The 130,000-nt window shown below is 40.1% G+C and overlaps 6 protein-coding genes across 10 annotated transcripts; 2 read left to right on the top strand and 4 right to left on the bottom strand.

Moving 5' to 3' along the window:
* Positions 1 to 12,669: 12,669 nt before the first annotated feature.
* On the bottom strand, positions 12,670 to 23,505 carry fam20b (FAM20B glycosaminoglycan xylosylkinase). Its single transcript, XM_072439267.1, has 8 exons — positions 23,238 to 23,505; positions 22,189 to 22,436; positions 20,005 to 20,091; positions 19,118 to 19,227; positions 16,250 to 16,421; positions 14,524 to 14,715; positions 13,836 to 13,895; positions 12,670 to 12,983 (listed from the first exon to the last, which is right to left on the bottom strand). Exons 1-8 carry the CDS (start codon positions 23,364 to 23,366, stop codon positions 12,752 to 12,754), a joined length of 1,230 nt encoding a protein of 409 aa, XP_072295368.1. The 5' UTR covers positions 23,367 to 23,505; the 3' UTR covers positions 12,670 to 12,751.
* Positions 23,506 to 39,182: 15,677 nt separating this feature from the next.
* On the bottom strand, positions 39,183 to 113,383 carry ralgps2 (Ral GEF with PH domain and SH3 binding motif 2). Of its 4 annotated transcripts, none has more exons than XM_072439259.1 (21): positions 113,293 to 113,383; positions 91,332 to 91,417; positions 89,696 to 89,826; positions 89,469 to 89,570; positions 88,734 to 88,784; positions 80,663 to 80,746; positions 76,456 to 76,545; positions 76,291 to 76,383; positions 75,409 to 75,535; positions 53,460 to 53,597; positions 53,002 to 53,092; positions 52,851 to 52,918; positions 52,317 to 52,449; positions 52,088 to 52,239; positions 51,340 to 51,394; positions 50,131 to 50,208; positions 45,854 to 45,959; positions 45,137 to 45,229; positions 43,995 to 44,100; positions 42,899 to 42,990; positions 39,183 to 42,333 (listed from the first exon to the last, which is right to left on the bottom strand). In XM_072439259.1, the coding sequence occupies exons 3-21, from the start codon at positions 89,753 to 89,755 to the stop codon at positions 42,304 to 42,306; spliced, it is 1,749 nt and encodes a 582-aa protein (XP_072295360.1). In that variant the 5' UTR covers positions 89,756 to 89,826; positions 91,332 to 91,417; positions 113,293 to 113,383; the 3' UTR covers positions 39,183 to 42,303. The 4 variants fall into 4 exon arrangements, with proteins under 4 accessions (XP_072295360.1, XP_072295359.1, XP_072295358.1 ...); XM_072439258.1 differs by having other exon boundaries at positions 89,469 to 89,573; positions 91,336 to 91,417; XM_072439257.1 differs by having other exon boundaries at positions 89,469 to 89,573; positions 113,293 to 113,382.
* angptl1a (angiopoietin-like 1a) lies at positions 56,900 to 72,610 on the top strand. 2 transcript variants are annotated; one of them, XM_072438603.1, is made up of 6 exons: positions 56,900 to 57,096; positions 66,482 to 66,720; positions 66,828 to 67,448; positions 69,620 to 69,813; positions 71,231 to 71,501; positions 71,630 to 72,610. In XM_072438603.1, the coding sequence occupies exons 2-6, from the start codon at positions 66,531 to 66,533 to the stop codon at positions 71,815 to 71,817; spliced, it is 1,464 nt and encodes a 487-aa protein (XP_072294704.1). In that variant the 5' UTR covers positions 56,900 to 57,096; positions 66,482 to 66,530; the 3' UTR covers positions 71,818 to 72,610. The 2 variants fall into 2 exon arrangements, with proteins under 2 accessions (XP_072294704.1, XP_072294703.1); XM_072438602.1 differs by having other exon boundaries at positions 66,478 to 66,720.
* Positions 113,384 to 114,154: 771 nt separating the features above from the next.
* On the bottom strand, positions 114,155 to 115,415 carry coa7 (cytochrome c oxidase assembly factor 7). Its single transcript, XM_072437994.1, has 3 exons — positions 115,048 to 115,415; positions 114,823 to 114,963; positions 114,155 to 114,720 (listed from the first exon to the last, which is right to left on the bottom strand). Exons 1-3 carry the CDS (start codon positions 115,151 to 115,153, stop codon positions 114,275 to 114,277), a joined length of 693 nt encoding a protein of 230 aa, XP_072294095.1. The 5' UTR covers positions 115,154 to 115,415; the 3' UTR covers positions 114,155 to 114,274.
* A 70-nt stretch (positions 115,416 to 115,485) lies between these two features.
* zyg11 (zyg-11 family member, cell cycle regulator) lies at positions 115,486 to 119,713 on the top strand. The gene is made up of 17 exons (XM_072437993.1): positions 115,486 to 115,853; positions 115,944 to 116,109; positions 116,249 to 116,460; positions 116,562 to 116,879; positions 116,955 to 117,068; positions 117,142 to 117,258; positions 117,329 to 117,469; positions 117,552 to 117,728; positions 117,806 to 117,870; positions 117,961 to 118,060; positions 118,123 to 118,173; positions 118,252 to 118,413; positions 118,542 to 118,589; positions 118,662 to 118,859; positions 118,963 to 119,015; positions 119,137 to 119,234; positions 119,516 to 119,713. The coding sequence occupies exons 1-17, from the start codon at positions 115,824 to 115,826 to the stop codon at positions 119,701 to 119,703; spliced, it is 2,238 nt and encodes a 745-aa protein (XP_072294094.1). The 5' UTR covers positions 115,486 to 115,823; the 3' UTR covers positions 119,704 to 119,713.
* A 1,528-nt stretch (positions 119,714 to 121,241) lies between these two features.
* echdc2 (enoyl CoA hydratase domain containing 2) lies at positions 121,242 to 126,674 on the bottom strand. The gene is made up of 11 exons (XM_072439180.1): positions 126,404 to 126,674; positions 126,249 to 126,316; positions 125,336 to 125,423; positions 124,962 to 125,048; positions 124,795 to 124,887; positions 123,988 to 124,044; positions 123,808 to 123,870; positions 123,165 to 123,289; positions 121,862 to 121,912; positions 121,746 to 121,793; positions 121,242 to 121,662 (listed from the first exon to the last, which is right to left on the bottom strand). The coding sequence occupies exons 1-11, from the start codon at positions 126,639 to 126,641 to the stop codon at positions 121,585 to 121,587; spliced, it is 996 nt and encodes a 331-aa protein (XP_072295281.1). The 5' UTR covers positions 126,642 to 126,674; the 3' UTR covers positions 121,242 to 121,584.
* Between the last annotated feature and the right edge of the window lie 3,326 nt (positions 126,675 to 130,000).

Below are 130,000 nucleotides of genomic sequence, written 5' to 3'. Positions count from 1 at the left end.
ATACATACAGTACATACAGTACATACATACAGTACATACAGTACATACATACAGTACATACATACATACATACATACATACATACATACATACATACATACAGTACATACATACATACATGCATACATACATACATACATACATACATACATACATACAGTACATGCATACATACAGTACATACATACATACATACATACATACAGTACATACATACATACATACATACATACAGTACATACATACATACATACATGCATACAGTACATACATACATACATACATACATACATACATACATACATTCATACATACATACATACACACACATACATACATACATACATACATACATGCATACAGTACATACATACATACATACATACACACACACATACATACATACATACATACATACATACATACATACAGTACATACATACAGTACATACATACATACATACAGTACATACATACATACATACATACATACATACATACAGAACATACAGTACATACATACATACATACATACATACATACATACATACATGCATACATGCATACAGTACATACATACATACATACATACATACACACACACACACACACACACACACACACACACACACACACACACACACACACACACACATACATACATACATACATACATACATGCATACAGTACATACATACATACATACATACATACATACATACATACATACACACACACATACATACATACATACAGTACATACATACATACATACATACATACAGTACATACATACATACACACACACACACACACACACACACACACATACATACAGTACATAGATACATACATACATACATACATACAGTACATACATACATACATACATACATACAGTACATACATACATACATACAGTACATACATACATACATACATACATGCATACAGTACATACATACATACATACACACACACACACACACACACACACACACACACACACACACACACATACATACATACATACATACATACAGTACATACATACATACATACAGTACATACATACATACATACATACATACATACAGTACATACAGTACATACATACAGTACATACATACATACATACAATACATACATACAGTACATACATACATACATACATACATACAGTACATACATACAGTACATACATACAGTACATACATACAGTACATACAGTACATACATACATACATACAGTACATACATACATACATACATACATACAGTACATACATACAGTACATACATACATACATACAGTACATACAGTACATACATACAGTACATACATACATACATACATACATACAGTACATACATACATGCATACATACATACATACATACATACATACATACATACAGTACATGCATACATACAGTACATACATACATACATACATACAGTACATACATACATACATACAGTACATACATACATACATACATGCATACAGTACATACATACATACATACACACACATACATACATACATACATACATACATACATACATACATGCATACAGTACATACATACATACATACATACATACACACACACATACATACAAACATACATACATACAGTACATACATACAGTACATACATACATACATACAGTACATACATACATACATACATACATACATACAGAACATACAGTACATACATACATACATACATGCATACAGTACATACATACATACATACATACACACACACACACACACACACACACACACACACACACACACACACACACATACATACATACATGCATACAGTACATACATACATACATACATACATACATACATACATACATACATACATACATACATACACACACACATACATACATACAGTACATACATACATACATACAGTACATACATACATACACACACACACACACACACATACATACAGTACATACATACATACATACATACATACATACAGTACATACAGTACATACATACATACATACATACATACAGTACATACATACATACATACAGTACATACATACATACATACATACATGCATACAGTACATACATACATACATACACACACACACACACACACACACACACACACACACACACACACACATACATACATACATACATACAGTACATACATACATACATACAGTACATACATACATACATACATACATACAGTACATACATACATACATACATACATACATACATACATACAGTACATACATACATACATACATACATACAGTACATACATACATACATACATACATACATACATACATACACACACACACACACACACACACACACACACACACACACACACACACACACATACATACATACATACAGTACATACATACAGTACATACATACATACATACATACATACACACACACACACACACACACACACACACACACACACACATACATACATACATACATACATACATACATACATACATACATACATACAGTACATACATACAGTACATACAGTACATACAGTACATACATACAGTACATACATACATACATACATACAGTACATACATACATGCATACATACATACATACATACAGTACATGCATACATACAGTACATACATACATACATACATACAGTACATACATACATACATACAGTACATACATACATACATACATACATACATACATACATACATGCATACAGTACATACATACATACATACATACATACATACATACATACATACATACATACATACATACATACATGCATGCATACAGTACATACATACATACACACACATACATACATACATACATACATACATACAGTACATACATACATACATACATACATACATACATGCATACAGTACACACATACATACATACATACATACATACATGCATACAGTACATACATACATACATACATACACACACACACATACATACATACATACATACATACATACATACATACAGTACATACATACATACATACATACATACATACATACATACATATATACAGTACATACATACATACATACATACAGAACATACAGTACATACATACATACATACATACATACATACATACACACACACACACACACACACACACACACACACACATACATACATACATACATACATACATACATGCATACAGTACATACATACATACATACATACATACATACACACACACATACATACATACATACAGTACATACATACATACATACATACAGTACATACATACATACATACACACACACACACACACACATACATACAGTACATACATACATACATACATACAGTACATACAGTACATACATACATACATACAGTACATACAGTACATACATACATACATACATGCATACAGTACATACATACATACATACATACACACACACACACACACACACACACACACACACACATACATACATACATACATACATACAGTACATACATACATACATACATACAGTACATACATACATACATACATACAGTACATACATACATACATACAGTACATACATACATACATACATACATACAGTACATACATACATACATACATACATACATACACACACACACACACACACACACACACACACACACACACACACACATACATACATACATACATACATACAGTACATACATACATACATACATACAGTACATACATACATACATACATACATACATACAGTACATACATACATACATACATACATACACACACACACACACACACACACACACACACACACACACACACACACACACACACACACACACACACACACACACACACACACACACATACATACATACATACATACATACATACAGTACATACATACATACATACATACAGTACATACATACATACATACACACACACACACACACACACACACACATACATACAGTACATACATACATACAGTACATACATACATACATACATACATACATACAGTACATACATACACACAGTACATACATACATACATACATACAGTACATACATACATACATACATACAGTACATACATACATACATACATACATACAGTACATACATACATACATACAGTACATACATACATACATACAGTACATACATACATACATACATACAGTACATACATACATACATACAGTACATACATACATACATACATACATACAGTACATACATACATACATACATACATACTCCCTCACTCTCCAGGTTCCACACTTTTATAAACTCATAAATGATCAGGTCTAAATTGAGTTTATAGTTCTTGTCTGAACTGGCTCCAGCTTTGAGCTGAAGCGTCTGAAATAACGTGTTTCCTTCAGGTGAGGAAAGTCCCGTGTGGAAAAACACATCTATCTCGTTTTCACAAGATACTAGACAACAATTTATTTTTAGACTGAAGCAACGATAAGCAAGACACAACTGGTACAGCTGGACAGAGAAGATCTTAAAATGGATTTGAAAAAAGATGCACAAGAGAGTGAGCTACCACTTTCACTTTTGGTTAGAGCGTGTTTGACGTCTTGTGCTGACGAAACTGCAGACTTTCACTGTAGTTGGAGCGGGAACACTGCATGACACAACAGATTCACATGTTGCAAAATGTTTTACAAAGTTTCATATACGCAGAGAAGTTGTTTTTACTTTAGATTTCAAACCACAGTTATTTAGCCTTACACAACCTTAGGAGGTGCATACGGATGAATAGATATCAAACATAAAGCAGTTTATCGACCTGCAACAACAAGGAACATCACTCACACCATTCCAGCTTCCAGTTTATTTAGGTCTTTACCACATGAACAAGAATAAACACTTCAACATAATAAGGACACACGACAATTGCACACAACATTAGCTTCAAATACATTGTTTTACATGTACAAAAATGGCAACTCTGATGATACAAATGTTAGATGTGCAGTTAGTATCAACTTAACTTGAGCTAGACAACAAAAGCTACAATTAAGATATTTAAACACATTTAAATAATTCAGTTTACAATCTTAACCATTCCTGCACAATGTGAGCTTCCTTATTCAGTGCTTTATAGGTGCAAAATATTCCAAAGTTAAAAGTGTCTAAAAAAAATAACAAAATATACATTCATTTAGGAGTGTAAACTTAATACAGTAGGAACGTTCCACATGTGTCAAGGCTTCTGAACACTCTCTGTGCATATTCAGTGGATAAGCCACGCGGGACGGTCCGGGAGGCACATACAGTACACGTTTTTGGCCACCAGGGTCTCCTAGTTTCCATGAAGACTCGTTTGCTGCCCTGGGACAGACTGATGAGGATGTGGATGCCATACTGTTCACACTCATGCACTGGAGGCGACGTGGATGAAGTGTTTTCCCTAAAGACAGCAGCAGCACACTGGGGAGCTGACTCGACCTCCTGAGACCACTTGTGCTTTTCTGGTATGGACGTTTAAAAAAACAATGTTATAGAAAGCTCTGGTCATACTCGGCAGGAAAATAACTGAAGTATTTTCCTCCTCCTTGAATCCAAAAGAGCATCTTCAGTATTCACAGCTGGACCCGAGCAGATAGTTGAAGCCGACAGTCACACGTTTGATCTTGAACTTTTCTGTGGAGTATAAACGCAGCGTGGCCTCTTCGTCTTTCTCCAGGTACGTGATGCTTTGGAGCCCTCTGCAGACCTCAGAGGACGAGTGCTGCAGATGAATGGTGCTACGTGGCTCTTTGCTCCCCGTCACCTGCAGCTCCAGAGTGCCACTGGCCTGGCCCTGTAAGCTGATGTAGCACACGTACATGTGCAGCACATAGGGCCCTCTGCACTCTGAAGAGATGCGGCTCCCGTCGGTCAGTTTCATCTGGTTTTTGTGCTGGACAGTGTCAAACTTCAGCGTTGTGTTTCCAAAGATGTCTGTGGAGAGGCGCGTACAGATAAGTCATTTTCACAAAGGGCTGAAGAAGCAAATATCAGAAATAATGTGGTTGTACCAACCTGCAATGGGAACAAACTGGATGTGAACATCCTCAGAAAAGTCCTGTGAAGACACAGAATAGATTGATGTTAATTCATTCTTTTCACATATTTCTTTGAAAGAGAATGTGGAAACAGTGAAAGTCTGAAAATCTAAAGTCATGAGAATTGCAACTCAGTGATTAAAAGTGAATGTGGAATGTACTGCACCAGCCTACGCTTCCATTAGCCAACAAGGTCAGTGTGACTGGTGCATGTGCCAGTCATAAGCACTTCAAGTGACACAGTGACCATGACGACAGCGGCACATGAACCAGAACCAGGGAGAAAGTCTCAGCCAAAAACAATACATATTCAAACAACCAGTTTTATAACGCAAACTCAAATAAACACTTGACAGCTCAAATGTTTACATTACATTTACTTGTTTTAATGATATTTGCGTCCAAAATCATCCAATAAAAGCATTAATATTTTATATGCAAATCCCATTCATCTTTTTAAATGATTTCAAGTAAAAGCTGTAAGTTCTCTGTACACCAGGGGTCCCTGTACCCCAGGTTGGGAAACACTGCCATAGTGGATTATTAGTTTAGAACTATAACATAACACGAGCACTGTCAAACCTTAAACCTTAAACCTTAAACCTTTACTCACACTAAATACTGTAAATCATATGCACCACCTGGTCTTATAATACACATAAAACAACATACGTTCCAATGACATTTAACTCCAGCAAAAGAAGAGGCAGAAAGTACGTTTTTTTATGTTTTGAAGAGTTATTTTTAGTCCTAATGATGATGATGTCATGAATTAACGTTCAAGCCCAAACTTTGAGCAAACAAAACATTCACATGAGATTCAAGAAATAAATAAGACATAAGACATAAGACATAAGACATAAGACATAAGACATAAGACATTAGACATTAGACATTAGACATAAGACATAAGACATAAGACATAAGACATAAGACATAAGACATAAGACATTAGACATTAGACATAAGACATAAGACATAAGACATAAGACATTAGACATTAGACATTAGACATAAGACATAAGACATAAGACATAAGACATAAGACATAAGACATTAGACATTAGACATAAGACATAAGACATAAGACATAAGACATAAGACATAAGACATAAGACATAAGACATTAGACATTAGACATTAGACATTAGACATTAGACATTAGACATTAGACATTAGACATTAGACATAAGACATAAGACATAAGACATAAGACATAAGACATTAGACATTAGACATAAGACATAAGACATAAGACATAAGACATAAGACATAAGACATTAGACATTAGACATTAGACATTAGACATAAGACATAAGACATTAGACATTAGACATAAGACATAAGACATAAGACATAAGACATAAGACATAAGACATTAGACATTAGACATTAGACATTAGACATAAGACATAAGACATAAGACATTAGACATAAGACATAAGACATAAGACATAAGACATAAGACATTAGACATTAGACATTAGACATTAGACATTAGACATTAGACATTAGACATTAGACATAAGACATAAGACATAAGACATAAGACATAAGACATTAGACATTAGACATTAGACATTAGACATAAGACATAAGACATAAGACATAAGACATAAGACATAAGACATTAGACATTAGACATAAGACATAAGACATAAGACATAAGACATAAGACATTAGACATTAGACATTAGACATAAGACATAAGACATAAGACATAAGACATTAGACATTAGACATTAGACATTAGACATTAGACATAAGACATAAGACATTAGACATAAGACATAAGACATTAGACATAAGACATAAGACATAAGACATTAGACATAAGACATAAGACATAAGACATAAGACATAAGACATTAGACATTAGACATTAGACATTAGACATTAGACATAAGACATAAGACATAAGACATAAGACATTAGACATAAGACATAAGACATAAGACATAAGACATTAGACATTAGACATAAGACATAAGACATAAGACATAAGACATAAGACATTAGACATAAGACATAAGACATAAGACATTAGACATAAGACATAAGACATAAGACATTAGACATAAGACATAAGACATAAGACATTAGACATAAGACATAAGACATAAGACATTAGACATTCATTAGAATCGCTCAGTGACAAAACAAGATTTACCACTTTAACAAGTCTCAAAATACTTCAACTGTTATTATACTAGTATTATATTATACTAGTATATATTATACTAGTATTATATTATACTAGTATATATTATACTAGTATATATTATACTAGTATAATATATATAATTATACTAGTATATATTATACTAGTATAATATATATAATTATACTAGTATAATATATACTAGTATAATGTATAATGTATCTACCTGCGTTGCAACAATGAAATTTCCCCATGTGTGGACAATAAAGGATTATCTTATCTTATAATATATACTATATATTACACTAGTATAATATATATTATACTAGTATAATATATAGACTATACTATATATTATACTAGTGTAATATATACTAGTATAATATATACTAGTATAATATATATATATATATATATATATATATATATATATACACTAGTATATATTATACTAGTATAATATATACTAGTGTTATTTGATGTATTGTTCCACAGCCACAGCAGCAGTCAGTGCCAGTGTCAGTGTCAGAGCCAGTGTCAGTGTCAGTGTCAGTGTCAGTGTCAGAGTCAGAGTCAGAGTCAGTGCCAGTGCCAGTGCCAGAGTCAGTGTCAGTGTCAGTGTCAGTGTCAGTGTCAGTGTCAGTGTCAGAGTCAGAGTCAGTGTCAGTGTCAGTGTCAGTGTCAGTGTCAGAGTCAGAGTCAGAGTCAGAGTCAGTGTCAGTGTCAGTGTCAGTGCCAGAGTCAGAGTCAGTGCCAGTGCCAGTGCCAGTGCCAGAGTCAGTGCCAGTGCCAGTGTCAGTGTCAGTGTCAGAGTCAGAGTCAGAGTCAGAGTCAGTGTCAGTGTCAGAGTCAGAGTCAGTGTCAGTGTCAGTGTCAGTGTCAGTGTCAGTGTTAGAGTCAGAGTCAGTGTCAGTGTCAGTGTCAGTGCCAGAGTCAGAGTCAGAGTCAGTGTCAGTGTCAGAGTCAGAGTCAGAGTCAGTGTCAGTGTCAGAGTCAGAGTCAGAGTCAGTGTCAGTGCCAGTGCCAGTGCCAGTGCCAGAGTCAGTGCCAGTGCCAGTGCCAGAGTCAGTGTCAGTGTCAGTGCCAGAGTCAGAGTCAGAGCCAGTGTCAGTGTCAGTTGTCAGTGTCAGTGTCAGTGTCAGTGTCAGAGTCAGAGCCAGTGTCAGTGTCAGTGTCAGTGTCAGAGTCAGTGTCAGAGTCAGAGCCAGTGTCAGTGTCAGTGTCAGTGTCAGAGTCAGAGCCAGTGTCAGTGTCAGTGTCAGTGTCAGAGTCAGTGTCAGTGTCAGTGTCAGAGTCAGTGTCAGTGTCAGTGTCAGAGTCAGTGTCAGTGTCAGAGTCAGAGTCAGAGCCAGTGTCAGTGTCAGTGTCAGAGCCAGTGTCAGTGTCAGTGTCAGTGTCAGTGTCAGAGTCAGAGCCAGTGCCAGTGTCAGTGTCAGTGTCAGTGTCAGTGTCAGAGTCAGTGTCAGTGTCAGAGTCAGAGTCAGAGCCAGTGTCAGTGTCAGTGTCAGAGCCAGTGTCAGTGTCAGTGTCAGTGTCAGTGTCAGAGCCAGAGCCGGTGTTTCCTCTGAAGTAAAGTCAGAACTCACGCTCTCGCGGGTCCAGTGCACGTACAGAGCGGTCAGCAGACATCCGGTCAGGAGCACGTTCAGCGCGCTCTGCAGCGCCACGAGCCGCGTCACTTTGCCGCTGGGCGCGTGTCTCTGCGGCGCCGCGTTGCTCTCCACGTCCGTCTTTGTCCGTGACGCGTCCATCGTGTAAAAGCCTGTGAGTCCCGCGCTGCTGCTCCACGCGGCTTTTAAGCGCGTGGGCCCGAGGGAGGGTGATGACTGGAACATCTCCAGCGTGTAAAGTGTGGATGAGTGGGTGGGGGGCGCAGAGGCACCACCGGGGCCGCACTGACGGGGCCAGATGGAGGAGTCTGCTTCAGGAGCGAAACCGGACACACGCGCGCGGGTGTCACAGCCGGGACACGGGACACGCGCCTGGGCTGAAACTGCTCCAGAGTCAAAGTGGTGCAAACTTATAGAATAAACATAAGACCAGCACTTTCAATAGACACAGGCCTATCATAACATGAAGACGCGTGTGTTTGTTTGTTTGTTTGTTTGTGCTGTGGCCTTTCTGGGTGAAATAAACAAAATAAACGTGGTATTACATTTAAACGAAGTGTCACAGGTTTGGCACATTTCAGATCAGTGCTTGATAGTTCTGGATGAGACTAAATAATACATATATTTATATAATTGCCCGTCTGATGTTTTGTGTTTAAACCTTTTATGAAACAGATGCAAGTTTATCTATTGTCTATTATCTAAAGCATTTGTTTGCATCTGTTTTAATCATCTTATTCTGTCTTATCTTTCACAGTTGAAGTTAAAGAGTCACATGACACTACCCTGGCAGTTTGCTGAATGTCTGCCCCGTTTGTCAGACACGACAGTCACCTTTTGTTGGTCTGTAACAGAACAAAGACAAGTTGATACATCTATATAAAAGATATTAACTTCCAATCGTGTCTGTGTCAGATGCTCAGTTTGAATAGTCGTTGTGTGTTGTGGACAGGTGGTTTCCATTTGATCAGTGCCCGATCTGACACTGGTTCAGAACTCTGTCATGAGCAGGTCCTCCAGCCACAGTGGGATGAACCATGGCCAGTACAAAAGGCCCTGTGGTGAGGGGAAATCCCCACTTTCACACAATCTGGCAAATGAATAAAAATGTTTTCCAACAAGTCTCGGCATGTTGTTCTTAACGACACTTTTAATGATGTTAAAGCACTGGTTAAGGTGCTCTTGTTTTACATGATTGTATCTCATAATGTATGTATAAGTGTGTTTTTATGCATTTGTTTGTCGTTTTGATATCCTGTGTTTGTTGGTTTAATCTGTAAATCTCTCATGAAAAAGAGTTCTTCTCATTGGGTTTTCCCCATGTAAATACAAAATAAATACATATATTTTGTATTTGTGTGCCTCCTCAAGTATGATTGTCTATGGAGAACAAGTGCTCTTTATGATTTTATCACAATGTTTATCACACATTACCCTTTTATCAAATAATCTAGTTTAAATTCACTATTCTCATGTTTTTTATGTTTTTACATTTTATTATCATTCTTGGGTTTTAAAGAGGCTGATTGTGCTACAGTTTGAGCATTTCATTCGCTGACAACTGCTCATTGTATTATTTAGTCCTGATTATGTGCAAGTTTGATTTTGTTAAAAATCCCGGTTGTATTCTGGTGTAATACTACTTTAAGAGAAAACTATCTTGTATAACTGGTATTTGGGGTGAAACGTGCACTTCAGTAAATTCACAACTCAAAGTAACTCCAAAATATATTCACAACTTTGAGCTGCTCTGCTCTCGTCACTGCGGAAGAATAACGTGTGACCTTATGGAAGAGAAGCCCCCACACTTTTACACGTTTACAAATGAGTAAGCTGTGAAAGTGTCAAATAGGTTAAGCAGCTTCATATCAAAAAGTGTAATAACACCTGTAAATTCAGTGGTAGGTGTATCTCAAGGCATATTAACATCACTAATCCAAAAAACTCATTGCTTTTTGCAGATTCTTCACTGTACAAAAATATTAAAACTGCTGAATACATTACCACGAAAGGCTGTTTGCATTTGAGAGGTGAAAATACAATCTAAATGACAAAGGCCGGAGAGAAACGAAAGTAAACGAACTGTTCTTTAATGTTGAAAGTTGTACCCGGGGACATGATTTCCTCATTTCCCCAAAGTCATAGTGTATCTTTAGCTCATAGTGCGTCAGTAGCTTTCTATAATTCGGCACAAACGGCTTCCTTTCTCACACCCGCCCATTCAAACACACTCACATCCTCCAACACAGATAAATATATACAACTTGGCAGCGTCCGATAGCCTTTGGATCGCATCGAAGGGTTAGAATGTTGGGACAACGTAGTTTAATTCAACGTGAACTTTGTATTATGGAGCGCATAAGGACAGCCTTTAATGTTTTATGAAATGGAACTGCAATATTTGAATGAAAACAGTTGAATCTGTCTTAAATAAAAGACTATTTAAAAAGGAGTGTTTCTACTTCATTCATTTAAGCCAATCTTCAATAAAAATGGACCGGAAATCCCACATTTTGGCCACATAACCCTGACATGGTTTAGAACTCTTTAAATACATTAAAACATAATAATATTTTCTGTTGTTGGCTCATGATTACGTCTTTCTACATTTTTCTCTGTTTTGTCCAGTAGTTGTCAAATATACAGCAGATTGTTGTCGGTAGTGCACTGTTGAGGAAAAGTCTTCCATTTGCAAAAGCTGGAAAAGTCATTTCCAGCGAGTTGTAAAAAAAACAACACACCAAAAAAAACAAAAACAGGTGAAGTTTTGAGTTCATAATTCACCATCGTTTTTTCGCCAGTTTTATAAATAGTTTCAGCAGTAATTGTCTTGCGTCTCATCCCGGCGCGTACTGTCCCGTTCAGGGATGAGGCAGGTTCATTCGGTCCTCTATAAGTGTATTGTCTGGTCCTGACGCTTCCATGCACTGTTTGACGGTGGCGGTGATGCCGGACAGGCGCCGGTCCAGAGCCGCCAAGTGGGACTCGGACAAAACCGGCTGAATGGGGTCAAAGGCCAGCGCCTGCCGCATCGCTGAACTCAAAACCCCGTTCCTCAGCAGGTTTAGTCTGTTCCACGTGGAGACTCGGATCCTGAAACGCACAAAGACAAAGTGTCAGGTCAAAAAAACCTTCGGAATCATGAGGTTTGTTGAGGAAAACGGGGGCGTTGATGGGCTTGAACATGCGGACGTCCCTCAACGTTAAGACATCTGTCATTGGTTAGTTTGGATTGTGGGGGTTAAACTTTGTCATTTTGTCAAGTCAGTGCAATCACTCGTTCGTCCAGTAAGTCCAATTATATTTTCCACCAGCAACACAAAAAACACTTTGATTTGTTACAATGTAGTTTGTCCCAGTTGGGTTAAGGTCAGGGTCAGGGTTAGGTTTAGGAACAGGTCATTTGGTGAAGGTCAGGATCAGGGTCAGGTTTAGGAACAGGTCATTTGGTGAAGGTCAGGATCAGGGTCAGGTTTAGGAACAGGTCATTTGGTGAAGGTCAGGATCAGGGTCAGGTTTAGGAACAGGTCATTTGGTGAAGGTCAGGATCAGGGTCAGGTTTAGGAACAGGTCATTTGGTGAAGGTCAGGATCAGGGTCAGGTTTAGGAACAGGTCATTTGGTGAAGGTCAGGATCAGGGTCAGGTTTAGGAACAGGTCATTTGGTGAAGGTCAGGATCAGGGTTAGGTTTAGGAACAGGTCATTTGGTGAAGGTCAGGGTCAGGTTTAGGAACAGGTCATTTGGTGAAGGTAAGGGTCAGGTTTAGGAACAGGTCATTTGGTGAAGGTCAGCGCTTCAGGACAGGTTTGCTAATTAGGTCTTGGCAGAAATCGTACGTTGAGACACGTCCAGTAAAGGTGCTTGGTAAAAATAACAAAAAAGGTCCACTCTACTGTAGATCAATGAAGTCTAAATGATGGACGCCTGTGGTCCTGGATACTCACATGCAGCACTGATAGAGCGGTGCCAGGATGCTCCTCTCATCCAGAGCTGCATTCCCAAAACTACAGAGCAAAAAAAACAGAGACACATGAGTTACTGTGACGGTCTTAAGTAGGAAAGTGACGTTTGCAGCACTGCGGTTCAGCGAGGCCATCAAAATGCATTAGCCACACTGCGCTGCCACAAAGTACAAAGAACCGACTTCAAATGCTCTGCGTCTGATCCAGCTCCACTGACCCAAAAGAACACTAGCTCGTTCTGACTCCTCAAGCACAGAGTCTGCTGCTCACAGACCCTTTTCTGAGAGTCACGGGCTACATTAAGTGATAGCTGAAGGAAAAACACAAAGAACCTGGTGCTAAAACAGCATCATTTCTGCACTTTTGCCTTTAGACAATGCCTGCTTTTGTTCCTGGGTAGAGGATTTTCGGTGGTTAACGTATATAATTCACATTTATGTCTTTCTAAGGTAAATGTGGGCAATAAATCATAAATTAGAATAGGAAAAGAATTTCAAAAGTCCCCCAAAAATATAGCATGTTGCCTGTACTTGTTGTAAAACCATTAAACAACATGTATTTACTTCCTAAACATCACTGTGCTAATATTAATAAGCTGTTCCGTCAGTACAGTTGTCATACACGGACAGTTACGGTCTGCCCCGGGTCCCTCAAAAGGCCCTTAGCCCACCTCTTGGCGTTGTCGAGTAGGATAAGCATGCTGGCTCCTCCGTCGTCCTGGAAACTCTCGTAGTGATGGCGGTCGGCGTTTCCGATCAGATAATCGAATATGGCCGTGTCGATCACATCCAGGAGTCTGGGGCCTGCGTCGTACGGAGGCATTTTCTTCACGGCGTCGCAGTAACTCTCGTCGTACTCCCACCTGCACAACACGTTACACCGCGTTCGAATGAAGAAGCACGACACACACACGCCCAGCAGTGGATCTACTTTCTATCATCGTTGCATGGTTAGGTTTATTTGTGTGCTTTTTACATTATTATACATTATCCTCGTGTGTTATGACCACGATGAATTACAATTGAACCAAAATTGCAGATTATTAAGGGGGAAATATGATGTAAAATCAACTTTCATGAGCGTTTTAACCATGTAATAACAGTGTTCCCTCATGCTTCTCTTACTCAGTTATATGGATTATATTTTGATTGATGTATGTTCCTGCTTTAGACGTTCTTGCGATTATTAAAAAATACAAATCTGACTCCGGGTCAAACAGATGTGGTTCAAAACTGCCACAAAGCCAAGTTCCAACAGTAAATAACAAACGCGATTGAAAATGTGCCGCTTGTTACGGTGGAATATTACAGAGCAGGTGTGGACAGGAAGTCAATGGACCGGTTTCTATGGATTGATATTGCTCTTTACAATGAACTGAGAGTGAAACAAAGATCTGCACAAACCCGTTCTGAAATGCCTGTGATTATTGTTTTAGTTCACTTCAGTCCTTTCTTAAATGTTAATGACGTGTTTTAATGTGCACTGAACTGAAAGATCATTTTAATCTCTAAAAAATTGTCATTATGGATTAGGAGTTCTTTCGAAATCGTGCAGCTCGGTCTGTGGTAGGTTTGAGTGCCATTAAATCTACAGCGACAAAAAAGTTGAGGTACTAAAAATATAAAAAAAAATATGTTAAAACAAATAAAAACATTGCTTAAGATAACGATCAATCAAGGAAAAGGTTTGTATTTAACCAGAGACTTCAAACACTCTGGATGATGAAATGCAGAATATTAAATGCATAACCATGACAGCCACTAATGAAATGAGTGAAATTGAAAGATTCATTTCAGTTCTAAAAGGATGTGTGAGTTGGTGCATGTCGTATAATCTCAAAAGTGTCTCTTGAATGAGAATGTGAGCATCAGAAGCGTTTGTCTGAGGAACACCAGCAATAAATAAAATCATCTTTCTACGTAGACCTCAACTAAAACATTTACAGGCACGTTTGAGCATATTTCTGATGGACGAGATCGCCTGAATTTTATCTGAAAATATATATTTAAAAATAAAATGATTCAGAGTGAACGAATGATAAACGCAGCGCTGGTGCTTTAGATAAAACTAATCGAGAAGGATTAATGTATAAATAAAACATTCTTTTACCACAGCAAGTGTGAACCAACCAAACATATTTTTTTAGTATTGCATTTATTTTACCATGTTTATGTTTAAAGAAACTCTTCTAGATCTTCTATAGGTGAGCGTGAATTGTGTCAGGCCTGTGCTTTTTATGATTACAAATGGTGTCTGTGCAGTTCTTTGACAGAGAAGTTCTGTCACATTTGCTTATCATTATTTAAATGATAAAATGTCCCCAAATGCAAGGCCAACCTTTTGTTTTCTTTTCTCTTTAGGCCAAAGCACATTTCGAATAGTGAAGCAGGACGTACCTGGCCAGTTTGCCCTCCCGGTAGGTCCTGCCCCAGGGGTGTCTGTGCTTCTGTAGGGGCCACACGTCCGGCAGCCAAAGGGTCAATGAGCCCTCCATGAGCTCCGCCTCTGCACAGGCCGGCTCACTCTCTCGACAGTAGTAACACTTTCCATAGAAGCATGTATTATTACCTGTAAAAGCAGAACGGAATTCATTAGACTAAACTATGGCTACTCTCTAATTATGGGGACTTTCCAAAAACTAGCACTGGAAAAAGTTCAACTAAGTTTTCATTCTCACAATATGAACATTTAGCAGCATTATTTTAGTCAACTCTGTGTCATGCCACGTGCCACATCTGAAATCAGAATCAAATCCAGAAAAGAGAATGCAACTTATTTGATCTTATTTCAATTGTTTTTTCTCTTCTCAGGCAAAGCAATCTACTGTGTAAATATATATATATATATATTTATAATGCATTTCTTTGTAGTGTGTAGGACAGGACTTTGATGATGCATTCATTGAATTTGTCCCCGTCTGAAACGTCCTGAGATACTAGACCCTCTGCTGAAAAGCAAGAGTCTGTAAATGAAATGAGTCATAGGACCAAGCGTTAGCTAATGGCAGGAAGTAGTGGCATCAATAATCCTGCCATTTAATGTATGACATTTACAAGCTCATACTCATTATGACTTTCAGAGTCAAGCTTCCAGAAACAGAACAGAAAAGTATTACATGTTGTATTTAAATGTCTTATAAAATGAGTCATTATAATGGGTCTGATGAACGCCACAAAAGACTAGCCATAAAAGCTTCTAATGGTGCTGCGATCACACATTATGACCAGATACTACTGTACTACATGAAGCCCATGTGCAACAAGTACACTCAGCACCACACACTTTTCCTCCTGTTAATATTGACCAGTGCAAACTAACCTGTGATCCAGCAATAACAATAAATATAGCCGCAAGCGGCAATGATCGGCCCTCGCCACGCCGCCGCCACGCCGCCGCCACACCGCCGCCACGCCGCAAGAGGAGGGGGCGCTAACGCGCCCCAATTGTCCTTTTATTACGCCTACTGCTGAATCTGTGACGCTGTCACATCTTCTCCCCTTTGTTTTACCATCAAAAAGCAATTTTATTTTGAATTCTTGGCAAAATGTGCGGCTTTGCCGCACAGACACCGTGACTCTTTGAATAAAAATGTGGATAACTTTTGATGGTCTTGAAGATGAGTCTCACCAAATTTCAGGTTAATAGGGCTGACGCCCTGGGAGGAGTTTGTGAAAGTCTAAAGTGTAAACATGTTCTGGCGATTTCCCCATTGGAATAACATGAAAGGTTTCGGTCATCGTTACGGCAACGCCATAACAATTATGACATGAGTCATTGACTTTTTTGATGGGGATGCTAAAATTGAGTTGTGTGTCAAATTTCATATAATTTCGCAAAACTAAACATTTAACCTCCATATAAAATCTGTAGGGGGCGCTGTGGCGCCAAATGAATTTATTTCACTTCAAGTAGGTTTAGGGCAAAGAGTTTAACAACTGATTCTAATTTGACGCAATTCGGACTTTATCTGCGCAAACGGCAGAAATTTTAAATATGGGAGATTTCTGAAATTCTAGCTACAGTTTGCGGCTTCGCCGCTCAGAGACCGTGAGAGGTATCAATGTAATTTGGATAACTTTTGATGTCCCACTCCTCAGTAGCATTTTCACCAAATTTCAGCTTTTTAGGGCCAACGCCCTGGGAGGAGTTCGTAAAAGTACGACGTTTGGAAAAACTCCGAAGTCATGTTTAGCCATTTTTGAAGCAATATGGCCGACATTTGGTTGGGCGGACGGCGTTGCCGTAATAATATTTTTTACTTCTCTTGTCACCATCTACCTCTGCGCCAAATTTCATGATTCTACGATCAGATTTTTTTTGGGTCATTTCCCATCTCTCAATGCATTTTTGGTACATTTGGGGGCGCTGACGCGCCAATTTTTTTAATTTTAGAAAAGGGAAATAGCCAGAATGTAGAGAGGCACGATTTTTAGAGGTGTGCTAATTTTTGTGACTTTTCGTCAATGTTCACTGGGTGAAAAATAGGGGGGTTGGTCCCGAGAAGAAGAAGAAGAAGAAGAAAGAAAGAAAGAATAATATTCCGATGCGAAAACAATGTTTCCCATTTTTCAAATATCATAAACTATACATTTTCGGAAAGCGCTCGCGCTTTCCTACCTCATGGTGTGGGTCCCTGGTCACTGACGGGTACTTTCGATAATTTTGAGTGGGCTCCGCCCACTTTGTGTTTTTGGCCCTCTATACAGTAATAATGTTCAATTTTTGCCTTACATGCTTATATGCACGGAACATGCAAGAGATGGGGAACGATGTAAAGTGCTCGTTTAGTGCGAACTTTTGCACGGGCTTCGCCCGTTTACAACGGTAATGTTCCATTTTCCTACAACTAATTAGTATGCACGGGGCGTGCATGAGTGAAGGAGTGCGTTAGTGAGTGTTTGGAAGTGGGCGAGCGCTTCGCGCTCGATTTTGTGCGCACTACGTGCGCACTTTCGCAGCCGTGCTTTGCACGGCCTTACGAGATTAATAGGCCTCTCGCCAGCTTGTGGCGCTCGGGCCTAATTATCTTTATTGAACCCGTGCATAAATGTGTCCTCTGTATTCCTCTGAGTGTGAGACCGCTTGGTCAGTTTTATTGTGCTAAAGGATTAGTGTACTGTGCATGGTTTGATTTGACTTGAAATGTTAAACATATTGTACTACACACTAGACCTGATGCTCTGCCCTGTGTATAACTTATAACACTATTAAAAAAACAAATTTCCATTACATAAGCTTATCCAGGGCCTTTCTGCTGACCTGACCTTGCATGAGGAACGTGCTGAGCAGTTGGTCTGTGGCCACTGGTTTGATCTCTGTTCGGAGGTTCACGTAGCGCCCCATGACCAAAGGAGCTCTTCTGAAACCCAGAATCCTACAACACACAACAGAAGTATTAAGTGAGGCAGTGTTTCCCAGAGAAGACTGTGGCAGTTCAAGTCAAAACTGGACAGTGGTCTAGTGAAAGTGGAGTCAAGGAGACAATTAATTAATCAATTGAGGGTCCTTGAAGAGAAACACTGGATAAAGGCTGCAATGTTTTAGAAAACATTATGTTCAACAGTCTTAAAATAAACGTATGCACGTAAAATTTCATAAACCTGACCTCAGATACGAGGTAAACATGTTCAAATCAAATATAGCTCGCTGATAGCAATTACCGTATGATTCTGATTTATTCTTAATGACATAAACACTGGACATGACGTCCACATTGTTTCTGTAATTTGGTGTTTTTGCCTCAATCAGAAAGCAGAAGCAGGAGAAGAGATGTTTTGAAAGAATCCCTCTTTAATTTTTGAAGTTATGGTCAGGAAACAGCTCAGGCCATTCTGATGCTAATCAGGTACTCTCTGGTGATGAGGGAGCTGCGGCCAGCTAACAATAAGATGTATATGGCCCATCACAGTACTGTTCTGTCCAGGAGGCCCCGCCCGCTGAACAGGCCTTACACAGCTCAGAGTAGGATAAATATCTAGTTCTCAGACTCGATCTGCAGATGGAGATCAGCTTTTCGATGACAGTTGAAACGTCTTGTTTGGCTACACTTGAATCTCTTTCTACAATTAATAGGACGTCAGCCTTTGTGGCAGCAGCATTAGTGTAGGAGAACATTAAAATATGATGAATATAAAAGTATGCTTGCACATACCTGTCCAGGTGAAAAGCTGCAACCTCTGCATTGTGTCTGTCATAACCGGCATAAGGCTCACCCTCCACTACATAGTCTCTGTTGTACCTGCACATTACACATTACACACAAGAACATTGTAAGGACACATTAAAAACAAATCTTCAGGTATTACCGTCTTTATCTTGCTTCAAAGAATATTTACTTTGGAAACAGGTTGATCCTCACTGCTTTAAATCAGTGGTTCTCAAACTGTTTCTAATTGGTCCCCTTTCCAGCAGCTTAAAGCTTGTATAAAATATATTTTAAGAAATAGGCTCTTTATCTGTACATTTAAGCTGCTGTAACAGTGTTAATGACAGAATTGTTGCCTCATCAAATGCAAAAGTCAAACTCCTGCCTATTGAATCAAGGAACAAAGATGAGAATATGTTTTAAGCCTTTATGGTCGGTAAGTGCACAAACAGGCTGGCAGATGTCACAGCCTGGCTCACTGACCAGTGCTCTCCCGTCCTCTGATGCCTGGACAGTTTACGGCTCACAGCCCCAAAAACACCCCACACACATTTTAACAAAGGGGCATGTGGAGGAAGTGACCGGGTGAATCACGGCTCAGTCGAGAGCAGCTCTTTTCTCTCAAATGGGTTTCACTCATAAACATCCCTAATCTTTTACTAATGTGTAAACTAGTGATGGGCGACGCCACTCCTTTTTTATTCAATCCGATACCAAGTAATACTATGGCAAACGTTGCGATATCGATCGGATACCAATAACAATTAATTTTGTTCTAAAACTCATTGACACTGAAAAATGTGATGTTTGCCATCATTATTTTCTTTCAACCTCAGTTTGAACTAATATGAATAGTAAATATATGTGCAGGAACCTAATATTGAGTGTATGACAAAAATATAAACAAAATGTATTAAAAACATTAAAAGACCGCATTTTAATAAATACTTTTCTACAAGTATCAGTACTTTGATACCTCCGTCAGTATCAATATATATATGGATATTTGGTATCGATCTGCCCCTCACTCCTCACCTCACCTGCACTAAAGAGGACGATAGAGAAATCAGAATGAGCTGTGGCTCGTTCATCTCCCAAAAATACTTTCAGCATGAACAGTTCCGAGAATAAGTGTTTTATGTGTTTGTGGAGGAACTGGACCATTTTTGGTCCAGTTCCTCCAAATTCCTTCTCTGCGCCGCACTGAGGAGCAGCGTCAAAACAGTCTGCACCTGACAACGTCACGTGACCCTGACAACTTCACGTGACCCTGACAACTTCACGTGACCCTGACAACTTCACGTGACCCTGACAACTTCACGTGACCCTGACAACTTCACGTGAACTTCACGTGACCCTGACAACTTCACGTGACCCTGACAACTTCACGTGACCCTGACAACGTCACGTGACCCTGACAACTTCACGTGACCCTGACAACTTCACGTGACCCTGACAACTTCACGTGAACTTCACGTGACCCTGACAACTTCACGTGACCCTGACAACTTCACGTGACCCTGACAACTTCACGTGACCCTGACAACTTCACGTGACCCATCGAAACTCTTCCTAAATCACTTAAATTGTGCTCATTTTGAAAGGCATAACTGATATCATTATAATTCATTTTTGTAATTCTAAACAATGTTAATAAATTCAATTTAATGCTATTTATTATAGGAGAAACTCGTTTTCCTAATTAACTTTCTATAGTTCTTTCCCAGCACAAACCAGGCATAAGAACAACAAACAGTACAGATTCTTTTGCAGTACCAGTAATATCTTACATTTTTTGGTACTGCACTGGTACTTTTCAACAATAAAATAATATAGCCTTGTTTGGAAAATTATAGAGCAATTTTAAGGTTTTTAATTATCCCTTATCACAGTTTTTGCTGTTCTACTCAATATTCTAAAATCATGTAATGTTTTGCATCGCTTCAAAACAGCAGCTTTTATACAACAACCGTATCTTATAGAAGTTAGATATGGTCATATATATATATATATATATATATATATATATATATATATATATATATATATATATATATATATATATATATATATATATATATATATATATATATATATATATATATATATATATATATATATATATATATATATATATATATATATATATATAAAAAAAAACTTAGTATATAACTTATACTAACTTCTCACCTCTTTGGTTTGAAGACAACTTTCTGCCCTCCGTCCAGGACCAGCAGTGCTTTGAGCTGCGTCCCCTTGTAGCCCACATCGGCCCGCTCGATTCGGGCCGTGCTGAGCGCCGTGAGCACCGCTGCTAATTCAGGAGTCTCCTCTGGGTAAACCTCCCTGGGCCCCACCCACTGACTGGCAATCTCCCACGGCGACTGCAGAGTGTGAGTGAGGCGAGCGCCCCGGGACAAAGACAGACCGGCTTCCATCTGAGAGAGGACAGAAGGACAAGGAGTCACAAACAATGTGAACATCCGCACAAATCAAAAGTGCGAGGCAGATTTAACGAAACAGAGACATAACATGCAAAATATCAGGCCACAGTTGCACAGTGACTCCACACAGACTTCTTCTTTTATTTAATACTTTACTTCTTTAATATAGTTTAATAGTTATTTAAATGAATGAACAAAAGGATTTTAATAGTATCATTCAATCACTGCTCTCCCAAATTCAATCTGCCGTTGTGCACTTGGGCACTTTAAGGTGCAAGGTGAGTAGCCCATGATATGTTAAGATTATTTTATTAAAATGGATGTTGAAAGTGTCAGAAAATGTTATGCCTCCCTTTTAGAGAGAAGTCTGGGACTCCTTCTTGTTTTGCCTCTATGTCATCAATCAATATTAGAACTACGCACTATTTCTATAGTTTTCTCATTCTTATTAACTTTCCTTCACAAACTGCCACTTGGCTGCAATAATACATGAAAATGTTCCATGTTCACTTCAATGTATGAATGTGCTGGTGCAAGTGTGTGAATTAACAATTCAGTATAAATGTTTATATATTTTCAGCATCTTTTAAGGCCTATAAAAACGATGAAGTCTTATAATGATTAAATTGCATAAAGATTCAAATAAAGATCAAAAACATGTTCTGGTTAGTCGTTTGTCCAAAGGTTTTCACCCCAAACATTGCTTGGATGCTACATTGCGTTCAAATGTTCACATTATTTTTCAAATCACGTCGTAAGCTACAAACTTTAGAAAAAACACGGGGACAGTCTGACCTTGCGAAAGGCCCGGAGGTCCCTGCGGCTCGCTGCAGACCCCTCGCCTCCATCCAGCAGGAAGATCTTGGCCAGGCCCAGGAGGAGCAGAACGGCACACAGCACCACCAAGCGCTGTTTGAGCTTCATCTCAACAGCAACGACCTCTACCCTCCGCCCTCCACCCTCACCCTAAACCGAGAGTGTCCCCCGCACGGACGCCTTCACCCCAAAGTCATGGCTGTGGGCGACCCCTGGTGCCCTCCATCCCACCAGCAAATACCACGCCAACTGTCTCTGTAACAGACAGAACAGAGCAGGAAGGTCAGGGAAGGAGGCGAGGAGAGAAGCACAGTAGGAACAAAGACGAAAAATGTAGCATCAATAATTTGCAGGTCAGAAAACAGATTGATTTGCCGCCTCCGTGGTTTGTTTCCCTCTGGGCAGACAGTGACCCTGCTGCACAGATGAGGCCGGCCTAACCTACATCAGAGCAAAGACCAATGATGTAAAGTCTACTTTACACCATTTTATGATACCGGACATGGAAGACGATATACAGTGCCTTTTTAAAATGTTGTGCATCGTCAGACATTCTTTCTGAACAAGCAAATTTAAAGAATGATAATGGTCCCTGTTTTGAGCAGTGTGTCCAGACTTTTGAATCTCATCATGAATTAAAACTAGGGCTGGATTGGACTGATTAAACTACTAATTCTGACTAGTCAATCATAAACAAATATTGTGATCATACTTGATAATCGAAATGAAATCATTGTTTGACTAGTCAGCCCCATTCAAATCTAATCTTATGTCATAGTCAGGGTTATTATTTTTGTGGGTATTCAAATTCCATAGCAATATTGATCTAAACAAATAAAAGCTTCAGTGAGTTCTGAGTTAGTGAACACACCATTGTACAGCCGCACCCAATCCACAAACATTGGTTAACAAATAACACTTATTGCTTGAGGTATTGTCATAAACATAAAGTAGGGCTTATGCTTTTTATCAGCAGAGCACTGGCTGTGGTTAGATAAACACGCAACATCTTCATTATTACCAGATTTTTTTGAGTTGTAAGATGATTAAAATCACTTGTCTGGTCAAGATCTGATGCAAGTAATGCGAATTCATTCTGATCATTGTCCCTCTGATCACATTATGCACATTACATTTCATTTCAATCATCTTAAAACGGTCCAGAAAGCAGATAATTAACTACTTTTGGTTGTGCATGTAAACAGACTGATGCAGGAGAGGTCAGACCTGCCCAAAGTGAACACAGCACTACAAGTTTGTTCAAATGAACCCGGAACTTGTATCATGTTATGCATCTTATCATAACAGCACTTCACATACAGTGCAATTATGACAAGTGCCACGTTTAACCTGCTCTGACCCGCCGTCTCCCGCTGATCACGCGCAAAAGCATCCACAATATCACATAAATAATCACCCACATCAGTTTTAGTGCATTAGAGCCACATAGCCACGCAGGCGAGCGCGCACAATCACTCTTTTATCCACGATGCATTTGCTTTTCCAACACCGGTTTGCGAGATGACACGTCAACATGTTTAATATGCCATTTCCCCGCGTCTTCTTTGCCACTGCACGCGCGTTAATCCACATTCATCCCCGTCATATCGTTGCAGAGTGAGAACAGTAGTTGCAGAAAGCGTCGCACACCTTGCAGCTCAAGCTAACTTAAAGCTAGCTCCTGTGCGTCGCGTGATGACCACTGGCTTTTACCTCGCGTCGCGTTTACGTCCGACCCGCTCCCGATGCGTCTCACAAGTTCCTGTGCAACTTGTGGCGGGTGTAAATAATGATGGTATGTTTGCCAAGCTGCGGATGGACGCAACGGTTCGTCAGTTTCAAGCGCAGCAGCAGCAGCGGCGGCAGGAGCCTCTTTCCTCCGCCCTTTCCGTGGACTCGTCTGAGCTCCGCGCGCACTTCCGAAACACTTCCTCCCGCTGCGCGTGCGCGGCGCGGACACCAGAGGGCGCTGTGGAGCCGTTCATGTGTGAGGCGGGCTTTATACAGACATAATACTGAACATTATGGAGGTGTTCATCATGTGTGAGGCGGGCTTTATACAGACATAATACTGAACATTATGGAGGTGTTCATCATGTGTGAGGCGGGCTTTATACAGACATAATACTGAACATTATGGAGGTGTTCATCATGTGTGAGGCGGGCTTTATACAGACATGAGACTGAACATTATGGAGGTGTTCATCATGTGTGAGGCGGGCTTTATACAGACATAATACTGAACATTATGGAGGTGTTCATCATGTGTGAGGCGGGCTTTATACAGACATAATACTGAACATTATGGAGGTGTTCATCATGTGTGAGGCGGGCTTTATACAGACATGAGACTGAACATTATGGAGGTGTTCATGTGTGAGGCGGGCTTTATACAGACATGAGACTGAACATTATGGAGGTGTTCATCATGTGTGAGGCGGGCTTTATACAGACATGAGACTGAACATTATGGAGGTGTTCATCATGTGTGAGGCGGGCTTTATACAGACATAATACTGAACATTATGGAGGTGTTCATCATGTGTGAGGCGGGCTTTATACAGACATAATACTGAACATTATGGAGGTGTTCATCATGTGTGAGGCGGGCTTTATACAGACATGAGACTGAACATTATGGAGGTGTTCATCATGTGTGAGGCGGGCTTTATACAGACATGAGACTGAACATTATGGAGGTGTTCATCATGTGTGAGGCGGGCTTTATACAGACATAATACTGAACATTATGGAGGTGTTCATCATGTGTGAGGCGGGCTTTATACAGACATAATACTGAACATTATGGAGGTGTTCATCATGTGTGAGGCGGGCTTTATACAGACATGAGACTGAACATTATGGAGGTGTTCATCATGTGTGAGGCGGGCTTTATACAGACATAATACTGAACATTATGGAGGTGTTCATCATGTGTGAGGCGGGCTTTATACAGACATAATACTGAACATTATGGAGGTGTTCATCATGTGTGAGGCGGGCTTTATACAGACATAATACTGAACATTATGGAGGTGTTCATCATGTGTGAGGCGGGCTTTATACAGACATAATACTGAACATTATGGAGGTGTTCATCATGTGTGAGGCGGGCTTTATACAGACATGAGACTGAACATTATGGAGGTGTTCATCATGTGTGAGGCGGGCTTTATACAGACATAATACTGAACATTATGGAGGTGTTCATCATGTGTGAGGCGGGCTTTATACAGACATAATACTGAACATTATGGAGGTGTTCATCATGTGTGAGGCGGGCTTTATACAGACATGAGACTGAACATTATGGAGGTGTTCATCATGTGTGAGGCGGGCTTTATACAGACATAATACTGAACATTATGGAGGTGTTCATCATGTGTGAGGCGGGCTTTATACAGACATGAGACTGAACATTATGGAGGTGTTCATGTGTGAGGCGGGCTTTATACAGACATGAGACTGAACATTATGGAGGTGTTCATCATGTGTGAGGGGGCTTTATACAGACATGAGACTGAACATTATGGAGGTGTTCATCATGTGTGAGGCGGGCTTTATACAGACATAATACTGAACATTATGGAGGTGTTCATCATGTGTGAGGCGGGCTTTATACAGACATAATACTGAACATTATGGAGGTGTTCATCATGTGTGAGGCGGGCTTTATACAGACATGAGACTGAACATTATGGAGGTGTTCATCATGTGTGAGGCGGGCTTTATACAGACATAATACTGAACATTATGGAGGTGTTCATCATGTGTGAGGCGGGCTTTATACAGACATAATACTGAACATTATGGAGGTGTTCATCATGTGTGAGGCGGGCTTTATACAGACATGAGACTGAACATTATGGAGGTGTTCATGTGTGAGGCGGGCTTTATACAGACATGAGACTGAACATTATGGAGGTGTTCATCATGTGTGAGGGGGCTTTATACAGACATGAGACTGAACATTATGGAGGTGTTCATCATGTGTGAGGCGGGCTTTATACAGACATAATACTGAACATTATGGAGGTGTTCATCATGTGTGAGGCGGGCTTTATACAGACATGAGACTGAACATTATGGAGGTGTTCATCATGTGTGAGGCGGGCTTTATACAGACATAATACTGAACATTATGGAGGTGTTCATCATGTGTGAGGCGGGCTTTATACAGACATAATACTGAACATTATGGAGGTGTTCATCATGTGTGAGGCGGGCTTTATACAGACATGAGACTGAACATTATGGAGGTGTTCATCATGTGTGAGGCGGGCTTTATACAGACATAATACTGAACATTATGGAGGTGTTCATCATGTGTGAGGCGGGCTTTATACAGACATAATACTGAACATTATGGAGGTGTTCATCATGTGTGAGGCGGGCTTTATACAGACATGAGACTGAACATTATGGAGGTGTTCATCATGTGTGAGGCGGGCTTTATACAGACATGAGACTGAACATTATGGAGGTGTTCATCATGTGTGAGGCGGGCTTTATACAGACATAATACTGAACATTATGGAGGTGTTCATCATGTGTGAGGCGGGCTTTATACAGACATAATACTGAACATTATGGAGGTGTTCATCATGTGTGAGGCGGGCTTTATACAGACATGAGACTGAACATTATGGAGGTGTTCATCATGTGTGAGGCGGGCTTTATACAGACATGAGACTGAACATTATGGAGGTGTTCATCATGTGTGAGGCGGGCTTTATACAGACATGAGACTGAACATTATGGAGGTGTTCATCATGTGTGAGGCGGGCTTTATACAGACATAATACTGAACATTATGGAGGTGTTCATCATGTGTGAGGCGGGCTTTATACAGACATAATACTGAACATTATGGAGGTGTTCATCATGTGTGAGGCGGGCTTTATACAGACATGAGACTGAACATTATGGAGGTGTTCATCATGTGTGAGGCGGGCTTTATACAGACATAATACTGAACATTATGGAGGTGTTCATCATGTGTGAGGCGGGCTTTATACAGACATAATACTGAACATTATGGAGGTGTTCATCATGTGTGAGGCGGGCTTTATACAGACATAATACTGAACATTATGGAGGTGTTCATCATGTGTGAGGCGGGCTTTATACAGACATAATACTGAACATTATGGAGGTGTTCATCATGTGTGAGGCGGGCTTTATACAGACATGAGACTGAACATTATGGAGGTGTTCATCATGTGTGAGGCGGGCTTTATACAGACATAATACTGAACATTATGGAGGTGTTCATCATGTGTGAGGCGGGCTTTATACAGACATAATACTGAACATTATGGAGGTGTTCATCATGTGTGAGGCGGGCTTTATACAGACATGAGACTGAACATTATGGAGGTGTTCATCATGTGTGAGGCGGGCTTTATACAGACATAATACTGAACATTATGGAGGTGTTCATCATGTGTGAGGCGGGCTTTATACAGACATAATACTGAACATTATGGAGGTGTTCATCATGTGTGAGGCGGGCTTTATACAGACATAATACTGAACATTATGGAGGTGTTCATCATGTGTGAGGCGGGCTTTATACAGACATAATACTGAACATTATGGAGGTGTTCATCATGTGTGAGGCGGGCTTTATACAGACATGAGACTGAACATTATGGAGGTGTTCATCATGTGTGAGGCGGGCTTTATACAGACATAATACTGAACATTATGGAGGTGTTCATCATGTGTGAGGCGGGCTTTATACAGACATAATACTGAACATTATGGAGGTGTTCATCATGTGTGAGGCGGGCTTTATACAGACATGAGACTGAACATTATGGAGGTGTTCATCATGTGTGAGGCGGGCTTTATACAGACATAATACTGAACATTATGGAGGTGTTCATCATGTGTGAGGCGGGCTTTATACAGACATGAGACTGAACATTATGGAGGTGTTCATGTGTGAGGCGGGCTTTATACAGACATGAGACTGAACATTATGGAGGTGTTCATCATGTGTGAGGGGGCTTTATACAGACATGAGACTGAACATTATGGAGGTGTTCATCATGTGTGAGGCGGGCTTTATACAGACATAATACTGAACATTATGGAGGTGTTCATCATGTGTGAGGCGGGCTTTATACAGACATGAGACTGAACATTATGGAGGTGTTCATCATGTGTGAGGCGGGCTTTATACAGACATAATACTGAACATTATGGAGGTGTTCATCATGTGTGAGGCGGGCTTTATACAGACATGAGACTGAACATTATGGAGGTGTTCATCATGTGTGAGGCGGGCTTTATACAGACATAATACTGAACATTATGGAGGTGTTCATCATGTGTGAGGCGGGCTTTATACAGACATAATACTGAACATTATGGAGGTGTTCATCATGTGTGAGGCGGGCTTTATACAGACATAATACTGAACATTATGGAGGTGTTCATCATGTGTGAGGCGGGCTTTATACAGACATAATACTGAACATTATGGAGGTGTTCATCATGTGTGAGGCGGGCTTTATACAGACATAATACTGAACATTATGGAGGTGTTCATCATGTGTGAGGCGGGCTTTATACAGACATGAGACTGAACATTATGGAGGTGTTCATGTGTGAGGCGGGCTTTATACAGACATGAGACTGAACATTATGGAGGTGTTCATCATGTGTGAGGGGGCTTTATACAGACATGAGACTGAACATTATGGAGGTGTTCATCATGTGTGAGGCGGGCTTTATACAGACATAATACTGAACATTATGGAGGTGTTCATCATGTGTGAGGCGGGCTTTATACAGACATGAGACTGAACATTATGGAGGTGTTCATCATGTGTGAGGCGGGCTTTATACAGACATAATACTGAACATTATGGAGGTGTTCATCATGTGTGAGGCGGGCTTTATACAGACATAATACTGAACATTATGGAGGTGTTCATCATGTGTGAGGCGGGCTTTATACAGACATGAGACTGAACATTATGGAGGTGTTCATCATGTGTGAGGCGGGCTTTATACAGACATAATACTGAACATTATGGAGGTGTTCATGTGTGAGGCGGGCTTTATACAGACATAATACTGAACATTATGGAGGTGTTCATGTGTGAGGCGGGCTTTATACAGACATAATACTGAACATTATGGAGGTGTTCATCATGTGTGAGGCGGGCTTTATACAGACATGAGACTGAACATTATGGAGGTGTTCATCATGTGTGAGGCGGGCTTTATACAGACATAATACTGAACATTATGGAGGTGTTCATCATGTGTGAGGCGGGCTTTATACAGACATGAGACTGAACATTATGGAGGTGTTCATCATGTGTGAGGCGGGCTTTATACAGACATAATACTGAACATTATGGAGGTGTTCATCATGTGTGAGGCGGGCTTTATACAGACATGAGACTGAACATTATGGAGGTGTTCATCATGTGTGAGGCGGGCTTTATACAGACATAATACTGAACATTATGGAGGTGTTCATCATGTGTGAGGCGGGCTTTATACAGACATAATACTGAACATTATGGAGGTGTTCATCATGTGTGAGGCGGGCTTTATACAGACATGAGACTGAACATTATGGAGGTGTTCATCATGTGTGAGGCGGGCTTTATACAGACATGAGACTGAACATTATGGAGGTGTTCATCATGTGTGAGGCGGGCTTTATACAGACATAATACTGAACATTATGGAGGTGTTCATCATGTGTGAGGCGGGCTTTATACAGACATAATACTGAACATTATGGAGGTGTTCATCATGTGTGAGGCGGGCTTTATACAGACATGAGACTGAACATTATGGAGGTGTTCATCATGTGTGAGGCGGGCTTTATACAGACATGAGACTGAACATTATGGAGGTGTTCATCATGTGTGAGGCGGGCTTTATACAGACATGAGACTGAACATTATGGAGGTGTTCATCATGTGTGAGGCGGGCTTTATACAGACATAATACTGAACATTATGGAGGTGTTCATCATGTGTGAGGCGGGCTTTATACAGACATAATACTGAACATTATGGAGGTGTTCATCATGTGTGAGGCGGGCTTTATACAGACATGAGACTGAACATTATGGAGGTGTTCATCATGTGTGAGGCGGGCTTTATACAGACATAATACTGAACATTATGGAGGTGTTCATCATGTGTGAGGCGGGCTTTATACAGACATAATACTGAACATTATGGAGGTGTTCATCATGTGTGAGGCGGGCTTTATACAGACATAATACTGAACATTATGGAGGTGTTCATCATGTGTGAGGCGGGCTTTATACAGACATAATACTGAACATTATGGAGGTGTTCATCATGTGTGAGGCGGGCTTTATACAGACATGAGACTGAACATTATGGAGGTGTTCATCATGTGTGAGGCGGGCTTTATACAGACATAATACTGAACATTATGGAGGTGTTCATCATGTGTGAGGCGGGCTTTATACAGACATAATACTGAACATTATGGAGGTGTTCATCATGTGTGAGGCGGGCTTTATACAGACATGAGACTGAACATTATGGAGGTGTTCATCATGTGTGAGGCGGGCTTTATACAGACATAATACTGAACATTATGGAGGTGTTCATCATGTGTGAGGCGGGCTTTATACAGACATAATACTGAACATTATGGAGGTGTTCATCATGTGTGAGGCGGGCTTTATACAGACATAATACTGAACATTATGGAGGTGTTCATCATGTGTGAGGCGGGCTTTATACAGACATAATACTGAACATTATGGAGGTGTTCATCATGTGTGAGGCGGGCTTTATACAGACATGAGACTGAACATTATGGAGGTGTTCATCATGTGTGAGGCGGGCTTTATACAGACATAATACTGAACATTATGGAGGTGTTCATCATGTGTGAGGCGGGCTTTATACAGACATAATACTGAACATTATGGAGGTGTTCATCATGTGTGAGGCGGGCTTTATACAGACATGAGACTGAACATTATGGAGGTGTTCATCATGTGTGAGGCGGGCTTTATACAGACATAATACTGAACATTATGGAGGTGTTCATCATGTGTGAGGCGGGCTTTATACAGACATGAGACTGAACATTATGGAGGTGTTCATGTGTGAGGCGGGCTTTATACAGACATGAGACTGAACATTATGGAGGTGTTCATCATGTGTGAGGGGGCTTTATACAGACATGAGACTGAACATTATGGAGGTGTTCATCATGTGTGAGGCGGGCTTTATACAGACATAATACTGAACATTATGGAGGTGTTCATCATGTGTGAGGCGGGCTTTATACAGACATGAGACTGAACATTATGGAGGTGTTCATCATGTGTGAGGCGGGCTTTATACAGACATAATACTGAACATTATGGAGGTGTTCATCATGTGTGAGGCGGGCTTTATACAGACATGAGACTGAACATTATGGAGGTGTTCATCATGTGTGAGGCGGGCTTTATACAGACATAATACTGAACATTATGGAGGTGTTCATCATGTGTGAGGCGGGCTTTATACAGACATAATACTGAACATTATGGAGGTGTTCATCATGTGTGAGGCGGGCTTTATACAGACATAATACTGAACATTATGGAGGTGTTCATCATGTGTGAGGCGGGCTTTATACAGACATAATACTGAACATTATGGAGGTGTTCATCATGTGTGAGGCGGGCTTTATACAGACATAATACTGAACATTATGGAGGTGTTCATCATGTGTGAGGCGGGCTTTATACAGACATGAGACTGAACATTATGGAGGTGTTCATGTGTGAGGCGGGCTTTATACAGACATGAGACTGAACATTATGGAGGTGTTCATCATGTGTGAGGGGGCTTTATACAGACATGAGACTGAACATTATGGAGGTGTTCATCATGTGTGAGGCGGGCTTTATACAGACATAATACTGAACATTATGGAGGTGTTCATCATGTGTGAGGCGGGCTTTATACAGACATGAGACTGAACATTATGGAGGTGTTCATCATGTGTGAGGCGGGCTTTATACAGACATAATACTGAACATTATGGAGGTGTTCATCATGTGTGAGGCGGGCTTTATACAGACATAATACTGAACATTATGGAGGTGTTCATCATGTGTGAGGCGGGCTTTATACAGACATGAGACTGAACATTATGGAGGTGTTCATCATGTGTGAGGCGGGCTTTATACAGACATAATACTGAACATTATGGAGGTGTTCATGTGTGAGGCGGGCTTTATACAGACATAATACTGAACATTATGGAGGTGTTCATGTGTGAGGCGGGCTTTATACAGACATAATACTGAACATTATGGAGGTGTTCATCATGTGTGAGGCGGGCTTTATACAGACATGAGACTGAACATTATGGAGGTGTTCATCATGTGTGAGGCGGGCTTTATACAGACATAATACTGAACATTATGGAGGTGTTCATCATGTGTGAGGCGGGCTTTATACAGACATGAGACTGAACATTATGGAGGTGTTCATCATGTGTGAGGCGGGCTTTATACAGACATAATACTGAACATTATGGAGGTGTTCATCATGTGTGAGGCGGGCTTTATACAGACATGAGACTGAACATTATGGAGGTGTTCATCATGTGTGAGGCGGGCTTTATACAGACATAATACTGAACATTATGGAGGTGTTCATCATGTGTGAGGCGGGCTTTATACAGACATAATACTGAACATTATGGAGGTGTTCATCATGTGTGAGGCGGGCTTTATACAGACATGAGACTGAACATTATGGAGGTGTTCATGTGTGAGGCGGGCTTTATACAGACATAATACTGAACATTATGGAGGTGTTCATCATGTGTGAGGCGGGCTTTATACAGACATGAGACTGAACATTATGGAGGTGTTCATGTGTGAGGCGGGCTTTATACAGACATGAGACTGAACATTATGGAGGTGTTCATCATGTGTGAGGGGGCTTTATACAGACATGAGACTGAACATTATGGAGGTGTTCATCATGTGTGAGGCGGGCTTTATACAGACATAATACTGAACATTATGGAGGTGTTCATCATGTGTGAGGCGGGCTTTATACAGACATAATACTGAACATTATGGAGGTGTTCATCATGTGTGAGGCGGGCTTTATACAGACATGAGACTGAACATTATGGAGGTGTTCATCATGTGTGAGGCGGGCTTTATACAGACATAATACTGAACATTATGGAGGTGTTCATCATGTGTGAGGCGGGCTTTATACAGACATAATACTGAACATTATGGAGGTGTTCATCATGTGTGAGGCGGGCTTTATACAGACATGAGACTGAACATTATGGAGGTGTTCATGTGTGAGGCGGGCTTTATACATACATGAGACTGAACATTATGGAGGTGTTCATCATGTGTGAGGGGGCTTTATACAGACATGAGACTGAACATTATGGAGGTGTTCATCATGTGTGAGGCGGGCTTTATACAGACATAATACTGAACATTATGGAGGTGTTCATCATGTGTGAGGCGGGCTTTATACAGACATGAGACTGAACATTATGGAGGTGTTCATCATGTGTGAGGCGGGCTTTATACAGACATAATACTGAACATTATGGAGGTGTTCATCATGTGTGAGGCGGGCTTTATACAGACATGAGACTGAACATTATGGAGGTGTTCATCATGTGTGAGGCGGGCTTTATACAGACATAATACTGAACATTATGGAGGTGTTCATCATGTGTGAGGCGGGCTTTATACAGACATAATACTGAACATTATGGAGGTGTTCATCATGTGTGAGGCGGGCTTTATACAGACATAATACTGAACATTATGGAGGTGTTCATCATGTGTGAGGCGGGCTTTATACAGACATAATACTGAACATTATGGAGGTGTTCATGTGTGAGGCGGGCTTTATACAGACATAATACTGAACATTATGGAGGTGTTCATCATGTGTGAGGCGGGCTTTATACAGACATAATACTGAACATTATGGAGGTGTTCATCATGTGTGAGGCGGGCTTTATACAGACATGAGACTGAACATTATGGAGGTGTTCATCATGTGTGAGGCGGGCTTTATACAGACATGAGACTGAACATTATGGAGGTGTTCATCATGTGTGAGGCGGGCTTTATACAGACATGAGACTGAACATTATGGAGGTGTTCATGTGTGAGGCGGGCTTTATACAGACATGAGACTGAACATTATGGAGGTGTTCATCATGTGTGAGGGGGCTTTATACAGACATGAGACTGAACATTATGGAGGTGTTCATCATGTGTGAGGCGGGCTTTATACAGACATGAGACTGAACATTATGGAGGTGTTCATCATGTGTGAGGCGGGCTTTATACAGACATAATACTGAACATTATGGAGGTGTTCATCATGTGTGAGGCGGGCTTTATACAGACATAATACTGAACATTATGGAGGTGTTCATCATGTGTGAGGCGGGCTTTATACAGACATAATACTGAACATTATGGAGGTGTTCATCATGTGTGAGGCGGGCTTTATACAGACATGAGACTGAACATTATGGAGGTGTTCATCATGTGTGAGGCGGGCTTTATACAGACATGAGACTGAACATTATGGAGGTGTTCATCATGTGTGAGGCGGGCTTTATACAGACATAATACTGAACATTATGGAGGTGTTCATCATGTGTGAGGCGGGCTTTATACAGACATGAGACTGAACATTATGGAGGTGTTCATCATGTGTGAGGCGGGCTTTATACAGACATAATACTGAACATTATGGAGGTGTTCATCATGTGTGAGGCGGGCTTTATACAGACATGAGACTGAACATTATGGAGGTGTTCATCATGTGTGAGGCGGGCTTTATACAGACATAAGACTGAACATTATGGAGGTGTTCATCATGTGTGAGGCGGGCTTTATACAGACATAATACTGAACATTATGGAGGTGTTCATCATGTGTGAGGCGGGCTTTATACAGACATAATACTGAACATTATGGAGGTGTTCATCATGTGTGAGGCGGGCTTTATACAGACATAATACTGAACATTATGGAGGTGTTCATCATGTGTGAGGCGGGCTTTATACAGACATAATACTGAACATTATGGAGGTGTTCATCATGTGTGAGGCGGGCTTTATACAGACATAATACTGAACATTATGGAGGTGTTCATCATGTGTGAGGCGGGCTTTATACAGACATAATACTGAACATTATGGAGGTGTTCATCATGTGTGAGGCGGGCTTTATACAGACATGAGACTGAACATTATGGAGGTGTTCATCATGTGTGAGGCGGGCTTTATACAGACATGAGACTGAACATTATGGAGGTGTTCATCATGTGTGAGGCGGGCTTTATACAGACATAATACTGAACATTATGGAGGTGTTCATCATGTGTGAGGCGGGCTTTATACAGACATAATACTGAACATTATGGAGGTGTTCATCATGTGTGAGGCGGGCTTTATACAGACAATACTGAACATTATGGAGGTGTTCATCATGTGTGAGGCGGGCTTTATACAGACATAATACTGAACATTATGGAGGTGTTCATGTGTGAGGCGGGCTTTATACAGACATAATACTGAACATTATGGAGGTGTTCATCATGTGTGAGGCGGGCTTTATACAGACATGAGACTGAACATTATGGAGGTGTTCATCATGTGTGAGGCGGGCTTTATACAGACATGAGACTGAACATTATGGAGGTGTTCATCATGTGTGAGGCGGGCTTTATACAGACATGAGACTGAACATTATGGAGGTGTTCATCATGTGTGAGGCGGGCTTTATACAGACATAATACTGAACATTATGGAGGTGTTCATCATGTGTGAGGCGGGCTTTATACAGACATAATACTGAACATTATGGAGGTGTTCATCATGTGTGAGGCGGGCTTTATACAGACATAATACTGAACATTATGGAGGTGTTCATCATGTGTGAGGCGGGCTTTATACAGACATAATACTGAACATTATGGAGGTGTTCATCATGTGTGAGGCGGGCTTTATACAGACATAATACTGAACATTATGGAGGTGTTCATCATGTGTGAGGCGGGCTTTATACAGACATGAGACTGAACATTATGGAGGTGTTCATGTGTGAGGCGGGCTTTATACAGACATGAGACTGAACATTATGGAGGTGTTCATCATGTGTGAGGCGGGCTTTATACAGACATAATACTGAACATTATGGAGGTGTTCATGTGTGAGGCGGGCTTTATACAGACATAATACTGAACATTATGGAGGTGTTCATCATGTGTGAGGCGGGCTTTATACAGACATAATACTGAACATTATGGAGGTGTTCATCATGTGTGAGGCGGGCTTTATACAGACATGAGACTGAACATTATGGAGGTGTTCATCATGTGTGAGGCGGGCTTTATACAGACATAATACTGATCATTATGGAGGTGTTCATGTGTGAGGCGGGCTTTATACAGACATAATACTGAACATTATGGAGGTGTTCATGTGTGAGGCGGGCTTTATACAGACATAATACTGAACATTATGGAGGTGTTCATCATGTGTGAGGCGGGCTTTATACAGACATGAGACTGAACATTATGGAGGTGTTCATCATGTGTGAGGCGGGCTTTATACAGACATAATACTGAACATTATGGAGGTGTTCATCATGTGTGAGGCGGGCTTTATACAGACATGAGACTGAACATTATGGAGGTGTTCATCATGTGTGAGGCGGGCTTTATACAGACATAATACTGAACATTATGGAGGTGTTCATCATGTGTGAGGCGGGCTTTATACAGACATGAGACTGAACATTATGGAGGTGTTCATCATGTGTGAGGCGGGCTTTATACAGACATGAGACTGAACATTATGGAGGTGTTCATCATGTGTGAGGCGGGCTTTATACAGACATAATACTGAACATTATGGAGGTGTTCATCATGTGTGAGGCGGGCTTTATACAGACATAATACTGAACATTATGGAGGTGTTCATCATGTGTGAGGCGGGCTTTATACAGACATAATACTGAACATTATGGAGGTGTTCATCATGTGTGAGGCGGGCTTTATACAGACATGAGACTGAACATTATGGAGGTGTTCATGTGTGAGGCGGGCTTTATACAGACATAATACTGAACATTATGGAGGTGTTCATGTGTGAGGCAGGCTTTATACAAAGGTGGTAAGACTGAACATTTTGGAAAGGTTCATTTATTCCTGTATCGGTTAAAGTTTGCACACTAAAGTAGTTGCGTACAGTCCATGTTGTGTGGGTTCATTTAGTTTGGACTGTAATGGGCCAATAACAGGCTAGTTATTAGTTATTATTAGTCAAGTGTTTTTGCAAAGGTAACTCTACATAGGTAATATGGAATAAAGGCAGGTTTAATCAATTTCAATGAGGAGTAGGATAACTAAAACTATAACAGGCGCTAGAGATTATTTTAATATATTTGAACTACACTAATCAGAAAATTTTATTAAAATAATTTAAGCCCAAAAGAATATTTTCTTGGACATATATGACAAAATTAGCCAAATCAGCCCTTTTCAGAAAATTCTTATTGCTGGGATGAATTTAAATGTGCAATATGTAAATGACCTGGTAGAACGCTCGTCTCCACGAGATTCACGGTTTTCCCAAGATATTTGTTTGCAATTAAACAGCAATAATTGAATAAATGCAAGATTGCATACTGTGGAACATTTCAGATCTCCATGGAGACAAGCGGGAGACCAGAAAAGTAACATTACGTTTTTGTTAAAGGTTGGATGTGTATTTTGGGCAAATTAGCACAGAACAAGATCATTAGTCCTAATTTAGTGCTTTGTCTGATTGTCCACATTCCCCTCGCTCTTATACAAAGCCACTCAGAGACGAATGATGAGCGAGACTCAGATGTGTGGCGTAAAAAAGGTGTTTATTGGTTTCTCAGTCTCCACTACAGCAGCGCATCACTCAACACTGAGGTCACAGCGCCGCCACAGACAGGCAAAAGGGCAAAGGTCAAAGGGCATTCTCTCCATAGACCTGTTCACGTGAAATTATTAAGAGGCCGTTGATGCATGTCCTTTGTAAACAGTGACACGTGACTCTCTCATTGAAGAAGCAATACACATAGTATTATTGTGCTTTTGCATATGGTCAAAATGTAAGAATGGCATAATTTTGCATATTCAGGTCACATTCAAAATAAGTGTGAAAAATGTAAACTAAACAATGTAATCATTTGGAATAGAACATTGTTTGAATGGATAATAAAATTGACAACTACCACGATTTAGCTGGACATAAGTCACAACATACTGTGCATTTCCATTATTTTGACCATATATTCCACACAAAATGAAAATATGATGCAAACAATGAAGCCGAACATTACAAAGAAGCACTTGACAGAAAGTGGAGTTCAATCAGTCAAATAAATTAAAGTCATATCAAGACCCATTGACTTTGAACGGTTTCTGCATCAATTTATAAATTCAATAATGTCAGTCCTTTGAGATATTGAAATGCACAAAGGTAAACCTGGACAGCCGTTGCCACATATGAATACGGACACGTCCAAATAGATATTTCTAGAAGATTTTGCCCATTTAATTTGCCGATGGACCCATTACTGAGCCCTCTCCTTTCCAAGTCAAATGACAGCCTTTCATATTTCAGTATCAAAGCAACAGATTTTCACATCTTATAGCCTTTCACCATAATTACCACACCATTCTGACATGTTCAAACTATACAAAACACTTACTATCTTTTCTTTCTTTCCAGACCAGCGTGGCATCGCAGCTTTACTGTTCAGTCTTGGAGCTTTGTCAGTCATGGATCTGACTTTGATTTGAAGTCTACAAAAATAGGGACATTTGCACACGCGCATGCAAAAGGCTCTCAGAACCTGCCGTGTTTTGTCCGTCTTTGGCTTTCCCCCTTTAGGGGAAGAGGGACATACAAATATATAGATTTCTTAAATGTAGGAGAAGATTTCATTTGCGCCAATCCGAAGAAAAAAAACATTGTATGCAGTCAATTTCATTTGGACAGTAAATGACAAGCTCAAATGTCATGAAAGCTGGGACACAGTAGTATGTATAATGCAAATCTCATAAAACCAAATAAATAATGGACAATAATATAACAGATAAAAGTTGCTCGGGCGGTAGAAGAATGGTCAGTTTGTCCTGCGCAGGTCATGTTAGTGACACTTCACATGTGCGGGTGGTGAGGAGAATAAGCCACCTTTCTGTCAGTCAGCCCCAAGGCAGCTGTGGTTAAAACTCGCTCAACACAGTGTGACTGAGGAATAATGCAATGCTATTTAATGACCTGTAATAGCTTTAATCTGTAGATACCTTCAGTTTTAAATGAGATTGATCATGACTTAGTTCAAACACATGATAACCATGTTTTTATCATACTGTGAAATACAGATTCTATGAGATTTGGAAAACTTATACATATTATGAAAGTGTCCCAACTTTTATGAAACTGGAGTTGCATTAACAATTTCCACAGGCAGCAGCGACACGGTATGTTCAGGTATTTTAAGAACAGCCAAGAAAAGCCAAATGTACTGTAATACTTTCTAATTTGAAATATGATCTGAACTGAAAGACAATTTGGGCAAATGATTCTGTAAATATACAACGTAAACAAATATAAAAAAAGAAAAAAGATGAGATCGTCAACTTTGGCTGTAACAGACGATGCAAATGCCAGAGAGAGAGAACACAACACACGATTATAACCTGCCACAGCTCGTTTTACTGCTGCACTGCCCACAAACACTTCATGTATCGTTTGGCACCAATCTAAGACAAGGTGCTTATGCCATTTCAAAGCAATGCATTTAGGCTCCATCAGTGACCTACAGAGTAAAGGGGAAATAAAAAAAAAAAACTCAAATCTAAAAGTACATCAAATAAAAACAAACAAATGTAACAGACGACTATCACAACGTGCAATTTCCTACCACAATGTAATACTGTGAACTGCACCATCTCTCCCAAAGAAGGACAAAAACTAACAGCACAAAACATAGTAACAAATGATTTAAAAGTGTATGGCTCCAGGTAGCTCTGAACAATCTGTCGCAAAGCAAAAGGAAAAACAAAACAAAACAGAGACATGTGTCATCTAATTGGGGAATTTTCACAGTTTCAAATCTGTAGTGTTTAATGTGTGCGAGTGTGACGGGCCAAAGTGAGAACAGCCGACTGGAGAACTACTGAGCAAAATATAACAGGATGTAGCAAAAAGCACGTCTTATAGCTTAGATTTCTGGGTTATATCGTACCTACCGACAAGATATAGCTATAAATGCAACCTTTTTTCTTTTTTTTAGACCCCTGCGTCCCGTTTCTCCCCCAAGCAGATATTACAAAGACGTACAAACATACAAACAAACCATTAAGTTACAAAGAGACACATTCAGGAAGTGAGGAAATGCTGGATTTGATTGCTATATAGAGCCCTTAATATGTTAATAAAGATCGCAATCCAAACAGTCTGTGTGCGGGAGTGTGAAATAATATTGTGAATCCCAAAGGTAACACGAGGGAAGAATTGTGAATAAAACCGCTCGATGGTTCCGTCAAAAAAGTCCTCCGTTCAAGCATATAGTGTGGCGACAATTAAAATACTTTTAAAAAAATCCGAAGAGCATTGATATTGACGTGTCTGCGTACATCTTTTCGTTGTAAAATGGCTCTTCTGAAGTGCTGAACTGCAAAAAAGATGACACGGGAGGTGGGAGACGGGAGCAGTGGTGTGTGTCCTTGTTCAGTAGTCAATACGAGCCAAAGTAGTGTCTTCAATCGCCACGGTAACACACAAGCACGCGCGCACACACACTCATACACGCACACGCACAAGCAGAGGCAGGTTCTCTGGTTAAGGCAGTGGCGGAGCGAGACATCGACTGGATACGTTTGGCGTTCGGGGCTCATGGCAGTGACAGCGCCCTCTACTGACGACAATACTGTTCCCGCTTCTCATCGCGTCGACGCCTTCACGCTGCGGCTCACTCGAAGGACATCAGATTGGCTGGTACCTGGAAGCAAACGTCCAGAGTGTAACGCGGGAGGGTCCAGACGCTGAGGGTTTCATATCAAAACGGACAATGCAGAGCCACAGATCAGTGTTAAATAATGTCAATTGTATTTTAAAAGTTGTATTTATAAAGGGGTTAAAACTGCAGCCACGCCTTAATTAGTTTCAGAACCTTAATATCAGGTCTGTCTCACCTCAAATGTTATTTAATGAGGTTTATCGTGGTAGCAGTAGCAGTAGCAGTAGCAGTACAGTATTAGTGCTACAACTACTAGACTAAGACTAAAACTGTCCATACTGTGAGCAGGCTTGCATCTCCATAAACCTGACTTGTACTAGGGCTTGTTTTAATGGAAATGTTGTTCGTTGAGCTATAATATACCACAGTATGGCATATAACTTATGCTTTTAACTGTCTATTTCCATGGAATTATGCAGGCGACTCACAAGCTCCAGAAAGTTACATACTGTGCCTTTAATGCAACAACGACCGGTATTGCAAACACATTATTTTGACTCTCCAGTTGCTGCATTGTGTGAGTAAAAGTGTAATGTCAGTGTTTTACCTGTTGCCTGTTGCTCTGGCAGGCTGCGCTCAGATGCTTGAACCAAAGCAAAGCGTTCATTCGGTTTCCTGCTTGGTACTTGTATGTGTTACCTGGGCAACGGAGACAAAAAAACAATGTTGAGCGCCAAAATCCTTTCACCTGTTTTTCTCAACCTCTGGAAAGTCTCGCTTGACTTTGGCTCAGCAGACGGGTTTCTACAGGAGCCAAGGCTGAAACCGGAGTACGTGCAGGAACAGGGAGACGAAGCTGATACGACTTTATCCTCTGAACCAGGGGACGAGTCTGGACTCAAGAACGCCATGACCAACGCTGGAAATCATACGTCTCAAATGCTGTTAGACATATTGCCTTCTTTCCACTTTGGCTGTTACGTTCTGGGGTTGCCACAGCAAAACATCTGCCTCCACTGTGAGCTCTATGGTTTCAGTTATGGACTAAAATGACTTTGATTGAATATACATTTGTATACAGAACTTTATGGTATTATAAATGTTAAATTATATTAATACAATCCAGCCACACATCAAAAGTCAGCATTATCATTGTGTCAGTTCTAAGCTTGAAAATAGTAGGACATTCTCAACCTTTGCTCCTAAAACTTAAGCCTCAGCAAGTCTAGCACGCTCTTGACTTTTTTAATTTATTATTAACATTATTATTTATTTTATTTTTATTTCCCATATCATCTGTTTTGCTTCTGTTCTTTTTTTTTTTTAACCACCTCTTCTGGTGTAATAAGTGTTTTGTGTATGTTTTATGTTCTGATGAAAAATAAAAATAGTTAAAAAAAAAAAATAGTAGGACAAAGATTGCTCCAAACAGCTAATCAGATTTATTTTTTATAGATAGATAAGATCACTGGAAATGAAAGCCATCAGATTATGGGCACTTGGGGTAGAAAAACCTAACAAACTGAAAAAAAAAAACACACACTAAATAAAGCAGATTATTTTAGACATAAAACAGCTCCATCAGAATCAATAGTGTAATTATGACATCATTACTACTGATGCGCAGTAACAGAGCACGACTTAACACGTAATCAAGTCGAGTTTCCAACAATCCCGACAATAGAATCTGATACAATCCTTACCGTGTTCAGAGTCGGTGAGCATAAAAACATCCGGATGCTCGGGATCGTCCGCCATCATGGCCATGAGCCCCACCACACACACGCTCTTGCAGGACGTGGACTTAAACTGGGCACAAGAAATACCACTCAGTCTTTCCTGTCGCAGCTTTGACTAAACTCTCCTTCATTTCAGGCTGAAACTGAAGATGGAGGAATGTTCACCTGGGCGTTCGGTGCGTCTAACCCCGGCACACGGAGCTCATTAGGCTCGGAGCGGCACACGGGACGCGCTGATGTCACCGGGCTCATTATTGGGTGAATGCTCCCATCTGTGTCCCCCGCTGAGCCCGACCACAGGCGGCGCACTACACCCAGTTTAGGGGTTTGTTCCCTGTCTAAGAACGGCTCTCTACACACAACGGTGACTGCACATACTCACTGTGATAATAATAGTCACGTTCTGAGTGTGGACGGCGTAACTGGGCCAGTCACAATAACATAGTTTGAGACATTTATCGCTAATAAAATATCTCTCGATAAATGAAATGATTGAAACTACTTTATGCCGCTCTTGTAATAGAAAGCAGGAGAATCCCGCTGAACCCTTTACTAAATCATCATAAAAAAGAGCTGCAATATAAAATAACAAAACCCTTATGTAGTTGGAGTTTAGTGTCATTATTGCGTGATAGATGTGTGAATTATTCAGCCCTCTACAGCTCAAATGTTCATGTAAAGCTAAGAAGAAGTAAGTAAGTTGCCAAATAGTGCATGGAAAAGGCACGGAAAGATCGAGGCTCCTAAAATATTGTTCTGTCTATCATATTCATATAACACGGATGGTTTAACAGAACAAGAAGAACATCAAATTGGGCATTTTCTCAAGCAAAAATGTCATGTTTTTCACAGTGAACAAAGTATAAACCCTAGTAAAAGGTAATCAGTACAATCAGTACAATCAGTAATCTAAAGCCAACAAAGGAAGTGCAGCTAATGACAGTCAGATGCCAGTTTTGACAACGCATTCAGGCAGGTTTAGTGTTAGTCTGTAAAACCAACTACTCATGTAATGTATAAATGTCTAAACAACTGACACGTTTATGTAGCACATCTGCTCAGTCTCTGCAGTCGTCCAACCTTAAACCTAAATGTGTGTGACTTACATGTTTTCTCTCTGTGGCCTTCAGGGACTTGGCAGCGTAGTAGTAAAGCTGAGTACCACAAAGAGCCACCCAGTATTTGGTCCAAGACGCCACCTGTAGACAGAAAAGAAGCATTATTACTATAAATAACTAATCATGACTTATTCCAGTGCATTACAAAATCATAAGATGTATTTTTGGCGAACATCCTTCTTGTTGCAGCCTTCCGACATCACTTGAGCTTGTGAGGACATGGATTACATTGACTTTAGGCTCCTGGAGTTTGGCTAATGTGATGTTTTGCCATAAATAACAATAGATTTAACCTGGTAATGAATAACAAGATTGAAATTAAGGAAATGCTACATTACAAACATTCAAAATACAAGTTTAACAAGCTCATAAATCACACCAACTGTTAGGTGACCAGCAATAACAGTTTACACGTATGTAAACAGAAAAAAAGCTCACGTCTAGCGGGACAAAGTGCAGACATGGCCTGGAGGAACAAAATAACAAAACCAGACAAAAGACAGAGGCTAAAATGCTGGATTTAGTCTCTGTATTTCGGAAATACTGACTTTAATCCAACTAAGTATTACGCTGTGGTTTTCTCACAACTGTTTAATGCAAATTGAAAGCAAAAATGAAAGTAAATACTACATTGCACGTGAAATAGATGTACATTTAGTGTATGTTTGGAGTGTGCAGGTGCGTCGTGTGGAGGAGTGAGCTCACGGTGGGTTTCTTGCCCTCCTTCAACACAGTCTTCCGCCTCAGAACGCCTTGCACTGTGACCGCCCCGGGATACAAGTGCACAGCGAGCTCCTCCGACTCGGCTGAGCTGCACAAACGCGGGAAAACACAGCGTTATAATGCAAGGAATACTGTAAGTACACAAGTGCAGGATCTGAAAGTTAGTGAAGAATTTGAACAAATGAAGGCGAAGAAATGCGACGGAAAACAACACAAATAAATCGAAGTAAAAGGCGTGCATAGTCCCATCCAGCAAAGTATCCACAACAGAGCTTCAATGATTATGTTTCTGGCTTGAAGAGGAAAAGGTATGAGAGATGTTTAACTATATTCACTTTCAGATAAGAAACTAAATTAATTATCAAGATTGCCATGAGGCCTAAAGAATATCTACAATGAAAGACACTGGTTCTAGTGTAAATGACTTTGCCACAAAATTACAACACTATTTGAACTCACTATACACAGAACAGGACCAATCAAATACTATGGCTTTCTGGACTATATAGACTCCAAAACAAATGTAAAAAGATGCTTTAGAGCAAAGACGGCGGCATTATTAAATCAAAATAGAAAAATAGAATAAACTATTTCTATTTTATTATACACTTCACATGTAAATATTCTCGCCTTTGTCACCATATTTCAACATTTATTTAGTTAAAAACTTATTTAAAAATGTCAATCTAAAATGTAAATAATCTTTAGCTGCTGCTCTAGAAGTCAGTGTCTCTCGAAATGGCATAAATATATATCATAATTATTAAAATAAATAATTTCCCCAAATCCCTGTACGTTAATAATAATAATAAATATAGCCGCAAGCTATATTGATCGGCCCTCGCCACGCCGCCGCCACGCCGCAAGAGGAGGGGGCGCTAACGCGCCCCAATTGTCCTTTTATTACGCCTACTGCTGAATCTGTGACGCTGTCACATCTTCTCCCCTTTGTTTTACCATCAAAAAGCAATTTTATTTTGAATTCTTGGCAAAATGTGCGGCTTTGCCGCACAGACACCGTGACTTTGAATGAAAATGTGGATAACTTTTGATGGTCCACACCTGAAGATGAGTCTCACCAAATTTCAGGTTAATATGTCTAACGCCCTGGGAGGAGTTCGTGAAAGTCTAAAGTGTAAACATGTTCTGGCGATTTCCCCATTGGAATAACATGAAAGGTTTCGGTCATCGTTACGGCAACGCCATAACAATTATGACATGGGTCTCATTGACTTTTTTGATGGGGATGCTAAAATTGAGTTGTGTGTCAAATTTCATATAATTTCGCAAAACTAAATATTTAACCTCCATATAAAATCTGTAGGGGGCGCTGTGGCTCCAAATTAATTTATTTCACTTCAAGTAGGTTTAGGGCAAAGAGTTTAACAACTGATTCTAATTTGACGCAATTCGGACTTTATCTGCGCAAACGGCAGAGATTTCTGAAATTCTTGCTACAGTTTGCGGCTTCGCCGCACAGAGACCGTGAGAGGTATCAATGTAATTTGGATAACTTTTGATGTCCCACTCCTCAGTAGCATTTTCACCAAATTTCAGCTTTTTAGGGCCAACGCCCTGGGAGGAGTTCGTAAAAGTACGACGTTTGGAAAAACTCCGAAGTCGTGTTTAACCATTTTTGAAGCAATATGGCCGACATTTAGTTGGGCGGACGGCGTTGCCGTAATAATATTTTTTACTTCTCTTGTCACCATCTACCTCTGCGCCAAATTTCATGATTCTACGATCAGATTTTTTTTGAGTCATTTCCCATCTCTCAATGCATTTTTGGTACATTTGGGGGCGCTGACGCGCCAATTTTTTTTAATTTTAGAAAAAGGAAATAGCCAGAATGTAGAGAGGCACGATTTTTAGAGGTGTGCTAATTTTTGTGACTTTTCGTCAATGTTCACTGGGTGAAAAATAGGGGGGTTGGTCCCGAGGAGGAGGATGACGAGGAGGAGGAGGAGGAGGATGACGAGGAGGAGGAGGATGACGAGGAGGAGGAGGATGACGAGGAGGAGGAGGAGGATGACGAGGAGGAGGAGGAGGATGACGAGGAGGAGGAGGAGGATGACGAGGAGGAGGAGGAGGATGACGAGGAGGAGGAGGAGGATGACGAGGAGGAGGAGGAGGATGACGATGACGATGACGATGACGATGACGAGGACGAGGACGAGGACGAGGAGGAGGAGGAGGAAGAAGAAGAAGAAGAAGAAGAAGAAGAAGAAGAAGAAGAAGAAGAAGAAGAAGAAGAAGAAGAAGAAGAAGAAGAAGAAGAAGAAGAAGAAGAAGAAGAAGAAGAAGAAGAAGAAGAAGAAGAAGAAGAAGAAGAAGAAGAAGAAGAAGAAGAAGAAGAAGAAGAAGAAGAAGAAGAAGAAGAAAAGAAGAAGAAGAAGAAGAAGAAGAAGAAGAAGAAGAAGAAGAAGAAGAAGAAGAAGAAGAAGAAGAAGAAGAAGAAGAAGAAGAAGAAGAAGAAGAAGAAGAAGAAGAAGAAGAAGAAGAAGAAGAAAGAAGAAGAAGAAGAAGAAAGAAGAAGAAGAAGAAGAAGAAGAAGAAGAAGAAGAAGAAGAAGAAGAAGAAGAAGAAGAAGAAGAAGAAGAAGAAGAAGAAGAAGAGAAGAAGAAGAAGAAGAAGAAGAAGAAGAAGAAGAAGAAGAAGAAGAAGAAGAAGAAGAAGAAGAAGAAGAAGAAGAAGAAGAAGAAGAAGAAGAAGAAGAAGAAGAAGAAGAAGAAGAAGAAGAAGAAGAAGAAGAAGAAGAAGAAGAAGAAGAAGAAGAAGAAGAAGAAGAAGAAGAAGAAGAAGAAGAAGAAGAAGAAGAAGAAGAAGAAGAAAGAAAGAAAGAATAATATTCCGATGCGGAAAACAATGTTTCCCATTTTTCAAATATCATGAACTATACATTTGACCCACACCATGAGGTAGCTCGCTTTCCTACCTCATGGTGTGGGTCCCTGGTCACTGACGGGTACTTTCGTTAATTTTGAGTGGGCTCCGCCCACTTTGTGTTTTTGGCCCTCTATACAGTAATAATGTTCAATTTTTGCATTACATGCTTATATGCACGGAACATGCAAGAGATGGGGAACGTATTCGTGAGCTACTTAGCGCAAATGAGTGCTTTATAAAGCATCCACAACGGTAAAGTTCCATTTTCCTACTACTAATTAGTATGCACGGGGCGTGCGTGAGTGAAGGAGTGCGTTAGTGAGTGTTTGGAAGTGGGCGAGCGCTTCACGCTCGATTTCGTGCGCACTACGTGCGCACTTTCGCAGCCGTGCTTTGCACGGCCTTACGAGATTAATAGGCCTCTAGCCAGCTTGTGGCGCTCGGGCCTAATAATAATGATAATGATGATAATGATAATGATAATAATAATAATAAAAGAAAAATCCTTAAAAGCATTTTAGTCAAACATGCATTTGTTTTTACTTTTCCAGTGCTGTACATTTCAGAAAGAAGCCAAAACCCCATTAGGAGAAAACAGACACAACCCACTGAGCTGCTGTAAAGATGTTGCCATTTGTGTGTTTCCAATTGTTCAATTTTACAGATATAAATCTTTGCAGTTATAGTATCATAAAGTGGATCAGGAATGGAGAAGGTGGTGAGCAGATTGTGGCGTGAAGGACGCTCAGAGCCAGAGCCCCAAACGCCTGCTGGAAAAAGACAGATTTGAAAACATTAAAAAGAAAAAAGGTTTGATCATTATGCAACCACTATTAAAGCAAAGTATAAGAGTCTGTCCCATTGTATGTTAGGATTTAAATTTGTAAGAACAGTTTTAAGTAGAACTCTGACAAACAAAGGGAAAGTTTTAAGCTGCAAATTGAAGTGCAACTGAAGTCTTCTAAATTCACTATTCAGTCAATGTACAACAATCAGACATGACAATATGACCACTGCGTGTTCATATCATTACAGTTGCAAATTGAGCACGCTTCTATCATGTTTAACATCGTAAAAACTGCCAAATTTATCCTTTCCACAATGAAAAGATTATCCATGCGTCATCATTTCATGCCTGATTTATGTACACTTCAGCTGGTCTTGAAGAATAAAACATGCAGTGAATCAAAAAAAGACAGAAAACGTCTACTATAGATCATACACATGTAGCAGGAATTGACCACCACCTAAAAAAAAACCCCGCAACGAACACACAAGGGTTAAAAATCCCCTAGAAACATAAGGAGCAGCAGCAGACAGTGACCCCTAGTGGAGAGGAGGGAGTGAGCGCTTTGGTTCAGCCTGTTCTGTACCTGCTGGGCCTCAGGACGCCTCGGTAGGGGATTCGGGCCACTCGGGTCACTGGGCCCAGAGAGTGGTAGAAGCGAGTCCTGTTCAACAACGGGACAAGATGAGGTTGGACAGGGGAACAACTGTGGGGTCTGAATGCCAGCTTTGGGCCAGTGGGTTACATGGTTTAAGTTGGAAGAAATGAAGGGTGTTATTTGTTTAAAGTTGGTTAGTATCATAAGCAGTTGGGTTTCTGTCTCCTACTTTATAGATATTCGGGGGGAAAAAAAGAGAGGTTTTTAAATCAGATTTTTGTGCCTATTTTTCCTGTTTGACAATTTTGTAATGTGACTTGCTTGCTGGACATGAGCAGCAGATGCAGAGGTAATTACACAACTGTTACCTAGCAACAAAACTGTAAAAAAAAGGTTCAAAATCCATATAAATCACACGATAGTTATGATTTGATGATAGATATTTACCACAAGGAATACTCCACCAAGCAAAGTCATAATTACAAAAATATGACAATCTCAGTCATATGCATTAGTGGTTTAATTTATGCCAAACTGTAATAATAATCCAATGCTGTAAAGCTGAAGATGTGAATATTATCTCTACATTGACTGACAAATAAGTCTTCTGGTGTGGCTTTTGTCATGTAAGAAGCTGTAGTAGTAGTAGTTTTAATGGTAGAAGTAGAAGTTCTTTGATTTATTTTTAATTATTTACAATAAGCTACAATGAAATACATTTAACTGTATATATATATCTTGGCTAATCTCAGTTTTCCTCTCGTTGGTTGACACTTAATTTTGCACCTGGAGGGAAACGCATATAAACCCGGCTCTTGTGATTTAGATGTTTTGAGGGAATGGTGCTCTGGTAAAGAGGTTAGTAAGTCTTTGGCTTGAATCATGCACCGTCGATGTTGGTGCAGGTGGATAACAACTGTGAGGGGAATAAAGCTGAACACTAAATGAATTTCACGCTGCAGGAAAAAAAAAAAGCAGAGACATTTTCATAGGGTTGGTAAAAGCTGCGCGCTGCAGAGGAATGAGGCATGACTGAGTTGGCTGCGAGGCTTTAGGGGAGAGAAGCTGGGCATGGAGAGCTTTAAAGTGGCTCATTTTCAACAGCTGCGCCTTGAAGTCTTGTGTTAGAAATGAGGTTATTTTATGATGAAAGCTGTGGATGTGGAGAAAGCACAACAAAATAATGAGGAAAAGTACCTCTCAAAAGCAGGCCATGACACTTCTTCACTCAGCTCAGAGCCTTCGCTGCTCCCTGCAAACACACAGACCATCAGGCCTGCTCTTTATACCACAAAACCTCCACTCGAGGACAACATTCTGATCAGTCAGAGTGAAATATGTATTTATAGATAAGAAATACGCTGAGAGTCTAAAATAAATGTGTTGACATCAATTAAAAATATGCAATGACAAGTAAAACGATTATTTCTGTTGTACATTGAGACTTTTAAATACAATATCGCCAAAGTAAAAGGTGGAATTTGGTGAATGAAAGCTTCTGGTTAGGGAATATTGATGATTTATTCTTTTTTTTCCATTCTTTTCTTTACTGTGGATGAAAATCAGAAATGGTTTATTCTTTTTTTTGACATTTTGATTTAATAATGCCATTGTCTTTGTTATTAAAGGTATTTTTGTATGTGTTTTTTTAGTCTGTGTAGTCCTGATAGCAATTATGATTATTTTTTATAGTTAATTAGTCACGATTAGTTTTCTAGTTGCAGCTCTACAAATTATGAAAGTAAGGATTTTGTTCATTATTTGTATATGATGATAAGAAATTCTTGGATTGTAGTGTACTTTTATACAGGGACAGTTTAGGGAAAACAGACAATGTTCACACTCCACAGCGAGTCTCATTCAACCTGATGAAATGTGACGTGAAATCTTAGACGTTTTGCTTTTATTTGAATGCAGAATGGAGAGTCTCGGGCTGAAGTCTTACCGAGTGAGATCCCGCTGGACAGAGTGGAGCTCTCGGCCTGGACTCGGCTCGGACTGTGGCTCTCCATCACACTGTCGTCCAGTAAATGTCTGGAGCCGGCGTTTGGGAACGTGGCGCTTTTAAACTCTACCGTGTTCATCTTGTGAATGAAACTGCACCGGAAGAAAAGGAATGGTGTGACTTTTTGCTTTCAATCAAACTGTACAAACATCAGCGGAGTGAAACTGACTTGTAACCCAGACTGTGGCACTTCCTGTGTCCGTAGGGCAGGAGGTTTCGTGGAGAGGGGGGCGTGGCGGGGACTTTGGTTCCTTCAGCTGCGATTGTATATTTACGACCACAGAGAGGAGACGCTTCCTGACCTGAAATTAGAGTTACTACATTAGATAAAGAAGTGTTCGTTGCCCCAGGACACCCTCAAAAAAGAAGTTTCGATCTCAATGGTTAAATAAAGGTTAGAAAAGGTTGATTTTCATAGCAGATAACATTACTTGAATGACTGACGTGCTGCAGAGTTGTTCAAAATTACAGAATGGAGCAAAATCAAGACTTAGATCTACATGTGTATAGTTTTAAGATTTTATAACAGAAAAGAGGCAACCGTTCTGTATTTCGAGAGTAGAAAAGTCAGTTGGCTTTTCTATGCCAGTTCCACCATTGAAATCACATTTACGTTCCACTTCACTTTTACAAAATAGTAGTAAGCTCTGACAACTGTTTGGATAATAAAAATGACTGTTGTCCATGCTAAATAGCAACTCACCAGCCAGGTCCTCTTTGGAGGCATTAGCTCGTGGTGTGTTGGTGCCGGGCTCAATCTTCTGTGACAACCTGAAAATCAAGAATAGACGCCGTTATTGACAATCGGTCCCATCAATCAAACGATGCGGACGATCCAGGAGGTTTTAACTTACGTGTAATTGTCATCCTCCACAAACTTCTGCAGCTCCTCGATGTATCTGACAGAGTTGAGATATTTCTGAATATGAGGCATCACAGGCACGTCTGGAGAAGAGAAGACGGCTGATGATTACGTCGTCTACATGATACGAGTTTATGAGTTAATTTCGGTAAAACAAACGACTCTATACATTTCTTTACATAAAACAAAGGTGCAGGCTGAAGCCACAGCTAATTACACCCTTTTTACATGATAAAACACAGACATGTTATTACATGTCTGTGTTTTTAATTAAATTCATTCATGAAGCTTTGTGGATAGTTATAGCTACTTTAGTTAAGAAGAAAGAACCATACTGAAGCTACAATACTTTTTTTTTGTATTTGTGAAGCACTTTATTTCAGGTTGCGAGTTCACTTAAGTTTTATCTCATCAGCTAAATTCAGTCAGTAAGTGATAATATAAACCCACCATATGTGCAGGATCTCTGTAAGTCAGATATGATTCGGAGGATGTTGTTCATGAGATTGGACCTCTGCTCGTTCTCCAGGATGCTGCCTGTGGAAGGATAAGCCGAGTCGATGTACGTCAGGTCCGACAGGTACATGCCTGAAACGGAGAAGAGGCCACTTTAAAACCTAAAGACATGTTTTAACACATTTATGATGGATCGACATTGTTATACTTAAAAATAATGAGATATTAATATCGGTCAATATAATAAGGACATTTTTGACCGACACCAAATGCCTTTTAGGCTTACAACTTGTTGAATCTTCCTCTACATTTAGAATAATTTCAAACAAATAAAATAAAACTTGATTCAGTATTTTTTATGTTAAACTATAAACAAAACAACAATCAGTATAATTTCACACAATCACAAGGTCAGCCTCAAAAGCATCTTTGAGCTTCATTGAAAAACCTATTATGTGGGATTACAACGTGACCATATGAGATGTTTATTTGCACAGACAGCTCTAAAACATATGTGAACACAAGTAAGAAAAGGTCAATTCCGTGCCCCTGTCCTTGGTTAAGAGTCACACGAGTGCATCTGGCAGAGGCGTTAACTTTACAGTTGTGGGAAAAAGGATTTTTGGGGCCAAACATGGAAGGTTTAACTCATTACACACATATAGCACAGAGCAGAACACTAAAACATGGCCAGGTTTTCTTTGATGCATGAAGCTCTGCAGGTGTAAGATCCAGTCTATAAAGACCAGCTTGTAGAGAAATACCACCTCAGATAGTGCCAAAATATAACAGACTCTTATTTGCATATGTCAGAGCACCTTATTCATATTTTCGTTGTTACACTGTTGAAAGAAAGCTCAAGTAAGAACACAGTGGGCAGTAAATAACTTTTAGTAAAGGAAGATTCTTGAGAAACAACTAACTCCAACTATCTACTTAACTCTCATGGTTTTAAAATAAGAAATGGGGTTCAGGGATGTACACAAAAACAAGGACAGCACAATCAATTGACTAAACGAGTCTAAAATACGGTATTATAATCAATATGACTAGCCTATATGGACTATAAAACATATAAAAAGACCGTATAACAAAAACAGTGGCATTTCAAACTCAAAATGTCAGAAAATATTTATCAAAATCATAGTTTGTTTTGTCTAGAAGTCTTCAGTCATCATATTTCAGCCTTTATTCGGTTGACAATGCATTTAAAAAGTCTCAGTGTAAAACAAAAATCACCATTTGACAGGTATTACTATTCGGGAAAAAAAATAATCGTTAGTGACAGCTCCAACAAAAAACATTTGAAACCTTTTGAATACCTTTTTTATTTTTTTTTAATCATTGTGCAATGAATTGATTGATATTCAACCATTTCACTTCCAAATCTCTCTTCCCATCTTAAAAATACCTTTCACCTGATCCTTTCCTGGCAAACCAACACCATTTCTGAAATTCTTAGTCTATCATTGAATAAATATCAGGAGTCAGACTCGGCTTTCCCCCATTTTGAAGATAATGAATAATGCCTTCTAAAGTGACCAAATGGAGTGTCTATCTTCTCTTTCCGCCTCTATTGAACTTCACACACCAGCGTCATGATTGGGAGCAGATGTGGCAGAGCTTATCACACACTCCATTACATGACAACTTCCCATTCTTCATCTCTGAAAACCTTTGTTTCCATACAGATGTTCACAAATAAGACACTGATATACAGTTCAAACGCCTTAACAAGCTGAGACAACAGCAGGGAAGATGTACAGTGCATCCGGAAAGAATTCACTTATTCCAAAATTTATTAAATTCATTATTTACCTAACTGACTGGATTTGGAAAAGCACACACACCGGTCTCACAGTTAACAGTGTCAGAGCACAAACGAGCAGGAATTGTCTGTCGACTGCAGAGACAGGATTGTATCAAGGCAGATTTAGTGAAGGGTACAAAAAAGTTCTGCAACACTGAAGGCTCCTACGACCACAGTGGCCTGCATCATCTGTAAACGGAAAAAGTTTGGAACCACCAGGACTCTTCCTTGAGCTGGGTCGGGCCCAGCAATCAGGGGAGAAGGGCCTTAGGCAGAGAGGTGACTAAGAACCCGATGGTCACTCACTGTGGAGAGAACCACCATCTCTGCAGCACAATCAGGCCTGTGAGGCAGAGTGGCCAGACTGAAGCCACTGCTCAGTAAAAGGCACTGGAAAGCCGCCTGGAGATTGCAAAAAGGCACCTGAAGGACTCTTAGACCATGAGAAACAAAAATGTCTGGTCTGATGAAACAAAGATTGAACTCAAGGTAGAAAAAGATTCAGTTGTCGTCATCTGGACTCCAAACGTTTCGACTCTCATCCTCATCATGAATGGCCTTTGTCTAGAAAGTCCAGAATGACAGCTGTCTGTATTTTTCATACAGAGCAGTATCAGTCTGGTCAGATGGGTGTGACTGCCAGGTGGACAGGCTCGGGGGCGTGGTTAAAGCTGTCGTGAGTCCAATGGAACAGCTTTTAAAAAAGAAAGCATTTTCTCCATAGAGCGTAATGTAAAAACGGACTGCTCTGGTTGGTTGATTGATTGATTGATTTTGTAGCCATTTTTGCCTGTTTTCAGTGTTTTTCAGTGTACCAAGGTTAAACTGGAGACGCACACCAATGAGCATGGCCATTGACTCAAAGTGGCGGCCATGTTTAGGTACTGGGACTTGGTCTGTATCAAAACGTCTGCTTACAAGGGGGGAAAGGAAAAAGCAGGGACTGAAAAACGTCGCTGAAAAATTTCTGCGGAATCAATTAGCAAAGCATAAAAGACTGTTAATCTGAGGGAAGAGAAATTTGATTTGATAGACGACCAATGAGCTCTTCTGTTTCACATGTGTCAGGAAAATAAACAAATCTAATTGCAAGTGTGTATTCTGGATCACAGCCGAGCCTTTTGCTTACTCTTTATATACTTTTTTCTCGTGTATCGCTCTGGACGGTTAAGCACATCTGGTTTTTGACCTTTGATACCAAGCTATATAATACTTTTATGACCACTCCGTTATAGACACAAATTGTTCCTCAGAATGAAAAATAAAAAATCAATCAAAAAAAAGTCAATAAAAATGTACTTTATTTCATTACGTTAAAGTTCTTTCAAGCGCCACAGGAAACTGCATCGAAACTCCAACTGCATCCAAATAAGTCCAAACAGTGGCTACGGAAATGAAGGATTATGGGAATAAAATTTAAACAATAAACACAAAGCTTTGTGTCTTTTTAGGGGTTAGGAAACCACTTGGACCACTTACACTATTTTTTCTCTAGTCTTTTTCCATGAGAGTGACATCAGAGTGGGCCGGACAACTCGACAAGAAAAAAAAAAACCCTGAACAATCTTGTGCTCCCACACCCTCGCCCCCTCTGCCCCGCTCTCCTCTCTCCTCCTCCTTTGTGAAAAACTCAAGGCATCAGTTGTGAGCGTGCAGTGTGTTGTTGGGAAGTATCCGGCTTTTGAACCATGCCTCATACCAAGGACAGCTGAGAAGTATGAGTGGAAGGACTAAAGTGGACTAAAGTGGGCCGCAATGAAGACGCTACAGAGGTGAAAGCGACAATCGAAGGGAGAGAGTGCTACTACGTCAAATAACAAGGTAGATATGTGGAGTACTTTGTTTTGCTTGGTTGTAGTGCATGTGTGTGTGTGTGTGTGTGTGTGTGTGTGTGTGAACAGCTGGGAAGGCTCTGGTTGAGAGGTTAGGACATTTTGTGTTAACGGGATTTGGGGACACAGAGAAAGATGCTTCTTTATTTTATTATTTTATAGTGTAATAGAAAGATATAGGCAAAAAGATCATCTTAGACAGTTAAAAAATATAAATAAAAGTAGCCATATGGAGGATTAAACCAGGACTAACACGGGTATTAAAAAAAGTTTTAAAAAGAACTCTAAATCAGGACAAAACCAAGTCTAAATCAGGATTAAAACAGGATTAAATCAAGGCTTGGATATGACTAAACTGAGATTAATCAGGGATGAACATATTTTGGGCACATGGAGAGCAAAAAAGAAAAGTTCCAGCGGCAAAAGTTCAGGTGCCACAAAAAGATCACGTACAGATGTTTGAGAATGAAAACTACTCTATTGTATCAAAGAAGAACAACATTGAAACATGTGGCAGACATACCATGAGTAATGTTTCAATTCATTCATCCGCTCCGATAGCTCTTAGCCAAATAAAAGTGTAGTCTAGTCAGAGAAAAGTGCAGAAGTTGACAGGAGCGGGAAAAGTAGGGCCACATCACCGCTACCTTCTTGAAAAAACACTAGGAGCCGACGGATCTGATCAGATGTAGAGATTGTAGAGATGTGGGGGCGAGTTGTGTATATTATCCTTGGCTTTGGGTTTCTTAATACAGCACCGTTTGACAGGAGGGCCCGGTTAACCTGCGGGACTGAAGGTTAGATCAATAATATTAGCCGTAACGAGGTGGTGACATGGCACTCGGCACTGGCCAGTATAGAAATGAGATCATGTATGGATAACGGTGCAAACGCTCGAGCGACGAGTGAATGCGCCGCTTTAAATATATCGTTGAAGTGTGGCTATTTATGTGAAAACTAAATTGTTATTTCTCTGTTCAATGTCAAATATTAGATTCAAGACGATGATAATACAAATGCGTACAAATATAATGAGACAGAGGTAAAGAACATTAGATGAAGGGAACAGCTTACAACGATGACAACAACCATATATTTTCATATCTTTCCTCTCATCTCTTATCTCGTCATTGTTAAAAATCTTTTGGCACTTGCACCTTGCCCTCACACCCTACTGTAACGTGAAAGACAAAATGTTTCAGCGAGGATATAAGGTTTCCGCGGGGGCAAACTTTAATGACAAAAAAACTCAACCATAACCACCTCGTATCTTGAGCAGCACTTTGAACTTTTAACAATATCAATAATAATATATTGCACTTTCATATCACTTCCAGTATCATTATCCCCGAATGTTTTCACTTATGTCACGGTCCTGTGCTGGGATCTCTGGAAAATACCCCGTTCCCAACAAAGCCACATCTGTGAACACTGCAAACCACCGCGACAAGGGAGGCCATGCAAGTCCAACGCACACTCTGAAACACGGAGGTGGGTAGAAGCAATCACAATGAACCTGAAAATAGCAATAGCGTTCTAATTTCATGGCAAAACTCAAATATTATCGTATGAACACTCCCAGTTGAGAACATTGTGCTGCTGAACAAATAGGCCTTGTGTGTCAAATAGTCGTTGCACACAAAGTTGCATCAGTACTTCAAATTTCACACTTTGTTATGTCTATGATAACTGAATGAATGTTTTAATGATTTGGCTATTCTGTCCACCATTCGGACGCATAAACTTGGAGGTAGAAAAAAATAAATACTGGCAAAACCATAAAACACATTTCACTGGCTTTCTTGTTCTTGCTGTAGTAAATCAAAATCTCAATAACTAAATAATTCAGCCAGGGAAAGAAAGTCCAACATAACAAAGATAAAGGCACAGCTGTTTGAGATGTATCCAGAACATTTTGTGCTTAGCGTTAGCTTCAGCGCTCACTTGAAACTATGAAGCCTTGTTATGGGTCATTACAACCAATGCATATGCCCTTAACCTTCACCTTCGACTGTAAATCATAGCAAAAATCTCCTTTGAAGCGTTGCCTCCTTTAAAAACTTTAACAATCCTTGGACAAGTCAATAAAAAGGTGGGATCAGGTAGAGCATGCGAGGCCGTTAGCGCAGAGGACCTGTCACATGCCATACTGTGACTCAGTGGGAGATTGATGGCAAACTGTGCACCAGCTGACCGTGGTTTAAGGGCAGTGGGCAGGCGGCCAATCGTATCCGATAGTTTAAACCAAGGTCGTGTGTAAACTCATCCACAGACACACGACAATGTGATCTTATCTCAAGACGCAGACATTTGATTGATGCCATTACCAGAGGTACTAGTAAAGGTTTGTGTCAAATGTATGTAGCCCAAAAGCATTGCAGTCAATACCAGCAGCTGTTTGAACCTCGTGACTGTCAAAAGTATCAAAAATCAGACATTGATACTAAAACTAAGTATTAATGCTAAATTTGAGTTAATTTATTGAGAAAAATCTTAAAGTATGTACTTTTTTAAGAGCATTTTTAAAATGATCATTGTGGTATTGAAATCTGTTTCAAGAATAGAATCTATTCCTTGGGTTAGTGAAAATCGAGTTTGAAATGTTAGTATTAGACAACACGAGTGACTTGGACTAAAGTCAGACCCGAGTCACTACTTTGATGACTTGGGGTTCAACTGGGACTCAACTTGGACTTGAATGCCAGTGATATACGACCCGACTTTGAGCCCTGTGATCAATTACAATAAGTAAAAATCAGGATGCTTTAAAGTTATACTTACGTAAGAGTATAACATCAAAAGTACTACATATACAGTTTCTTCATGCATCCTGATTATAGGTGATATTTTGAGGACTTTTGAATTGTTGGATTTTCATCACTCTGAAACCCATGGATATCTGTGGGTGTCTTAGTGACACAGATGGACAAATACTGACGCAGAGCTGACCACAAGCAGTTAAACACAACCACAAAAACAACATCAGATTGGCCACATTCTTCAAATAAAAGGATGCAAAGGGCTTATCCTGTGAAAAGTACAGATTGTTGGTCACAACATGGTGATGCCTCTTGAGAATACCCCTAATGAAGGTATGGAAACAGTTGAACTGAGGTCATTTGAGGTCCAATTGGGTCATTGGAAAGGTCAAGAGAGGCACACATAAGTGGGCCAGAAGGAGGTGAGGACTGCTGTGCTTTGCAATGCTGATTTAATTAACACTAAGCATGTGAAAGGGAACAAGGTGTGGCTTAGTGGAATACTAGTGCATGTACAGTTAGTATTGGACATTAGAGACTGTCCAGCAACACATGTGCAAGCCATAGTTTAATTCTGTCTGGCTCTCCACTCTGTCCCGACACTACTTCAAAGCAGCTGCTCGTGTTGGCTCAAAGTAGAGTGTCGTGTTACAGGTTAATTTGGTCTGTGAAGAATTAAACTAAACCTGCCAAGTGAGCAAAACAAGAAAAAAAACTTTACTTTTATTGAAGTATCAGCAATTTCTACCAAATCTCAAGTAATTAGAAACAATGCAGCGGGCGATCTTCTGACAAAAACATTCAAAACCAGAGCACAAGAGCCATTTCTAAATCTAACACTCAAAATGGCCCGGCTTTGTTTTGCAGACGATCAAGTGTTATTTTTTCAAGAATTGTTTATTTCGCTTGAACTACATGCATTTCAATTCAGTTTAAATTGCGGAGTTCATATCAAACTTTGAGTTATCATTCTGTGAGTGGCTGGTTTTCTGTGCGTTTGTCTTTAAATTGAGGGCGGTACAAAGATTCCCTGCTGGTCCTGGTTGTTGGGTGGTGTTGGGTGGTGTTGGGTGGTGTTGGGTGGTGTTGGTCCATATCTTTAAAGGTTTTGACAGATGCAAAGACCGCCTCCTTTTGGTGGATTCTGAGCGCACAAGACCCCACAGTTTGTGCACTGCTGTTTGTACGTGTTTGAAAGGCCTCTCCCTCTACAAAGGCCGATTGATTGCAACATTTCAGGATGGGGGAGAAACACAGGAAAGGTGGGGCCAAGCTGCACCCTAATCCCACACACTCACAGCGTACCTCACATGTTGACCTTTGGCCCCAACATCAGCCCACATGTTTGGAGTTTCACTGCGGCACGGGGGGAACAGATGGGGGGGCACAGTGCCGTGGGGCTTTGGGGGCTCCCAGTCTAATAATAATAATATGCATCAGGGGAGAGACAAGTGGGTGGCAAAGGCAAAAGTCTTGAGCATTGACTGACATGTAAATAAATGTGCTCATGGCCGCTTTATTACTTTTAGTTCACCAGGGATCTTATCCAGCTTTAACTTTGACTTTCAAGGAGATAAATATGGTATATTCACTTTTTCTACAGGTTGCTTTCAAGTTAAATGTCCTCAAACTACACTTTGTTGGTCATATGTCATGGTTTGTTTGATTTGTGAATGTAGAAATCCAATCACTAATGTTTTTTTTTATTGGTTCCGACATTGTATTGTTAATTATAGCAATAAGCTAGCTCCTACAACGAGTTATAATATAAAAATACAGAATGAAGCAATATATAAAAAGCTAAGTTTTAATAAATATGTATTAAATATGTTATAAATCCATTTTGCTTATGTCCTTTTTCCATGTGCCTTACAGTTCCTTTTTATTATGTCAACAGCCAGAGTTCTTAGTAACGTAAATCTTATGTTACCAGGAACACTGCTTAGTAACACAAGATAACAACACAATTGTAATTGCTTCGTCTCATCCCAAAACTCATCCCATTTTGTCCTCTTGTTTCCAGCAGTTCTTTTTAGAACAGTGATGGATGCGATGTGCTTTTGTGGACATATTGGACAGGCAATGAGAAAGTGTGAAGCTCCAGATGGAAGTGCTTGCAAAAAAGAGTGGAAGAAAGGGATTTTGAAACTGAGAAATACATTGGCTATGAAAAAAATAAATAAATAAATACACGGTACTGTTTTTTTGTCCAAGTATTTCTTCCTGGCGTGTTGAAGAGTAATCAATCAGCCTGCAAACTGACATCAGAATTGGTAAATCACCGTAAGAGACGAGCCATGACCAAAGATCTTCAAAACACAAAAAAAATCTAGCAATAACAATCTCAATTGAGAGTGTCCTGTGCCTGGCTTGAGCCCGTCGGGTTTCCAAAAGTCTAGCGAAGAAATGCTCTGTTCTGCTCCAACACCCACCTCAGAACCAGAACTAAACCTGGTCCAGAACTAAACCTGGTCTCTAAACCAGAACTAAACCCGAGGTCTAATCAAGGACTAAACTAGCTTAAATCAGACCAAGCAAAGGTTTAGGGCAGATTGATAACCATTTGCCTGCCAGACCATCAATTATCACTGTCACTCATGTGCTCGAGTTCTTACAACCGCACTGAAACCACAAATTAGCATGGATTCACATTAAATGTTTGCATTGAAATGAAAATAGTTGATATAAGTTTTAGCTCAAGTTTGACAGATTCACCATTTTCTTCTGTGGATCAAACCTAAACTTTCAGGTGCTCTTTAGTGTGAAACCTGAAGCCAAAACTTACCACTGCATTTCTTAACTTGCGCCCAACTAATGAAGGAAAACAACCAATTTCCTGACAAGCTTTAGCATTAGCTTTGTTGGCTTAATGAGTTGTTTGGTAATTTCCTTACATTTCCTTCCAACTTTCAGAACACATTTTATGCAGTGTTCTTGGCATTAGCCTCAACCCTGGGCTATTTCAACCAAAGGAAGTAACAAGAAACTGACAAAAATAGTGCAAAATAAACATCCGACTGTAGACATATTCTGGAGTTGGTTAGTTACACAAACTGATTGCATATGGTGGAACCTCCCGTCCATGAGGCTACCAGTCCCATTAGATGTCTAGACAAAACATCACAGAACTTGCAGATAATAAGCATTCTAAGTGAAGACTACCAGCGGTCTGCGGCATAAACATATCAGATTACTAATATAGATGATCAAGAAATAGAAAGAAGAGGGACGGTGGTATTTTGAGCTCAATTCAATTACTAAACAAATGGTCCAACTCTTGTTTAATATCAGAAACGGACAATACTTATATGAAAGTATACTTATATGCAAGTATATGAAATAGCGACTTCAGTAGTAGTATTTGAAGGTGAAGTGTAAGAGAAGAAGTGAAATAACCTACTGCTCTTTCAGTCATGACAGAATACATCAGAGGACTAAAGATACACAGAGAGCGGCGAGTTGGGACAATTAAAAGACCACAGGCACATGACTCTTGGCCCTTTACTATAATTAATCTAGCGTGGACCCTGCCGTGCACTTCGGAGACGAATTGAGTTAAAACTATTGCCAAAACACACAGTAGACGGGAGGCCTTTAGGTCATAGCAAACGCACCGCAGGTTAACAGCTGCACTAAGCCAAATGAAACAGTAAGCCTTATTATGAAAAATGACATCTATCACACATCACACTGGCTGTATTTATGAACGTTTAGAGCGATTCAAGGTGACAAGTGGATGTATAGACAGACGTATTAAATGAAGGAGAGGTTTGCCATATGTTGTGGGAATGCATTCAATAAAGTGACTAAACCCTAAAAATATGTTAAAGATGCGGAGACAGGAAGGTGACCCAGTTTTGATCTGAAACTCCCTGTAGTTTCAATCTCTGTGAATTGTTAGCCCAAAAAGGTTGAAGATTGTTTTTATTTAATCACGTTTCGTTATTGATTTGCTATTGCTATTAACTATTAGGATCGGTATCAAACTGGAAATGTGTAATCAAATGTATTTTGCCATATATTCTACCGTATTTTGTTGGCTGAAAACAAATCTTGTTCTAAGAAACACACTGTAAACCTTGACAACACTCTGTGACCTTTTGGTGTTGGTAGGAATGCCTTTGATTTGTTGGACGTCCCATGAAAATCAAGCAGCACTACAAGTTCCAGAGCACAATACAAAATATGGCTCCGGCGGAACGAGAAATTGAGCCAGAGAACAAGATGACGACTAGAAATTGTAAAATAAATGAGGTGACGCTTGATGGATAAGCTGTAAAGTCACTTTCTATATCCATACCCCTGAAGAGACACTGGTGGTTTGTAGATCAAGACTGTGTGATAATGCTGACTAGGTCTAAAGAAGGGAAAAAGAAAGCAGACATTTGGAAGTAAAGACACATTGATGTTACTGCTAAAACTATTAAATATGGGAGTTCAACAAGGATACAGTACCTGGCAAGACTGCCATACACTATTGGCCAGAAAACCTCAAAGCCATGAAAATGAATTATGTTTCTAGATAGACATTCCATCAAACAGATGGACACACAAGCACTTAAGCGTCTGGAAAAAAACTGTAAATATTCCTTGTACGCTTTTTACATTGTGTAGCTATGCAATGTATCAACACTATTTTCATGAAAGGAAAATATACTTTTACTCAAGTGATTTTGCCGTGTGTCTTATTGAGTAGAAGAGTACAGCAAATGTAGAAGTATTCGTTTTCTTGATGATTCTAAAAATGACAAAATGGCAATATTAAAGCAAGATGAATTTTCCTTTAGTGCTGCTAAGAATTCTGCCACAACTGCACACATTTGTCAGATTATGTAACCTACTTGTGCATATTCTTATAGCCGTTCCAAGTGACAGAGTACCAGCATTCCTCATGAACCACAATGACGTCTTGTGGCAGAAGCATTGGAAACTTACTATAAAGAAGAATAGACGAGGAGAGAAGTAGATCAGCGCAGTCAGACAACTCTTGCTAAATCTAAAGTTGGAGCGCTAACTAGAGCAGTATACATGTCTGTGGAGACCCCGGTGACCAGTATACATGTCTGTGGAGACCCCGGTGACCAGTATACATGTCTGTGGAGACCCCGGTGACCAGTATGTGGAGACCCCGGTGACCAGTATACATGTCTGTGGAGACCCCGGTGACCAGTATACATGTCTGTGGAGACCCCGGTGACCAGTATACATGTCTGTGGAGACCCCGGTGACCAGTATACATGTCTGTGGAGACCCCGGTGACCAGTATACATGTCTGTGGAGACCCCGGTGACCAGTATACATGTCTGTGGAGACCCCGGTGACGCACAATCATGAGAGTTAAAGCTATATGTAGTCATAAATTGGTGGATTTCCATGGCTTTATTGGACTCTCCTTTTGCAATAGTTTATGCATATTCTAATTGTTCGAATGACTACTTTATATTGCACTTTCAGATGTTTTCAAACTGGTTTCTGTAACTGGTACGCAGGCTCCTCTCGCTGCCTTTGTCTTATTACACATTATACTTTCAATTTCTTCCCTCTTTTGGGTTAGAGCTTACTTAGTACTAGAACTACATTGACAATGGTATAGTTCCATTTAAGATAAGGTCCATCCCTGTGGTTTAGACTTGAATCCTTTTATTGTCCTTTTATTGTTAAAATCTGGTGGTAATCTGAAAGCCAAATATTTACTTGGCAGTTTTTGGTGTGAAAAGTTTGAGAACCACTGCTCTGTATGACAAATATTGAAGTGTCTATTGAATACACACGGGTATATTGAGTCTTAGTGCATGTATGCGCAGATAAATAATACATTTTAGCAGTTGTTATGTTGCGTGTTTCTAATAAGTCTAAAATGAAACACAGATTGGGCCTGGTGGACTTCTCCGTAAGTTCCAGTTGGATGGATGAAGCAGGAGTCACAGGGGGAGCTCATTTGTGCTGCCTCGGAGATGTGGGGAATATGAGGTCAATTTGTTCTGAGCGGAGACCTGCAAACAGGCAACAGGGTTTCAAGGGAGGATTATCAACACACTTGTGCTCATGGTACACTCACAGGTCAAGTGCTTAGTGACCTGACACTGAATATGTAAATACTTAGGAATCTTAGTTTGTTTTAGAGCTGCTAAGAGTTGGGCTGTTGTTTGAATGTTTAAGTAAACGGGGCCATTTATCAATGCCTTGTTCCAAATGAAGAAGAATAAAACGAGGCAATGGATCACGTAAATGTACACTAATATTTATGGGAGTTTTCAACAATGAATCAACTCTCAATGTAGTAAGAGGGTTATTTAACAGAACAGCAGAAAATGTTTTTCAAAAGTAGGTTGGTCCAGAACAAAAAGCAGACCTTCTGCCTTTTATTAGTAGTCATCTTTCAGTCCATAAACAGCCCCATGTGAAATAATGAGCTGACTAATGTGCTACTGGAGTCCGAGAGAACCATTTTCTAAACAGTTGCTGATGGTTTGTGTATTTGTGATTTGTAACGTCAAATACTATTTGATTAAGTCATGTGGTACTAATTGGCTGCACTCAGGCGAGCCTAATAAACATTGAATGCATATACATCAACATTGCTGGCAAATGAACTTTCTGTGTGTTTTCAGAGAGGCCTGGTACTGGAGAAGCCCGGTAGTGTTCATCCTGAGCAGCAGCAGCGATGCAGGGGCTGATGTGGGCTCTGTGTTCCCTGCTCTGCCTCTCCGTCTGGGATCAAAGTTACTGCCGGACCTCCAGGGAAGCCCACAGAAGCAGGGAGCCATCCCTGCAGCGGAGGAAACGAGCTCCCATTGCTCCTGATGCTAAAAAATGTTCCTATACATTCCTGGTGCCTGAGCAAAGGATCACAGGTCCACAAAGTTATTCTTCGCTTTAGTTTGAGCCATATATCTGCCTGTGTTTGACTTCGCTCTCATTTCCTTGTACAACCTCCCTAATATTTCATGTCTGTCAACAGGCCCGATCTGTGCCAGCACCACAGGCCCGGAGCCAGACAAGGACCGGGTGACCCGTATGGACATTGCAGATGTGCGGGAAGTGCTCAGCAAACAGCGGCGTGAGATAGAGACGCTGCAGCTGGTGGTGGATGTGGATGGGAACTTGGTGAATGAGATGAAGCTGCTTAGGAAGGAGAGCAGGAACATGAACTCCAGGGTGACCCAGCTCTACATGCAGCTGCTGCATGAGATCATCCGCAAACGGGACAACTCTCTGGAGCTGGCCCAGCTGGAGAACCGCGTCCTGAATGTGACCTCAGAGATGATGCGGCTCGCCTCCCGATACAAGGAGCTGGAGACCCGCTATTCCAACATGGCCGCGGTGGTTAACAACCAATCTGTGCTCATCACTGCGCTGGAGGAGCAGTGCATGAGGACTATAGGGCGCAGTGAGCTGCCCGTTGCCCCACCTCTGGTCCAGGTGGTGCCCCAGAACTTACCTGTCAATCACCGCTTCAACAATGAGATACAGAGAGTCAACAGCAACAACAGGGCTTTCCCCCGAGGGTCCCGAATGAACTCTCCCACTGCAAGTCCTTTAGGAGACAATCCAGCTCCAGATGGCACTCTCACACCTGAAGGTACGTCCCAACAAACTCAACAAAAGCCCTCGTCTGGACAAACTCACTCACACAGCCATTAAGAATATGAAAACAATAACATGTCTTGTCTCAGACTGAGTTGAAGAAGCAGTGATATCATACATTCCTGTGAGTTCCACTTCGAGCTTAAAAAACAACATATGTACCAAATTGTATAAAATGTGGAAAAAAATCTCATTGAACACCATTTCAATCACTACATGGGAACAAGAGATCTTACCGTGATATGTATGAACGATCCGGACAGTATGAATCCCAGACTATGATAACATATTATTGTAAGGCCTTCACATCTGAGGAATATCATGCTCAATGTGAAACCAATTTTAAAGGCAGTGGCTGGCTCCTGAATACGTTTGGGGGTAGCTCTATTTTGACTGGCAGTTATTATGGCAGAATAAGCTGACAGTAGATGCAACATTTATTTACAATCTTTTAAGAAAAGGGACTAGGCATGAAATTAAACTTTCAGTCAAACAAAAATATCCTGTGTGAATTCAAAGTCTTGTCAATGTGCACAACATTGTCTCACAAATGGGCCTGAGGCAGCTGTTAGCATTACAGTAGTCTCTCAATTTTTAATGGCAAACACACTTTCATTTTTCAACTTCTCTCCAAAAAACAACCAAAAGGTCAAACCACCTTTTTACCTTTCTAGCCAACATAAAACCTCGTTCTTGTTGTAACTATTACACCACTTGTAAAAGACATGGCTCATTATCTACAGTTGAAATATCCCCTTCTCCCTTTAGCATAAGTTACAAATTGGGTAATGGGTCAGAGCTCACCACAGGCTACTTTAGGTCGACATTGTTCAAGTTCACAAACTATAAATAAACAAGTCCAACCACAATATGTAACAAAGTAGCCTTTAAAAGTCATTATTTCTCCAGGAGTCAAACTTTTACGTCAAGTCATCTTACATATGTGACAGGAAAGAGACAAACTGATCCCATCAGTTGACAGTACAGATGGAATATTCATGAAATATAAGCCGTTTTTGATGTCTGCTTAGGAGCCATACACTGAGTCCCCATGTGCTTCTAGACCAGACAAGACAGAAATCTTCTGCCATGCATTTGGTCTCCTATGCACAAAGCCAATATAACCACTTAAATTAATGGTCACACAAGGGAAACAGGAAATGTAGAGATTTGGGTTTACCTTGCTGCTAATGAAGCTATGAAACGCAATGCCACAGCTGCACAATTTTAGCGGAAGAGGCTAAACAGAATTAGGTTCAACATCACAACACTATAATGGACTATATTTTTACAGATAGTTCAAAGAATGGGGAAATCATCATTCGATTTTGAAGAAAATCATTTCTACACAATGTTTAAACTAAAGTCTAAGACTAAATCAAGTCCAACTATAGGATGGAAGTAGAAAGATTAAATACTCCTATCTTAGTTGTGTAACATTAAAAATTGCACTACATTATTATTTTTTGGTTTAATTTCCACAAACGCAGCATGTTTTCTGACGGGGAGATTTGGACAAGGCATCCAAAAGGAAACATTTTCAGAAGAATGTAACCAACATGATACATCCATTCAAACATGGAGTTCAGGCCAAATGTCAGTCTCCCTTTGTGCTGTCTGCAGTTTCAGATGAAATGATGATGACTTTTGCATATGCAGTTAAAAAGTGCACATCTTGAAGAAAAGAGGAAAAGCATGCAACGCTAGGAGAAATCAAAGTGTTTATAACTTAAGCTGCTTTGAGAAAAGATGATAAAGTTATTAACGAGATCCTTGCAAATTTAATGTTATTGCAAAATCAGCTTCAATTTTGCGAGCATTACAATTGTGTAGTGGTTGATATCTACTCGTAATTTTAAGTTTAGATTCTTGACTTTGACTCGAGTGCAAGTTCGTTTGAACCTTGTTCTTTGTCAGTTTACACGCCTAAACTGGTTGAGTCAAGTGATGGAGTTTTTATGATTTGACTTTCTGTTAATTGTTGGTGAAAATATTTTTTGTGAAGCACTGGGAGACAATTTGCTATTAGGATATTGGCCTTTATGAAAATATATTTAATTTAAAAGGATGGTGTCATATTTATTATTTAATGTTTCACTATATTCAACACGATTATTGTTACTGTACGGATCGTCTAACTCATAAACCTGCTTTCCACGTGACTAGGTCCGTTCAAAGACTGCTTCCAGGTGCGTCAGGCCGGGTACAGCACCAGTGGAATGTACCTGCTGAAGACTGAGGGCAGCGAGCGGCTCATTCAGGCCTGGTGTGAACATAGCCTGGACAACGGGGGCTGGACAGTGCTGCAGCGCAGGAAAGATGGCTCTGTAAACTTCTTCAGAAACTGGGAGAACTACAAGGCATGTAAACATCATCGAATACTGTGTCTGATATTCCTTTGCACTACATCACATGAACATACGGAATACAATTATGAGTTTAACTAATCATGGAATCAGAAAAAAATTGCACCAATAACGAGTTTGAACGAGGAAATCCTAAATAAGTTTAAAAATGTGTCAAAATCGAAGTTAAAGTTTTGTGTGACAATGACAATTTATAAAGACAACTAAACAATGTGTAAACAAAACAAAACCAGGTCTACACCAGGATGACAAAATAAGTGAATAAAATAGTAAATAATCCCCATTTAGACGCTTTTCCACATTCAAAGCGCTTTACATGAAGGAACCACTCAAACATTAACACACATTCACACAGTAGCATTCACCAGAGGAAGCTGGAATCGCACCGCCAAACCTGTGGGTCAGTGGATTTGACCGCTCAATCAAAACTAGCACAAAACGGGTCTGGGGTTGGCCCAAAACTAAAGTGATTCTTAAACAGGAATAAAACTGGATCCATAAAAACCAACAAAAAGGCCTAAAACCACCAGTGGCACAGGTATCAAGTAACACCAGATCTTTATAGAAATATCAGATGTTGGACTTAAACACTGGTAAGACATAATCACAGCTTTTGGTATCACATCTTCACAGTTCATTTAGGCTCAGAGAGTGCCAATGTAAACAGCTTGAGACTGCAGATGGCCTCACACTCAAGTCGCAGCCAAGAACTTATAAAAAAAATGCACGCAGAAAGGCTTTAGTTGGCTTTCTTTCCTACCAAAGAGGAAATTATACTCCATTTGCCCTTGGTCCCTGGTTAGACTTGGAAGTAATAAAACTGAAACAAAGACCCAAACGATGAAATTACAAAACGGCTAACGCTAATATTTGGTCGAGTGTGGCTTGAATCTCAATAGCTGTGGGACTGTCGGTCACAGCCAAAACTAAATTTGAAAATCAGTCCACACACTCAATGGATCAATGTTTCACTGCTTCTGGCACGAGTTGTATAAAGTGTATTTCATCTCCTGTGATGTTGCCAATTCACCAGGGAGACACAAACAATATAGATTGCGAGTTAGCAACACAGTATTACTGTATACAATATTTATACTGTTTACAGCATTACAGCTAGCTGATATGCAGTCTGTTGGTTCACCACAGGGAAGACCTCCAAGTTATTCACTTAATTTGACAGTGGTTAACCTGATCAATCCATAATTGCTAAAGGAAACACATTAAGCTGCCACATCTCCAGTCGGTTCTCCAGGAAAATCATATTCACGTCACTCTATCCTACTTCTTGGATCTTTTGGCTAACATCTTGTTTGGTTAGCGCCAGTGTACAAAGTGCTAAACCCGGGTGTCAATTGACTGAAAGAAAATGTTACTAAACGTCTGCTTCATTGACTTGTTCCCTCGCCAACAGAAAGGATTTGGCAACATTGACGGGGAGCACTGGCTGGGGCTGGAGAATATCTACAACTTGGCCAAACAAGGCGACTATAGGCTGATGATTGAGTTGGAGGACTGGACGGGGAAGAAGGTCTACGCAGAGTACAGCAGTTTCCGTTTGGAGTCGGAGACCGAGGGCTACCGGCTCCGACTGGGGACGTACCAGGGCAACGCGGGAGACTCCTTCACCAGCAACAACGGAAAACAGTTCACCACACTGGACCGGGACAAAGACGCATTTACAGGTGAGACCAATGAACTACCGGTATATGTATAGTACTTTATAGATCCTAAGAGATACATATGCAGTCATTTTATGTTGGATATAATGTAAATGTGATACTAAACATAAAGTTTTGTCTATTCTATTTAGGTAACTGTGCTCACTTCCATAAGGGCGGCTGGTGGTACAATGCCTGTGGTCAAACCAACCTGAACGGGGTATGGTACAGCGGAGGGGTCTACCGCAGCAAGTTTCAGGACGGGGTCTTCTGGGCCGAATATGGGGGAGGATTCTACTCTCTCAAATCTGTTCGCCTCATGTTAAGACCAATCGACTAAAACTGACCGGCGATAATCTGAAAGCAAGCAACGCGTGGACATTTGTACCGATTATAAACACATAAATGGTGTAAACTAAAAGATTCCCAGAGACAGGAGCAGCCTATAAATACCAAAGCAACTATGACTCAAACCAGAATAGTGACTGACAGCTGTATCTTTGCGAAATAGATACTGCTTTCCAGATTCAAAACAACAGCGGCGAATCTGTTGGACTTAGGCGGTTTGCAATAAAAGGGAAAATCAGTGTTTGAAAAAGACATTCTTCTGAGCAGCTAATTATAACTTCTTGTGGACATTGTAAATGGTTGGCAAAAGCTGAGTACATGTTAATTTGTTTGTCCACGAACCTGCCCCCATTTCCTGCATTGAATACTGCTGTTTGACAATATAATAATACCATATATCTCAATTTGCATTTACACTTGGGTTCCCTGATAACCTTGGAAGAGTTCTGCACTCATTAACTACAATGAAGCAATTAAGTATTTTCATGAAATGGTTTGGCAGGGGTGGCTTTAGTATGTAAATATGTGGCTCTATTTTTCAAGGTTAATTTAAGAGGTGTTCATCTTGCTCAGGCCAAATGTCACTCTGCCATTTTCTGTTATTTATCAATGTATTTATGGGTAACGTAGTTCTGGGTCTTCTTCATATCCACCCCTGTTATGTATCATGTATCATTTTAATCCATTAAATGCAGTAAAACACTCTTAACACAAATACAAAAGCAACGGAAGATGGGATATGCATCAACAGTTCTGATAAAGAAAATTAAATTCCTTGTTCAATATTGACGAGTTTCTTTTTTTTTGGTGATTATACTGTGCAGTCGAGCAAACTTTGTATTTTTCAAGCATGTCTATAAAGTTAAATTGAAAAGTGAAGCAGATGAGTTAGCGCAAATAAATGAGTTTGCAAAGAGAAAGCATAAAGGAAATAAGTTAAAATAACCTGAGGATAAATCAGGAAAATCAAGAGGAAAGGTTTCTGGACACTCATCCAAACTCTCATCCAAGAGTCATTCTCAATCTGTGGCTCTAGTCTGAGAGCTCAGATATTTATCCTATATCTATCCTACTCCGAGTAGACCCTTCCCACCGGGTGGACCCTCATGATAACAGCCTGTCTGTTTACAGAATCTTCTTTGTGTCCTAACAGCCCAGTAATGGCCAATCACAATCCTATTGTAGCTCCCTCATCACTGATGAGTGCCTGATCAGCATCTGAATGACCAGGGCTTCTCCCGCCCCACGGCTTCAGAACACTATTGTATACGACCGGTAAGTTGAACCTTAAACCTCCATTTCCTGTTTAAAGAGGGATTCTCTTTTTAACAAAGAGGAAAGGTCATAAAAATAGAAGGGCAAAGTTCAGCGGACATAAAGTGTTTTCTCTTCTGGGAAACATGAAAAAATCTCAAATTTATTGTTACCTTTTGGGGCTTACTTCCTCCACAGTCTAGAAAAATAGTATTTTTTCAATTTATTATGTCAGCTCAGTTAGTCTGAATCAACCATAAACTATATATATATATATTATATAACTATAAGACTGACAAGGCTGGTCTGATGCTAAATGTCAGTGCTTTCCATTACACCACCACTGTCCCGATGCCAACACAAAACTGAAGTAGAGACAGTTTTGGACTTTAGTGAAGAAATGGCCACAATATTCTGTAATGAACAACATAAAACAACACAAGTTTTAGCATGAACAGGCCAAATCTGGAAGAACATTTGATGTATGGGTGGATTTTTCTCACTTTCATTTTGACTATTTGACCCCAGTTTAATAAAAAAAGAGGAACGGCAGAGAAACTCCCCAAAGTATAATTATCATCATAAATTCAGGTAAACATTTTTACCTTATGTCAAGGAATGTTCTGGAAAGGCCATCAAAAGGACTAACCCATACAAATAAAATAAAAACCTGTTTGAATATTATTTATTGACTTTTCTCTAAAAATGTTCTACAATACGTCTATAAGCCCTGAATTGCAGTACTTGTACTTGTATGACCATGTACTTGTACCCGTATGACCATGTACTTGTAGCCGTATGACCATGTACTTGTAGCCGTATGACCACGTCGATAAGAATGATAAGAACTGCCCTGAAAGTGCATTTTGTCTCTTTTCAGTGGCCTCTTTGTCCCGACATGATTGGTCTAAAAACAGACACAAGTTCATCAGAGCATAAAACAGGCCGGTAGTGTGAGGGAGGCAGATAGGAGGGAGCTGTGTGTGCCGGCTCTGGGCTAATGGCGGGTCAGGGTTCACACAATGTCTCCACATACACACCGATTTGAACAAATGCATCACTGTGGAAAAACTCAAGTGCAGCGACTGTGCAGCAAACACAGGGCACTTTCTGCTCCCTTTTTTATCACAGGAGATCATCATTGCACTAACCAAACGCAGAAATCATACGGCAACATGAAATCAATGAATGTTCTAATATTGTACATCTGATTGGACATATACAAACAAATATAATACAAACAAATGATGGCACGCATTGGGAAGGACACAAACTAATGTAAAGCCATAACACCACTTGATGTGCATTAACATCACAAGGTATATGACGTCTACATCTACACTACAGCGATCATGTGGTTTCAGATGACATCACAACACACCAGCATATGCAGGGCAGGAATAAATGTAAAAAGTGTTAATAAATTGGAAGGTTTTTTTTATTGTGTAGTGCAATCACGGCCCTACACATCATCATAAATGGGCTTCGTTTTATATTTGGATATTCATTGCCATCGTTCAATACAAAAAAAACCTGACTCTTACGTGTGATGCTATTATATTCTAGTCTGGGCAAATAAGCTGTTTTGTAGAAATAGGTAACTTTCCGTTCACCTTGTATGTATTTCTAATGACTCTTATAAGCGAAATGGGTCCCACTTACCCACACGTATGAGAATCAGGGCTCTGCTTATTCTGTTTGGTGTCGGAGGGATTAATGTTCAAGGGCAGTGAAAACGTGGTGGTTGCCCTCCTGTGTGCCAACTTGGCTTAGTTCATCTGCAAGGATTTCTTTGTAGCGGCACATCAACACAAATCGCTCAAGCTTCCAAGCACTGGATCAAACCCAACCAAAGGATGAATATTCTTGGACAGAGACACCAGAATAGCAAATAGCAAATAAAGCCAATTTACAGCCTTAAAAACAGATTCTTCTGAGATGTCGTCAATACTTCCATTACAAAGTGTGATTAAAAAATAAATAAAAAATGCTTAAAATCCTCTAAATGCTCCCAGACATTTTTGATTCACGTTTAATCTGATGTTTGTTTGAGCAAACAACAAATTTCTGCAGTAGCTAAGATACGAGCCAGATGGTCGTAAAAAACAAGGAAGCAAAGAACATAAAAGTCATTCTGCCATCGACATGAAAACAAATGTGCAAAAGCAGCAGATGTGTCATGCACATGTTTCATTTTTAATAATTGTGTAGGAATGGCGGTGATAAAAATGTCAAGAGAGAGTTTAGGATGCGTTACCCTGAGTCCACAGGCAAATGATCTCAGAACAAAAACGTGTCCCGTAAAGAGCGTTTGAGAGCGTGTTCTTACCCAGATATGGTATACAGGCGACCATGCTCTGGCTGCTGATGTAGTCTCTGAGCCTCTTGTAGTTGTCCTCTTTAGACATCAGGTAGTCCAGCTTATCAAACGTCGCCTTGTCCTTCCGACTGAGTAACTGATGGGTAAAAAAGAATATTTAGGAAAATCCAGAGAAGCAGAACCATTTCCTTATGTATGTTTTGGCCCATTTGTCATCTTTGAGGCAGGTGCGTTGTGGCCAGAAAGAGCTCGACGGTCTAAAGATTCCCCTGTGGTTTTGTGGACCAGAGAAATGCTCACTATTACCTCAGAGTATTATTATGCTATTATATAAGGTCTGCTTCTCCAATAAAAAATATTTTTCTTATAACATTGTATGACAAAGCACATTGATACATGGCTATTTATTTGATTACAAAATAAAAGTGGCCTAATTGTGTGTTTTATCACCGGTATATTATTATATTAATTTAATTATTTATATTGCATTTGTGGTTCAATTTAGTATAGACCAGGGATTGCCAGAGGCATTAACGAAAACTGAGCTCAAAATCATTTTTACATATATTTGTTTAATGAGTATTAAGCCAACATTCATTATTAATTGTATTTTATATGCAAATCTAAAATATAAAACATTGCATATTTTTTTTAATAGGGCCCATAGTATTTTCAGATGGATAAGGGAGCGCAGCACTGCCAGAGTTTTGACTGATGAAAAATGTAACATAATACAATGTTTTACATTTTACAGTTAATTAGTTTCACCATTACAATTGAAAATGAACTATTTTTGTTTTGATTGAGATCTACTAAAAAGGTTCAAGTGTTTTTACTCTATAACTAGCTTTTGTCACTCAAGTCTCAACTGCTTTCTTTTGAGATACTTACCGCCCATGTTTTTGTAAGTCTAAAGATAGGTGCACTTTGTAACGCAGACACCACAGCCATCACTGCATGGAGGTTGTTCATGTCACACAATTTCTGCAAGTGGAAGAATATATATTTAACTTCCTAAAAGCATCATATGAAATCATAATGTAAATTGTCCTGTACCTTGGCAGTACGAATGTAAACACTCAACACCTCAGCCCTGATCTTGAGCGTCTGAGCGTGGAGGATCTCTCGAACCACCCAGAAACTGGTCTAGAAAACACGGACAGACAAATGGAGATTATTACACCAAGCACGTTCCAAAATGTACCCAAAGCCGACCAAAGTGTACTGCCAGGCGGCATTGTTGGTATTCAAAACCATGACACCAAAAACCCGATCTTGAGCGATGTTTAGCTTCTTCAAAGCACAAAGTGGATTGTAGGAATGTTGAGATAGACAGAGAGATGGGCCTTGTTAAACCTCTGGACTTTGAGCTCAGAGCCAAGAAAATCTGGCTTGAAACAAAACAATGCAGCGCAAAGAAGGAAGACTGCTAATGGGAAAACTGCCATTTCAGATTTGAGATTAAATCATTTTCTCTTCATGTGCCATTGGTGTCAAGAAAAAGAATAAAAGATGGAAATTTAGAAATACAATACAATACAGTACAATACAATATGGCAGTAACAATTAGAGCGTTTGCTGCACTATGCAACTTTCCTTCAGGGTCTGCTGCCTGCTCGTCTCCATGGAGATGTTCTTGCTTTGCTTGGAATATCCCACAGTATGACATCAAATATATTTATTCAATTAAACTTCTTTTAACTGCTCAGACATATCTTGAAAAACATGCATTCTTACTTTGAGTTTTTGTCTGAGCCTGTCCACAGATCTGACCTGTAACTTGCCTACTGCTTGTCTCCATGGATATATTGGTTTAATACAATACTGTGGATCATTCCAGGCAAAACAGCAACAAATCCGTGGAGCAAACAGATCTCTACCTGAAAAGTTACATAGTACACCTTTAAGTAACAAAATAGAACACATTTTTGGGACTTCTTCTGTATGAAATATAATTAAATGGTGGAAAAGCTCAAATTATGATAAAACTTTTTTTTTTTAAACAAAGACGAGCAGAACGGGGGCAGAGAGAATACATGAAAAAGCGAAATCATTGAAATGAGCTCTCCCGGGAAAGAGGTTAAGAAGACAACTGAAGTGATTAAGCAGCAGATAAGCCCAACAGCCTTGGTCTGTCAGCTGAGACCGGAGCGTGTGGAGGTATGTATGAAGATCCATCCAGACAGGGAGTGATGCTGGAAATCTGAGTCCTTGGGGAGAATGTTGGAAAACCAAAGGTCTGATTACACAGAGACACGCAGGGAAACATCAGTGAATCAATCTGTGGGAGCTCTAGGGAGGAACGAGATGGAAACAGAAAACAGAAGATGTAATAGGAAGGGATTTTAGCTGACAAAACCAACAGCCAGATGTGGGCAGTGGATCAAGTACCATCATTACACCTTAACCGCAAATAGTGAATTCGGTTACATACCTTTTATAGCTCATCAATACTTACTTGTATGTAAAATCAGAAAACCTAATTTGAAGTAATAATAATCTTACGTGAGGAAACCTATTGTCTAATACACGCGCCATTGCCAACAGCTGTCTGCAACTGCCCATTCGAAACCATGTTAATATTTGTACTTTTTCTTCTCCAAGATTATTTATTTTTGCTTTTAGCTTCTGGTATTGGGTCTTTCCACAATTCTTTGATTTAGGTTTGTGGATGGAAAGGCCATGTGTATAAATTAGCTGTGGGTACAATGTCAGGCTCCTTCCTGGAAACAGTCTTCAGGTTTGTTTTGGTTTCAGAGAAGTGGTCGGGAGGCAGCTAAAGAGAGAGCAATTCTTCTTATTGAACCAGCAGCACTCTGGCATGTCATCTTCTCAAACACACACCAATGCAGGTATCTCAAGCAAAACAAAGCCACGTGTGTCTAATTTCCACGACATACAAAGACGAGTCTGTCTAATTTCACCACTCATTCATTATCTCTACAGAGGACCAAGTTATGACGATATTGAACTTTGACCTCCATAAACTGTGATCATCATCTGCTGCTTTAAGCCCAATAGTTCTTTTAAAAAACACGGATATAAAGACATTTTAGAAAAGACTTCTGCAGCAATTACACCATAGTCAGGTTTTAGTTGGGATGACATTTTTTAATTTAAAAAATCCTTTTTTGTTAAAAATGCAAATATGAAGGAATTTTGGGAAATGTCAGAATAAAGTGTTTTAGGAGGCAAATTACCAAAGCCTGCAGTTTTTAGAGTACCATAATTTCTAATTGCCTCCACAAACTACAAAATATCCTTCTTGTTCTGCATAAAAACTGCCAACACTGTAGTTTAGATCGTAAAAACATGATTCTTTTAATCAAGTTTGTAAGTTTAAAGGCCTACTTGAGTCTTTTATCAAGAAACTTTTAAAAATAATTTATAAAACATAAATCACAAATCTAATTGCAATAATTTCCCCATGTGGGACAATAAAGGAATATCTTATCTTATCTTATCTTATCTTAATATTAGTCAGAAACTTCAATGAAGAAATGTTATAAAATGGTTTTGTAACCAATTCATTTAGCCCTAAACTTTTTTTCCATTTAAAGTCTAGGACTTGAGGCAAAGTGGAGGAGCAGGCGTTACTGTTGCATCAGCGACACTTTAGGTCTATATACATCCTCAGTTTAGAGCATAAAGCCGGTCCCTCACATTCATGGGACCAGAGGGCCCATAGCTCCATGTCTCTCTCCATCTGCTCTGGCGTCCACAGCAGCTCGATGAGATCATCTCCATGGCAGCGCTCCTCTGAAAATTCTGCAGCCTACAAATGTCTGACTTAAGGACAGAGGCCTTGAACATCAACATTATGACCCGGAATGACACAGTATTATTGAAGGGGACAAAATCTAAAGATGGAACCTGCTGAATATTATTGCTCAGTTATGTACTGGAAAAGGCAAACGCAGCAACAGGGAAAAACTACAAATATCAGTCTGTACATTAAGTCTCCTGTATCATCCACACTATAAAGTACTAACCATCTGCACAAGCTCATTGTGTCTCAAAAAGTGGCGCACGTGTTTCCCTGGTTGTGCTCAAGGTTGTTCTATCTAGACTTTATAGTTCAAATACTTCGCTTTTATAGCTTTTAGATTTGGGTCAAGGCACATCATTTGTGGTTAATGGTGGTTTCCCGCAAATAATGTGCCATTGTGATTTTACATAAAACTTCTTAGGTTTTATGGTTTGTAAACTTAACAAATGACAAAACCTAAGAAGATTATGTAAAATCACAATGATAGTATGCTTTCTTATGTACTGAAGTATTAAGAGTATTAAATAGTGCTGCTTAATACTTTGGAACAGACAGGTAAAGCGACTCGCAAAAGCTCTGCTATTTCAGTTGTGTTTTATCATTATCACTACAATGTGTTGTTTGGTTTTAACATCGAGCTTTACGTGACTAAGTGATAATGATTTACAGTAAAAGTCAGTTCATTTTCAGCACTTTATGTAATCTGCTTACTGCTCTGCGCTTTGGCCCAATACGAAAGTCAATTCCCCGAAACTAATCCATCTCCGTCTCCAGCGTGCAGTGCCAGGAGCACAACCTTGTGAGCAGATACCACTTTATCCCAAGTCGTTTTCTGGGATCATAGTCGCCAAGCCATTCGAATTTTCTAGGGCTGCCAACTGCTGAGTGTGAGCATCTTGAATTTGAATCTACTATTCTACATGGACACTGCAGGGGAGTTTCCAGGGCTTATTCACAGTTGATAATCACGTCTTTTGTCTGGAGGGTCCTAAACTAAAACCTGACACAAGCTGCCCCTTACATCATTGCCCACAATTCCCTGTTGATGAGTCAGTGCATCAACATAAGTCCTTAGAAGAGAAGCAGATGCAGCTGTTAAATCAATCATCACGCACAAATAAGGGACGCACATCAACATGGAATACAAATATGGTTTGCCACTGATTCATCTGCAACATTTTCTCTATTAGCTGCCATTTTGAACGTTCTATATTCTTACCAAAATGCACAAAACACACAAAGACACATAACATTGCATTTTAGTCTTTTCCAAAAAACTTTCATTAATATTTGGAAATAAATATTAGCTGCCGTGACAAACAACGCAGCTAAAATCTTTCTGTTAGGGCGATGTAAACCTGAGGGAAAGAAGAGCTGCAGACTGGCCAAAGCTCATGAATCTTTCACAGAGCACAGGGACCTGATCCCGTCTCTGGATGCTCTTTGAAGGAGCCGAGAGGCGAGAGGTGATTAAAATGTGTGAACGTGTCTCACCTGGTTAAACCGGCGAGTGAAGGCCACAACGTTCGGGGCAGAGCTGTGCTTCTCCTTCTTGTTCCAGCCACAACTCGACAGCTCCTAAACAAGAACAGGGACGTGAGCGTTAGACACATCGTAGTCAGACAATAAACACAAACATCGAGTGACTTCATTATGGGCTGTCAGAATAAAGAATTTTATGAGACAGACTCCGTACAGATATTAGAGCAGTAATTCTGTCTCTATTATATGGACATTTTATTACAAATATTTACTCATGTATTTATACCGCAAAGTACATAGATATAAATTAGATTAAACTCATGATCCACTCAAAAATCTCTGTAATTATATTCTCCTTTTTGCTGTTGTCCTAAATAAATAATTTTAATCTAAATAAAATAATTGGTCGACTAATAAAAATGTTGGTTCACTAAGATACAAAGATACAATGGACCGATTTCACAATTAAATAATATATCGTGCCTAATTTTCTTATTACCTAATTTAAGATAAATACGGTAGGTTCCAGATTAAGTTTCATTCAATGACTAATTGAGGAGTTGAATTGCTAACAATGGTGTTTTTGAGGATATGTTGCCTGCCATGAATACAAATGATATTCTCCAAAAACTAAGGGCACAGTGCACTCAATAATGCCTTATTATTAAAATAAGTCGTCATATACTAACACTCAAATCAGATCATCACCAAGTACGAGATTTAGAAGCTTGTAATGGGACACAGATCAGGACGAGTGCAAATGTTACTCTACAGTCAGGAGAGTCTTATGTAGCATATGTGAGAATATGCCACTCACAGACTGTTGTTGTGTACCTCTGCAAATAAATATCATATTAGCCGGGACAGACAAATATAATACAGAGCACATCCATTCAAGATGTAATAACGCCTTCAATACTGAAATCTGACCCGCCGCGGCCGCCCTTGTGAGAACCAGGCTGTACTCTGGCCTTATGTGCACTCCTTCCAAATGAGCTCTGGAGCAGACCACACAGACTCAGCCAAGGGGAACCTCCAGCCTCCTCTGGCCTTTACAGACGGCCCAAGGGTGAGCGACACGCACACAAGCGCTGGGAACGCTTTGCACAAGCTCTGTTTCTTCTCCCCGCTCACACAGACAACTTGGTATGACAACTGTCTCTGTGACTCAAGCCACATCAGGACGGGTCCAACCAAACACATGTCAGGATGTGTCTGCTCGTTCAGGACCAAACAACTCACCAGGGTTTAGAGACTGGTTATCAAACACAGATGGAAACAGACGAAAGAAGGGAGAGTTATGTTGGAAAGCTGCCTATTTATACCTGGCACAACAGTTTGATTTCGTGCACAATGGAACATAAATAAAGTTGTGGAAGTTGACATCTAGGACAGTAAGCTACAAATGAAAATAGATATACTGTAGGTTAGACTGGAACACTTGGAGTCATTTGGGTAAAAAGGAGACATTTGGGAGTCTATATTTACTGGTATTGGAAAATGTGAGTGTACATTTCCGACATGCAACTCCATAAATCACAGCTACACTACAAAATGCAATTCTTAATTGTGGCTTTTACAACCAAAAGAGCAGCAGAAATTCCCCAAAAGGTGCAGACGAGGTGAGAAAGGGCAGGTAGTGGATCCAAGTGACTTTTCTTCACAACTAGATGAGCCCTGCCATCCAACACACAATGTTTATTTAAAGTGACTTCTTTAAATAAGTGTTTCCATGTCAATCATCCTGTTCAACCAGACTGGTTTGTCACAGAACCGTCTACCACTAAATTGACCACCCAGGCACATTGTCCACAGTCTCCAAAGTTCATTTCAAAGTAGCTGTTCATGAGTGGAAGATGAGATATGTCTGAACAAGCTAAAAGTGAAGAGAATTTTGAAATTAAAAGACTATAGTGCACAATAAGACCAAATTAAGATACTTCCTCTACTGCCTAGTGTTTAACTCCTCCCACGACAAAGGGCTTTTAGGGAGCATTTACCCCTGAAACATGAAAAAGCCCAGGTTTGGCTAAAATATGAGTTACTTTAGTTAACTTATTTATTAGGCCTTAGTAACTGCGTGTGGATAGTAAAGTCAATGTTTTGTATCCTTAACAATTACAAAAGGTTTACATACAGGATGATGGGCTCTCAATACCATTGCAATGCTTATTCTTTCCTGTTAAATCACTTTCAAATTCTGTTCATCATTTGTTTTGAGGCAGTTCCTTAACTTTAAGTCACTCCAGCAACTATTAAGGTTTTATGATCTCTTGTAAGTTATACAAACTACACTCAAACTAACGACTGTGTTTAGCAAAGCCTTGAAGAGGCGGATCTGTACTTTTTAATACTGCTGTAAAAAAAGAGCAGTAAAACGTCTGCGAGGCCAAACCACAGGCCGACCTTCTCCACATGTCGCTCTGGCACACATTTGATTCCATTGGGAAGACGACATTGTAATACTAGAGTTAAAAGTACAATTAAATAAGCCAAACATTAAAGTGACCATATATATATATATATATATATATATATATATATATATATATATATATATATATATATATATATATATATATATATATATATATATATATATATATAAAAAACATTATAATGTGAAGCCGATTTACTGATGATGTATTCAGCACTTATTTTAAAAAGCGAGTGGTATTTTCAAAAAGCAAACGTTATCTCAAATTGGAACAACCTCATCTCGAAATACCAGACCAATTCCTTTTGTTTTTATCTCTGAAGCAAATGGATGTAGTTACTTTTTATAAATATTTTTTGCATCTCAAACAATGTTAAGAGAAATAAAAGGCCAAAGCCAGGACAGAAAAACTGATTTAGATGAGCGTGAGGAGGAGGCTGGAGAGTGCAGCCAGAGGAGCACAATGTTGAAGGGAGACGGTGGATAAATAATTGCGGAATGTTCTGTATTACTAGATCTGTCCAGAGCTGTACAGGCAAAATATTCTGGACGAGCTACCAAAAGATGACACGAATCAAGTCCATGTTTAAAGCTACAGCAGTGGAAAAGATGTGACATGAAGAACACAAGTAATAAAGTGTATTATTAAAATGCACTGCTGTTTATGCATCCAGCTAACCATACTGTAGGTTTGTGAATTTAAATGTTTATGCATTACCTCATCATACCTTTAATAATATACAAATACAATAATATAGTAATAATATAACACAGTAGAGTGAGTAGTTGTAGGGGAGGTGGTTGTTGGATTTAGTGGATTTAGTAAAAGCCGTACAAACCCAAGCGAAAGACTGGGTAATTCAGTTGTAGTTACCATTAGTGTGTCCACTACCACAAAGTAAATATTATTGATACGTCCACACTTTTCTAGAGCTTTGAAGTCCTTTTAAAACGACAGGAAAGAGACAATGAAATGCTTGTTTAGAGCCAGACAATAGATGTTGGCTCATACGGTTTACATTACACTGTGTAATGAGCGACGCAGGCCTCCATCTATATTCTGTACGGAACCATTGATGCACACGCTCTTTGTAAACAGAGCAACAGCTTTTATTCACATTTTACAAAGAGAGGTCTGTGTTTACGCCGTCTGCAAAAGTAACAAATCTATTTGTTTGCTCAAGAGCAATCAAGTCCTGTAGCTACAACAAAAAGACGACATGCAGAATCCCACATAAGGCCAAGGGAAAAAAACTTAAATATAAATGGAAATAAACGCCTGAAAGTGAGCACACTGATTGCAGGTCTTGTTTTCTTTCCTTGGAGAAGTTGACAACTGGCATAAACTGCCTCTATAATGAAGCACAAAATATCAACCAAAACCACAGAGTTTGAGATCACGATTCATAAATGGTATTTTTGCTTTTTATATTCATAATTTAAAACACACAGAAATAAGAAATATAAGAAATATAGCTAAAAATAAATGTGTTTTACTGAACAATAAGGACTTCTTTATGCCTCAGTTTCTTGTGGGCAGTCTTAGGGAAAGAGATTTGTCTTAAAATAATCAATAAGGCGTGCACCACCAGCGAGATGACAAAGACACAACACTTCCTGAATATTTCATATGGACTTTTAACTTATAACTCAGATAAACAATTACATTTATCAGGGTTTCTAAGGTTTGGACATTTCCCCTGCATCCTCCCTCATCTGTCTTACCCTTTAGTAATTTTAATAGATGGGTATTACGCAAACAGAGAAAAATGGCTTCAGCAGCAGACTGTCATTAGGGATTATTAAAAAAGCTAAATTCACTTAAGATCTTACACAGCAGATGTTTGAAGAAGTTATTTTTCTTCCAAAGTAATGAAACAAGAGCAATACATTGAGAGTCCATTATGCTGTGGAAATAAATAAGCTGCGTCTCATAACTTGTCACTTCACTATTATGAAATACAGATGTGTTTGGCTCTGGCCTGGAGCAGAAGAACACTGTGGCTTCTGAGCTTCGGGGCTTTAACGATAATTGTTGAACATTACAAATATCACAACCACAAAAATCATGTCGGATAATGTAGAATAGTTATGTATATGTTTCCCAAACTTTGAGCTGGGTATTGCTGGTGGTTTGTGGGCCTCTTCTACTGGAGCATCAGTCAAGCTTAAACAGGTTCAAACCGTGGTGGTTTTGTCTTTTGTCCAACATGAGTCAGGTTTTGTCCGGAATAGGTTTGAATTTTGTCCATACATCTGCACCATATTAATGTCCAAATGTAGCTTGAGGCCGACCCGAACCGCTCTGGCTCTCACTGGAAATGTGATAGAGTAAAACACGGGAATGCGATAAGATGTAATATATAACAAGCGTGTGGATGTCTAGTCTCCACTTCTCTGCCTCACACAAATAGTATCAGATTCAGAGCAGTTATGAGTCTGGAAAAATCAGGGACATTTTAATTGTAAACATAGATTTGACTGGTCCAAGCGTTTGTCTAGTTTCAAGAGATATCATGGAAAAATGCTGGAAATAAGTCACTCCAGACATGTAATAAAATGTGAGACAGAACAGCGTTGTGCAATAATGACGGAAAGAGGCACATCCGCTTTATGTAGCGTTATGAAAGTGTATTAAAAACCACAGAGCAAAGCTTTACGGGGGTAAATGGAAAATCACATCCTGTATAGACTTAGCGAGTGCCCCCAATACAATAATTATAGATGTTACTAGATATTTCTTTCTCCCGTTGTAAGTATGTAGATTTATTGACGGTCTGCAATCATAGCAAGCTGCACGTGCAATAAAAAGAGAAAATGTACCAACTATTAAATGACCATTATAGACTGCAATGTACTTTTTATTACATCTATTCAATTGGATTCAATTTGATTCAATTCAACAGCAGTTGCCTTTGAATCACAGGAAATATCAGAACTGCTTTTGAATGGAGAAAAGTGGGAAACATTTTATATAAGCGTACATTTACTTTTGAAGCACATTTAAAGAGTGGTTAGTGCTTTATGAAATGTGTCTCTCTGGATATTTAAGCATGCATTATGTGAATCTTAATGAGCTTTGTGCATAACGGCTAGCTGCAGGTAAATGTCACAGACAACTTTAGGAATGAGCTCTGCGTTTATAAAAGGCATGTCTCAAAGCTAATTCTAACGTTTCTTGACATTTAAAATATGAAACAGAACATTGAAATGAAAGACTACTGGATTGTTTTTATATGATTACTTCAGTTTGGTGTTATTTTGATATTTATTATGCTTTAGACTGGTCATTAGCATTAGCCATAAAGTATTCCCCTAATAGGATATGTGAGTATTTATCCTTTTAAGAGCGACTCGACAAAAAACCCATTAATATATAATAGAAGTAGGAAGTAGTGACAATAACAGTGAGAAAGCCGTTATGCACAGACCAGACTGCCCCTGGTGACTGAATGTGAACGTGTTTCAATTCAATCATTTACCCCATTTAAACCCATAAATGCAAAGATCTATAATGGTATATTTTCTCCAACAGTTTCTAAATCACAGAAAATCTAACTTAAAAAAAAAAGTAAAATCGAATATTGCGTAACAACGTCCCTTTTCCCTTCATTTTGCCGTCCGTTTCCCATCCACCACCAGTCCACCATGTTACCTCATCTCTAACCTCATCCTCAAGACGGCACGTTGAGGGCGCTCGCGTTGCAGAATGGGCCTTATGTCAGTAAAAACATCGTTGCACAACTCACTGATCCGACCACATTATTTAATATTTTCCAGTCGAGGCAGTGAACAAGGAGCCGTACACACGCGAAGACAGACAGACAGACTCACACCTGCGTTTTCCATCATGCGTCTGTGAGGAGAGAGCAGTGACTGACAGCAATGGAAACTCGAGGCTGTTTTAGTGGCGAGGGCTTTAAAGAAACAGCACGATGTGAGAAGGAAAGGTCTTTACATACAGGGGCCAGTGCCAGAATCATGTGGGTCCGTCTGTGGTACTCTCCGGGGATATCTGGGGTTTTCCAGGTTTAATAAAGACATTAGGGGGAAACTTCAGAGCCAAAATCACATCCAACTCCACATCCATATTCCGTTTTACCATCGTTTCATACAACTCAAATGTACCTTTTTAAACATTTTATTCTTGATGGGACTGGATGTAAAATAAATGCTTGCCTCATCTACTTTTTTGGCATACAGTATTTATGTGCAGCTGGATGACATAGTATTGGGCACAGAGATGGGCATTATTGAGACATTCAGACACGATTGTGGATGTTGTTTTGAAGATATGCAAATGTTATAGTAAAAAGGAGCAAAAACAGTCAAATAAAAATGAAAAGTTAGGTTGTATAAACTGATATTTCAGCACTTTTTCTTCATTAATGTGGCCAAACTTTCACACCATCAGATAAATAGACATCAGCTAAAATGCTGTTAATGGGGTCTCTGATCTTACTCATTATCATCCTGACAGATGATGATAAAAAAAAAACAATTGTTCTCGCTCCAAAACATCCTCTGCTGCTCTGATCTCTCCAAGCACACACTTAGCTCACTTTAAAAACTCTATCAGTCAATGAAGCCACATTCCTGTCCATCTGACCAGCTCCACCTTGACATGAACCATCATTTCTCAATTGCCCCCATGGTCCACAGACACGTTTCATTAGGCCTAAAGCCCACTTAGCCAGCCAGTCAGTCGGACTGTAGCCACTCGGGCCAAACAGGAGCATTGGCCCTTAGTAAATCCCTCAGTAGCCTCTGCGTGAACCTGCAGTCAGGGCAGTGGGGCAGAGGGCCAGACTGCCACTGTGACTGCAATAAACACACTGCATTATGGGACGTGACTCTGGGCTAAAAGACATGACATAATTCTACGTTCATACTCTCATAAGTTCTTTCACTAAAGCACTTTTTTTGCCGCTTAACACTTCCTGGGTATAATCTTGAATCCTTTTACATGAGTCCACTCCACGTTGATTAAATAGAGCTGGGTTGCTGGTTTAGGGCATCTGACGTAAATCAAATATGCTAAGGTAATAGGCTGTTAATAAACAAAGAGATTGAGTTAATTGAAAGGGACGTGGTATAGTATACACAATGAACCAATCTGTCTAAATGCTCCACATCAAACGCTGTTGTTTTTGAGAAAATGTAAAAAATACTTGGATGAAGAGGGTTACAGAGCTGGTTCTGGTCTGGACTGTGACAAGTGGAGCTTTCATAGCAGGGGTCAGGTCTACCACACTGCACTGAACTGTGGTTTGAACATTGTTTTGATGAAGCCTCAGTGGCCGACTTTAAACACAACTTACAATGTCTGCCTAAAAGAGCTGAACCCTCCAGACATCAGATACTGCCAGAAAGACTAGGATAGTGTATTTGGCATTCTGTGCAATAACCAAAAACCACACAGGCACAATCATATTTAACCAGACGTGAAGACTCATTTACAAGTAAAATAATTCTCATTGTCCTTGATAACATCTCCAGCTCTTCATACTAACAATTTAACTGACGTGAAAGCGACTCACAGTACTGCCCGGTGGTTGAGTGGTTAAGGCACAGCACCCAGCACCCTTTCCTGTCTAATAAAGTCTTCAGGCTAAAAAAATCTTTCAAAAATAAAAAGCTACTCACCTCCGGCTGGATGGCTTTGAACACCGGCGCATCCATGAGTGTGATCTGGCCCTAGATGAAGAAAACACAACTTAAATATACTTCATTTTATGCTCATGTTTTGTTTTGCTAATCATTCTTTTCATCATTGTTCATCAATTTGCACAGTAAAGACAAACAGTGCCCCCTGGTGGCTAAACAGAGCACACTGGTTTTAACAAAACTAATCCAGCAATGTGAAAAGTCTGTGCTGAGAATCTATAGTTATTTCAACACATTGAAAAGAACACGACATCATTTACTGCATTTGCTCAGCAACTAATATAACTGTCCGGAGCAAAACTTTTGGTGTTTAATGTCCCACAACAAAGTGCTGTGGGAATTTCTTTGCCAGGCTACTTAATATACAGTATTTTTGGTAGTGAACAAATCTATAAAATAATTTTCTGGTTGGATTACATGATTGGCTTATTTATGGATTTTTGTTAAGATCTCGGACACTTAGAAGAACTCCCCTTTGAGTATATGTTTTACTCCTTGTATAGTTTGAACCACCAAAGCACATTTCTAGTTTGTGAATCTGATTATGACAAAGCTCATTCTGATTTGTTGATGACATGTTGTGTTGCATGAGCAGCTACCAAAAATCTGAAACACAGCAAAACTTCAAATCGTATAAATCTTTCCCTTAAGCTGATGAGATCACACTTTTTTTTACATTAGGGTTAGAACAGTGCAAGTAAAAATATGACTTACTGCATATTCTTCAGGTGTGACCTTGAGCACATCGAACACAACGGCATCGAAGCTCTTCTTCAGCTCTGAGCCCCTTTCACTCAGAGATTCTGTGCTGCTGCTCTTCTGGGGACGGGAAAATACAGATTTTAGTTTTAGAGCTTGTGAGCGTTTGATGCACAAGGTCAGGAAGAGAAGGTAGGCAATATTCTGTTCAGTTCCTTCAATCAACATATCACTTTATTGACCTCAGAAAGAGTGGCAACGATGGTGGTGATGCCCGATTGGCCATTGGGCAGGTCCATCATTCCCACAACATCGAACTTCAGCGCAGGAGACCTCTCATCGTCCTCCGCAGCAGCAAAACCCACCACTCCCTCTGAAAAACATCAACAGAACAGAGCGTTAAACCTTTCGAGAAGGCGGCAAAACTAATAAGATAATGTGTTGTTTTCTAATCAAAAACGTCTGTGTACTTGTGAGCATCTGACAGTTTTCACCTCTCTGTGAGCACCATATGGAGCAGACTTCAGGCTCCACAGAGGACAGGACAGACGCGGCTTAGGCTACGCATTAGGAGCAGATCTTCAGTGAAAGGGTGCAGAGGGAGGCAGCTGTCTCTTCTCTTACAGCCAACACTCACCAGCTTACACCTCACTCACAGCCTGCATTCTGTTCTTCTCTGTACTCTGCCGTGTCTTTACGCAAGTATGTACAGGACATACAGAATAGAGCGATAGTTGAAGACCTTGAAGATTTGTCACACTCACAGACATTAAAACTGGAACAGAGCTTCAGCTAATATGATCAAACCACATTAAGTTGTCCAAAATCCATACCTACTAGACGGCCTACTGATCGATACTAAGCTGACAGCAAAACTAGACACTCATTTTACAGCTATCGATTCTGAAAAAGAAAAGTTGGACCTTTTCTGAAAAGTTTTGGAAACGACTTAAGCAGAACAAGTGTATGACATCATGGTATTAAAGAGTGATGTAAGAAAGTACTTCTACTTTGTGGTAAATATAAAACTGTTGCATAAAAAGACTGCTGCTTTTATTTTTGTCATAATCATTACAGTATTAAGCCTTTTCTTTAGTTTTGAAATTGAGATTGAAATTTGAAATACAAGCCCAATCAGAAGCATATATATATTCTTAAACTGGCTGAGTGGTTCAAAGTTAATCCTAAATGAATGCTCAGTAACTTTGTCTTTGTCGTTATGTCGTTATGATGTAGTGTGCAGGATAATGGCCAAGACAAAGATTCTCGCTTGCCTGTTGCACAGCGAGACACTAATGAAAAATAAGGAGACATTTTGAATCCTAAAGACCCCAAAGACACACCTGGGCCCATCTGTCTGTGTCTGGCTCGAGGCGCTGGCACAAACGGCCGCTTTAAGAACCATTAGCGTCCTCCTACAAGTTGTACACAAACAAACAGCGCTGCATCACACTGGACTTTCTCACTTCATTCAGCAGTGACTAATGCTACAAGAAACAACACTGCATCTTTTAGGGGCAATAGCGCTGAATGAATGCAGTGGTCTCCCTTTTTATCTTATCAATGTTTTCGCTTTGGATTATTAACATTGGCTTGCACATTGCTTTACCTCATGACAGAAACATTTAAATCTATAATGAGATAAAAGGTTGTAGGGGTAAAAGCAGAGGAAATATTGGCAATATTATTTAAAAAATATCACAAGATCAACCAACTATGGTCGGGTCAATGAACATTATATTAGTGTGCAGTTGTTGTTGTCGTTTTTAAAGATTTGTAAATGCCAAAGAACATGTGGAAGTTCAACATTTAGACACAGACTATTCTATACAACACAATAAACATGTGATGGTGCATATAGTAAAGTTAAAACAGAACGTACAGTGTGTCAGATGTGCATAGTGCAGGGCTTAAGTCCACTTGATTGTGTCCTGCACAGTCAGGCCCCGTCTTTCTCTTGCTGCCTGAGGAAAAGACAAAAGGGAGATGTTTTTTTAGTTTTGAACTGAAGGAAACGCTGCATTCACATCGACATCACAACTCGAGTGTTTCACATGTTCAGTCGTGCACTTCACAACTACTAAACTTAAAAATAAGGAAGTTATCATTAGAAAACATAACTTGAGTTCAAAATACATAGGGAATATTTGACTAGTTGAACCTCAAGTTTATTTTAAGTTAATGTATCAAAGATGTAATGCAAAATAAAACTCAAATCACACCATTACTTACTTACTAACATATTTAAGATAATCATGGTTAATAATAATAATAATAAAAGCTTGTAAGAACTCAAGTGTCATTTGTGTTCCTTTTGTTGTAATACTTGTATTGACCAGTAGATGTCCTCCTCAGACTAAAAACAAAACCTGCTGCACATGGACTGCACCAGGTAAAAGCCCACATCCTCACTATCTTCTCACTGATCTCATAATACATTTAAAAGGCTACAAGGCTCAGGTCGAGTGCTTATAAACTTTAAACTACTGAGTAAACCTAAGTGTTCCTCCATTCACAGAGCCAAGACATGTCAGGACATAAAGAGAAGAGCATCTCCAGCTACAAACTAGGTGTCAGGACAGCTACCCTCACATTTGAAACCTTTACGGGCCCTTGACAGTCAGCCACACCTATGACACTTCAAAACAACAACAGACAATGTCCCCATCCCACTACAACCCTCTGTAACTAGAGTGTTCCACGCTCTAAAGCTGTAGTTATCATGACCAGACTTAATGAGCAAAAATGTGTAGAACCAACATATATTTCAAGATCCTATCAAGGACTCGGTATCAAAAGGGTGTGTGCAAGTGAAATTTGGGAGTGTGTTGTTTACGATGAGGTGGTCAAGTATCCACTGATAAAATATTACAAAAATACAATTATAATTTGATCAAAATGTGGGATTTCTCAGTGCAAAATGGACACAAACACAGTCATTGCTGTCCATGTTTGTGAACTGCAGAATGGCGGTGTTATCGTCAGGCATTAGCTCACATATCTGAGCATCACATGGATAAAGACGGGAGATTTTAGGAAGACATGGATTATAGCAGACGTGAGCGAGTGGAAAGACTCAAGTCGGAGCATGTCGCGGAGGATGCACCGGTGATCAGTGACTCACAGGAGGTGGCGGTGAATCAGAAACCGTTTGCTCGTCTTCCTCCCCGTTTTCCCAGCATGCCTTTCAGCGTTCGCACATTCACATGCTGCAGTTCAAACAAAAGAAATGTCTGCAAAACTGGCTTAATCACAAAGGAACACGGTGTTCTTCGTATACAACGTGTTTTTTTCTGTCAGTAAACAAACTTGTGCAAAACGTATTCAAGTCACATTGCTGTTTGCAGTGGTCCAACAACAAAGAGTTGTTATTAGTCTAGAGAGTCTATAGGAGTCGACACCCAGAACGCCTCAAAATGTTTAGATTCGATTTGCCTATATTGTCCCCAAAGGGAAATTTATATTTGTTGTCAGTTGGTTTTCAACTGTTTTTGTACAGCACGTTTTCTGTAGTCATCTTGTAGTAAGATAAATAACAGTTACCACCAGTTATCACAAAATTATATCCATTTTATAACGATTTAACAGTGTTGAGAGGAGAAAAAAAAAAGAGCATTTTCAGTCCCAACACTGGATGACAAGAGACATCTGCGGATATTTAAAATATTGATATCGGTATCGGAATTGGAAAAAGCTGGACCGGTGGCAAAGCAGATTTAATATAATTACAGTGTACATAATTCAAGGACATGCAGCAACAGATGCTAGGCGTATTTCTCAGTTCTTCATTGATAATGCCATCCTTCCAACAGTAGACGTAACACTCGTAGTAGGCCTACAGCAAACACAGACCTTCCTAACAGACTGTCCCGGGCCTAATCTCATTTAGTTTTAGCGAGCGTACACAGGTTTCCTTTCCGCTGCGTCCGTCTCTGCTCAGCCTCACAGAGGATTAGTGTGCTTAGCATGTGTAGCTTAAGTTTGGCTAATGTTTGCGTTTTCTCACAAATGCACTACAGTGTGTGCAACAGGGGAAGCGCTTTGCATGGACTGTGATTGAAAGGTTGATAAAGATGTGCAATGGCCAACGAAGTTTAGCTAATCCTGGATCATTTACAATACTCAACATTAAAACTAATACTTAAAGTGAAAGCTAGTAGGCACATCATTTTGGAGTGGTAATCCTAGAAGATCTAAAGGTCTATCCAGCAGTAGTCGAGTCTAACAAGTAGAAATCCAGAACTCTGTGACTTCAACAAATTGGCTGGTGGAGATGTTAACTATAGGCCCCACTTCTGCAGAGAAACATCAAACTCTGAGCTAAATTGAGGCCTCTGACTCACTGGAGAAATGAGTGAGTGTCCTGAGCCTGCGGTCGGTTTAAAAAAAGGACAGAGTAAACAAATGCGTGTCTTCTTGGTGCCCTGCATGCAGAGGGGAGCGGGTGAATTGTGTGGCGCCGCAGATGCACCACGGTCACAAAGCGGGTCAGTGTGTCGGGCTGGGCTGAGCGAGGTGTGACAGACCATGAAGCTTTCCCTAAATGCCACTCATTTATTTAGGATAGCATCATCTCTTTTTCAATAACAGACTTACTTGACAACATACAAAAGGAAATAACCGTCACATACGACCACAAGACAATCGCATGTAAACACAGGACGTCCTGCTCGCCACAATCCGACCCACAACCCTGAGGTCCTCAAATGAGAGCATACTGAAATACACAATCTTCAAACAGAATCATGACGTTTTAAGTAACGAAACAACATATGAACATGTATATAATATCCACGGCTATACCATATCTGACTGAGCAGGTTCAGCACTGGAGGATTACAAGTAAATAAGCAAAGTTAAGGAGATGGCAATGTGACAAAAGGGATGAAATATGATGTATTGGTGGGGAAGAGCATCTCCAGACTGCAGATCTGATTGGTAGTTCTAGTCTGCAGTGGTCAGTTTTAATTAAAGAAAAATAAGTTTAAAAAAAAAGACAACAAAACTGTAATGCTGTTTGTTGAGGAGTAACAATCATTAACATGGCTCACAGTGACGGAAAGTGCATATGACAGGTAAGACACGTTTCACTAAAACGTAGTGAACATGAATAGATTTAAGATTTTCATCATTTATAATTTATATTTAAATAAATTAAAGAAACAAAAACAGCTTATTTTGGCCAAGTTGGACACATGGAGTTTATAAAGGTTACCGGTTCTTTCTGGTTGGACACGAGCAGCAGATGTGACAGAAGTTTCATGCACTTTGGTAACTAGGATTTTTCCACCTCCGACATGAAGAACTCTTATTGTTCCCGGTGCATGGGAATGTACCACTATTCCATTAGCAGCAGAATAAATATAAAACACGACTGTCACAGTGGGAAAGACATGTCCTGACAAACCTCCAGGGGCCACAGTATTGATCCGAGCTCAGGGGGAGGGGCCCATCACACTCAGGCTCTAATAACGGCGGGTTGGCCGCAGTAACAGAGCTTTCAGCGGGTGGGCTGTCCACGCACATACAACAGTGTGTGTGTGTGTGTACATGACTAACAGCCTCTTCACACAGTCACTTAACATGCCGCTGATGTACGAGCCCTGCTGAAGGTCACTGGTGTGAGGTCTAATCTGGGACGGGCCAGAAAAGAGCAAAAGAGCCGAGGAAAACCTGCTTATCAAATGGATCTTTTCATAAGCTTATTTGTTCAGCGTACTCTCAAAGACAAGTCACTTCTTAAAAATCATATCAACCAGTGACAGTCTTACCGGTTTACAGTCTCACAGACACAGAGAGACAGAGAGACAGAGAGAGAGAGAGACAGACAGAGAGACAGAGAGAGACAGAGAGAGACAGAGAGAGAGACAGAGAGAGACACAGAGACAGAGAGAGACAGAGACAGAGACAGACAGACACACTACTCTTGTCTATTGACTCTCCATTGGCTCATGAATACATGTGTGTGACTGGAATAAGGTTTGTGTAATAGCTTAAAATATCACAACACATTGCAACATAAGAAACTTGTGATTTCAGTTTACAGCATCCAAGCGTCAAAACAAAGTGTACAAGAGTTGTGCAATACTAGAATTGTAATTGAGATTCAGTCATTTCTAACCTTCAGTGATATGTTGTTTCCTTTGTTTATTATTTAATTTGATGTTAGATGGCAGTGATTAAGCTGTTCACTCTTGCACAAACATCAAATTAAAATTGTGACTAACGAACTAAACAGACAAGGTCAGAGCTAAACCAGGACCAGATAAAGTCTAAGGATGTAAAGATTATCAGGTTCATCGATAATCGTGATTATTCAGGTCACAATATAATGGTAAAAATCATAAAAATAAATAATCGGATGATTTTGGAAGCAAAATTAAGTATTTTTGTTCATCATAGAGCCCAAAATTAGACCTAAACGTAAGGAACTTTTTTTAAAATCTGGCTGTTTATGTCACATTAACTTTATTTTGTCTTTCAGAAAGTTCAGTGTTGTAAAGCTGGTCACAAACGTGAGAATAGTGACATTAGATCACGGGAATGAAAGAAAATTAAAGACGTCACCGCTGTGTTGTCGCTGTCTCAATAGTCATGAATAATCTTTATATCGTAATGTTAATCATAACACAAAAAATAAATATCATGACATCCCTAATCAAGTCCAGATAAACTGGGCTCAAACCAGGACCAAACAAGTACAAGTGTGAACACATCCTAAAAGTGTCGTGGGAAATATTTGAATTAGGAACATTGAAAGGGAAAGCCCAGAGGAGACGTGTAAAACTGCAGTGATAAAAGATGCTGACGCGACATGTAACACAGTTGTAGTGTGTGGTGCGTTTTCATGACATTTGCAGTTTCTATTCCTCTATTGAAGGAATAGGAAGTAGCAGTGTTGCTTGATATGGCAAAAGAATAATCATGTTTATTTTTTCCCCGGTTCGTATTGTATTAAATTATCACACATTATTTCAAAATAAATATAAAAACCTATTTTAGTGCAAATTTCACAAACATAGTCAAGGCTGGCTTTTAATCAGTGTCGTTTCAATATAGAACTATAGGTAACTGCTACAGTGATAAAAGTAATAAAAACCAACACCAGCTCATCTTCCAGTTCAGAGTCACATGTTAAACTGTTCCATGTGTTAAACTGTTGTCACACATGGAACCTGCTTTAAAAAGACTTATTTTACTAACCCCAATTGTGAAATTCCCCTTGATACACAGCTTGCACTGTGGGGGTGATTGTGCTTTTTTTAGACCGTGTCCTTTATCCTGCTCTCTACTGTAGCTTCACCACTGGATAAACACACCCACTTGTCTTACACACTATCTTATCTTATCTTAAAATCCAATATATTAATATTTTGAAAAGGCCATTTGTAAAACAAGTAACAAACAAAGACAGTCCTTATTCTTGACATTTCTGATCAAAAAAGCCATTTCTTTCATGGAGCTTTGTCATTGCTGCTGAAGCCGGATGTACAGTAAATGGTGCTCGGAGAGGAGAGTGCTGGTTGCGTGGCAGGAGGCAGCACCCACAGCAGCAGGACTCCCTGTGTGGGCACAGCAGTAGACCTAGGCACGCACTGGCAGAACGTAGTCAATGACCCAAGTGTGACGACAGATGTGTGGAGGGAGGAAGCAGGGAGAAGTGGAGGAAGTGGAGCGCTTGGCAGTGGTTCTGACTGCATATAGTGTTTCCTGCATGGCCTCCAAACAAGGAAAGGCCGAGCGAACACTGCGGAAGAGCGTGGTGTGTCTCACAGGAAGCTGATACCATCTGTATGTCTTCCTTTACGAGTCTGAGGGGATTGGTCAGCGAACGACCACTCGAGGAAAAGCAGGAGAGCAGGAGTGTGCCCTGAGTGCCAATTAAAAGATAAGATATTCTGTTTTATAAAGTGAGAGGGCAGGACAAGAGTCACAATAGAAATCAGTCTCTTTAAGATTTAAAAAAAATTGTGACTTAAGCCATTTCATTCAGTCTTCCATCATTGACATAGCGCCGCTCTTTTCTTCTCTGTAATATAGCAAAATGCAACCCCCCATATTGTCCATTTAGATGTATTTATACTTGATTTACTATAATTATTCATTGTTTCATGTTGCACCATATCACCAAAGCAAGTTCCTAGTTTGTGAATGTTGTCAATGACAATAGCATAGGTAAGACAAAAGCCCATTATCAGATATTTAAAATGGTAAATTAAAAGGCGCAATGGACGATTTTTTGGCGATTTGAGAACGCAGGCGGAAGTGCGCATGCCACTCCCCCGTGCGGACTGATACAACACACACGTGCGTTCGTTTATTAGCACGATGGATCGCATCGCATCTCTCGTCTCCCGTAGATTTCAGTCTACTTCTGAGTCAGCTCGAACAGTCTTTCTCCGTCTTCATTTTGCCCCGTACTCTGAGGGAACTATATTATGATAGATCCATGCACTTAGACACGCGGAAATGTGGGATGAGCCGCACACGGCTGCAGGTGAGCGATAGGTGCGTTTTATGATTGATACGTGGCAGGACTAATCGGCAGTCCACGCCACGAGGAAATAAGACTCAAATTTATGCCAAAAAAATCGTCCATTCAACCTTTAAGACTCCTTTAATGGCTGAACTCAAACCCAAACCACACACTTTTACAGACACAAGTTTGGATAAATTGTCAATGAATTTTGAAATGATTGGATCTCTCAATACAATTAGTAGTTAAAACTATTAAGCACTAGGGCTGCAACAAAGGATTATTCTTTACGTTGCTTTTTTAATCATAAAATGATTTGAATGTGGAATATAGCTTCAAGACATCCTTCACGATTATCTAAAATTCGATTGCACATTCGAAGACCAGATGACGATTATTGGATTCGTTTTTAATTAAACCGATTTTAATCAACTTGTTTCAGCCCTATTAAGCGCACTAAAATATTTCTTCACATGTTTTACAACATTACCACATATTGTGATGGACTTCCTGGCAAAACGTGTAGCAGAGATGCATATTGTGACACGCTAAACATAAAGTCATTAGAACTAGAGTTACACTTCTGAACCTACAGCCTGAGGCTGAGGAGCAGAACATGTGACTTCATCATAGGACAGTTGTATTCTGATATTGAGGACAGTGTGAACATGAGATTCCAATGCATTTTGTTGTTCTACTTAATCAAAACATAATTTAAGTAAACTTTTAACACTGGTTTTAAGGGATATTGTGAATCAGGACGCGTATTGTATCAAGTTCTGTGTATCAGGATTTGTATCGAGAGGTACTAGGCAATACCCAGCCCTAATTACCACTGTATAGTCCCTGTGCTAAAGTCATGCCTGTGCAGTCACTCGTCACTTCTACCATGCAATTTGATGAGCCCCCTTTTCTATAGTGATGCCTACAAGTGCATGCCATTATTCTGTCAAACACTGGCCACAACACGCCCCCATTCCTTCTGAAACACAGCTCTTAGTGTATCAGAACAGACTGAAACTGAGTCAAACACAACCATGTCCACATTTACCCAACACTGTTGCATGCAACCACAACATGTCATCTCCACACTGACAGAGGACTCGGTAACCCAGAGCACCTTGGGGCTTGTGAGCCAGAGACTTTAGAGTTACAACATGCTACAACCTGACAAAGTGTTCAATTATGTGAGAGCAAACACACAGATAAATACCCGCACTTCTGGTTTGAACAATGCCCTCTTTCTAAAAATGACAACTGTGAAATCCAGCCACAGGAAGTTGGATGTTTTCGGATGTCAGCAGATAGTTTACAAGTCCGTCAGTACCAAAAACTTCAAATCTTTCAGCTCACGTGCCGTTTCCTTGGACACACATCAAAGACTGTTTGATTAAGGACATGGGTTATGTACTGAAGTTATCATTCAGCTGGTAAGATTGAATCATGGTATTACAGTGAATCTATCATCTTTGATTGTAAGCATCAATGAACACAAAGATTAACCTGTAAATTAATGTCAGTGCAGAACCTCTATTCACCTTATCCCGCCCACTTTTGACGTTCGTTGTGTTTTCACTTCGGTCGAGCGGGAACTCCAGTCATGAGGGGGGAAGTCTCGCTGCTAAAATATGCGAATTGTGTAAAATGTCCAATGTTCATGTGCAGCAACAAGTCAACACTGCAATGAGTGTTATTTTGTTCCCTTGAGGTCAGCAGCCCTGTGTTACCCAATACAAGCGGAAGAAGGACTACGTCGTATAGCGGCGCTCAGGCCAACCTCAAGAATAAGGTGAATAGGAGAAGAAACATTAGTGGCGTATAATAATGAAGACCACGCCATACGCAAGTGATCGTCTAAACTTTTTGTTGGTTTTCTTTCCCTGCATGTAAATCTGTAAATCCATGGGTGCCCGACTAAAATGTTCTTCTATTAAATTGCCTTGCTGGACTGAATTCAGAAGTAAAGAACATGCTGTACACACGCCTGAGGCCTGAACAGCGGGGAGTGGGTTTCATCTTTGTTGATGATTATCTGCGAGCTAAAAAGATCCGTCTTGAACCGTAACCGAGCCCTTTGAACTTGCCTAACAGAGCATGGACACCCGCACACGGGGTTATATGCATGACTTCCCTCAACATGGCACTGCCCCAGTGTCAAGGGCCTGATAAAATAACCCATTACGCCACAGGAGCAGCAAGCCACCAGTAAAGTGACGACGTGACTTGCCAAGAAGTAGACGAAAAACGACAAATGTGATCAGAGCGCAGGAATGAAAAGCAAACGTGCGATGCGACAAGGCACGTCACACTGGCCAGAGGGACAGCGACACACTCAACACTCAGCAGCCGTTTGTTGGAGAGTTCAGTAGGTCAGAGGTCGTGGCGGTAACGTACGGCAAGACACCAGCACAGAGGGTTCAAAGTTACTCTGAAGGTTTTCAAATCTGTGCTGAGTTGCATACTCATGGATATATTTTGGAATAAAGAAAGAAATGTTGCGATTTCCCAATAGTCATGTCCAACTACAGATGAACCCATAAACAGTTTGCATTACAACTGGAGGAGCAGGACAGTTTTAATTCTGTAATTTAAAACGGACAAAGACTTGTGTGTGGTGCCATATAAACTGTGGACTTAATGATGGGGAAAGTAACAGGAAGCAAATGGTTGGATTGACCAAATCTGGCCACGCTTCTTGGATCTTTTACTTATATGGTAAGGGTTCTACTGGCATCTAGAAGCAGCTATAAACCACAGATTCTTTGATGTTTCTCAGACGGATGTTACACCGCGTGCCTCCTCCCGTCCCATCCGCTGTGCATGTATGTGTATGTGTATGTGTATGTGTATGTGTATGTGTATGTGTATGTGTATGTGTATGTGTTTCAGAGACAAACCAGGCCAGACACAGAGGGGCGAGAGGAAACCGAGTCCGATGGGGGCCAAGCAACAGCTGAGATTCAAACAGCTGTATAATGTCCGGACTTTTGCCACTCTCACCTCGCCATTTCCCCCCCCCCAAGCCTTCTCCAAAAACAAACCCCTCACGTACTTCTGAAGGCTTTATGAGCAAGTTGTGTTGTATACGTGTAACTGCTTATAGACTGGTTTAGGCCTCCGTCAATCCCAGAAGACAAACACAGACAAAAGCACAGACCGGATGCACGCACCACCAAAACATTCATCCATTGACTAAAAATAGGAAGGACATTGTTTCCATCAGCAATGTCACAGTCGCTCTGCCCCTCCCCCCGGCGCTCCACACTTTACCTAGCCGTGAATGACAGAACCGGCGCTTTTGTGTTATGAGAACAAAGCGCAATATAACATGGTGTGTAATTGATCATAAATGAGATAGTCGTGTGCATATTCAGGTTTAATTGATCAAACACAGGTTGTAAAACAGCGTGCGCACATGGGATAATCTGATCCATCAGAACATTCCACAGAGCTTATAGTGCAACGCTGAGATGGAGTTTAAGAGAATGGCAACGATTCTTGTTATTAAAATGCTAATATTTTTACTTGGTTATACGAGTAATACTTCTGCCTGATAACATTAAGAACCGGAACATAGTTTTAATAAAAGAAAAAAATTATCTGCAAAAAAGTGAAATAACTTTTTAATTTATTAATTGCCACTCCTCACTCAAAGCACAATGAAGGCTGGCGGAGGAGAAGGTGGAGAACCCCAACCCTGGACAAAGGCGTGTGTTTTGAGCATAGAGTTGCATTAAATAGAGAAGTTGAGAATCACGATATCTCCCCCATAGCATATTGTTACATATAACACTTCAATTTGTATCGCTATTTCGCCAAGCCCTCAAAACATAATCTGCTTATTCTGTCCATACATAGAGCTGAAATAATAATTTAGTAACTAAACTATTATTATTATTAACTAATTTAATAATAGTCATATGGACTATGAACATGCACCAAAACTTCAGAAAATACAGTTTAGGAATAACACAATTATTATTATTTAATTCAACAGTGCCTCACCAAGTTGTATAGGTTCTTACCGTAAAGTTAAGGTAAACTTTACTAATCCTTTGTCAGGGAAACTTTTTCTCAGGCATTTGACCCATCCTTTAATGCTGCTGCTTGGGGAGGAGGATTTTACCTGTGGTGCATGTTTTTGGGTCGATGGGAGAAACAGGAAGACCCCAAACGTGGGGAGGAACTTGCAAACTCTGCAAAGAAAGGCCCGGCCCGGGAGTCAAACCTCACTGAGACGTGAACTAATAATAATAATAATTCAAATCTTTAGAACATGAACATGACTTACATCCAGATTTGTAATGAGATATGAGAAGCAATCATTCACAAAGATGGAAAAGCCAAAGCGTAAGACAAACATTTCATTCATGATGATTGCAGGAGTGGAGATCACAGAACAGAGCAGATTCTTTTGAGGACTCCAAACAAAAGGCTGCACCTGGATGAATCCACACCACATACACCGGCAGGTGAAATGCTGTGGTAAAAAAGGCAATGACTCATATTCCTTTTATGGTCATGTTACAGTATGTTGTGATGGTTGATTGCTAGTCCTCAACTGAATAAGCTAAACAAGTGCAATGTGAATAGATGTGTAGCAATAAAGAAGTCACTGAACAATAGAGGAAACCCAGAACGGAGCACAGCATTTCACACGGATCCATGATATAAGAGTCCAGGCATTCGTGACTTCAGCTGGCACACATTCGTGACACCAAACTGAAGAGCTGTGGAAGGTGCAAGTGATACAATCAACACACCAGCAGAAACAGTAGGACCCATGGACCCATTTTGCTGTGAATGTTGTGATAATACGATCAACTAATGTGTGAATTTTGACAGTGTTTTGTTGTCAATTTCCATTGTCTGCCAAGGCACCAGAAATGTTAGGCATGGCAGAAATTCTGAAATGTCTACACTTTAGATTAAATTCTAGATTGGACAATATGAGCTGGGTTAGGTCTTTCAGGTTGATAAAAATGGTTGGCAACTAAGTACAATTTAAGTCAAAATATGGCCTAAACCCCATGGTGGGGAACACTAAGGACTGACATTTTAAATCTGATAAAAATGTCGCTTACAACTGGGAGCTGTCCCGCCATGAGTCATGTGCTGACATTATAGGCAGAGATTAAATGGTTCCAGTCATACATATCGGACAGGTATTTGTCAGTCAACCATGAATCTTTCTATTTAAGACAAAATTCCAAGGCTCAATTCTCGGCCCAGTTTTGTTTTCATTGTACATGCCAATGGGATCAATTTTGAAGGAAAATTGAGTGTCCTTCCACTGCTGTGCTAATGATGTGCAAATCGATTTGCCTCAACACAAAGTCAGCCTCTGCTGGAACACTTGACTAAATGAAGTTTTAATTTTTTATTTATTTAAACTTGAATGACAAAAAGACTGAAACTGTAATATTTGATGATTGCCCTGATTTACCAGTAAACATGTTTAGTGAGTTTTCATTATTTTTTTTCCCCATTGTAAAAAGTCTTGGCATTCATTTTGATAGAATCTTAAACTTGAGGGAAAAGATTAGTTGAGTGGCGAAAACTAGCTTTTCCCAACTTGGACTTTTAGGTAAAGACAAGCCTTATTTGCCTCTAAACCAAATGGAAACAGTTGTCCACACTGATAACACTTCGCCTGGACTATTTCAACTGTACTTTGGCCTTGACCAGTCCTCAGTCTAAAATGCGGCTGTAACGCCTGCTCACTGGGACGAGACTCCAGGACCATATTACACCCAAGCTGTCCTCGCTCCACTGGCTACCTGTGGTTTTAAGAATCCAGATTAGAAGTCACTACTTCTTTTTAAGTGCACAATCTAGCCCCTTCTTACCTTTCAGAAATGCTCAGATTGCACACTCCAGGCAGAGCACCGAGGTCGGTTGACCAACTGCTGCTGGACTGCACCAGGTCTAGATTAAAGACTAAAGATGACAGAGCTTTTTCTGTGGCTGGTCCTAAACTATGGAACTCTCCTTAGTACATTCATCTGATGCGTAAAACTATTTTTTGTTTTACATTGCACCTCAAACGCATTGCACATCTAAAATATGGGCCTACTGATCTGCTTTAGAAGAGAGATTTAATACATTTAATAATGGAAAAAAACTAAAAAATGCTGTTGTGCCATTGTAGCCCCTTGCTAACGTAGCCCACTGGTAATTCAGATCTAATGCCACAGAAAAACTTTTTATGTGATACAAAATGTTTTTATGGTGCACTGCAAGGTCAATGCAAGAATGTCCAGTGTAATCACAGGGACATTACTAATCATAATAATCGAAGTGGCCAAGATTTTACCACACCGCTAATTAAATACATTGCCTACATAAGACTAACAAAGAATGTTCAATTGTAAAAAAAAAAAAAAAAAAAGTTTTTTTTAAGTAACTTGGATTGAGGATTAAAAGCATAAAGACTAGCAAGCTAAACTCCCATGACTTTGACATACCATGCTGGTACAGTTGCCTGACAGTTGTCTGACAGTTACCAATGAGTAATACAAAGCAGCGGGCGTGTGAGTGCAGGCCGCGGGTGCATGCTGGGACATGTGAGGGTGACACCAAACTACTACTGTGTCAGTAACTGTCCCAGAGATGACGGACACACAGGCCTTGAACCGGAGATCAAAATCATGACAAGCGCTGGCTGAGGAGTCGTGTAGTGTTGAAATAAGAATTAGAATTTTGATGATGCACGTGACGCTTTGCTCTTCCAGATCCTTCACTTTCACACTTCATGAACTTAATGAATGTTTGTCTTTTGCCACGCTTTCTGAACCACTTTATTTGGAGGATTGGATGTTTATTTTTACCCGGATAAACTGTGATGGATCTCAAAGACATTGGATCACATTAGCATCTTTAGCTACAACTTTATGATGGCAGGTTTTGCCTATTGAATATCCATTGACTTTTACCTGGGAATACCCAAGGGCACAGAAAATGATCCCACACTGCAAACTCTGCGAGTGTCATTCCCTCTGCCTTCTTTAAGAATCAGAATAAGAAAAGGTTTATTGTCATTGTCATTGAACACAGTCCGCAAACATAGGATCTTGTTTCGCCGTTAGTCTGCAACATAAAACAATGAATAATAAAATATTAATAATAATGAAAGCAACATCAATAGAGTCAAATAAGGCATGCATAAATTAAGAAATTACTAATAAAATAAGGTAAAAAATAAACTTGGTCTCGGTATGTACACAGATATTTACACAAAGGGTTCCTAAACTCCCAAGATTAACCTACAGCTTTAAATATTCCGACCTCGGTAATTGAAAAAATGATTCATGTTGAAATAACACGGTTAATCTTGACATCCCTTATTGCAAATAATATACAAGATGATTGGTAAGGCAGGGCAGGACAAAAAGGGAATCCAGTATATAATATTAAAAAGGTGATTACCTGTGCGCAGGTATTTAACGACAAAAAATAACAGATTTGTTATAAAGCTGGAGCAATGATGAGAGAAGACGCAGTATAAGGAAACACGTTTATGTCTTATGAAGGGAAGATGAGTCAGGGCAACAATAGCTTCAAAAAGCAGAGAGAAAAACAGTGTTGAATTATCTTCCCGTGTTTGTGATCTATTGTCTTTGGCAGCCCTTTGCTTTAGGGTCATAAGTTTCCATGACATAACCTGTCTTAGCTCTCGGTGTCGCTCTGGGCCAAAACACCAGGGATCAGACAGACGATGCACAAAGCAGCGGATCGGGACAACATGCAGGGAAGTGGAAGGGCGAGGCATCTCTTTGTTTATCCACCATTGGACCAAAAGTAAGCAGAGTTTTACCTCAAAGCCTCTTATTGTGCATTGCCGTAGTTCTGGAATCCATTCAAGGCTATAAAAACAGTAATCATTCTAAGAAAGACTTAGGTTGAAAGCTTATTTCCCGGGCCGTTACAAATGCACCCACTCACGTTAATGCTCAGTTTACAAGCTGCGGTAAAAACGGCTTATACAAGACAAACAAATTAGAGTTACATTTTCCTACTTTTGTGCTACCACCCACAGCCCACAGCAACATGTGACAAAAGAGAAAAAGAGATTGCGTCCACAGTGTCAAGAGTTAGTGCCCCGTTGCTGGTATTTTACACCCTTTAACTGCTTTTCTATAACCCCTGGTCCTGGACTAACCTTTGACCCCATGACCCCCAGCACTAAAGAAGGGCCCATCACCAAGTCTGACAAATGGGTGAGCCAAGAGACTTGAAACGGGCAACGTGAAAAAGAAAACATTTAAGCAAAATCAGTCGATGATTAACTATCAACCAACGCTAATAAGATGATGTTGTTTATTCAGATGTACAGACGATCCATTTTCACTTTGCCAGAACCAGGTCAATCTTTGCAATCCTTCAAAGAACTGATAAGAGACACTGAATCTGAGAGAAGGTTAATATCAAACACAGCACAATCCACCCGACCTCCGCAGGAAGGCATCTCCCATCTGGAAAGCGTTGTTGGCCCTGGAAGAAGTTCTGTCTCAAAGACGTTTCTGAATGTGTAATCGCTGGTGGACGCATTTGCCTTTGTCAAACGCACGCTCTGATTGGTCATAAGTTTTAATCTGGGAAACGGACAACTGCGCCTTGTGATGAAGGAAAACAATGGGTCAATGGGAAACGCAACTTTTTGTTTCCTGGAGAATTATTTGTAGTTCAAGTACAATTCATTCTAATCGAGTATCAATTGAGTCTTCTTGGCTGACGTCAACTTATTTACACTCAAAACTGTTAAGTGCAGTTGCAAAAATGCTCATGGCCAAAGGCACTGTGGCACAGCAGTTAGTGCTCTTTGCTCAGAGCAAGAAGGTGGTGGGTTTGACTTCTGGGCAACGATTTTCGGAGTTTGCATGTTCTCCATGTAGACCTGCAGATGTTTCACACCTGCACATGTTTCACACCTGCACATGTTTCACACCTTCACATGTTTCACACCTTCACATGTTTCACACCTGGTGCTCCGGATTCTCCTAACCTGAAGTGTACGTGTTAATTATTTCAGCATCCTCTGCTTTCCACAAGCAAAATCTTGTATAGTATATACAAAATAGCATTTAGAGCTTTGCAGAAGAAGTCAAATAAACTGAAAAGCAGTAGAGAGGGAAATGTTCCTGCTGATGCAAAACCTTATGGTTCAGTGCAGATCTGAAGAACCGTGACATGTTTACCAGCTTCAGCTGATCCTATCTTTAGCCCTGTGTGGACCTCATGCACTACTCTACAGTTTATACTGCTTTATTACAGCTCAACTATTCTTACCCCTAGTGAAAACAACATCTTCTGCCAACTCCATTTTGTTGCCTACAAGCACAATAAGACATCAGCTGGTAGACTCAAGTGTCTGCCACATAAAGCTCATGCTAGAGGGGTCGGACGTTATATAATTATAGCATAATCATATTCAGTCCTGTTCAGTTCTCATATAGCAAAACTATGTTCTTACCGTTTAAAAAGAAATGATAACAATCACAACTGATTGTGTGTTGCCAGAACTTTTTTCTCCTTAGTTCATGGACAGACAGGCCACGCCTCCTTGACGTTAATCTCAGGAACCTCCAGAATTCTCCAAATAGCATCTGATTTTCAATCATTTTGACAACCCTAATCAGCATTACAGTTGTTATTAGTAAAAGCCATTTTTGATTTGAACATGTTTACCTCGTATCTGGGGAAACAGGTCATGTTTACAAAAATGTAACATCAAAACATTATAGACTGTTCCTTTAATATTGTGCAGCACTCTCCTAGTCTCTACATGACATTTGTCCGTCAGACTGCTGTTTGCAACTGTTACTTCTCCAATACAAGCTTACAACACAGCAGGAAACACATGGTAAATGGTCCAAACACTGAGAGGAAGTGGTGTTAAACTTCCTTCTGTGGAGCGTGTTCATCAGACAGGCCTGTACAGTGATACATATGGTGCCAGTCTCCGAGATAACACACACACCATGCTCCGGCTCACACCAGAGGCCACAAACACACTCTACAAATCAGACAGAAACATGAGTGCCTCTTTTCAGTTTGAATTCATAATGCAGTAAAGTTGTCTTGGTCTTCTACTTTACACAGTTACACATGACTTACGACTGAAAAAAGGTAGAGTTTGATTTCAGTCTGAGTTTGACACATGCCAGACTCCACGTGCAGCCGGCCGCAGCGTTGCGAGTCAAAATCCCGACTCAGACAGTTTACTGCATGTCCTCCCTTCTCTCTCCTCCTCACTTCACGCCAAGCTGTCCTGTCCGATAAAGCCTATGACTAGAGCTGGGTTGAAAAAAAATCGATTTTGCGATTTTAAAAATCGATTTGCATATTAATGACAGATTATCAATTTGTACGTCCAAAGATCGATTTTTTTTTTATTTTAATTTTTTTAAATAAAAAATATTTTCTACATTTCCCTCAGTGAACTTCAATCTACCTTCAAGAAAGATAATTCAGGACTCCTGGATTATCTTTCTTGAAGGTAGATTGACCCTTAACCTTTTCATCAGTCTTCCAGCCATCAGTAACTACCAATACTTGTAAGATTTGCTGTTTAATATTGATATAATACGAAGCTTTAATATGTTGCTTCTCTACACAGTCATGAAGTGAAGGAAACGGTTCAAATACATTTTTCATTTTTAATAACATTAACCCCTGGATCGAATCGAAATCGGATCGAATGGGATCTGAGAAATCGGAAAAAAACTATTTTGAAACGTAAAAATCGGAATCGAATCAATTCTTGAAATTGATGACATGTGACTGAGCAAATCCATCTGTGCTGAATGAATGTGGTCGACATACACTTTCTGTCGCTTGGGCAACAGGGCCCGCTTTAGTCCCCCCCGTCCACTTTTTCCTCTTTTTGCCACTGATCGTCACTTCCGTTAGAGCAGGAACTCCATTTGTTTAAATAGAGAACAAGGGAAAAGTGTTGCCGCCAAAACATGCCATAAAGTAGACTGATTTGTGTAAAATATCCATGTCATGTGCACCAGCAAGTCAACACTGCAGCGACTCCCTGGGCAGCGTGTAGAAGAGTCAACGATCAGAGATGGGACATGATGTCTCATAAGTCTTTAGAATAATGTTGCAACTTGTTTTATATCTGCAACTAGGGCTGCAACGATATATCGGCCCTGTATCGGTATCAGCCGATATATACGTCCTTCAGCAATATCAATATCAGCCATCTTGGATATAGTCCTGGTGTCTCGGTGCTCTTTGTTTTGTCCGTTTTTGTTCGTAAATTGTGTGTCAGCTCTTACACCCGTGAAGAGCTCTTATCCATCAGAACCACAACTCAGACGGATCTAGTTCCTGTTTTTTTTTAGCATCTGCTTCAGAATGAACCCTTCTTTTGGCCAAAAGTGAGACGCTGCAGACGAGGAAAACGAGCGGGGGCCTCACATATACGCCCTTACCTGGGATTGGGTATTGCCTAGTACCTCATGATACAATACGAAATTCCCGATACATGGTCCATGATACGATATGAATCCCGATACACAAAACTTGATACGATACGCCTCCTGATTCATGGATTTCCCTTATAACCGGTGTTAAACATTTACTAAAATGATGTTTTGATTAAGTAGAATAACAAAATGTATTAGAATCTCATGTTCACAATGTCCTCAGTGTTATCAGAAGACAACTGTCCTATGATGAAGTCACATTTTCTGCTCCTCAGATTCAGCAGTCTGTAGGTTCAGAATTGTAGGTCTCGGAAATTTCTAATGACTTAATGTTGTTTAAGCATCTCACGATACGCATCTCTGTATCGATACACATATTGCCAAGAAGTCCGTCACTATAGATCACGATATCGATATACTGAGCACAGCCCTACCTGGGATTTTCCTTTCTAACATGAACTCACTCTCCAACAAGACAAGACGAGACAAGACTTTTCTTCATCTCCCTGCGTCGTAAAATTGGAGGGGATTCCAGCTGCTCCAAGTTGACCGACAGATCTCTCTGGGGGGAAATCAACTTCTGGTCTTCAGATCTGACTGATCTCCAAACACTGCTCTCCTGTGCTGGAATATCTTTTCATTAAATGCCAACCATTCTACCCTCCACGTGAGTTTGCCTCATTTATTCTTACCACTGTTTACATTCCACTGAGCGCGAAAGTGCAGGAGTCAAGTAGAGTGAAGTACAGACAGTTTATTAAAGTCCCGACCAGAGAGCAGAACACGCTGACTGTTGCAATGCATTTCGCGCCAGGGCCCGCGCTGCTTTGGGCTTTTCAGATCACCTCATGGTTTACCTGATCCCCACGTACAGAGAGGCTGAAGCTCTCCAAACCTGTAGTGAGGAGGTTTTCAGAGTTGCCACAGATAAGTTTGGATGAGTATACTCAATAACGATGGCAGCAGAAGGAGGCCGCGCACGGGGCCGGGGACCAAGAGCACAACAAAGATGAAGAGTATGGATTTAGCAGGGAGGTGTCGAGAGCTAGATCACAGTCAAATACGTGTCTGAAGCAGCTGTTCTCGGAAAATAAAGTGGAGTGGGCTTTGGCTTTTCACCAACTACAAGTCCAGAGCCCCCCATGCTGCAGATGACCGAAAATTGGCTGAAACACCTCTCGGTTTGAGATTTGAGATAGGTTGTCATTGTTTTATGTCGCACCGAATTACAATGAAAGCGGTAACTCTGATGTCCCTTTTTAGAAACGGGAAGAAAACAACATCTCCGTGGACAGAGGCTTTCTGCTGCTTTATTCTGACAGGACTAAACTTTAATCCAGTCTTTATTCTGAGTCAAAATTCCAACATTATTTAGACAAAACTTACCATTAAATACAAGCGTGTCAATTTCACTTACAACCCACATTATTTGACTAGTTTTTCCCCTAAATAATCAGTTTAGACATATTTACAGGAGGAGGCGGCGCAACATGATGATGAAACACGACTTGAGAGAAGGGCATTATGTGTTCTCTCTGATTCTATTCATTTTTAAAAACAAATTTCTTTACAGAAATATGTCTTTGTTAAAAATATTCAAAAAAGGGTTAGGGGTATACAACATATAGAAAATATTGGTTATCAGCCCAAGCTATTCTTTGAAATATGACCGGAATGATTTGCACCACAGATCTGTCAACTTAATTCTAGTAGCCTCTCCACAACGTCACTATTGCACATTATTGCAGCATGAATTGCACTGTGAGATTTGCATATCGTTACATCCCTATTAAAAACTTGTGTGTTAGAATTTAACAAGGTTAATCCTGTAAGCAGTTCTCTTAACAGGACAAGCTTTACTCTTTCTCCGTTGTGCCAAGTGTGACAGGTGTCAACCTTTTTGATATAGGATTTTGCAATACCAATCTCTGATAAATTAGCAACATGTTACCAGATCTTCCCATGATAGACTCCCTAATTGCCAAATGAATATCAAATCTACCTGCTGAAAATGTAGTGAAGTATTAACGCAGTTACAAAAGTCTGTTTTACTGATAATAAACAGCCCGGTTCTATAAGAAAAGAATAAGTGAGCAGCTGGGCTTCATCCACAAACATTTCACAAAAGACATGAGGCAACAATGGTGTAATGTATATCAGAGAAACTCCATCTGAGAAAGACCAGTGCTTCAAGTGGATGACGCAAAGCTGCAGTGTTTTATCCCTCTTTCTTGTAAACACAGGATCTGAGTGTGATGGGAGTTTCATTTCACACACACAGATGTAATCTCCAACTAATCCTGCTAACTGCAGGCCTTGAGCTCAATAGTTCAACAGCAGTACTGAACAGATGGGCCCATGGACACCGGGCATATCCAGGATTACCTCAGGTGGATGAGGTGGGATGTAAGAAAAGGCTTGACAAACAAGCTGAGGAAAACCAACTCATCACTTATACTTGCAATTTAAATTGCAAATGACTGGACACAATTAGCAAATCACAAATGCTGAAGTTTTTTAAGCACCATTATTTCCTTTTGTATCTTTACAAACGTGTTTTGAAATACATGTGATTCACACCAAATCCTATCATTAAAAATACAGTTAATTAGACTTTAATCCCAAATTGTGCAGGCCTATATTGCAGGACATTAATTCTACTCACAATACAAAAATACAATGTTTAACATGAACTAAATACTCTATGGTATTTTATAGGATTAGGCATCATGTATTGAATCCACTTTATTTAACTGCTAGTAACCTCCTTTCACAACAATACAATGTCATCATTTGCATCTTTCGGTTTACTACAAAAAAAAACAGTCCCATCACGCATTGTGCATGCAGAAATTCACATTTAAACAAAAAAGGCATTCTCTCTCTCTCAACAACATTGAATTAATTATTACATTTGTGTTTTTGACCATGTTATTGGGGTCTAGAGTGTGTTCTGCACAACATGACACCACATTACTGTAAAGGCATGCGAGTCATGAGTGAACCTGTGACCTCCAGGTCAGAAGTGAACTGTGGAGAACATCAGCTCCAAACACAGCACTAAATACCAACATGGATCATTCCTACACATTTAAATTAGAGTCAGAGGATGAGCTTTGACCATTACTACACATCACTACAAAGCAACTTGGAGTCTCTCCCACCGGGTTTTGTGTTCGGCTTTTCACAGCCTGTTACGTTATGACAACTAATGAGCTCGTAAGTTGGTCATCTCTGAACCCGGCACGTCTTTAATAACAACACTGCGCTGTGACAAATGAAGACTGTGGATGTGCGGGAGACTACGCCACACCCAAAGCTCTCCCCGGAGGCGAACGCACCGAGATCACCACCACCACGAGGCCGCTGAGCCGGCTCCGCATGGCAACGGTGCAGCCCAGGTACACGCACCGCGCACTAACCGTACTACAGCCCCGGTGCATCCACGGTCTACCGCTCACGGGACAAAGACAAACACAGTTCAAAGTAGAGTTTCACGTTCAAGCACAACTAATCTGTTTTTTTCTCCATCACGGCTCACATTAGCATAACGTTACTGCAGCAACAACTCATGCTAGCTTAACAACATTAGCATAACGACAACATTAGCATCAGATCTGAGTGAGATGCTCGTGGGCGCGGTGCTGTGTGTTCACCGATGGCTTTAAACAAAACGCACACAAAAAAAGACCACATCGGCAAAGTCTGTAAGCTCAGTTTACAACAGACAAACTTGTGGTGTAAATGATGGACCACCGCGTTTGATTTGCTCGTCTGAATCCCCCGCTTAAGTTAAGATTCGGGAGCATCCTCCGGTCACAAACACCCACCGACACCCCGTGCGTGGGGGGTTAGCTGCTAACTCCCTGCATGGCGGCGGGGGGCCTCCGAACAACACTGGAAAAGAGACCTAAAACCCACTCACCGCAGCACGGAGATGCGCCGCGTCGTCTTCCCCTGCAGACGCGTGTCCGGCGGGTTCCTGAGCGGACGCGGGACAGCTTCGGTCGGAGCTAACGTCGGACCCCGCGATGCGCCGCACAACAGCTGGGCTCTTGTTTTGAATGAGCCGTGAGCGCGGGCGGAGCCACTCTAGCTCTATCACCGGCGATGGGCGAACGACAGCCGCCCGCACACGCTTCACCCGCCGCGGAGAGAATAGTGGACTTACTGTAGCCGCCGGCCGGTCTCGAGGGAGAAATGTGACAACTGCGTGAAGAGGTTTCTGCTTTGTGACACACACGATCAAATACTTTTGTGTAGTTCAAAAAGTTCAAACGTACTCTAACGCCCTCTTGTGGTGCAAAGAGTGAATTACACGCAGGAGCGTCAGCCTGACCAGCCTCCTACGTTCTGTTCATTTTCAAAGCGAGTGGTCAGGGCTGGTCAGGCAAGGAGGGGGGAGGGTGGGTTTACTCTTTATAGGCAACATTCTTTACTCTACTTTAGTTTTGTTTATAAGAGCGTTTCTATTAAGAATGTGTTGTTGTTTTTCTTAAAGCTTTCTATAAGTTATCTGTTCTTTTACTTCTGTACCTACTTGCATTGCAACACTGAAATGTCCCCATTGTGTGGACAAATAAAAGTTTATCTTATCTGTACTATTTATGTTGCATTGAATTATACCTTGGTTTCTTGGTAGACCCTCTACCATAAATGTTGAGAAAAAATTTGCAAGAAGGATTAAAAATGCGTATTACTATTGGTTTTGTCATTATCAGTGACCTTACTAAATAATTGCTATTATTTAAAAAAAATCAAATCACAACCATATAACCACCATCAACTCAACCATACATTTTATTTCTTTACAACTCGGTGTTTATGTTTGATGTGTTTAAAAATAGAGCTGTTCTCAGGCAAGAAACAATTGAACACATTTTATATGGAATAGAACTGTTTCACATTCACTCTCCAAATTTAAGCTGCCTTTCTTTCGCCAAACCATGAAGCTCTTTCGCTCTGTTTTTCAGTTCTTCTGCCTTCTTGTCATCCTTCTCTGCGCCATCGCCGAGCTTGTACATGCGACTTGCATTGGCACATCCGTACACATGTCCCAGTTCACAAGCCCTGGTGGCATACTGCAGCGCTAGTGACATGTCCGAGGCCACACCGCCTGGATTGCCCGTGATATACAAAGCACTGAGGTTGAAGCATGAAGGAGAAAATCCACCCGAACAGGCCTTCTCATAGTATTGTTTAGCAGCCATCACGTCTGGTTCTCCAGCCATAGCTCGTCCATCGTGAGCCAGCAGACCTACATTGTGACAGGCGTCTGTAGACTTCTTTCCTCCAGCGTTACAGGAGCGCAGAAAACAGGAGTAGGCAGATTTTAGGCACTCAGACACTCCTCCTGGAACAATAACAAAGAAATAAGTTGGATAGAATAGCTTTATTACGCAAACTCAGAGGCTTGTTTATTATTCAATTGAATGACAACTGCATTTGCACCTACCTTTCCCTGTGACATGATAGGCTCCTAGTTTGTAGCAGCTCTCGCCATGCCCATGTGTCTCACAGTTGTGTTTGAGCACTTGAGCTGTAGCTTCATAGTTTTTCTTCACCCCTTCTAGATAATCAGCCAGTCGCTGACATCCTGCAAGTCACAATGTAGAAGAAATTGAATGGATTGTAAGGTTGGGCTATTTCAGCACCACTCGTGTGAGGACAGTGCACATACCTTCAGGGTTCTTTTCTTTGTAGCACTGGAAGCTGTATTCCACTCCCAAATTGTCAAGAAACTGCTTTACCTCTTTCTCGTCCTCAAAGTTAATTAGTCCTGCCATCCTCGAAGCCCAGTGTTCTAAATGTCGCGTATAAGTCGGAGTTACACACTGAGTGGACGGTTTATGACCTTGCTACTAGGATTACTTCGTTCACATATAACGCTGAGACCTCCAAGAAGATGCCCGATATTCACGAATCGAATATTTGACCAAACACAATCAGCCACGAATAGTTCTCGCTGTGATGATGAATAGTAAAGAAATAAATATGTTAAGTAATTCAACCATGCCTGGTGCCGCGCCGACACACTTCCGTATTGTTTAGTAACCAGGCTTCCGTAGTCCCGCCCACTCAGCGTGTACTTCCTGTGTTATAACCTTTGTTTTACTGTCTTTCGGTCCAGTCAAGAATAGGTGACAACTATCCACAAGCCTCGGTCGTAATTTCAAAGCTGTTGTCGAGTCAGCTATTGGTTAGTCTCTCTAAAACATGCATTATTCCAGCGTTGGCGACGGATCCCAACATTTTTGCACGAAAAGCCAATTTCCTGTACCGAGGCAACAACAAGTGAGCTAGCTTTGCCCGATCGTCTTTATTACATATTTAAACTCGTCTTTTCATCTTCGCAATGTCGATTTGTAAAACATGTGTGTGTTAAATAGCCGTGTTGTATAGTAAATTGTGGAAAAGGGTTTCTGCGTATACATGAACGATTCCTAGGTGTTTACCATGGCGATGGCCGCTAGTTTTTTAAACACGGTAAGTCACATCTTTCCATCTGCTTCTCCTGTGATGCAGGATAATTGTGCATAGGGTTTGAAGTGTTTTGACCATGTTGTTAACCTCCAGGATGAAGCGTCCCCCGCGTCGCTTACAGACCTGTGTCTGATTTACGTAAGCCAGAACCTGGAATATTTCTGTCAGAAGCGCCCTGATGGATCCCTGTGTTTAAGAGAGGCTGTCCTGTTCCCACAAGAGCTCGCAGACCAGCTTTTAACCAAGATGGCCATGGAGGGTGTGTATCTATTAAATGTATCTCTCATATTCCAACAATGTGCATCTGCAGCATTCCTCCACTAAGTAGTTCATTGCATATGGATCTAAAACAGCATATTTCCAGTTAACTTTGGGTGGCTTGTCTTCTTCTCCTGTAGGTCTTTTGAATGACAGCACAGTAGGGGTATTTCGAAATAGTGAATATCTTCGCTTGAGGAGAGCATGTATCCGGACTGCACGCATCTCTGCTGAGGCCTTTCAGAGAGGCGTCTGTCCGCACAGGCTGCTGGAGCTCGATGCTGCAAGAGTAAATGCAGATCTCACCATACCAGATATTTTACAAGGCCTGGCCACCAATAAGTACTGTCAGGTAAGCTCAGAAGGGTAACAACACATGATCATCGCTGAAATTACCCCATAGTGGGACAAATAAAGGTTAATTTATCTTATTTAAACATGTTCTTATTAAAGGAATCCATCCAGCGACTTGTGTTAACCGGTCTAACAATGTGCTCTCTGGAAGAACCAATCCAGTATCGATTCAGCTCCCTCCACGCTCTACGCTCTCTATCTTTGGCCAATGTGGACTTTTATGACTCGGGGCTTGTGGACGTTTGCTCCCTGCCCCGTTTGGAGAGCTTGGATCTGTCCAACACGTCTGTCACAAACTTGTCTCCTCTCTTGGGTCTAAAGGAGAGACTACGCTCTCTGACTTTGCATCAGTTAAAGAGACTTGAGATGAGCACTGCACAGCTGCTTGGTGTCATCGGCCAATTGGATGTATTACAGGTGAGTTCATTATTCCCTTTTTATTTGGTTATATTTTGTTATTATTATCGTCATTATTCTCACTGTGATATGCAGCATCTAGATATCAGTGATGACAAACAGTTCACTTCTGATGTGGCCCGTCAACTACTTGGGCAGCCTGGGATTTTGCCTGGACTTGTTTCCCTGGATGTGTCTGGGAGAAAGCATGTATGTCCAGGTTATTAAAAGTTTAAGCAAGATTTTTACAACATATTTATCCACTATTCATTGTGTATTACAGGTGACCGATGCGGCTGTTAAAGCATTTGTTGAGGAGAGGCCAGGAATGACATTTGTTGGACTTCTAGCTACAGATGCTGGGTTTTCTGATTTTCTCTCTGGAGAAGGAAACCTAAAGGTGGCTTTAAATGTGTACTATATAATTCATGATGTTATACAGTTGTAGTAATTTACCTTGTACTTTAAAGGTAACTGGGGAGGCCAATGAGACGCAGATATGCGAAGCTCTTCGCAGGTACAGTGAGAGAGAAGGTTTTGTTAGAGAAGCCCTGTTCCATCTGTTTAGTCTCACCCATGTCATGGAAAAGCCGAGACCAGATATCCTTAAGGTGAACTGAAATAACTTATACAGACGTGTCTTTAATGGATACAAACATCCACCCACTAAACATGTTTTTTCTGTGTCTGCAGCTGGTTGTTTTGGGAATGAGGAATCATCCAGCCACTCTGAATGTCCAACTTGCAGCCAGCGCGTGCGTCTTTAACCTCACAAAGCAGGACCTGGCAGCAGGAATGCCAGTGCGACTTTTGAGCACTGTCACTCAACTACTCTTGGAGGCTATGAGGACATTTCCCAACCACCAACAGGTGTTTTTCCTTTTCTGCTTCTACATACCTGTTTTTGTCTGATTGACATGGTACAAACAATTGCTTTCTCTCTTTAGCTACAGAAAAACTGCCTGCTGTCTTTGTGCAGTGATCGTATTTTGCAGGAAGTCCCCTTTAATAGGTAACACTCTTAGACCTGAATTTAAATATATTTTTATTTATTATGCATAAATTGTGGGCAAAACTGGTTTGTATTCTGTTTTTAATTTAGGTTTGAAGCAGCTAAACTTGTGATGCAGTGGCTTTGTAATCATGAAGATCAAAACATGCAGAGGATGGCCGTAGCCATCATCTCTATTCTTGCTGCCAAAGTAAATATTGTAATATCTGAAGAAAATTAGTAACAAGTCCTTAAATTGTTGTCCTTTTTTAGTTGTCAACAGAGCAGACAGCCCAGCTTGGAGCAGAGCTGTTCATAGTGAAGGTCGTTTTTCTTTATGTCCTCCATTGTTTGGTGACACAGAATTTTTTTTAATTCAAATTAAAATAATTTCACCTACAGCAACTACTGCATATAGTCCGGCAGAAGGCCACTCAAGGCGTGGTTGATGCAACTCTTAAGTTCACTTTGAGTGCACTCTGGAATCTCACTGATGAATCGCCCACAACTTGTCGCCATTTTATTGAGAACCAAGGGCTGGATCTGTTTATAAAAGTGCTGGAGGTAACTTTGATTTACATAGTGTAAATGCAAATATGCTGAATGACATACTTGTTTTGCTATTTAAGGTACACATTGTAAAATAGGATTCATGTCTTGAATGTCTTTTACTTTTGTTTGATTTTTTGCAGTCATTCCCCAATGAATCCTCCATTCAACAGAAGGTCCTGGGATTACTGGTGAGTTTGGGCTGTTCTGTAACTGCTCAATAAATGAAGATGTCACATTTTGACAATTTTGTTATATTTTAGAACAATATAGCAGAGGTTGCAGAGCTCCATGTAGAACTGATGGTGCAGGGTTTCCTGGACCATATTAGCACTTTACTTCACAGCTCAGAGGTGGAGGTCAGTTATTTTGCAGCAGGAATCCTCGCCCATCTCACATCTAGAGGAGAAGATGCCTGGACACTCAGCCCCAGTCTGAGGTCCACACTGCTTGAACAACTTGTAAGAAATATCCACTAAGCAAGTGCCAATAATTATATGTTGAATATATTAATTATTATATGTTTTGTTGAATATATTAATTATTATATGTTTTGTTTTGAAGCACAATGTCATTACAAAGTGGCCTCCACCGGAGTGTGAAATGGTTGCTTACAGGTAAGCTGTAGAGTGTTTTCCTTTTTAATTGAAAATCGGATAAGAATGCTGTGTGTTTGTGCTGTTGGCTATTCTGTGCGTTTGGAGTTATTTGACTATTCTAACAGTGTTTATTTCACAGGTCGTTCAACCCTTTCTTTCCACTACTGGAGTGCTTTCATACACCTGGCGTCCAACTATGGGCAGCTTGGGCCATGCAACATGTTTGCAGTAAGAATGGTAATACACCTAAGACCAAGGTGTGTGTGTGTGTGTGTGTGTGTGTGTGTGTGTGTGTGTGTGTGTGTGTGTGTGTGTGTGTGTGTGTGTGTGTGCGCGTGTGCGTGCGCGTGTGCGTGCGCGTGTGCGTGTGCGTGTGCGTGTGCGTGCGCGTGCGCGTGCGCGTGCGCGTGCGTGTGCGCGTGCGTGTGCGCGTGCGCGTGCGCGTGTGCGTGCGTGCGTGCGTGTGCGTGTGTGTGTGTGGATATAAAAAAATAAATACTTTTTCTTCTTCCCTTTAGCCTCTCGGTATTGCAGCATGTTGTTGGAGGAGGGCGGGCTGCAACAACTCGAACAAGTTCAGGCTCACACTCAAACTCACAAAGATGTCAGAATGTTGGCGGAGAGTATTCTGGAGAGTCTACAGCGCCATCGCGCCCGAACTGGGCAGCCTATAAATGTGCCCCCAAGACGTACAGCGGCACAGTGATCTCACACAGGTACAATCTGAGTGAATGTTTACTGTTTCATAACTATTCAAAGATAAATAACAGTGGTCTTAAACACTTTGAAAGGGGGAAACATTCATTACATTTTCTTTCTTTTCAGAAATAAAATCAGGAAAAAGCCTGGATATCCCCCCTGAGGGTTTCTTTGTGTGTGATACTATCATGCATTAAAATACGCAATTATTTGCACACAACCTTATTTATTTCATAAATCTTTTGAAAAACCCATCAAAAAATAACACTAATGGTGAGAAAATAATAATGTGTAGTATTATGATCTCCAACCGGAATAACAAAAAGTAACTCTGAATTGTTATTAGTTTATTTGACGCATGACTCTGCTGTGAGCTCAAGCATGCCGAGTTAATTGTGTGTGTACCATTCATTTAGGAATGCCTGGCCGTTTGTCCATAGCAGTCGGTTTGTTTGTTTTTCAAATGGAACATCACATTTGGTCCACATTATGATTGTTGCCCTTCTTTTAGTCTGTATTAGCTTATGAACCAATATGAACAGACACTTGGCCAGAAACAGCAATGGCTTTGTTCAGTACTTTACAATATAGAGGCGTAAATAATTAAAAGTGATATAAGTGTGTAACACGGTGATAGTTATATACAGTAGTTTGTCTGTAAATGATCTGCAAGCTACTCTAAAGAGGATCATGAATGAAATTGTCTGGATAAACTAGTGGCAATAAAGGACTGGTCCATGTATTGGACTTCATATTGGAGGCTTTGAGAAAATGGTTTATATAATATAATGTTCACTGTGCTTCCCATTTCGTCAATGTCTTGAAGACAAAGAAAGCACTTCAGTGTGAGCATGTGTGTATGTACATCGTACAAGCTGTGTATCAATATTTTGTATACTGTATAAGTGGATAATGTCTAATGACTAATTGGGATGCATGTCTTTTCAGACTATATACATGTTCTGGGCCATTCTCAAATTAAAGCAACAATTATCTTCTGACAATATCATTTTGCATTTTATCAAACATATGTATCTGCTTATTTATCAAGCTAATGATGAAGTGTTGATAACTCTAAAGTTATCATTTCAAAATGTGAGTAACGACGGTACACTTATCGGAATACTGGTCACAAAAATGAATGGAACAAATGTTTTTGTTTTTTTTACTTACCCAAAAAAGGGGAACTTCTTAGTGAACAGTACACCACCAATGCCAGAAAAGCATATTTAAACTAAATGATTTAGTTTTGTTGGTACTCATTCAGACCCAAAACTGAATTGCAGATGAAAAATAACTGCCATGTCATGCTGAGAGTGATGTTTTCATGTTAAAATAAAGAATGTACATTCCCATAGCTATAATATTGACTGCTTTGTCATCTCTTCTCTTAAACAGATTCATGTATTGTAACATCTCTCTTTTCAGCAATGAATGCAAGGTTAGTGCTCACAACTTGTCACTTTATTTCCAGAACAGAATTGGTTACTGTAGGCCGTAACTATGGCGATAGAACTCTAAGAACAGAAAATACCGTGTGTCAAAACCTGGTCTCCACAGCCCGAGACCCAAACAAGTCAGTCCCATCTCACACACAGGCCCAGCCGCCCCAAACTTGTAACCAATCTGTAATGACCTGAAGCTTACAAAATAACAATGCATCTATAACATTAGTGTGACAGGAACATTTAACATTAGGGCTGCTACAGTATGTTATATAGTGTGGAAATAAGGGAGATCTTATGTTAGTAAATCAGGTACATTATTTGTATCTGTTTACATTTATTTACATACACATAATTGTGATGCTTGAGCACATAATGGTGTACGCTGTTATCATATCAGGATACTTCTGTAATGTGTGACAGTTACACCCAAAAACTATTGTTTATTCCCCTATGTAAATTGGAGGTCTCTTTTCTATAAAAGCAGCCATCCCCTCCTGTCGGTCCCGTGTGGGGATCACCTAAAACAGACATGTTACTAAAGATAAAAGCTGAAAATATGCAAGTTAGGAATGAACTGATTACAGTATTTCAAGAGTCTTACCCGGGCATAACACATCCTCTCTATTGCCATTGCTGATGTCATATCCACCTGAGGAGATAAAAAAATAATCACTTAATATGCCCAGAAAAAGAATCATACTGTAGCTTGTGGCTCACCTCAGCACCTCTGTTCATCGCCTCCTTTGCCATTCGCACAGCAATGGGAGCCTGTGTAAAACATATTCACTGTTAAAATGCAAAGGGCTTTCAAGTTTGACATTTGCTTCAAATATAGAACAAAATTAGTGCAACAAAAATGATGGACTTTGAAACAAAAGCACCAGTACTCGGTGTTGCATCACCAGTCACAATCTCAACAGGATGATGTTCTGACAAATCTGCTTTCGTGATTTCTTCATATTGTAACTTTGTGAAAGGGTGAAGGTTATGAGTACAGTCCTCAAGGCTTGAGTGCTAAAAAAAGAATTAGGGGTCACAAATCTTAATTTTCATCATCACTTTTTTTATTTGGATGAAATCATATTGTATCGATAAATGGCTCAGAAAGTCTCTAAAAAGACAGCTTGTGTGGTATTTTCAAAACGGGCAACAGCAAGGCTTAAACCGTATTTTTAAAAGGAGAGGACATTCTTCATAGAAAGATTAGCTCCCAATTTGTCTTTATTGTTGTTTGTCTTACAACAAAGCGGTGTTATCAGACATGTCTACTCCAGACTAGGATATATGACAATGGACAATGCATGAGAATTTTTGCACAAATTATCACTGAAGTTGAGGGTTTCATATTTCCCAAAAAATAAACAAAGCTGTTTCAGTTCTCCTGGATCACATCTGGCTTTGGCCTTTAAAGTAACTTCCCAATAAGCTGATGGCTGGCAAGTGGTAAATACATTTATGTAAGAATGTTAAGTTCAGTGCTTTTTGATTCTATTATTATCATTAGGCTAACAGAAAATTCTATGATGTGTGACAACATAATCCTGAGGTCTATTTCAGCTCTTCAAACTTTTCTAGTTTCAATTGTAAAGGTTAAAAGGCAAAACGCTCACCGACAGGATAATAGATTCCACCCACTAGCAAAGGCCACGATGAAGATCAAATCTACACCTTTTCATGGACATGTTAGTTATTGTGTTATATTTCATTTGTCTCTCCCATTCAGCCAATGCTTTATGCTCTACGCACCCATACGCCATCGTCCGTCTGAGTGTTGTGCTATTTGTTTCTTGATTGCCGCTTTGGCTCAGTCGGCATTTGAAGTGGACTGAAAGAAATGTGTAATAACAGAAACCCAGAGAGAAGTGAGAGGAGATGGAGAAAGTGAAAGTGAGAGAATGTAAGAGGCGAGTGCAGCGTGACAGTAGCAATAAGAAAACTGCTCGGTGGCCCTTTTAAGGAGTGGGAAAGCATCACTGTCTGAGTGGGAGCAGAGTGTTCCAGTGTGTTCTGTTGTCCTGACCTGGGGCAGTATCTCTCTGGCCAGACCGAGTGCCTCTCTGTGGGCAGCATCCTCATCCTCGTTCTGTTCAACTGCCCTGTTTACGAGTCCCATCTCCGCAGCTGCCCGTCCATCTATGCGCCGACCTGATAACGACACAAGCCCGTCTGGGATATGAGCAGGAGAAACTCTTTTCCTGAGGTCAAATCACTACTCAAGCACTTATCATGAGCTTTTGTGGTTTTCTAGGGCATGACAGCTATGGAACTGAATGGATCGGTTTACAGAGCTACAATGAAATAGAATATAGTCGAAGGGTAGGGTGGATTTGAGTTCAATTAAAAATCTATGATAACGAGTACAATCCTGAACTATTTTAATGTGAAATTTTGGGGGGTACATAAAGAAACACTTGCTTTTTTACAATGACTATTATGAATGCATAATGCTGCCCTAATACAGTAAATTCAAATACTTCAAATCTGAGCAATGGAGAGTGTACAATTGACTCTTCCACATCTTAAACCCTCCCCAAGATTGCTTTGCTGTATAGGGGAAATAGAATAAAAGCTATGTCACATGAAATATGCAAATTACTAAACTTCATGAGTTCATTAGCTGTGACGGAAGGAAAAAACTGACAGATATTTAAGCGTTCCTGCACCTGTGAAGATGAGCTCTTTGGCTAGAGTGACACCAATTGTCCGCGGCAAACGTTGACTGCCCCCTACAGGACAAACAAAGCTCCAAGGTCAAGCTCCAGCTGTCCATTCATCTCAATATAACATACTTAAAACATGACAAGGGCAAATGGACTTGTTCGTTTGACCTCTGGATTTCTTACCCGCCCCTGGGAGTAGACCTCTAGTCGTTTCTATCAGCCCCATATGTGCAGAACAGGCTGGAACACACACACAAACACCGTAAAGGACAGTTGAAGGTCTGCCGCGTGCCATTAACCTGCATCGGGCGTGACGTCTTGACTGATGCCTCTATCACAGCAACGCTGACAAACACCTGCTCACCACAGCATCAAGGCTCGACCAGTCACACAGCAGCAAGAGGTGAATCGGCCAATCACAGAGCAGATTCTGCAGTGAGAACAGCTGGGCAGAGGTCTGGCCAGAAAAGTGTCAGTGCAAAGAGCTCAATGTCAAATGTTAAACGCGAGCAGCCATGCTACGTCTCTCTGGTGCACTCAAAATAAACTGCAGTCAAATCCCACCAGGGAAGAGAGAATTTTGGGGTGATGCCAAATGGTGGTCCATGACAGCAGTAAGAAGTGACAGTGAAAGTGATTTTGGTGATGTTCTAGACAATTGGTGATGACAGAAATATAAAAGGTTTTTCCTAGAAGCCATAATAATGACAGCAGAAATTAATTCCCTCGGGTGCTATGTGAACCGTTGTTAAATAAATAGAACATATCTGACCTGTTTTATACTGATTCCGTATTGTAAACTGTTGTGTCCCATCTTTCCAACAAAGCATGGAAACTAACATGTTTGTATGTGTAAGCGTGAGTGATGTGATTGCGTGGTGCGACTGCAAATGGACAATCGTAACATGTTTTGAGAATTGAGTTGATTTTTTTAAAGCCAAGAATATAAGTTTTGCTATCACACTTTGGTCTCACTTAACCGTCACTGACCTGCAGTGCGAAGATCACAGGCCAACGCGAGCTCCAGCCCACCTCCCAGAGCTACTCCATCTACGGCTGCTATAGTTGGCATGGGCAAGACGGCTGCCAACACGGAACAAAGGAAAGTGAATACAAACGTGGCATTTAATTGCAATCATTTAAGCTTTCTGATGTACCTATCTGATTCATGAGGGAGCGTAGGCCGTGGACAAACAGGTCTGACTCAGAGTTGTTCATGAGGGCTCTCTCCTTTAAGTCTGCACCTGAGTCAAAACACAGGCATTATTTAGACACGCTTTGATTCATATTTATATTCACTTTATTTATCCCTCCAGAGGAAATACAGTTGAGCATCCTTTGACAATAAAAATAGGTGGCATGTTCAGTTTTGCATCATCAACTCCTTTTCTTACCCAACAACAGGCCAACTGCAATGGGTTAATTTTTCCTTCCATATATTTTGGAATAAAACTAATTCTATATAGAGGGATGTTAATGCCACAGGTCTAAAACCATTAACTCTCCAAAATCACCTGAAAACAGAACTCACCTGCGCAGAAGACTCCGGGAACCAGGCTCCGAAAGACCACAACCCGGGCGGCTGTGTCAGTGGACAGAGAGGACACCAGCGCTCGCATCTGCAGGCATTGAAAAGTATTCTTCTCAGTGCACTCTTTACCAATCATAATCATCATCAAATCGTTATCTAAAATACATCTATATCATATCTAAAAATACTTTATAACAAAGACAGTGACATTACTAAATCAAAATGTCAAAAACACAATACAAAAACCCAACTATTTCAAATTGTTATAAATTATGCACTTTATTTATTTAATTATTCTCCACCTGGAAGTCTTCAGTCATCATATTTCAAAATGCATTTGGTTGATAATGTATTTAAAAAGTCTCATTAGAAATAAACATTTGACATTTGAAAAAACAAATCGTTGACGAGTCGACTGCTAAATAATTGTTAGTGACAGGCCTATCAGTAAGCAACTTAAAGAGGACATATTAGGCTTTTTTGGGGGGTATATAGTATTAAACGTACAAAATACTTCAATCATACTTTTTAATTTAGTTCATTGTTAATGGTTCCATTGATTTCTTGGCCCCTCCTCTTCATAATATCATTCATCCTAACAAGCATCAGATTTTTTATTGTTGAAAAATGGCATGTGTCATTTAACCTTGTAGATGTACCCAAAACAAGCCTAGGTAAGCACAGAGGACGGGGTGGAGATAGGGGGTAAGTGAAATTGGGGATTTTCTGAGCACTCAAGACACAAATGCATGAAATAAATATGCAGGAATCCATCAAATACAACTTTGAGTAGTCTAATGAGGGACATAATAATTGTACATAATGTGTCCCCTTTAGAGTCTAAAGAATATTAATATAGCATAATATGACCCTCGTGTGCACCATGGATCTATTATATCACGTGTGCACTTACCTGTGACACAAACACATGTCCCAAAGCGTTCCTGGCTCTCTGTCTGCACATGCGCACTTCCACAATACCTGCACAAGAAAAGACATTATTAGACTGCCAACATTTCACTAACTAAACCTATTTTCGTTTATAATAATCAAAGTTGTTGCAATCACCCTCATCTTCCTTGTCCAGCCGCTTTAAATGCACCTCCTCCGCCTCCTCCGCCTCCGTGTGCTGTCCGCGGTCCTGTCCGCGAGCGAACCCGGCCACAGAGCGACATCCCCCGGTCACCTGTGGCGCTCCTCCTCGGTGCGGCTCATGGAGACTTTGGCCGGGCGGAAAGCCGCATCCCGCGGGCAATTTCTGCGTCAAACACCGCAAAATCACAAGCTTGCGAAGAAAATGTGTCATGTTGAATAGTGTTGGAAGTTAAGTTTGTTGAATCAAACCAGGAAGCGTTAATCGGATGTTTACGAGGTAACTTCCTGTTCCTATGGTTACTTTTTTCAACTTTAAAAATCCTTCTTTGTTAATAACCCTGGAAGTTATGCAACGATGTAACTCAAACTGTGGTTTATTCATATTTAAAGTGTTACATAATTAAGGGGATTCTTCTACTTCCCGTTTAAAGTTTCTTTTTGTGTCACAAACCAAATCTGCATTTTCAATCCTTTAAATAAAGACATAATTATACACATTATCTTCTGATGTCAGTGTCCAGAGTGAGTTCTTTGACCAGGTGAAGCAGGAGTTGAGGTCAGCTTTTCCATCAGCTTGTCCATGTCTAGTCTGACCATGCATTATTGAGTGGGTCTTTACGGTTATGCAAGGGCACAAAGAGCCAGTGGTTCATGTGTCTTAAGGATTCAGCTTCTCATGGACATTATAGAAATAAATAGTCAATTATAATCACTTAGGCTACTATTGTCGTATTAAATATCATAAAGGCAATTAGTTATAATGTTTTCTGTTTGTAATGTATTTATTTCACTGTGTTTTCTTGTCTCTTTCAAATCTGCCGGCTCATTCACCAGAAATCTTACCATATAGCTTATGATTCATGTATGTATAAACATTCACTATGGCCCAAGTTATGTGGCGTCAAGTGAATGAACAAAATATAATCTAATCTAACAGGATTTCTCTTGATCCCAAAGGAAATCAGCCATTCAGGAAGAAGCCATTACGAGACATACAATAAAACTATTCATTAAATTCTATAAAAGACAACAGAGGATGGTATGTGTCTAACTCTAGGTATGTTTAGGCGTGTTCACATTTATGCAGCTGAACAGAATCAGAAAAGGATTATTGCCGTTCCCAAACATAGGCACTTAAAAAGGCACTTCATAAAACAATGAACAATGATAAAACAACATAGAGTCAAAAAGGGCATGCATTAAAGAAAAACAATGTATCTACTGTAGGATAGACTCAAACCTAGAGTAGAAGTTTTCAGTTGCTCAGCCAGTTTCCGGTCATCTGCAGCATGGGGGGCTCTGGGCTTGTAGTTGGTGAGAAGCCGAAGCCCTCTCCACACAGAGGCGGGGTTATTGTCAGAGAACTGCTGCTTCAGATGCGTATTGTACTGTGATCTAGCTCTCGACACCTCCCTGCTAAATCCATACTCTTCATCTTTGTAGCGCTCTCGGTCCCCGACACTGTGCGCTGCCTCCTTATGCTGCCTTAACTGCCTCAGTTTTGGTGTGAAACAGGGTTTGTCATTATTGAAAGTGACTTTGGTGTGTGATGGTGTCCTCACAGTATTTGATTTGAATAGCTGAAATATGGTGAAAGGTTTGTACTGAATGATATTAGGGTTTGGGGAACAAACTGTAACTTGTTTAGGTTTGTTTGGTCTCCTCTCTTTATTTTGGATGGAAAACTGATGATGGATGACACTCACTGTTTATGTATGAGGCCGTTTGAGTGACAGAATCTGAGCCGAACAAATGCGCCGTAGTAACTCAAACTGATCTGGTCTGCCACTGCCACCACAGATCACCAGTATCAAAGACAAGATAATACGTCAAAGAGCGAAAGAGAAGATACAACATACATGATTCATCTAATGGGCTGTCACTATAACATGTCATAGATAAAGTATACTTTTCTTTACTTTGCAGTCTTATTTTGTGAACAGTAATTTTCTGCTTTAATAAGTGTTATTCTGAGTTTGGGATTGGCACAAATAGAGACGTGTGTGACAGCATGTGGCTTATAAATAAAAATGCACCAAACTGACCTAATTGACAGCAAATGTGGGTCCAAATCAAAACTTAAAACATCATAATTGACTTTTCATTATTGACGTAGAGGTGAGATTATAGCACACAAGAGACGCTGGAAAATATTGATATAAGTTGTACTTAAAGAGGGCACAAATGTATTGTTATTTATTCAAATTATGCTGTGGATTTTATTTACTGAAGCTGCTGATGAAAATAAATAGCAGAAAAATGGTTCCAAATGCGCTGCCATCAACTTTACATCCTGCAGGGGGCAGCTTAGTATAAAGGGCTTCAACTAAATCTACTTGAGCTTCTCTTCTCTAAAGCTTCTCTAAAGCTTCTCTTCACCAAAAACACAATTGACTTCAACGTTTACATTCATTATAAAAAAATTATATTGTATTTATTTTCGTCAAGAGGAACGTAGTAAAGTGTCCAGACTGTGGTAGCCCTCCAGACCCTGAGGAGCTCAGGGGGTTGGTGTGGCACTGCGTCTGGTGACAGGGCATGATCCTGGGCATGAGTCAGAGCCTTGAGTGGCGTCTTGTTACTGGATCAGTCTGTCAGAGGAGACAAGGCAGCTCTGCCCTGGGTTTACACTCACTTTGACCTCTGATGTCACATATGGGAAGAAGTTTGGGGGAGTTTCATTATTACATTAAGATTCATGTTTTTCAGGACACAGAAGGTTTGGCAAGTGCCCAACGTGTAAGACCATATACCCGCATCAATAAAGCAGTGAGAGCCAGGTATATTAAATATGTCATTCAAAATACCTGTATTATCTTAAGTTGATAACAGTACATGTTTTAAGTGACATTGCAAAATAACTTCAAGTTTATATGAATTATAAATGATTGCATTTTGCCCTCATACAAGCCTTTGGATTGAAGGGTCCAGCAGCCTGGTCCCGGATGAACTGAAGAAAATCGATTCATGGATGAATGATGTACTCTTATTATTATTTGTTAATGTTTGTACCAGAATTATTGTCTACAGCCACAACAATATCACTCACTCCCTTGATTAAACTCTAATAATCTGCTTTTATTTGCTCTGACACAAACAGTCCAGTTCAGTCCAGTAGTGGCAAGTCCACGGTGCAAAATGCCAAATGACTAATGTATGATCTTACGCGAGTCCTTTATGTGCTGGGACCTATGGCCTGCAACACAGTAAGATCACCGAAGAGTTAGGAAGTAAAACTATAAACCTAAACCTCTACGGCCAAAACCGTGCAGTAGACACGATTAAAGCGGGCAAAACTATTTAGTATCTTTATGATAAGACTAAGGCAAAAATAGTGACAAAAATCTTTATCTAATTCCTGATAACGATAATCAGACAATATTATTTCAATACAACAGAAATGTGTTTAAATGTGTTAGTTGAGGTTTGAACTTTTTACCATCAACAATAAACTTAATATTCAAATTCAGCCCAACTTAAAAACAACATTGATTTTATATATTTTGCTAACAGAACATGTATTTAACCCAAAGTGGAACGACAACACCACAAGATCACAGGAGTTCACAC

The sequence above is a fragment of the Eucyclogobius newberryi genome, unplaced genomic scaffold (genome assembly GCF_026437365.1).
Source record: "Eucyclogobius newberryi isolate DKJ021-1_F unplaced genomic scaffold, fEucNew1.0.hap1 SCAF_9, whole genome shotgun sequence".
Lineage (NCBI taxonomy): Eukaryota > Metazoa > Chordata > Actinopteri > Gobiiformes > Gobiidae > Eucyclogobius > Eucyclogobius newberryi.
The sequence above is the reverse complement of the archived record's forward strand: the minus strand, read 5'-3'. Positions and strand labels throughout refer to the sequence as shown.

Coding starts and splice junctions, on each gene's coding strand:
- fam20b (XM_072439267.1), bottom strand. CDS start 23,366: ATGAAGCTCAAACAGCGCTTGGTGGTGCTGTGTGCCGTTCTGCTCCTC. Junction 19,228..20,004: donor GCAGCTTTTCACCTGGACAG/GTATGTGCAAGC, acceptor TGTGTGTTGTAG/GATTCTGGGTTTCAGAAGAG. Junction 12,984..13,835: donor CCGCTCTATCAGTGCTGCAT/GTGAGTATCCAG, acceptor TGTGCGTTTCAG/GATCCGAGTCTCCACGTGGA.
- angptl1a (XM_072438603.1), top strand. CDS start 66,531: ATGCAGGGGCTGATGTGGGCTCTGTGTTCCCTGCTCTGCCTCTCCGTC. Junction 67,449..69,619: donor TGGCACTCTCACACCTGAAG/GTACGTCCCAAC, acceptor CCACGTGACTAG/GTCCGTTCAAAGACTGCTTC. Junction 71,502..71,629: donor GGACAAAGACGCATTTACAG/GTGAGACCAATG, acceptor TATTCTATTTAG/GTAACTGTGCTCACTTCCAT.
- ralgps2 (XM_072439258.1), bottom strand. CDS start 89,755: ATGATGGACCTGCCCAATGGCCAATCGGGCATCACCACCATCGTTGCC. Junction 53,093..53,459: donor ACAGAGATCCTGCACATATG/GTGGGTTTATAT, acceptor TCTCTTCTCCAG/ACGTGCCTGTGATGCCTCAT. Junction 52,240..52,316: donor TGCCACAGTCTGGGTTACAA/GTCAGTTTCACT, acceptor CTTCCGGTGCAG/TTTCATTCACAAGATGAACA.
- coa7 (XM_072437994.1), bottom strand. CDS start 115,153: ATGGCAGGACTAATTAACTTTGAGGACGAGAAAGAGGTAAAGCAGTTT. Junction 114,964..115,047: donor CAAAGAAAAGAACCCTGAAG/GTATGTGCACTG, acceptor TGTGACTTGCAG/GATGTCAGCGACTGGCTGAT. Junction 114,721..114,822: donor CTATCATGTCACAGGGAAAG/GTAGGTGCAAAT, acceptor TTATTGTTCCAG/GAGGAGTGTCTGAGTGCCTA.
- zyg11 (XM_072437993.1), top strand. CDS start 115,824: ATGGCGATGGCCGCTAGTTTTTTAAACACG. Junction 116,461..116,561: donor CCACCAATAAGTACTGTCAG/GTAAGCTCAGAA, acceptor TTCTTATTAAAG/GAATCCATCCAGCGACTTGT. Junction 118,414..118,541: donor TGTTTATAAAAGTGCTGGAG/GTAACTTTGATT, acceptor GATTTTTTGCAG/TCATTCCCCAATGAATCCTC.
- echdc2 (XM_072439180.1), bottom strand. CDS start 126,641: ATGACACATTTTCTTCGCAAGCTTGTGATTTTGCGGTGTTTGACGCAG. Junction 124,888..124,961: donor CTCCCTCATGAATCAGATAG/GTACATCAGAAA, acceptor CCGTGTTGGCAG/CCGTCTTGCCCATGCCAACT. Junction 123,290..123,807: donor CAAAGAGCTCATCTTCACAG/GTGCAGGAACGC, acceptor TGTCGTTATCAG/GTCGGCGCATAGATGGACGG.